Source organism: Callithrix jacchus, chromosome 19 (genome assembly GCF_049354715.1).
Source record: "Callithrix jacchus isolate 240 chromosome 19, calJac240_pri, whole genome shotgun sequence".
NCBI classification, from domain to species: Eukaryota; Metazoa; Chordata; class Mammalia; order Primates; family Cebidae; genus Callithrix; species Callithrix jacchus.
The window spans coordinates 31,897,404-32,040,677 of record NC_133520.1 but is presented as its reverse complement, the minus strand read 5'-3'; the positions used below and the strand labels follow the sequence as shown (position 1 = coordinate 32,040,677).

Here is a 143,274-nt window from a genome sequence, read left to right as displayed (position 1 = left end):
ATTGCCTCGGGCTAGACTTTGAAGTCCTGCCTCACCTGACCCCACCACAAAGCCAGCTCTCCAGTAGAGTCCAACCAGCTCCCTCTCATGCTGGCTCCTTCTCTCCACCGCGTATTTCCCACACTGTTGCCCCCTGCCCTGCGTCTTAGCCCGAGCCGGTCCCCTGTTCAGCTCATCCTTCCCTCTGTGTGGTCATCCAGCTCGCTCTTCAAGGTCCCATTTCAAATCAGGGCTTCACCATGCACATCCTTGGGCTTCTGCAACAGACAGAAGTATTTCGCAATTAGAAGCACACAATTGTGCATTTACTTTCACTCCATTTGTTTTGTGATCCAAAAGACCAAAATATATACCACTATATCAGCTAAAACAGGCCCAAAGTTTAAGGAAACAAAGTTACCTACAGGTGGTGGGTTCAAGGCCTGGCTGGCATGGCAAATTTCTAAATTCCTACAACTATAAGAAAAACCACACCATGGCCAAACTCCCTAACAACAGGAGCTAGCAGGCTGATTTACAACCCAGACCACTACAACTCTGGTTCGACAAAGGGCCGGCCTTACAAGCCTTCTTTTCCCATAAGCAATTACAGACCTTAAGCCAGCTTCAGCAGCTTATAAAGGCTGCACACGAACTGTCTCTGTGTCCTGTAGTTCACCTTTTGATGTAAAGAGCCAAATTCCACCTCGTTTTAAAGCTAAAACCCTGCCCCAAAGTGATCAGGGGATGTCTGCAACAGATCTGTTTACACATTGCGCATGTGTAGTCTCCCTTCATGAATATGTATAGCTTCCCCCCAAACCTGCTGAATATGTATGATACCAGCCCTGTTAGGCATAAAACCCAACTTGTCTTTCTCCTCTTTGAAGAGAGAGCACCTTCAATCCACACTGGAGACTTTCTCTTTCCAGCTTGCAAACCGATAACATCAATAAAGCTCTCCCTTCTACATCTAGCTATCCTGGTGGTCTTTGAGGTGACAGTTTTCTCTTTGTAAACTCTGTCTTCCCACAGAATTGTCGAGCGACACTAGGGCAGGATACTCTAATAGACACATTCCCTCGCAACACCCAGCACAGCACCTGCCATGAGTTCTTGGTGAATTACTGTAACCTTGTTCCCACCCCTCTTTGCAGCTCTATTTCTTTCTCTTCATCCAAATTACCTTTAACCCTCAGCCCTCAATTCCACTTTTCCCTACAGTTCTCAGGGATTAGACAACCCAAGGTACGTGATCAGGCTTTGTTTGGATTTTAGAAAATCATGCTGGCTGCAAGCCACTGAAGAGATTAAAGTGAATACAGGCCAACCGGCAGGGGCCATTGCAGCCACCCAGGTGAGACAGGGCAGGAGCTGGTGATAGAGGTGGAGAGAGGAGGATGGATTCATGAGATACTGAGAAGGTAAACAGATACTCCATTTGTCTAGCCCTATACAGTATCCAAAGTGCTTTTGCATCTATTACCGCCTTTGACTTTGAACCGCCCATGAGATACTGAGTAGGTACAATCAAAATCTCAGCTTTATAGGTGATGAAACAAAGCTAGGAGGAGGGGAGGCATTTGCCCAAATTTACGCAGCTGGTTAGGACAGGGTTGGGACTCACATCCAGATCCTCCGACATAGCATCCAGGGCTCCCTTGTAGTCTCCTGTCACGAGGACTCAGGCTGGAGCTGTCATGGGAGGGCAGGTGGTAAGCTGCAGAAACCTGACTCGGCTACCTGTCTAAGGCTATTTACACACTTCCAATTGATGTGTTGTAACCTGTAATTATTTTTGCTGAATTTTTTTTCACGCTCCATTTGTCTTTTTACTCTCCAGCAGACAGGCTACAGGAAATAGCACATTGAGAGAGGAGTAGGTCCAGGAGAAGCTGTCTTTTGTTCTAAGCTAGAAGGTAAGTGGATTCCAGATGCCAGTTACCTGGCTTGCTCCCCCTTCTCCATTTGGTTTCATCCTGGGGCTCTCTTCCTCCTCACAGAGGGGTGGTGGGAGCTCTGAGCCACATCTCTCCTCTCTGGGATCTCAGGCCTGTCTCTGAAACCTGCGGGTGGAGGAACCCCGGGAGCCCCTGCCTCCTTCCCACCATGTGACCATTGCCCATTGGCACAGCTATCAAGACACCTACTTTTTTTGGGTGAAAAAAAAAAAGGAAAGAAAGAGGGAATGCTGCAAAGATGGATTGTTAATTTTCCAAACGAGATATGACTCTGAGATCCCACCTACCCAGCTGGTAGGACGTTCCACCGTGCTCCCTAAGGCAGTTTGAGTGTTTGGAATGACGAAGACTGTCCTCGCCTCTCCTGGCACTGAAACCTTAGTCAGGCGCCGCTGAGTCTTCTGCTTGACGAGCCCTGACCTTGGGCTTCCCCATGTCCTTTCAGAATCCAGTTTGAGCAAGAATCCTGCTAAGTCGGGTTAGTGAAATTTCCCCATTCTTGGTGTCTGACTACCCTCAATATTTTATCAACCCAGGCTGCATTCAGCAATGATCCTGTCAAGTCAGTTTAGCCAGAAACCCCTTACCCTTGATGTTTCTTCTTAGTAATTTTCTGTCCTCTGTCCCCAACCCTGACCATTGGTTACAAATCTCCACTTGCCCTTGTTGGAGTTGAAACTGAGCCCGAGCTCTCTCCCCCACCGCAAGACACCTCTGCAGTGGTCCCTACACGACTGCCGTGGCCCCTTTGAATAAAGTCTGCCTTGCCATCTTTAACATGTGTTTGGATACTTTTTTTCTTTAACAGGGGTGGTCACTCAGTTTGCAGAGCTTGGAGAAAGGCTTCTGCTCATTGTTTGAACTTATAAGGTCCCTTCAAGGAGGTCAGGGCTGTTTACAGTCTATCCCCTCCATGTTAACTTGGCCATCGTCCCCCAGACCCCAGAGGAGGTTCTGTTGTGTCCTGGGTGGCTGTATAGGCATGGAGTGCAGGTGTTCACCCCCACACAGCGCCCCTCTTCACTCACTCCCCCGCATTCTGCCCCAGGATTCAACCCACTCCCCAGTTCCAGTCAAGCAGCAGCCTCCCTCCCCTCTCTTGTGGAGCCAGCTCCTCCTCAGCATGGTAAGGTGGGCTTTGTTTTGTTTTGTCTTTTTTAATTACTGTGGAAGCCCAGAGAAGCTGTTAACTCCACCCTTGTGAGAAGAGCCTAAATCCAGTATGCAGCTAGGATGGTCTTCCCTGAATGGAGCTGGAGTGAAGTTGGAAGTAGCTCTCATTCTTTTGTGACAAGCCTATCCTCAGGAAAATGGACACGGTTACTATCCCAATCTCATTATTCTACTGCACTGCTATTTACAGGTAGTTCAGAATTTGCAGTCCTCTATTACGGTCACGGATAGTTATCCACCACACTTTACATGTGAAGACTCTTGGAGAAATTAAAAACAAAACAAAACAAAACAAAAAAACTTGCCTAAGGGCACATGACGAGTGACAGCGTGGAGAGGGATTCAAACCCAGGCCTCACTAAAGGCTGTTGCCGATATTCCAGCCACCACTGGTGGACTTAATGAGTGATCTCTACCAAGGGTATTTGCATTGATAGTCAAAGCCTTGGAAAGGCTATAAGGCAAGAAATAGCCAGGTAAAATCTTTAGGGTTCAGTGGAGTAGGTGGAGAACTGTGTTCTGGAGGCAGCCTCTAGAGTCTTTCAAATTTCCACCAGGCCAAAAATAAACAATAAGAAGCATAAATAAATATTGAACTCTAATCAACAACATGATACTGAAGTATTTAGAGGTTAACTTTGAAATGTGTCAACAACATAAGAAGAGACTGGTGGCTGGAGAGAGGAACCGATTTGGTGTAAAGTAAATATAGCTGAATGTTACAGAGTCTAGATTGTGGGCATATGGGTGTTCACTGTGCAATTCTTTAAATTTTTCTGAATTTTTACACTTTTTGTAATAACCTATTGAGGGGAAATAAATCACACAGGTGGGTCACACCCACCTCTTGTACAATGCCAGGCTGGAGGGGAGCTTAATCATTAGTCATTGAGTTCTTTCCCAAGTGTCCTTCAGGGAGAGTGCCGGACTAGACATCTAAAGGCACAGAATAACAAGCAGGCAGTCCCTGCTTGGTGGAAATTTAGGATACCTGCGAGAAAATGGGACAGAATCATAAAATCAACAGTTGTAAAGACAGTGAACTCTTCAGTCTCTGCTTTAATGGAGGGGGAGCAAATTGCCTGACTATACGTGTTCAAACACCTTTTCTTTTTCACTTTGATTCATGGGAAGGCTCACCACAGTTAAAACAGACAGAAATGGGCAGCAAGAGAAAATGACCCGAAAACACTTGGCTGGTTACAGAAGGCCCCCAGTGGAGAATCCACCTGCTGGTCCCAGAAGGTGATCAAGGAGCAGGAGGAGCACCTCTTGTGGCATGTGGGTGTAGTGGAAAGTGTAGGGGACTGGGCACCACGCCAGGTCCAACTCTGTTAATCTGGATCAACTCAAGGAAGTCATTGCTTTCTTCGAAGCTGAATTTCCTGTTTTGTTGCCTATAAGCCAAATTCTGCCTAGTCGTCGTTTTTGCTTTTGTTTTTTCACTGTCGGAGGCAGGAAAACACGGTAGTCCTGATGACAGTCCTCAAGGGCTGATCTTGGCCTCCAGCCTTAGCTGAGAAGAAGGAACCCCTCGCAGCTCATGGGAGAAAAGTGCCTAGGGCTTGTTTTTATATGGCCTTGAGTTAATGGGTTTTTAAAAATATTTTTAAATAACTGGAAAAAATAAAAAGAATAACATTCTGTGAGATATGAAAATTATATATAATTCAAATTTCAGAGACCATAAATACATTTTACTGGAAAATGGCAAAACTCATTTGTTTGCATATTGTCTGTGGCAGCTCTCAATCAATAACAGCCAGGTACTTGCAACAGAGACTTTATGGCCTGCAAAGCCTAAAATGTTTAGTCTGTACCCATTTATTTGTTTGTGTATTTATTTTATTTTAACTTTTTTTTGAGACAAGGTCTCACTCTGCTACCCAGGCCGAGTGCAGTAATGTAATCTTGGCTCACTGCAGCCTTGACCAGCTGGGCTCAAGCCATCCTCCCACCTCAGCCTCCCAAATAACTAGGACTACAAGAGTGCACCACCATGCCTGGCTAATTTTTGTATTTTTTTGTAGAGTTGGGGTTTTGCCACATTGCCCAGGCTGGTCTCGAACTCTCATGCTCAAGCGATCCTTCTGCTTAAGCCTTCCAAAGTGCTGAGATTACAGGTGTGAGCTACTGCATCCAGCCTCTACCTCCTTACAGAAACAGTTTGCCAACCTGGTGTGAAATAGTTCATCTGAAACTTCACTGCTCCACATACCTCACTTCACAGAATTGCTGTGAGAAGTAATGAGATTTGGGTTTAGTAAACTGGAAGATTCCATGAGACGCAAGGTGTTACTACTGCCCTGATTTCATTTCTCTTAATACCATCCTTACAAAAGCAGGAGAATCTAGAAGGAAGGTCTTATATAACAGAAGGAGAAACTAAAGTTAGCAAAGGGAGACAAACGGCATGCAGAAGTAAATGCTTCTACTTTCCCTGAGAGGGGTCCACAGTAAGGGCCTCAGCCATGTACTCCCGCAAATTTGGGGATGTTCAGTCTCATCTGGAAAGATCCAAAAGGGAGGACCAGCATTTTTCAGGAATGTAATGATCCAGTTGTTAAACACACCATCTTTTAAATTTTTTGACTGAATTTTATTATCTGTGTTCTTGAGGTCATTTACGCCTGTTCTATGTGTATGGTGAAAATACTATACATTGGTAAGCTACTCTGACTCTTTTCCTGGCGCTGCTTTCAATGATGCCATATTTGGTTTCTTGAAATTAGTCATGGCAGGTGTATTTACAATTGGCAGTTGGTAAGCCCTACAAATCAGACATTCCCCCCAATCTCAAAGCTGTTTGTCAAACATTTACCACCATGCTGCTGGGACCTGGACTTCCATTTACAAGAGAGTCACAAGGGAGACAGAAGGCAAGTAGAGTAGAGAGTGAAGAATGACAGAGGGCAGGGGGTGGACATCACGGGGTGCAGAAGAAGAGGAGGGTCAGCTCTGCTTGTGTTCCAAGAAGGTTTTGAACCGGAAGAGATGTATTTGGGGACTAAGCCTTTGATGTAGCCATTTCTATGCTCTGCATTCTTTGGTTTCACCTCCAGATTGATGAGGTCTCAAAAAAACCTAGTTGCATAAAGATGGGAACACCAAGGTTTGGGAGGGGGTGGGGGTGAATGACTCGCCTGGAGTCATCCAGTGCCTCACAGCAGGCCTAGCATCATGACTCCTTCTCCCAGACTAGCTCTTTCCAGAACCGTGACGCTGTCTTACCAAGCACCTGCTGATGACAGGAAATGGATTCACGAGTCGGACCTGCATTGCTGCTGTCTTCCTATCAGTGAGAACCTGTCTCCCTCGCTTCTGTCAACAGGCATCTGGAGGCTTTGTTAATCTAGGAGAGTCCACCACGTCCTCAGCTCATCCTGTCCCTCCACAGCCCTCTTCTCAGAGCCCTTCAATCATCTCCCTGGACCAGGTTTTACTCCTAGCACAAGCTTATTAAGAGCATGGGAGTGTTCAGCACAGGAAGTGTTTGGCACGGCGTGAGGTGACTGACTACAGCTCTGGGAAGCTCCGCAGAACCAACACCAGAACAGAGCGTGTCTTCATTTTCCAAAGAGAGGACTTTGCATCCTGACTTGGTGTACTCTCTCAGGAGCAGACCACCAGAGACAGTGCACTCAAGGGGGCAGGAGGAGGCATTGTGGACGTGGTCCACTCTGTGAGCACACGAAATGATTTTAGATCTCCACTTCCATTTGGTAGTGTGTAAAACAGCAGACTCTTGAAAAGCCATGTTTGGAAGAAACCCAAGAGGTCATCATATCCAGAACTTCATTTTACAATTGTGTAAACTGAGGCCAGAAAGAGAAAATTTACATTGCTAATAGGTGATGGTGTTGGATACAAATCCTGGTGTTTTATCCTGCTGTAATAAGAAATATATATTTGGTCTCTGTCCCTGACTCCTGCGATACAGCTCCTAAAACCCTTGTAATCTCTGACTAAAGAGTTTCTTTGGATGCTAAAAAGGAAACTGGTGGCTGAGTGCACCTAGATGGCTTCAGAATGGGGTGGGGCTGGTCACCAGAAAGACCACGGTATGATTAGAACCTCTGGAGAGGAGAGAGGGGCTGAAAGTTGAGTTGATCCCTTATGGGAGATGATGTAATCAATCATGCCTATATCATAAAACTTCCATAAAAAAAAAAAAAAAGAAAAGTTGGTTCAGGAGCCTCCAGACAGCTGAACCTGTGGAGGTGCCTGGAGGGTGGCTATTCTGGGAAGCACATGGCAGCTCTGCACCCCTTCCCACATGCCTTGCCCTCTGCATCTCTTCCATCTGGCTGCTCATCTGTATCCTTTATCATACCCTTTACAAGAAACTGGTATATGTAAAGCAAGTGTTATCCCTGAGTTCTCTGAGCTGCTCTAGCAAATTCAACGAACCCAAGAGGGGGTCATGGGAACCCTGGTTTATAGCTGGTTGGTCAAAAGCGCAGGTCACAGCCTTGGTCTTGCAATTGGCACCTGAACTGGGGACAGTCTTGTGGGACTGAGCCCTCAACTGTGGGATCTGACTCTCACTGCAGGTAGATGGTGTCAGAATGGAACTGAATTATAGAACACCCAGTGGGTTTCTGCTGGAGAATTTCTTGGTGTGTAGGGGAAAACCCCCATGCATCTGGTCACAGAAGTATACTGCAGTGAAAAGCAGTTTATTTTCCCTTCAGAACACGTCTCTTTGCAGTTTGTTCTTTTCCAGAAAAAAGCTAGAACTTAGTCTCTTAGCTTCAGACACAATGTGAAATTCATGGAACCATTACTTTTTTTTTAAAGTAAACTATATATATATATATTCCTGTATTCCTGAAAGTGTGCTGAACACAATGAAATGAATTCAATAAACATAGTTCCTGCTATTTATAGTCTGGCTTACAGTTTCAAATTGAGATGGGCATAGATAGAAAAGGGGGTGTAAGCTTAAACAATAGATATAGAGATAGAATTTACATTCTATGGCTGGTGATGATAAAAGTAAGCCTGGTGGAATGAGGATGACTTGGGTTTGAGAACCAGAGACCTGAGTTCAAATCCTCTCTCTGCTATTAGCTGTGTGATTTTGGACAAGCTGCTCAGCCCCTCAAAACCTCAAGCTCCCAGACTATAAAATACAGACAGTCATATTTACTTAACAAGGACGTTGTGAGGATAGAATGAGATATTTGTAAAGGGCTTAGTATAGTACCTGGAGCAGAACAGGTGCAATAATGGTAACTGGTAATGGTAACTAGTATCATTACTTCAGTGACAGCTAGTTGAAAGTGCTGGGAGTAAGTAGGGACAGAAAGGTGGGAAGTGGGGAAGAAAATGATTTACCTACCTGGTGTTGATCACAATAACAGCAAAAATTCCTCATATGGTTTTTGCATTTCTCCTTCTGATTTATAGATAGCCTTGAGAGACAAAGCAGTGTTAGTCCTATTTCATAGGCTGACACGCACTTGCATTTATTCGGTTAAGGTGTATTGTTCTAGACTTGTTCTAGATATGAGGCTACAGTAATGCACAAGCAAAGGCTAATGGAAAATTCAACGGTCCAGACTCTGACGGTGGATTTTCTAAGCTAGTATCTCTTTCAAGCCTTACTCATTCTGTTTGGCAAAGGCCATGAACACCCAAATTTGAACACCACAATTTTGAGGAGAAGAAAGGCAGGGATGAAAAGAGGTTGCCATGTGCTGACTCATCCCATGGCCCTCCAGAGCACTGATGAGGAGTGAGGGTCACTACAGAGGAGGCCTCTTTCCTTGATGGTGCTTCCAGAGTTGGCATGCACCCATTCAGGGCTCTTGGAGGCTCATGCCCACAGGACAATTGCTTCTGGGCTGCTGTGCTGGGCTCTGTGCCAGGCAGACTGGCGTTCAATCCAGTCGAAGCCAGAGTGCAAAAAACTAAAGACAGGACAGGCGTTGCATGTCAATGACAGGAAGAAGGTGGAAAGCACTCTCTGCTCTGCTACTCTGTGCAGACACTGGCTCGGCCTATTGCAAGTGCATGCCATAGACAGAATGGACAGGCATCCAAATGACTACAACTGGTCAAGAGCTTTCACACATGGTGAAAATAGAAGAGGCATGATTGTTTGGGCAAACGTGACCTCAGAGTGTGTCTGTGTGAATATGTTGATGGCTTGGTTGTTTTGAGTACGTGCTGTGTGTTGTGAGAATGGTGGGTGGGTGTGAATGTGTGTGTGAGCAGTGTACATCCAAGACATAAATAGAAAGCAAAGGGGGTGATGTCATAAGCCACAGACAAAAACTCTGTAGCCAAATTCCTTCAGCGTGGACCTGTGTGTTTTGCCTGTATGTGTAACTGGCACAAGTCTGGTCTTTTGTTCTGTGTGTTTAAAATGATCTCTGAGGACCAGGCTCAGTGGCTTATGCCTGTAATCCCAGCACTTTGGGAGGCCAAGGTGGGAGGATTACTTGAAGCCAAGAGTTTGGGTCCACCCTAGGCAACATAGCAAGACCCCATCTCTAGTGAAAATTTTTTAAATTAGCTGTGTGGTTGCATATGCCTATAGTCCCAGCTACTTGGAAGGCTGAGGTGGGAGTGAGGGAATGTGCTCTCTTTCTGGGTCCACAAGGGGATGTAGTTTTAAGGGCAAGAACTTCCCAGTGCCATGCCCCCCTCCCATCTCTCTCCATCCGGGAGATTAAACAGTTTACATCTGAATTTTGTGGGCGTGGAAAGAAACTAAGAGTCAGTCACGCCAGCGGAAGTTTTAAGGAACTCCTTTCATTGATCTGGGGTCTTAGAGAAGGTGGGGCTTCCTCCCAGGTTAAGTCCCCTTCTTCCACATCCGTTTGGACTCCATGTTTGGGTCTCCTTCCATGAACACTCTCGTGGAAGCTGTTTTTCTCTATCCTGATTTCCCTCTGGAGTCCCCTTCCACACTCTCTCGTGGAAGCCTGTCTTCCCCTCCTAAACTCCATCTCTCTCTCTATTCCCTTATACTCAGTGTGGAAGCTGCTTTCCTCTCTTGGATTCCACCTTTCTGGATTCTCACCCAGTGTGAGAGGAACTTTCCTTCTCTGGTTTTGCCCCTCTGGAAACCCTCCTCACTCAGTGTGAGAGCGGCTTTTCTTTCTCTCACTCAGTGAGAGAGTTAGCTGTTTCTCTCTCCTTCTCCATTTTCTCTCTTTATATAAATCACTTTCTACAAACACTTTTGGGTCCGGCATTTACTGCACACTGCACTGTGGTCACCTCTCTCATTCTTGAGAGGGCAGGAGACCAAGAACCTGGAGAAACATTCTCTCAGGGGAGCTGAGGGCACCCTGAACTCCAATATTACAGGAGGATTGATCGAGCCCAAGGTTCGAACTGGAGTGAGCCGTGATCATGCCACTGCACTCCAGCCTGAGTTGAAAGAGTGATACCTTATCTCAAGAAAAAAAAAAAAAAAGGGGTGAGTAGATGCGTTACTGTTGTGTGTATTTGTACATGAGCTTATATACGTAAATGTTGGGTTTTGCTGTGGTCTGAATGTTGGTGTCCTCTCAAAATTCATGTTGGAACATACTACCCAATGTCCTGTATTAAGGGATGGGGCCTTTGGGGAAGTAATTAAGTCATGAGGGCTGTGCCCTCCTGGATGAGATTGACACCCTTATAAAAAGGGTGATTGAGAGGAGCAACCTTGCCCCTTACAACAAGAAGCTACCGTCTTGGAAGCAGCATCCTCACCTGACATCAAATCTGCCTGTGCCTTAGTCTTGGCCTTCCCAGCCTCTGGAACCATGAGAAAGACATTTCTGTTGTTTATAAGTTACCCAGTCTAAGGTATTTTTGCTATAGCAGCCTGAACACACTAAGGTAAGTATGTTATGTGTTTATCTATGTATATCTGTGTGTGCTTCTGGCCAAGGCTGGGGACAGGATATAGTGTGCGACAGTGATGGATTCTGGCTTCCCTACAAGCCTAGGATTCTCTGTCCCTATAAACTGGATACAATTCATCCATCCTGAGTGAAATCCTAAAGGTCTAGATCAATCAAATACGGCTTTGACCCCTGACACCATCCCCTTGCCACTCAAACCCAAGCCACCCAGAAACACCTCACCTGCTAGGCCCCACCACCAGAAGAAGCCTCTAACACAAAGGCTGACAACACAAAAGATTTCTGTCTTAGCCTCCCCTCCTTCAGTCCCTCAAAGAAAAGGGACTGCAGTTGAAACTGAACCGTTCATGCTGGCTGTGCTCTAAAGCACTGTGACACAGATGTCCCAGTTTCCCACCCAGAGCCTAGAGGGGCCGGTTGGAGAGCCCAGATAATTTCCTCATTACCTTGTCATCTCCTGAAAGCTGCTTACTCTAGCAGGCCCCCTCTATTCTGAGGCTGACATTCCTTCTTTGCTCATTTCTCTCTGCTTTTGTCTAATGAGGTGCAGGAGTCTGCTGAAACTGACAATAGAATTACCCGGGACTCTAGATTCTGTCAATCTCCATTAGGAGCCCAGGGAGAGAACAGTCAAAGCACTGGGACACCTCGGTGCTGTTATTGTAATGGGGTTCATTGCGAGAGCAAACAAAACAGCATTCGCCCCAGATGCTCACCCTGGGCGGATGAGTCACTCTGGCTTCCAGCCCACGCTGCAGCATCCACCTCACCCCACCACTCCAAGGAGCCAGAGCCCAGGGAAGTCATGAACCTCGCTGCTGCCTGTACAGGGACATCAGGGAACCTCACTCTTCCCCTGAAGATCTGCCTAAGGTTGGCTCAACACCCTCTCTTCATTTCATGACTTGTGGACCATCCAAAGCCACTCCTCGATTTCTGTAATGTTCTAGGTGATGTCCTCTTGACCACCTCTCATTTCAAGCAACATGTGAATTATTCGGTATATGGACCATCTCTCTGATCCTTCCACCTCCCATGTGCTTTTTTTAGGTTTCTACCATTTCAACTCCTTATGGAATTCAGTCTGTTTTTTTTAATTGATGGGAAAAGACCACTTAAAAGTAAGTCTTTTCAACAATGGTGCTGGGGAAAAAAAAGATGTCAACCTAAACCTCTCAAAGTTATTATAAAATTAACCCAAAATTAATTTTAAATGCATTAGTTTACAAGTGTGATGGCTCATGCCTGTAATCCCAGCACTTCGAGGGGCTGAGGCAGGCGGATCATTTGAGCCCAGGAGTTTGAGACCAGCCTGTCCCACATTGTGAAACCCCATCTCTACTAAAAATACAAAAAAACTAACCAGGGGTGATGGTGTGCACCTGTAATCCCAGCTACTTGGGAGGTTGAGGCAGGAGAATCACTTGAACCCAGGAGGCAGAGGTTGCAGTGAGCCGAGCTCATGCTACTGCACTCCAGCCTGGGCAGCAGAGAAAAACTAACTAAATAAATAAATGTATCCATGTATATATGTTATCATATGTAAAATGTAAGACTAAAAACTTTTAGAAGAAAGCTTGAGAGAAAATCTGTGAGACCTTGGTTAGTCAGAGTTTTTGAACAAAATACCCAAAGCATGATTCACAAAAGAAAAAAGATAAATTAGATATTATCAAAATTTAAAATTTGTTCTGCAAATGACACTGTTAATAGAATAAAAATATATGCCACGGATGGGGAGAAAATATTTAGAAATTACATCTTTTATGCAGAATATCTGAAGAAACTTTGGCCAGGTGTGGTGGCTCACACCTGTAATCCCAGTACTTTGGGAGGCTAAGGGAGGAGAGTCCCTCGACTCTGGGAGTTTGAGACCAGCCTGGGCAACATACTGAGACCCTCCATCTCTACAAAAAATAAAAATTAGCCAGGCATGGTGGCATGCACATGTAGTTTCAGTTACTTGGGAGGCTAAGGCGGGAGGATCCCTTGAGCCCAGGAATTCAAGGCTGCAGTAAGACATGATTACCACTGCCCTACAGCCTGGATAACAGAGTGAGGCTCTTTCTGAAGAAAGAAAAGAAAAAAGAAAGAAGGAAGGGAGAAAGAGAGAGAAAGAGAGGGAGGGAGAAGGAAACAGGGAGGGAAGAAGAGGAAGGGAGGGAGGGAGAAAAGAAAAAGAGAAAGTGAGAGAGAAGGAGGGAGGGAGGAAGGAAGGCAGGCTCAAAACTCAACAATAAGAAAACAAACACCACTAGAAAAAAAAAGACTAAAGATTAGAATAAGGACTTCTCCAAAGATATATAGGAATGAAAAATAAGCATATGAAAATGTGTTTAACATCGTAGTCATTAGAGAAATGTTAAATTAAAACTACATTGACATACCACAACAAACCTATTAGAATAGCAAATAAATAAATACAGCTGACAATAGCAAGTGCTGGTGAGGTTGTGGAGCAACTGAAGCTCTCATTCATCACTGGTGGGAATGAAATAGCACAGCCCCTTTGGAAAACAAGTTGGCAATGTCTTATGAATACCTACCATATGACTACAATCCCACCTGCTCATAAATAGGGAAACTCACATTCACATAAAAACCACTACATAAATGTTAACAGTAGCTTTATTCATAATTACCAAAAGCTGTTATAATCCAAATGTTCTTTAACTGGCAAATAGATAAAATGTGGTACCTCCAACAGTGCTAGAGTGGAATACTACTCAGCCATAAAAAGGAACAACTACTTGATACAACAACATGGAGGAACCTTAAATGCATTTTGCTAAGTAACAGAAGTCAGACCCAAAAGGTTGAATATTACATGATTTCTTCTGTATGACATTCTGGTAAAGGCATAACTATAGGGACCAAAAATAGATCAGTGGTTGCCAAGGGTTAGTGGTGGGTAGAGGGGTTGTCTCTGAAGAAGCAGGACAAGGGCATTTTTGGAGTCATTAAATTGTTCTCTATCATGATTGTGGTAGTATATTCATAACTCTATACTTGTCAAGACCTACTGTACCATGTGCCATAAAAAGTGAGTTTTAGCCTCCAACGAGGATCGTGCGAAGCTTTCTATTATGGCTTCCAGAGGGGTCCTGGTGGGCGCTGCCGGCTCGGCTAATGAAACCCCGGAAATACCAGACAATGTGGGAGATTGGCTTCGGGGCGTCTACTGTTTTGCCACCAGTAGGAATGACTTCTGGAGGAACTTGATCCTCAATTTGGGACTCTTCTCTGAGGGAGTTTGGCTGGCCAGGAACTTGAGTGACGTTGACCTCATGGCACCTCAGCCAGGGGTGTAGCCAAGTAGCCAAAAGGAATCCTGGGCTGAAACTGAACCTTCTAAAACACAGCCTACAATCTGTGACCATCACAAGATGTGCCCTGATGGCAACTGAAGTGTGGTTCATGGGCACTTTCCTTTTCCTTATCCCTGCCTAGTTTCCTTTTGTTCCTGAGTCCACACAGAATTCCATTCTCTGGTCAGCAGACAAGTTTAAGCTAAAGTATTGCCTCTGTTCTGTAAAGTTCTGTACAAAGTTCCTAAGCTTCTCCAGGGAGTGATCTTTGCTCTTGTCCTGAGAAATAGCAATGCTGCTTTAACAAACATTTGAAATAAATACTGCACACAAGGAAAAAAAAGGTGAATTTTACCGTCTGCAAACTTTTAAAAATTGACCAGAATATTGTTGGGAACGCAAAATGGAATACAAACTAAGAAATCAAACTGTGACGCAAAGAAATCCTGTTGTTACATTGAAAGAGATAGAAAAGAAAGTAACTAACAGAAGTAACTGTGGAAGACAGTTTAGAATGGATGCTATAAGACTGAAGACCAGAACTGTGTTGAATGTGGCTTTCGTTAGGCAACAGCAGAAAGAACTATACACAGTGCTGAACTATAGTAAGTAAATTTGCTCTTCACAGAGATATGGGTTAGCAATTACGAACTACTTTATGTGTGTGTGTGCAAGTTAATACAGTCAATTCTCATAGACAGCTGCATTCTATAGACCACTGTAAATACTGAATTAGCAAATACTGAAGTATGGTTCCCAGGGGAAATAAAGAGTTAGGCTCCTGTGAGCCTCTGGTCATAACATTTTCATCAACCAATCAATACATTGCCTTGTTTTGTGTGTTTCTGTTTAAAGACATTTTATTTACTATATGGTAGTGTTCATTCACTGCCATGGAACTCATGGCCAACCAACCGTGCTGTAACTCATGCCTGGATGAAGCCTGTCTAACGCAGGTATTTTCTTTGTAAGGCTCATAACAGCCTTTTTGTGCTCAGGAACATTAGACAGCACGTCAGCACTACACTTGGGGGGCATTTTAAACAGCAAAATCACCAACAAAGAGCATAACAATGGGAAAACATGACACTAAATCGTGACAAGGACTCTTGTTTACCACGTGACAGCCAGAGCAAGAAGGCAGAACAGAGCCTTGTTTTTACCTCAGCTAAGAACAAGCACATGGGGCAAAAGTTTTTGAAGCTCTGGGCATGTCAACGAATGACTGGCCAAAGGCCACAAGAACTGGCTTTGGAGTTATAAATTATAGGTAGCAGGAGAAATTGTAAATACAGAATCCGTGAATAGCGAGGATCAACTTTATATGGTAGATAGCAAGAGACAGATGAGGGGAATGGGGCATCAACCCAACCATCTCTCGAGGCCAGTCACAATTGCTAAGTGTACCAGACATTTTGGAGTTCAAACTCATTGCATGCAAGCAAGCTGGAAGGGCCCTTAGACACCAAATATTCACCACTCCTTTTGCAAAGACCACTGAGGCCAAGGAAGGGATACACGGCTTGTCCAGGTAATGCTCGGAATAGTCCTCTGTGTTTCTTTCCCATCATGTCCCTGGGCTGCCTCGGTTCACCTCTCAAGGATCTGAAGTCCTGAGGGCTGGGAATTTCGTAGGGAGGAGTTAGCATGTTTAAAACCCAGGCCTCAGTTCAACCAGAAGAATCTCTCTCCTGCCACAGATCTGCCGGAAAGAACTTCGAAATAGCCAGTGGAGTGCCAGGGCTCAGACTCAGACCGCCTCTGTTTCTATCAGGGCTCACTCCTCGGGTGATCTCATCCATTCTCATTACTTTAAGTACCATCTTTATGCAACTTTACATCTCCAACCCAGACCTCTTCTTCTGGACCCCATACTCGATTTCCAACTGTCTTCTTGGCGATGCCATGTGGCCTCTAAAAACCTAACATCTCTCAAGCAGAGCTTTGATGCGCTCCCCCAACCTGCTGCTCCTGTCCCCATTCTTTCCCACCTTAGTAAATAGCCGCTGGAATTGCTAAGGCTAAATCTGAAGCATCATACTTGAGTGCTTTCTTTCTCTCATATCATATGTACAATTCAGCAGCCAATCCTGTTGGCTTGGGGGACTTCTTACCACCTCCATTGCTACCACCTAGGCCCTCTGACTACTGTGTTTACAAATCTCCTGAGTTTTGTTTCCTATTTCCAGCCTTGCCCCACACAGTCTGCCAAATCCTGATTAGAATTGTCCTTATAAAATGTCAGGTCACATCACTCCTCTGTTCAAAACCCCCCAGTGGCCTCAAAGCAAAATCCAAGGCCTGCAGATGACTCCCAAAAGCTGCGTGAGCTCTGATCTCTCCTCCCACCCTACCCCGCTTCACCCCAGCCATACGACTCCTGGCTGTTCCTGAACACCTGGGCAGTTTCAGCTGGGCCTGTGTTCTTGGGGTCCCCCTGTCTGGGAAGTTCTTTTCCCAGAGAGCAGGTTTGTGGCTCTTCAGTACTTTCCCCCTGGTCCCAGGCAAGCAGGAGGACATCTGGGTTGGAAACCTTAGCTTGCCAGGTGGAGTCTGGCCTAGACCTCATGTTTTACTGAGCTCTGCTCCAGTGTCCCTTTATCAGAGAGCTTTGCCAAACTGCACCATCCCCATCACTTGGTATCCCCTTCATCCTGGTTTGTCTTTTTTGTTTTGACAGAGTCTTGCTCTATCGCCCAGGCTGGAGTGCAGAGGTGTGATCTTGGCTCACTGCAACCTTTCTCTGCCTCCCGGGTTCAAGCGACTCTTGTGCCTCAGCCTCCCGAGTAGCTGGGACTATAGGCACGCACCACCATGCTGGGATAATTTTTGTATTTTTAGTAGAGAAGGGGTTACACCATGTTGGCCATCCTGGTCTTGAACTCCTGACCTCAGGTGATCCCCTGCCTCGACCTCCCAAAGTGCTGGGATTACAGGTGTGAGCCACCGTGCCTGGCCCTGGTTTGTCTTCTGAACACTCTTTGTCACCTGCTCCACTGTATCTATTTATTTGTGAATTGTCTGTCTTCCTCCACTAGATCGGAAACTCGGGTCTAATTCCCTGTACCTAGAATATTGCCTGTAGTATAGTAGGTACTCAAGGTTTTGTTGAGTGAGAGAATGAATAAAGTAGGAGGCACTGGAGGCTCTGGGTTGAAAGGCAAACTTGCCTCCTGCTCTAAGGATCAGGAGGAGACAGCAGCTAAGGAAGCCAGTTCTGAATTTTCCCTAGGGATAGGGAGTAAGTGGGGGGCTCTCTGAGGAGCCCTGGAAGCGCCCACTCTGCCACCAAGGCTTCGAGGAAAACAGGCCAGGGTATCCTAACAGCCTCCACTCAGAAACACCTGGAAACTTTTAATGAGACAAAATAACAAATGTCATAGTTTGGAGCTCGATGCGGCCTCCCGCTCCTCCCACCCCTGTCCCACACACCCGGGCCCACACTGAATGCCCTCAGCCCCTCCAGCTGCTCAGGGGCTGGTTTTCCTGCCCTCTGCTCCTGTTCACAGAGCCAGCTTCCTCCCGCCCCACACAGAAGTTCCCAGAGCTCATCGGGAACCTTCTGATTTGCATCTCCAAAGAAATAAAATTCCACTAAAGGCTGTTTGTTTTTCCTTCTGTTTGCCCTGAGGCGGGCCTGTTGTGGCTCCTGGGATCCAAAGTGGGTAATCCAGCCGATGTGTGGTTCAGGGAGCCGGGACCTTACAGGCCTTTACAATAGAAAGGGGAGACTGCAACTCCCGTTTGAAAGGAGATGGCGGGAGAGGCAGGAGGAGGAAAGATAAATCGACACCAAAACCTGCCTGACACAATTATAGCCACATTTGCATAACAGAGACCGAGAACTCGCTTAGAAGGAGTGGTAATTAGATTCTCTGGTGATTAGGGACACTTTCCGAACGTGGGGAGAGGAGAGGGAAATCCAACCCTGAAGTGGAAAAAGAATGTACAGAATTGAGGCTCGCTGTTGGGAGGCGGGAAAGGGGACTCAGACTGAGAGCTAATTGGCTCTAGGCCAACACCTCCTGGCAAGCCAATGTTTCCAGCCCAGATCTACGTGTCTGGACTAGCGGGGGAAAGCGTTGAAGACCCACAGACCTACATGGGGGGCATCCAAGCTCCTCCCCAGACCAGCTGTATGACCTTGTGCACCTGTAACCTCCCTGAGGCCAGGTAACTCACATGCCAAATAGGGTTTAGAGGGCTGCTGGATGCTTAAATGAGATACCGTTGGAAGAGGGTGTGGAGGATAGCACACAACCAGTGGGCTCGTTTGAAAGACACCTTCCCAACTCTCTTCCCCATGGGTGTCTCACAACAACTGCGTTGCTTCCGGTAGTGCTCCATAGTGCCAGGTTGACGCCCTTCACAAGGAGGTAGCCTGTGAGGTAGGAAGGCAGTGACTCCAGGGTGGGAAAGAAGCTAGCAGCCTTGTGGCTGGGGCGTCTGTGAATACAGAGGCCTAGGCATGTTAGGAAACATGGTCTCAGATCAGCTCTCTCTCGAGCCTCAATTCTCACTTTCTCTGCTCTAGAAAGCATGACATCATAGGGGTCACCTTGAATGCAATATTCATGTATGTATAAAAACCATTTGCAAATGTGGATTCCTTATTATTAGTAACAGATAATTTGTATCATACCTCCTACTGCCTGGGTTATGAGCTTCTGGATGACAAGGACAGGATCTTTTACTTTTATTATCATTTTAAATTTCTGGCACTTGGCACATAGTGGGTGATCAGGAAATGTTTAATGAATGTCCAACCACTTTTGACACTTCCTTTTCCTCCAGTGTAGTGGGATTGGTCGATGGCAGGGGATTCTTTCAAACCAGACACCTTAACTTAGGTCTATATGGCCTTCATGACAGCAAAGAATTAAGGGGTTTGGGGGGACTTGTAATCCTCCCTACATGACTTCCATGCAAGGTCAGGATTTTGGAACCAATGCCCTGGGTTTCCAAGAAAAGACTGAATTGCAAGGAGCTTCTTTGAAACAGATCAGATTCACGTCATCCTCACCTCTCATCTGGACTCCAACGTTAGAACATAATTGCTGTGATTAGAGATGAATGAGTCAACATTTATCCTTCTTTTAAAGGTGTGTGTATGTGTGTGCATGCCTGTGTGTGTTTCATTTAAGTTGTGGCTATGGACGTATTCTTGCAAGTCAAGTATTAGCTGAAGCTGAGAGTTTGTGTTCAGCTGGTTTCCATGGCAACCTGTTAGCTTCCATTGCCTTCCTCTCTCCCCTCCTCTGTTTTGGGGATACTCCTTTCCTAAGGGCCAAGATTAGTAAAAGAGAGAAATGCACATCATTCACACCCAGCTCAACTGCTCCCAGACAGCACAGCTGAGGTATGGCTACAAACCCAGTGTGTCTGTTAGCGTGTGGCAGGGCTCAGAGCTGGTGGACAACGTGTTCCCTGCTTCAAGGTCACTCCCACCCAGATTCCTGTTCAGCCCCCATGCCACCCTGATGGCCAGGCTGGTGCTATAGGCACAGCTATGCCCAGGGACTTAATTACATGCTTGGGATTCTGTTCTCTCCAAGGCCAGGTATTAGTTTTTAAAATAGAAGGACAGCAAAGGGTTAGCAAGAAGACAGGAAAGGCAGAGGGAGAACAACAGAGACAGACAGAGTCAGAAAAAGAGAACAGCCACCTTTTGACCTTTTGCTGTTTTGACCAAACAACAGTCCCCAGAGATTACAGGTAGAAGCAGAAGTCAGAAGACCAGGACTCAGACTCAGAATAAATGTAGGCATAGCCTAAGCATTTCCCAATTTGCAGCTCACCCATTTGAAGACATAAGGCATATAAGCCCATAAAACCTCCACCTTTCCATGGCAATATCCATATGAAGGTCCCCACCCATCATTTTTAATAGTTCTGATACAGTCAGTTACCTTCTTAGAGCAAGAGGACATGTGCAAAGAATCAAAGACTTGGGCTCTGTTTAACCTAGGCAATGACATGCCAGACACTGCTTGAAGTGTATTCATTTACCAATTCCATCCCTACAAAATTCACTGATTCCATCCCCATAAAACCTTTCAATGTGGGTACTATGAAGAACCACCACTGTACAGAGATGGAAATGGAAGCAGAGAGAAGTTAAGTAAGTTGTTCAAAGTCACACAGCAAGCTAGTGGCAGAGCCAAGATTCAGAGACTCCCGGGTTTGTGTTTGTAACCTCTACATCAACGTGGCTGAAGGAGAACTCAGCAAGCATCTCATCCAACCATCTCACTTTCCTCAGAGGAACCCAAATCCCAGTTTGTGACTTACCCAAGGTCATATAGCTTGTGAGCTGCAGATGCCCTGGGCAAGTGCCCAGGTAATTAAGCCATAGCTGCTTCCACCCCTTCGGGAAAAAGTCAACTGGGCAAAGTCCTTGCCTCTAACCCCGGGGTTCAGAGCCCTGGCTCCCTGCCCTTCAAGGCGACCCTTCCCAGATGGCCTCCGTCAGCCTGTCTAAGTCTCACCTCCCTGGGTGAAGGGGAGGGGGCTCTGCCCAGCAGTCCTGCTAAGAGTGACAGTGCCGCCCACAACCCTGTCATCTCTGCCTCACTCGTCCCTGTCAGCCGCCTCCCAGCTCCCAGCTGTCTGTCAGCAGCTGCTCAGGGATATAAATAACCAGCCGTTGGCAGAGGCGCCCTGGCAGAGAGGGGCGGGGGCAGGGAAGAGGCAGTGAAGAAATTTGAGGGTCCTCCTTCCGGCGCAGACGTTCCAGGCTGATCCTCAGAGGACCAGGTTGAGGCCTAGAAGGGGAGACAAAGTGAGATGTAGCAGGAAGCCGCTGAGTAGAGGGATGGAGGCCGGTGGGCCAACCCAGCACCATGTCCGGGCCCTTCCACTATCGGGTGCCAAAGACTTAGACTTAGGCGCTGTTTAACCTAGACAGCTCCATGCCAGGCACTGCTTGAATCTCACCACATGTATTGATTAACTCATTTCATCCCGACAAAAACTCTGATGTGGGTGCTATGAAGAGCCATCGTTTTACAGAGATGGAAATGGAAGCACAGAGAGGTTAAGCAAATTGTCCAAGGTCACACAGCAAGCTAGTGGCATAGGCAGGACTCCAGTCCTCCCCTCCATCCCAAGATTCTTTAGGAATTATATGGGGGATTATTCTCCTCATAATACTTGTTGGGTATAAGGATGCTAGTTCTATAAGGAGCAGACAATCCTGGAGAGGAGAGGGTTCCCGAGGCCTGCTGTAAAAGCAGAGTGGGGGTGGATAGAAGGAAAAGTCGAGTTTGGGCAGAACTGGAAGGACAAGAGAATAATTTAAAATTCAGCTAACATTTATCAAGCCTGTAGCAGATGTTGAGTGCTTCCGCATACATCACCTCATTTCATCATCTCTATAATCCCAGGGTGGGCAGTGTCGCTGTCTTACAGATAAGGACGTTCAGAAGTGATAAGGAGAATCAAGAAACAGCAGCACTGAAAGAAACTTTGGAGATTGGTAGGTCCTGTCCCCACATTCTGCTGAGAAGACACGAAGTTAGCGACATGCCCAAAGGCACACAGCCTGCAGTGCAGGGCTGGACAACAGTGACCGTACTCTGCAGCCACTTCCTCCTGCCCCGCCTCTTGGTGTGTGGCTGGCAGCTGCTGAATTGATCCAGCCAGTCACCTTAGGAAAGTCACCAAGCACCCCTGGAGCTTAGGTAAAGTTAGGAGAGGGCTAACAGGACCTATATTATGGCTCAGCAAAGGCTGCCCTTCCGGTGGCTCTTGAATAGAGCGAAGCATCTCATCCTGTGGTTTCCATCAGTAACCCCTGGAAGGCTGTGAAAACAGAGTGCTGAGTTGCACCCCAGAGTTTCTGAATCAGTGAGTGTAAGTTTCTATATGTATTATGATGTTTTGACATGTAAACATCTTTCTGGTGGGAGAGAGACTGCTCCTCCCTGGGCTCGCCAGGTTCTTAGAGAGCATCGGGCTCAGTGGAAGCAGGCCTTTGATGTGCGAGCTAGCCCCCCCAGAGACAGACCTCTATATGCCATTCTACCCTGGGAAGCAATCTTCTTCTGCCCTAAGCATCCCAGGGCCAGGTCCCAGGCAATGGAGACCACCCCTGTAGTTTAAAGCCTGTTGACATTACCCAAACTAGCCAATCCTAAAATGTTCACCCGCCCTGCTTTGCCTTTCTTTTTTTTTTCTTTTTTTTTTTTTTTTTTTTGAGACAGAGTTTCGCTCTTGTTACCCAGGCTGGAGTGCAATGGCGAGATCTCGGCTCACCGCAACCTCCGCCCCCTGGGTTCAGGCAATTCTCCTGCCTCAGCCTCCCGAGTAGCCGGGATTACAGGCACGCACCACTGTGCCCAGCTAATTTTTTGTATTTTTAGTAGAGACGGGGTTTCACCATGTTGACCAGGATGGTCTTGGTCTCTTGACATCGTGATCCACCCGCCTCGGCCTCCCAAAGTGCTGGGATTACAGGCTTGAGCCACTGCGCCTAGCCTCCTGCTTTGACTTGCTAGTGAAAAACCCAGTGAAGAGGAGCTCTCTCCTCACTCCTGCCCACAGGAGGTCTGTGCTGAAGCCTGAGAATTGGGATTTCCATTAAATTACAAGTTATCGGGTGATGCTGTTGCTGCTGGTCTGTGGACCCCACTGTGAAAACTATTGGAATAGAGGAGTAGAGGGTAGCTGGGAAGCTGTAGACACATTTGCATATTGCGCCCAGGGAGCCCCTTGAAAGGAAAAGGATGAGGACACTGATCTCTTATTTACTCTAATTCAGTAGGTCCTGATGGACTGAGATGGTAATGACCTTACACATTACTGGTGAGAATAGACAGCAGGGGTCCCACGGGAGAATTCATCCTGAGGGCAACTTCAGACAGGCCTAAGCAAAGGGTGGCCTGTGGACCAGCAGCATCAGCATCTTGTGGGAGTTGTTAGAAATGCAGATTACTAGGCCCCATCCAAGACCTACTGAATCAGAGTGTCTGAGTGTGTGGCCCCCAGACCTGTGTTTGAAGAAGCTCTCCAGGTGATTCTAACACAAAGTGAAATTTGGGAAGCACTGGTATAGGCCCATCATCTGCCTTTATACTGGACCCTGCATTACTTTGATGGCAAGGTGGCCGGTTCTGGCACAGAGTGTGGCTAGTGTGGCAGTGGCTAGACTCCCAGACCCAGCTACTTAGCTGGTGACCAGTGGGGACAGTAGCAAAGCAGGTGAGTAAAAGCTCACTTGCACTGTATAAGAAACCCAGAAGTGGCACAGCCCTGAACGGATCTGAGCAGGCGTCTGATTGGCAAAGGCATAAAGGCTGCCATGGGAAAACCCCACTGGACTCTGTGAGACCAATGCAGAGCCATCATTCAGGAGGTAGTGAGAGAAGCAGGGACTGGGCAGGCTCTCTAGTCATGTGTTTACTGACCCATCACACTACACAAGCCCTAGGGCTTTTCCTTCCATTGTCAGGGGCAAGCACTGGGGAGAAAGAGAAGGTACTAAGAGAGGCTGCCTGCTCAATGGGGAAAGTGGCTGCTTAAAGGATTGATTTAGGTATTCAAAGATCTGTGACCTTCCTTTTTTCTGAGACAGAGTTTCACTCGTTGCCCAAGCAGGAGTGCAATGGCACAATCTCGGCTCACTGCCTCCCGAGTTCAAGTGATTCTCCTGTCTCAGCCTCCTGAGTATCTGGGACTACAGGCACCCACCACTATGCCTGGCTAATTTTTGATATTTTTAGTAGAGACGGGGTTTCACCACGTTGGTCTCAAACTCCTGACCTCAGGTAATCTGCCTGCCTCAGCCTCCCAAAGTGCTGGAATTACAGGCGTTAGCCGACATGCCCAGCTGACCTTTGTACCCTAAACTGATGAAATACGTCACTCCATTTATATTTCTGTAAATTTCATATTTTATTTGTGCTTCTAACAGAGAGAGTTGGTTAGTGGGACTTGCAGCGGAGGATTCTGACTCATGGTATCCTGAAGATGAAGACTAAGGAAGGAGGTCGTTTGAAGGATATTGCTGGTGCCCTGAAGGACCATAGATTCCAAACAGCAGAAGATGGTTCCATTGAAGACTGCGGCAAGGGAAGAGCTGGGAGCGGAGTGATGGGAAGACGCCCTTGAACACCTGGGGGTGATTCAGCTTCACCGTCCCCCAACATCTGGCACCCACCTCCCCTTCTCAAGCACCTCACACCTGTGCTGAGGCTGTTCCCTTGGTCTGGAATGCGTTCTCCACCTGTGCCTCTTTCAGCACTTGGCTTGGGATCTTTTCTCTGAAGATTTTTCAGACCCATCCTGAGACAGTGTTTCCGTTTCTCCCCATGCTCCCCACTGGACTCTCTATGTATGTCCATCATAGCATATACACCTTCTGCTCTGGGACTGTACATTCCCCAAGGCAGAGTTTGCCTTGTCTTTCTCTTAGACTCAGTACCTCAAATGGCAAATGAGATAGTTACTACCCAGGTAGAGCTTATCATCAGGTGGAATTTTCATAAAGATATCTGAATAAGGGGTTAAGCCTCAGTGAGGAGCTTTAAATGCATATTTTACTGGTTATACTACCAGGAATTTAGTACTTAATCTGCTTTAGTCACTCCTGTCTAGGAGAGATCCCAATTTAGTAGGGGAAACCCGTTCCTGCCCGTAGGGAGTTCCACTCTGATAAGGGTGACATAGCCTTTGCCCTCAACGAATTCCCAGAATGATGGGTAAACATACCATATTAGCCATGACACTGTTTCCTGACATTTGCTGGTTTCTTTTCATGCAATAAAAAATGTGGCCCCTGAGAGCCCAAGCCTAAATCGTCCTGCAGTTCACAGTCCAGAGACAGAGCTCATATCCTAACGTCAAATCTCAGAGAAGGCACTGTTTGGACTTGCATGGCCCCGGTGCCAGTCCCTGTGGGCAGGTGGGGCTGAGTGGAAGAAACGAAGGCAGGCTGGTCCTGCCAGTCTACACAGAATGGGTTTGCCATGGGACAGAGGTCTGGTATTGGGGAGGGGATTTGGAGGCGGGCACAGCAAGCTGTCCTTGACTGACAAAACTACTCCCGGGGCTGCAGAGGGATCTGGACACAAATCCAGCACAGAATGTAGGCAGGGGCATGTACCACAGAAGCAAGCACACATCAATACTCCAGAGTAGACTCAAAAGTGGAGAGGAGTCCTGGTGCTTGAGGCCGTGGAGTTAAATGAGGAAAGCTCACAGGGGAAGATGAATCTTGACCAGGAATTGGAAGAAAGAGTGCAACAGGTTTTAAGAGGCTTGTCCTTGCAGATGCCTGGGGACCAGGATGGGGTGTGCTGAAGGCATACCTGAGGAAGAAGAGGACAGTTCCTCAGAGGATGCCGGAAACGCCAGGTCCCACCAGTCTCACACACTGAGCCCAAGGCCCTTCACCCCTCTGCCCCCCGTTACAGCATAGGATGCCCTCCCACCCACAACAGTGGGGACCAGCTCCTGGGAGCCTGCGGTCTTAGGAGATAAACATGCATAGCTTTTACTCCTTCCAGAGTGAGAAACAGGGATGGGGGTGGGGGTTTCGGGGGTGGGGGGTGGCGGAGGTTAAGTTCTATGGAAATTAGGAATAGTGCTGGGTAGGGGCAGCAAGGAAATGGGAATTGAAGGGGGAGAGGGAGAGAGAGAGGGACACTACAGCCATACCCCCCTGAACACACCTGACCTCCTCTGATCTGGGAAGCTAAGCAGGCCTGGGCCTGGTTAATGCTTAGATGGGGGAGAGCGACAGAGGTTTTAGCCTATGAAAGGAGCAGAGTATAGGGCAGAGGAGAAAATTGGGGCAGCCCTCACTGTGGTCATGGCAACACAGATACATAGAACTGTGCCCGTAAACTCCACTGTTTGTGAGTCTGTTCCTAAGCCAAAGCCCCAGGACAGAAAGGAACAAACAGATCCCCAGGTATGGGAATCACCCCCAGAGAGCCTACACCTCTCCTGGCTGGGCACTGCCAGGGGTGGGAGTGGGGGTTCCTTTCAGAGGTCACCTCTCTCGGACCAAACAGAGGGATGCTTTCCATGCCGAGTGCCTTCTTCTACAGAAAGGAATATAATGGTAGGCACCTGGTTTGTGCTTGAGGCATGGTCAGAGGCTCTGGGGTCAGGGGAGAGGTCTCCCGTCAGGTGAGCACAAAGGGTGGCACAGCCCTAATCACACATCCCCATGAAGCCCAGGAGCTCACCACCAGGACCATGCCACCAGGCAAGGCACATCCCTGCTTTCCTCTCCCCAGGTTGGGGTGCGCTGGGCTCCAGATGGATTTTAGGAAGGCAGATTCCTCAGTTGGCTGGAGGAGGAGTCTCTGCCAAGCGCCCGCAAAGCTGAGCTTCCCCCACCCTCCTCTTATTATCTCTCTCCCTTTTCATTTTCTTGCCCCCACTTCCTCTGCTTATCTTCTTTCAGCTCCTGTTTTCTTTTCTGCTCGCCTGGCCTCTCTCCCCACCCACCAAGTCCCTCCTTCCTCTTCCTCTTCCCCTCTCCGCTGTCATCTGTCTCCAGTTCCTTTGGTCTCTCTCCTCTCTCCCCACCTGCTTTCTCTCTATTTAAATCGATCCTGAAGCCAGAGGAGTAGGTGGAAAAATACTGCACTGGGGACAGCAGAGAGGAACGTTTTGGCGTTAGACCTTTTTCTTCCTGCCACAGTAGAACCAGAGCAGAGATCCCGAGAGCCATTACCACTCACCCACGCATCCCCCACACTCACAGCCCGCACCCCCAGCCAACACCACCACTGACTGGTAGCAGGAGGCAAAAGTCAGGGGAGGAGACAGCGGTCACACCCCAGCCCCTTCTTGTGTACCCTGCAGCCAATTGTGATTTCCAACCCATGAGGAAAGTGGAACTTTCCTAAGTTTGGTTCACCTTGGGGTCAAGCCTCATGGAAACCCTAGGTATTCTGCCATTTGTAATTTGTTCAAAGCCAAAGTTAAGTCATCAGCCCTCACCTACTTCACAATTGAATTGTGTACTGATCACCGTGGTGGGAGGAGGGCTGGGTCCCTGGTCCTGAGGAGTCCCAGAATGGCTGAAACACCTGCCCCAGGCCTGTGTGCTTGATGGTCCCAGAGCTGGGGCTGGGAGAACAGAGGTGGGCCTGAACATCTGGAGCTGGACAGGTTGGTTTAGAAGACTTTTCAGAACTGAAACCAATGTTCAGAAATGAGGGCAGTCTTTTAACTCCCATTTTGCTAATATGGAACTCCTTGATATGTTGTAAGCCCACCCACTGAGATGGAGGCTTTTCCTAAAGGTCCCTAAACACATTTCCTGAAGCTCAGGGCCCTCCCTTCGGGGAGGAGTTACCCATCAAGGAGCCCCTCTACTGTGGAAGGCTATACTAGGAATAGGCTAGCCACAGGTTGCCCCAGGATGTCAGCCTGCTGCCCCAAAGGGAACTCTTGATCCAGGAAACTCCTTCAAATGCATGCAGATTGATATTCAGTCACCTGAACAGCTCCTGGGTCTGGGTACAGGCTGAGGGTGGTAATAAATGGGGCTGTCAGCCCAAGAGCCTTCACTCATGTTCTCTGAGCCCACACTGTAGAAAAATATGGGTCCCTGGGTGCCACAGGCAGCAGGGGGCGGGAAAGAGGTCAGCCATCAATCATCCGCTACTGGGGCTGCATGTATGTACTTCCTGTACATCCTTGCCCTCACTGGCTTGCACGTGATTGGGGGATTCTTTGTTTATCTGTGTGTGCATGTTCGTGAGTGTTTTTATCAGTGTGGAAAGGTGTAGCTGTGCATATATCTTACATATCTGTGTTTCGGGAATGAAACACACACACACTACACAGAGAAAGAGCACTAGAGAAGAATGAGTGGACTAGCACAAGCAGTGAAAGAAAGCACAGCCTGTGTAAGGCCTGATGGAGTTCTTAGCTTCCTGCTGGTGTTCACCATGATCCAGCTCTGCTAATCTCAATGGTTGTTACAGAATCTTAGTCATTCTAGGGCACTTTGACTTTTCAGGGCACGTTGACTTTACCTCATTCGATCCTCATAACAATTTCACAGGGATCCCTTTCCTAACTTCCAAGATAAAAGCTCTGAACTCAGAGAGGTTAAGCGACTTGCCTAAAGTCACACAGCTCCTTAGATTTGACAAAGTACTTCCTAGATAGTTCCAGTAGGTGAGAAATGTCATCTATATCAAAGGGAAATGGTGCATTGCCTTGCAGCTCATACATCTAATATATAGCAGGTCTAACAATGGTCTAATACAGCCTGGAACTTGCCCCTCTAAGACCTCCTAAGTCTGGACTAGGGTCAGACGTGAGTGCAGCTTCCCTGCAGGATAAGGGAATAAGTAAAAACCTAAAATGCCTGGATAAAGCCAGCCCCCACTAGACTTGTGTCCTATCCCTCAATGTCAATTTATTTGTGTGCATGCACACACACACACGTGGCCTGGGTACCATTTCCCTGTGCACCCCAGGTTTCCTCTCCCTGCCTATGGGCATCCTTGTGACCAGGCCTGCTCCCAGAGCAGAATCCCAGATCTAGAAGAGGGAGCAGTTCCATTTCCTGCTCTCCAAGCTGTCCTCATGTGGGCAGGATGCACATGCAAAATGACTTCATACCGTCAAAGAAAACACACAAACAAATGCAGAGTAATAACCCAGCTGTAGGAGCTTTATACAGCCGTGCCAGGGGGTGGATGGATGGGCGGAGACACAGAACCGGGGGTGCTGAGTCAAAGCAGCTGTGTTCTGTGTTCAGGAACTGAACTCTAAGGGCAAGCTCTAGCTGGTACCTATACCTTGAGGCCTCTCACATAGAGTCTGGCATGGAGCACTATTGAATGGGGGCCTTAGACCCCATGGGCTCTGACCCGGAGTCTGAGGCACCCATGGGGCCTGGAGCAAAAAGGTGAAATGGCAGGAGACCAGACAGACTGTACGTGCCAAGGGGTAGAATAAAGTGCCTCCATACAGGCCTCAGGCCAGCAACCTCCTGTAGTCACCAATGCAGTCGATGGCTGTCAAAAGATCTGGCCTGCCCTGGCAGTACCTCAAAGCTGCACCAGGACTCCATCCTCAGTTCTGCAGAGCTCCTCCATTAGATCAACTGGCCTCCTGAGCAAGCTGGGAGAGAAGAGACCACTGTACACCAGGGGAAGCTGAGCCCAGAGCAAAAAGGAACTGAGCACTGGGTCACGCTGGACTCTGGAGAGCCAGGCCTACCGATCTTCTTCCAGCACTTCCTCCTCCCCACTGGCCTCATTTAAGGTCTCCTGGAGGTTGATTTAAACCAGGCTTTTACAAAAAATCCCTACCTTGTATCCCTTGGTTTATTTTCCCTAGGCTCCAGTTCCCTGCTTGTAATTTGGATCACCCTGAAAAGATATAAACATCTCTCTGTTTAAAGAGCCCCTGAGGAGCCAACAGCGGCTCTCCGGCCCTTCTGTGATTAGAGAAGGCACTTGAGGGTGGGGAGACATGGGCCCTCCTTCCCCTGCCCCTGTCTGTGTCTGAGCCTCAGGACAGAGGCCTGAAGATGCCGGAGAGGATGAGGCCTGATGGGTCTGAGGAACGTGCAGGGAGCTGGAGGGCGGGGAGCACTTCTGCTCCCTGCACAGGGGCTGGTGCTGCAGTTTATAGCCAGGCACCTAATTTATAAGCTGTTTTTACTGCTGTTGTCAAACAGCCACAAACCAAAGAAATAAAGTAGCCGGAGGAACAATGTCTCGCCTCCACCTTGGCCCTCCCAGCCTGTCTGCTGTGTCAGGGCCTCTGTCTCCAGGGTCGGAGAGCTGAGGTCCTCTGGTGACGGATCTTCCAAAGTGATTCCTTGGGGCCCTGAGAGGGTAGGAGACACATTCAAGGAAGCTAGTGGGGAAACCAAAGCCAACTGCAGGGGACAGCCAGGTGGGAAGCTCCCAGGGTCCCTCCAGAGAACGGGGCACAGGTTCAAACCTTGCTGCCTCCTGGTCAGGCATATTTGGAAACTGTTCTTGAGCCCGTGTGGCTACCTCACCAGCTTCTCCTGGTGCCAAGGGGAGAAAGGCCAGTGACGAAGTCCTGCAGAAGGAAGGCGGTGATGTTCACCCTGGGGCTCCATCCCACCCAGGGGCAGCCCAGCCACTACCCTGCTCACCCACAGCCCCCATGGTCCACACCACACTGTAAGCGCCTGATGGCTGGATGAGCACTTGATGGCATGGTGCTGTTCCCTTGTGAATGGTGTATGATACCTTCTACACCATGATACCTCAGCGTGCTTTGGTGTCCCCTTTCTCGTCACTGTGGGCCAGGTCCACAATAAGCAGGTGATCAACAAATACACAGGGAGCAAACTGAGCGATTCTGGAAAGAAAACGGGGGCCAGAGCACTGCCCCTGAAGAAGGCAGCAGGCAGGCATAAGGGTGCTGAGTGTGGAGTGTGAGGTGACCACCCGGGGAGGAGCTAGGAACCACCCCACAGACACGGCATCCACACTCTTGGAGAGGAATTGGTCATTTTCAACAGTCACTCTTCTATATCCCACTTCCATGGTGGGCCTTGAATTCATGATGTGTTTGGTCAGGTGCCGAGAGCTCCAAAAGGTCTCTGCAGTGAGAAATGACAAGCACAGCCTCCCATTAATCATGCTGGAGAAGCACAGAGGAGAGTGGCGGCCTCTCCCAGGGCCTCCAGGAATGCGTGATGGAGGAGGCAACACTTTGAGCTGAGTATAGAAGGCTGAGTTCCCTGGCTACAGAGTAGGAGACAGCTATTCCAAACCATGAAAAGCAGGGTGGGTCATAGCCACTCAGTTGCTGAATCCTGCTTGCCCACTACAGTTAACCAGCTCCAGCCACAGCTCAAGGTCAAGACCATTCTCTCCATAGCCACCCAAACTGCAAGCTCACCTAGACCCATTCAGAAATCCCTCTCCTTAGCGCTGCCAGCCTAAGCAACTCTCCTCTCTGCCTTCTTTATCCCAGACACAGATGGATGACAGAACCCCTCTTCTCTTTCCTCTTGTCCCAGCTGGGCATCCCTCTGCTGATGGCAACTGCACTTGGTGTCACCCATCTCCCTTCATTACAACCCTTCACGCTTAACCACAGAAACAGTCAAGAGTGCAGCTCACTTATCGAATATACACCAGGTCTAACATTGGTCTAGGACAGCCAGGAGCTTGCCCCTCTAAGACCTCCTGAGCTTGGACTACGGTGAGATGTGAGTGCAGCTGCCCTGCAGGAAAAGGGAATAAGGAAAAAAACCAAAGTGCCTGGAAAAAAACAGCCCCTGCTAGCCTTGTGTCCTATACCTCAATGTCAACTTATGTGTATGCACTAAGTCTCCCACCCCTCTCCTATCCATCCACCACAGCCTCAGTTAGTCTAATATCCATTCAACAGACACATACAGGTCCACTCCATGTAAGGAGAATGAGAGATGCTAGGGAAGTAACCTTGACTGATATTTAGTCTCTGCCCTTGAGGAGCTCACAGCTGAGTAGAAAATCATGACATAATGGCCAAGAGTGACATCAAAAACCACCTATCAGAACCATCTCATTACAAGAAAACTGGGAAAGATCAAGTGACTTGCAACATTGGAGAAGAACACTGCAGAGAAGAAGCTGGACCCAGGCACACTTCCCAGAATCATATTATAACATGTATGGATTTGTTATCAGATGGACCTGGCCTTGACCCCTGGCACTGCCATCTTCTAGCTGTGTGACCTTCAAAATGTTACCCAGCCTGTCTGAGTCTCGGTTTCTTCCTATGTGAAACAAGGAGAGCAAGGCCTTGCTTACAGGATTAGAATAAGGATCCGGGTGGATGGGTGGGGTGGCTCATGCCTGTAATCCCAGCATTTTGGGAAGGCGATGCAGGGGGATCACTTGAGGTCAGGAGTTTGAGACTAGCCAACATGGTGAAACCTAGTCTCTACTAAAAACACAAAAATTAGCCTGGAATAGTGGCACACTCCTGTAGTCCCAGCTACTTAGGAGGCTGATGCAGGAGAATTGCTTGAACCCAGGAGGCGGAGGTTGCAGTGAGCTCAGATTGCACCAGTGCACTCCAGCCTGGGCAACAGAGTGAAACTCCATCTTGAGAACAAAAAAAAGAAGAAGAAAGATCAGGTTAAGATGCTGGAAAGTGCCAGGCAACATAATGAATTCAGTAGGAGGTAGCCTACCGGAGTGGCTGTGGCAGAAGGAAGAGTAACGGTAATAGCTAACGTGTTGTGTGTCGGGGGCCCCACATGTATCTTCTCACATCACCCCTCTAAAGTACGCACTTTTCATTATTAGGACAGTTGAAGAAAATGAGTCAGAGAATGCAAGGAACTTGTCCAAGGTTACCAAGGTAAGAGGTACCACCGTGGGTCCCACCCTGCAGTCCTGGTCTGCTCTGACTCTCAACCTATAAACATGTATGGAGTCCCTGAGGTTTATAAGCACTCTGGGGATATGGAGCAGAACACTGTAAAATCCTGGCCCTCGAGGCTCACAGGGAGTTGAAGTAATCAGGGAAGACCAGAGAGGAGGCAGGGACTCCACTTGGGCTTTGAAGAATGGAAATATCACAGAAAAACGGGGAGATACAGATAGACATTCCCACAGATAGAAATGGCATGAGCCAAGGCCCAGAGGCAGGATTAGTACCAGTATAAAAAGGTTTGTTTTCTCTTTTTTGTTGTTGTTGTTTTGCAGAAATGGAGTCTTACTGTGTTGCCCAGTCTGGTCTCAACTCCCGGCCTCAAGTGATCCTCCTGCCTCAGCCTCCCAAGGAGAGGGCTTTTATTTTTTTGAGGCAGAGTTTCACTCTGTTGCCCAGGCTGGAGTGCAGTGGCATGATCTTGGCTCACTACAGCCTTCGCCTCCCGGGCTCAAGCAATCCTCAACTTCACCCTCCCAAGTAACTGGGACCACAAGTGTGCACCACCACGCCGGTTGATTTTTGTATTTTTCGTAGATATGGGGCTTCACCACATTGCCCAGGCTAGTCTCCATCTGCCTCAACCTCTGAAAGTGCTGGGATTACAGGCGTGAGCAACTGTGCCCAGCCAGGAGAGGGGTTATTGAGTTCCACATTTACATATCACCTTGTCAGTCACTCATTCATCTCTTTACTCATTCATTCGTTCAACGCATATCTCTTGAGCACCTACTATTTATCAGGCATTGTTTTAAACCTTGGCAATAGATAGGATGCAGACCTCAACTCAGTCTAGCTGGCGAAAGAATGCAAGGTGAAATGTTAAGGTAGACAATATAGGGTGGTAGGGGACCCAAAGGAAGGGCTCTTAATCTATCCCTGTGGAGTCTGGCAGGGTTTCCTAGAGGAAGTGATGTCTAAGCTGAAACATGAGGGATGCACATATGGAATGATTTCAAAATATTCATACTCACTGTCATCATGATCAGCAGTGTCAAAATCACTTACATTTACTGAAGCCTCGCTAAGTGCCAGGGACCAGATTAGGTACTTTATGTATATTCTCTTCTAATACTCAGACAACTCTATCAGGTGATGCATGCTTTTCATTACCCCTATTTAAAGATAAAGAAATGGAAGTAAAGAGTGTTTACAAGACTTGCCCAAAGTCGCATGGCCAGGAAGTGGCAGGGTCCAGGATCAGATGAGGTCAGATGGGCCTTACCCTTTGTGTCCTTAGACACTTGTCAGGCTAGATAGCAGAGAGAAGCATGCTCAGGCCCATAACATCTGGGGGTGGGGGGTGGGGAGAGAGAGAGAGAAAGAGTGTGTGTGTGTGTGTGTGTGTGTGTGTGTGTGTGTGTGTGTGTGCTGGGAAGGTGTTTAACCCATCAAGTGATGTTTCCAGTATGCCCACAATATTCCTCAGTGTTACACCAAGTGTCCACACCCTCAGCAGCTCAGCCTTTCTGCTCCTGGCAGGATAATCCTTCGGAGTATAAACCCAGTGCCCCAAAACGCTGGAGCATCAAAAGACAAAGCAGCTCCCAGAAGACCAAGGACATCTCCTTTTTCTTGATCTTCTCCTACTACCCTCAGCCCCTCCTGAGGAATTGGCCCATGGGAAGTAGAGAGTGGCATGGACTCTCTAAGTTTTTGCCAGGGAAGCTCAGATAGAGTCCTACGTCCTGTTGTCATCAAACTCTCCCGGTTAACAAACCAGAACTGCCCACCAGAAGTAAACTTCTGGAATGTGTACTCCAAGAGAGATAGCATGAAGTAGCATGCTCGGTTGCAGACCAGTTCTGCCCTGAATCACTGCGGGGTCTCCGTGTCCTCCCCACAGAATGAGGTGTTCTGTCCGGGTAAGTGCAGTCTGTCTGAAAGGAGACAGGAAAAACAGTGAGACGCTGTCCTGGCTGACTGTCTACCTTCCTGGAGCCCCACAAGATCAGGATTCGAAAGATGGGGGTGGGTCTAGATGATGATGCTTGGGGCCACAGTGTGATGGAACAGGAAAAAGTCTATGTCTTTCCCTTCCAGACATTTGGGCAGAAGAGTGAGAGTTCTGAGCTCCTAGGTTGTTCCCGGGATGTAGGGAGGGGATGAGGGTGATTAAATGAATCAAGCCTTGGAATGGCTTTTCCAGCGCCCAGGGCAGGGAGCATTATGTACTCCCTGCCAACTACAGGGCCAAGCCTGGTATCACCATGAGCATGTCATGGGTTCAAGGAATGCAGACTTGGCCCCGAAACAAAGCAGAGGGAAAATCCTGTAGTGACTGAATTCAGGATCCTCCTTAAACTCGAAGGTGAAGCTGATTAGGCTTAGGATAAACAAATAAGCAAAATAAGTCTGTAGTTATACTTCACAGGGTAGATAATCCACTTAGAATACAATATCTCAAGAGGAGGCAGGGGCTGGAAATATACAGGGCTCCCAAATGAGATTACGATGACGGGGAAAATGGTTTCATTGTAGGTTAGAAGGAGAAGTGAAGCATTTTCGCGATATTCTTAATATTTGAGAATGCCAGAAGAATCTGGCTTTTCTGGAACCACCCCGAACGTCATGCCAAGATCAAAGGCAGACTGGGGGCTGACAAACAATGGCAATATCAGAGCTGAAGTTTTGTTTTTAAAAAACATTTTGTTTTGAAATGATTATAGATTCATAGGAAGTTGGAAAATAGTAGAGGGCACTCCCATTTACCCTGCCCCAATTTCCCCCACCAGTAACATCTTACATAACTGTAGTACAATATATCAAATTATATTGAGAAATATTATTTACTTATTTATTGGTGAAAATATGAAAACCAGCAAAGGGACATTTGAACTGAATCTATCCTCACAGGTTAACAAGAATTCTGGGCAGAAACAGAGTTACAATGAAGCATTAATCAGGGTGCACGCTGATCCACCTCATTGTGAGCAAAAGGCATGCAACACGGGGTACTGACCACTTGCATCCCCACTGTTCATAGAGATGGGATTTCTGATGTTAGAATCTCTCAGCTTTGGTTTAAGAGTTGCTCAAGATGTTCTTCAGATCCCAGATTCCAGTGAAACAGCTGATGTCAGTCAATTTGAAGACCCCCACAGAGGAACAGACTCATCCCAAGAATACAATTTCTTTATCTCCCTGTCTCATGACTTCACTCTGTATTCTTTGACCAGTCAACAATCTCCCCACTTTGGCTCACTCCAAAACCCTTAAAAACCCTAGCCCCAGACTCCCTGAGGAGATGGATTTGAGGTTTCCCCCCATCTCCTCCTTCTGTGGCCCCAAGATTAAACCTATTTCCTCAGCTGTAGCTTGGTGTCTCAGCATATCGACTTGCCGCACACATCGGGCCATGGACCTGTTACAGTTACAATACCATCCACAGATCTCATTCTGATTTTGCCAGTTTTAAAGAACTCATTTGTGTGTGTGTGTGTGTGTGCGCGAGTGCGCACGTGTGTTTAGTTTTATGCAATTTTGCCACATGTGAACATTCATGTAATCATGCCATAATCAAGAGACACGGAACTGTTCCATTCACAAAGATCCCTCATGCTATCCTTTTATAGTCATACCATATCCCCGATCCCAAGCCCTGGCGACCACTAATCTGTTCTCCATCTGTGCAATTTTGTCATTTTGAGAATGTCATATGAATAGGGTCACGCAGTACCTGTGAAGTTGCCTTTTCTTCACTCAACACAATGCCCTTGAGATCTTTCCAAGTTGTTGCATGTATCAATAGTTCATCCTCTTTGTTGTTGACGTACAACAAAAGATTAGGCAAAATGTACCACAGTTTGTCTAATCATTCAACCATTGAATGACATTGGGCTGTCTCCCATTTGGGGCTACTACAAATAAAACTGCTGTGGACCATCATGTACAGGTTTTGGTGCGGACATGGTTTCATTTCTTTGGACAAATGTTGACTGAGATGATTGTTGGATCATATGGTTAAGTATATGTTTAGTTTTTAAGAAACTGCAGTTGAAGGTAAATGAACAGACAAGAACATCTGGGAACCATTGCAGGGGGTCTCCATTGCAGGGTCAGAGGTGTCCACGAAGCCTTGGCTGGGGCCCAGTGGGGAAGGAATAATGATTGCCCTAGAAAGATTGAGACTGCAGCTGACACAGCTGGGACATGACCAAAGGCAATTGGAAGGAAGAGCTATCTGAACTCCAAGCTATTCAAAGCCACCTACGGAGAACTCAGAAACAAATTTTAATCAGCAGAGTGATGCTGGTCTCCCATAAACCTCTAACCACGCTAGAAAGATAGGCTGCCGAGAATGATTCTCAAGCCATAATAGTGTACTGGTAAATCAGAGCCCTGTGCACAAAGAGCACAATCAAAGAAGCTTAACTGTTCGCTAAGGAGTTCTGTGGTCCAGCCCCAGCCTCCCCCAGGTTCTGCCTCATGTGACTGGAGTGGCTACCAAGTGGAGGACATCAGCTCATTTCCTCAATAAACATTTGCTGAAACTCTCCCATGTGCACAGGCCTCAGACCAAAACAAAAGAAGCCAATATCTGGACAGGTGGTCACATTTAGAGGTGAATGGTAAGTTGTGCCAACCAAGAGGATGCTGAAGGCTTTGGTCTTAAGAAGTCCTAGAATTCCTTAGGAAAATTAGCATCTCATCAGCTAGAGCTTTTTTTTTTTTTTTTTTTGAGATGGAGTTTCACTCTTATTACCCAGGCTGGAGTGTAATGGAACGATCTTGGCTCACTGCAACTTCCACCCCCAAGTTCAAGCAATTCTCCTGCCTCAGCACCACCACGCCCAGCTAATTTTTGTATTTTTAGTAGAGATGGGGTTTCACCAAGTTGACCAGGATGGTCTCCAACTCTTGACCTCATGATCCACCCACCTTGGCCTCCTAAAGTGCTGGGATTACAGGTGTGAGCCACCACACCCAGCCTAGAGCTTCTTAACACAGGACAGGTTATAGGGCATGTGGATAAGGCAGGGTGTCAGGGCCTTAGGAACAATGACTAATACTGAGCACCTTGTCAAGTGCCAGGCGCCTGGCCTTTGCCAGGCATAGCATTGTAATTTAAAAGGGTAAGATTTATGCAACACTCGTTTATTGAATTTCCTACTATATATGGGGATGCCACACTATCTCTGATATCTCAGAGTAACCAAAGAAGATGCTGATTTCACAGAATGGGGAAAGCTACTCGGACAAAAGACAAAATGGTGCGTTAACAGTCCCAGCCTAACATGGTCAATGCTTTCTTGATTTCCTGTGCTAGAGATTAAGGCAGCCATTCAGCAGTTCTCCAATGGGGAGAGGTGAGGGAGCTAAATCTCCAAATTGGGATTTAAGTAGAGTTCAAAAAAGCATATTCGACATGATATTATAATTCTATATTTGAAATTAATATTAAAATAAAATTAAAAGTATGTTAATTTAATTTTTATAATAGAAACTAGGGTAAGTCAGGCTTGATAAAATGGTCTTAGCTCGCGCAGAGACATAGAAAAGAACTAACTCTCAATTGAAGACAAATTCCGGAGCAAAGTGCAGTAGAGTCCCCAAAAGTATGTGTAGTATTTTTGTTTATTACAAAGAAAGTTTGTGTGAAAAGAAAAAAATTTAAAAATATTGTGTTGGGGGATTATTGTAATACCCTGTTCCTACCCACTTTCTCAAGTGACAGACCCTCTCCCATCTGAAGTCCGAAAGTGTAACCTTTGGAACACCAGTCAGGGGGCCTTAGATGTCTCTCTTCTCATCTCTCTTTGAAATACTGTCTCCTTCCTCCAAGAAGTCTTTTGTGAGTGTCAGGTTGTTCTGCTGTTCTCTGAAGGTCATGCTAGGAAGGAAGCTCCCCTTGTTTTGGAAACTGCCTGGGGCCAGACCTGGCCGAAAACTCCCCTGTGTTGGTGGATTTGTCAGGGGGTCGGCCTGGACAGTAGGGGTCCTGCAGCATGAAGCATTCCCTTTGTCAAACGTGGTAGTAGGAGAGCAGGAAATAAGTGTCAGGAGACCACAAGGTCTTCATCCTGAAGCACCCGCTAAACAGCATCTGGCAGCCCCTAAAACGTTCTAAACCTCAATCAGTGGAAAAGGAGCAAGATCAGCTTCTTCTCTTTGTCCTTAAGAAAAAAAAAGATACATTCCAGATAATTTCACCGTGATGAAAGAGGAAGAAGCGCTGAAGTAGCAAAGGAAATAAATTAACGCCATCTCAGCTAAAATCACACACAATTAAAACCTGGATCTGAATGTACTTTCCTGTTCAGAGAGAGCAGCTTGAAAATGACATGCATTAGTCATTCACTCTAGCCATCTGACTCAATATATGGGGATGCCACACTAACTCTGATGGCAGGGCTGCAGGAAGGAGAGGGGATGGGTTCCGGACCCTGGTCTTCAGCTTTCTATTTTCTCGTCTGAAGTCTGAAAATCCCACTCCTCTGTGACAGAGGCATGCAAGTGAGCCAGGTAAGCCAGGTGGGAAGAGACCTTTCTCCAGTGGCCTTTTCACCATATTCCCTTCGTGGTGGGCCCTGCCAAGGCAGAGGTACGGGTCTGGGACCTGGGAAGGGATTTGGTCCACGAGCCGTTTATGTGGACACTTCCAGCAATGGCCAGAGCTCCTGTATACTCTGTCCAGGGTCCTGGCCTGCATGGAGGCTGCCCAGCATTTGGGGGTCACCCCCTCATCTCCTGCCTTCAGACAGTCAATCTTTCTCAGCTCAGGGAGACGGGTGTTTCTTTTTCTCTTTTCCTACTGTTTTCTTCCTATTCTGTTTTAATTTTTCTTTTTTTAGAAAAAAAAAAAAGAACAATGTTCAGCAAAGGAGATCCGTTAATGTGACTGAAAAAAAGAAGACAGAAAAGACTTCACGAACCAAAAGGTCCCCAGGTGCCCACACACCGAGGCCAGTGACCAGTGACAGGCTGTTCTTCACGTTCCCTGAGGGTAAAATAGAAAGGAATGTGGTTTGTGGCAGGAGAAGCAATAAGAATAAAATATAAGGATGAGCTTTCTGACAGTCAAGATTTTAATCCCTTTGACAAGTGGCTCTTGAGGATGTGGGATCTCTTTTCCATGAAAAGCAGGAGAGTTGTGGAAGGAAAATGAAGGGAAAAAACAGAAACCAGTGGACTTAGCGTCAGAGGACATGGGGCTGAGGCTCACTCTGGCCTCGTCCTGGCCAAGGGACTAGACACTGTGAGCCTCATCAGGACTGAATGAGGCAACACCGACTGCTCCCAGCACAGACTCAGGGATGCAGCCCAGTTTTACCCAAGCTGCTTATCATACAGGCCAGCTCCTATGGACAGGAGAATAGGACAAGCTTACCTCTGCCTGAAGAGCCGCTTCATCTAGGAACAAGACTGTCTCCAGGCCACACCTCCCTCAGCCCTCTCTCTCAGTTCATTGTCAAGATCCAGGTCCTAGGATGCTTGCCTTAGGCTGCCCACTGGGCCTGGGACTAGGGTGAGGCAGGGGAGGTGCCTAGGCCAAAAGTTAAGGAGGCACTCACCCTCAGGTTCTGCAAGTACAGGGTCAGCAGCTCAAAGTGAGTGCCTCCTTAAATTTTATGCCTGGGCGTCTAGCTTGCCTCACTGAGTTTGAGCCCTACAGTTCAGCCCTCTGCCTTTGCTCCCATTGTATGTTTCTGGACACAAGAAAGAATATAAAAGCCTTTGATGAAGCTACAGTCCCCAGGGATCTGATCATCTGGACTCACAGACCTTGATGAAGCCACAATCTCCAGGGGGTCATCTGTACTCAATAGTTTTTACCGATTCCTAAGGAGGCGAGAGGAGGGGACAAAGTCGGAGCCAAAAGCACCCAATCAACATTGCTGTTTGATCCAGGGAATAACACAGACTCCCCATTCCCTGAGCACTCCTGGATAGGGATCCCCACTCAGCAGGTAGGGGCCAGTAGGGGCAGGGGTATAAATGGGAGGCTTTTGTCCCATGCAGAGAGAGTTTATGGCAAGTCTGCCATGAGCAAGGCCCTCCAGTGGGCACTCTAAGGAAATAGCAATGAATGATACAGTTCTTTGGGGGGAGTCTATCATTTAATAGGGAGACAGGATACCCAGAGAAAGTAACTTTTCAGGCAAAATGCAAATGATTGCAAATAAACATGAAGTGGCATAAACCAAGACTATTCCTGCAGAAGGGAAGTGGAATGGTGTGACCAGAATCAGGAGTGAAAGGGGGAAAGCTTTCTGGAAGGAGCTGAATTTTCTCCATGGTTTACAGTGTTCCTCCAAGTGGGGGCCTTGGACCATCTGCATCAGAATCATTTGGGGAGACAGTCAAAGTGCAGTTCGTGAGCCCCACCTGAGACCTACTGGATGAAACCCAGGAATCTGCATTTTAATCAATTCCCCAAGTGGTTCTTCTGCACACACAGTTTCAGAAACGCTAGTTTACACAGAAAAAAATAGACCCAGTTAGTAGCTGCTGGGATGGACCTTAGGAAGGATCTCTGGACATTCCCGTGAGCTCTAAGATGTATGTTGGAATTCATTCCAATATTGGAAGTAAGACCACAAAGACTTCCTTCTCTGACAGAAAATAAGAAGGAAAATATAGAGGTCAGAGACAGTATAAAGAGAAAAGAACAGGATTAGCATACATGTGAAGTCCCAGTTTCTCTGTCCTGTGAACCATTTCTGAAGTGAAATGTTCAAAAATGAATAGAATCTGATTAGAAAAGAAGATAGTCAACAGAAATAAAAAGCCTGGATTTGGGTAAATATTTTATTCTTAACATGTGGGATACCCCGTGTGTATTTTATTTGCAGGCTTTGGAAATAAATAACCAAGGCTTGATAGTGACTTCTGGAAAGATATACATTGAACACCATGACTTAGCACACACACATATGATTATGTGAAAAAAAAGTATTAATGAAATATATCCTGGTTCATTTTCATTTCATAAAAAAAATTATTTTTTCATTTTTTAACAAAGTGCTTGCTGTAACCCACTGACGGGTCTCTACCTGCTGCTTGAAAACCAGTAAAGTAGATGAGAGGTGTGGGTGATGAGCACTTGGGGACAAAGTCTTATTCCTTTTTTTTTTTTTTCTGAGACAGAATTCACTTTTGTTGTCCAGGCTGGCGTGCAATGGTGCGATCTCGGCTCACCACAAACTCTGCCTCCCAGGTTCAAGCAATTCTTCTGCCTCAGCCTCCTGAGTAGCTGGGATTACAGGCATGAGCCACCACGCCTGGCTAACTTTTTTTTTTTTTTTTTTTTTGTATTTTTAATAGAGACGGGGTTTCTTCCTGTTGGTTAGGCTGGTCTTGAACTCCCAACCTCAGGTGATCCGCCCACCTTGGCCTCCCAAATTGCTGGGATTACAGGCATGAGCCACCATGCATGGCCAAGGACAAAGTCTTCTTGACAGCCTATGATGGGTCTCAGTGAGATAAGTCAAAGTCAACTCAAAAGATGCTTGAGGGTCCCTGGGGACTGAACTCTCAGGAAGTCCTATTTTGTCCTGCCTTCAAGCATCTTCTCAAGAGTTTCCTCCTCCAGAAAGCCTATCTAGATCAGCCCTCCAAATGGCACTCCAACTTCACTCTTAGAGCCCTCTCAAGTGTCCCCCAGTCTTGGTCTATGTGTGGCAGCCCTTTACTTAAAAGTCATGCACTTTGGAGTAGGCCAGATAGATCCACAAATGGTGATGGCTGGCTGGTCTGTTTTCAGATGTGCCATGGGGCACAAAACCCTTGTTCCCCAGCTTCAGACCTCTGAGGCTCCCTTTTCACCCATACAGGTTCTGAACAGGGGAAGGGGGTCACTCTAGTCCTTCCCATGGTCCCTACTCCCTAAGTCAGCATTTCCTTCAGGAATCTTCTGAATACGTAAACAGAATAGGAGTTGGTCACCATATTGCCCAGTTTAACAGTTTTAGATAATCAAATTCAATTTAAGAAATACAGAGTACACTTTGGGAGGCTGAGGTGGGTGGATCATGAGGTTGAGACCAGCCTGGTCAACATGGTAAAAGCCGGTCTCTAGTAAAAATGCAAAAATTAGCCCGGTGCTGTGGCATGTGCCTAAAATCCCAGCTACTAGGGAGGCTGAGGCAGGAGAATTGTTTGAGCCCAGGAGGTGGAGGTTGCAGTGAGCTGAGATTGCCCCACTGCACTCCAGCCTGGGTGCCAGAGCAAGACTCTGTCTCGAAAAAAGAAAAAGAAATACAGGGCTGGGCATGGTGGCTCACGCCTGTAATCCCAGCACTTTGGGAGGCCAAGGTGGGTGGATCACTTGAGGTCAGGAGTTCGAGACCAGTCTGGCCACCATGGTGAAATCCTGTCTCTACTAAAAATATAAAAAATTGGCCAGATGTGATGGCATGAGCCTCTAGTCCCAGCTACTCAGGAGGCGGAGACAGGAGAATCACTTGAAACTGGAAGATGGAGGTTGCAGTGAGCCGAGATTGTGTCACTGCGTTCCAGCGTGGGCGACAGAGTGAGACTCCATCTCAAAAAAAAAAAGAGAGAGAGAGAGATACAGAGTACGTGTGTATTATTTACTGTTGATTAAATATGCTGTCTGTGGTGCTTGTGCTTATAAAAAGTTGGGCACCAGGACACTGGTGAGAAATGTAATTTTTATGAGCACGTTGTTTCTGGGCGAAAACAGGTTCAACCTACATCGTTTTTACCTGCAGTGCCTTTTCCAGGAATATAACCCAAGATAAATTTGAGGACTCCCTGCAGTTCCACACAGCTCTGCCATCTGCAGTGTGTGTCTTTCTGCCTTTCTGGTTCTCTGTGTTCCAAGGGTGTCTTTGGATCCTGGGAGCTTCCTGAGGGCAGGGGTTGGAGAAGATCCCAGGTTTGTGGGTCTGTCTTAAGAAAAAACCCGCAGAATTCCAAATACAAAATTAGGTATAGTAGTGATACTTACTTCCAGCCTGCAAGAAGATAATTTGCATGAGCCTCAGACATTCAGGTTCCCTTCTCCTGACATCTCTTCATTCCACTGACCAGAAATGCTTACATAAAAATGCTTCCTGTTCGTAAACCGGCTCCCTCTCTTCACCTAGAACATTCTACAAGTCCCAGCTCTCACAGCCCCCCGCTCCCCGCCATCCTGCAAGTTGAGAAGCCCTAAAGCTTGAGCTTCATTCCCTTCACCTCTGCCTCTGCCTCTGCCTTCACTTGTGCTCTAATTGCCCAGAGAACAAGGCTCTGCACATGGTTAGCCCGGGCAGGGAGCGGGCAGGGAGCCATGGGCACCCCTACGCTGCTCTGTTTCACAGTGCTGTCCATCCAACCACCTGAATCAGAATCCCCTGGATGGTTTATCCAAAATGCAGACTCTGAGAACTACAGAATCTGACTCTGGGGTGGGACTTCAGCAACTGCATTGGCCCACACTCTCCAGGTGATTCCGAGGGCCACTGCTCTAGCACCATACTCTCTGCCTAGTTGGGTCCCTCGTGGGACAACAGTCCTCAGTGACTCTCCAGGTCCCACCCCACATCTCCTAAGGAGACTGAGGCTGCACATGGCGCATAGCAGTGGAGGATCCACTGAGGAATCCCAGGCCTCCCTTCTCTTATTCGGCTCATCTGCCAGGCTCCAGGAGGAGCTATCCCCTCCTCACAGCCCCCACCACACAAACAACATGCTCACCAGTTCCGTGTCCTGATCCCTGCATGAAAGAGCCACCTGGAATTGAGCTAAGGATCATTTCTAGGGGTGTGTAACCCCTGCATCCCTCTCCCAAGACACTCTGATGTCAGAGTCCCAGGCTTCCTGGCAGGAAATTATGCATGGCCACACCCAAGAATTAAATTTGGAGGTTGAAAGGTCAATAACAGGGCCTTTGGGTAATTACCTAAGAGCTTCCAAAGGACTGTGAATAGGGACAGCTTTTCCCAAGAAAGTATGTGACTCAGAATTGCAGCAAGGGGAGCAGGGTTGGGAGAAAGATGTCGACCATGTACCATGCACCAGCCACTGTGCTCCTGCCAGTCATGTAGTCCCTGTTACATCTCACAGCAACCTATGAGTATGAATCCATTCCATTACGGCTATCTTCATCCTAAAGAAGGGCTAGGGAGACTTGGCTTGGTGTTTGGACTCTACCTTCTAAGGACCCTGGGTTCCCATCTTATTTCTATTATGTACTGGTCAGGTAAATACTGCACCTTGTTTTTCTCCTATCGCTGGAGTCCTAGTATTGGTCGAGGTTTTGATGAGATGATGTATGAATGTGCTGGCACCTTGCCTTGCATGTAGTAGGTGCTCAGTAAGTGTTAACTGCTATTGCTTGAATTAATATCTTTACCTAGAAAAGAATCAGAGCTAGGGAAGTTCGATACTCTTCCTGCAGCAACACAGAGTAACCGAACAAGTAGAGTTCCAAACCCAAATCATTCTGGCTCTAAAAGCTTTGCTCTTTCTCCTATCACATTGGGTTATAAGAAGTTTGCAGTCAGCTCAAGAGAAGGCTTCCCCTATTTTCTTCCCACAGATGAAATTCCCTTATGCCTCACCTAGTACATCTTACAGGCTTTGCCACTCAGGATCAGCCACTTGGCAAATGTTACTTGCATTTATCCCATTTATTATTTCAATAATCAGTTATTGGTCATCTACTATAAGGGACTGGTCTTGTCTCATTAAGATGTGAGACAGTAATAGGCTCCAGAAGCTTACCCTCTGGTTAGGAGATAAAACACATGAGCATGCACAGTTATTGGGGGGCTGGGGTGCTGGCATGAGTGCTCTCTCAGATCGTGCAACTGGTAACGGATTGCTAAAATGTCCTCCTTTTCACCATCAGTCTGTCTACATTGACATTGGCTCTTAGACTGGAAAGGTTGCTCCAGTGACTTGACAAGGCTAAAAGCTTGGAGTCAAATTTTGACCCCTTTCAATCAGTCAGTCTCAAAAGTTCTGCCAAGACTTCTTTACAAAGGCCCATGCACTGACGCTATTCTCACTGCTCCCCTCCTCCTAGATTCCTGCAACAGCTACCTCAATTGTCTATCATCTCCCTGCCTCTTTCCTTCCAGATCACCTGAGCACTTGGTCACAGCTAAACTGCTGACCCTGGCAATTCAGACCCTTCATCCGCTGTTCCCACCCTGTATACTCAATGTGGCATTGTCGCACTGTGAAAGTGAGGTCTCACATTCTGCCTACAGATTTTGGGCAACTGCCTTAAACTCTCTGAGCCTCCATTCCCCTGTCTGTTAAATGGGGATGTTAGTCAATTCAGAGGGTAAGATCAGAAGATGAAAAAAGGCTGGCATCTAATAGTAGCTCTATAATTTTCCTCCCTTGCCCCCCACCCTCCAGACAACCCATTTTACTCTGCTTGTCCCCACTTTCCTGCCTTTGCTAGTCCCCATATTCTCTTCCAGTTCAAATCCTATCCCTCCAACTAGGCTCAGCTAGAAACTCACTCCTCCACTAAACCTTTTGTGAATAATGCTAGCCCATTATGGTGGTTTCATTTTGTATTTCTATGGCACTTTCATTGTCTTGAAATGTTAAAATTGGTTTCATATAGTTCCAACCTGTCACTCTGAGCTCCTTGAGGCCATTATGCTCCGTAGCAGGGGTGGAGAGTGGGAACATGGGGGTAGTTCAGTGGGAACTTAATATGTGCTCATTCAATATAGGAAGGTGAGAATCCCCTCTGTGCATACAGAACTCACAGACCTTCAAGACAACTTCACAAAAGCCACCAGGCATGGCAGTCACCAATGGCTGTACCCTTGGAAAAGAAAGGGCCAGAAGCTCAAGTACTGGATGATGGCAGGCAGCCCGGGGAAGCCACTCCTCGCAGACTGTACACCCTGGGCTCCACCTCATCCGTTCCCCTGTTGTTGGTCCTGCAGGCTCTGGTCCAGGCTCATCAATAGGGTGTGGCCTGCCATGGAGCTGAGTTTGTGATGTCTGTTCTGAGTGGTCCAGGCTGAAAGCCCCATCAAGGCATGGGTGTTGGGCCTTGGGCCTTTGCCCCAGCAGGAGATCCACTCTCCTAAGCCCCCACTAGTGGCAGTCACCCAGCTTTTCTAAGCCACCAGGCAGCAGCCTAGCACCCACCTTCGGCACCTTCTTACTTTCCTTCCCCCGTCTTCATTTTGTCCAGCTGGCAGAGTGGGGAACCCTGAAGCCAAACCCCTGACTGGGCCTGCCAGTTCCTGACTGAAATTGACCTCCTTCATTGAGAGCAAGGATGGAATCTTCCAGAATGCTAGAGCTGCGTGGCTCAGAATGCACTGCTGGAAAAGCATGACAACTTAAGCGGTTTTCCACTCCATTCTTTAGGGTGAGAGGTGCCTGGGCCCAATAACAAATTCTCACCCACCCCACTACATTCCTTAGTCTACTGTTAACTTCAGGAGGGTAGCACCATGCAAAGCAAAAATGTGATCTTAGGTGCACGCTGTGACTGTGAGCTGCATCTGTCCTCTCAAAGCTGCTGAATTTCCCATCTGTCGTCCTGGCCTTTGCAAGAGGGTCCGACGTAGTATCAGAGAAGCCAACCCCTCTCTTCCCGGACCCAGGCGCTGTGCCCCTTCTCTCAGCCAAGCCTTGTGCCTCCAGGCACAAGGACAGCTCAAACGTTAGCGTCTGGCCCCACCCAACTCCTTCCTCCCGGTGTGTGTGCGTTAGGTAGAGGGGGCCTCTGGCCACTCAGGAGTTAAAATGGCAGCGGGACTGGAGGGGGTTGGCGTGGCATGCAGACTGGGAGGAGGCGACCGGAGTGGGCTGGGGAGGTTGGGAGAGCAGCGGAGAAGCGAGTGAGGAGGGCGAGCGCGAAGCCGGGAGGAGGGGCGCGCGCGGAGGGGGTGCCAGGCGCCGCGAAGGCCTGCTCCGGGCGCCTGCAAACGCGCGGCGCGGAGGGAGCGCCCGGCTCTCGCCCGCCGGCCTCTGGCTACGACGCGCCCAGGGCGCAGAGAAGGGTTGGGAACGGATTGGGATTCTGCCATCGCCCTCACCGGCTGGGCCCCGGAGCCGTTCCCAGGATAACTCCACGTTGGGGAGGGCGCCCGCTGAGCCTCCCTGGCCTGTGCAGACGGCGCGAGGCAGGAGGGCGCGAATCAGCGTCCCCAGCCCGGCCCCGGGCGGCAAGCTAGCGGAGCCCGGCGTTGCGGCCGGCGGCCGGCGGACAGCGCCCGCGGGGTGAGTGTGCGGCTCCGGGGCTGACCTGGGCAGCGCCGCCGCGGCCGGGGAGTCGTGGACATCGAGGTCGCTGGCGTGGCCGAGGTGGGGCGCGGAGGGAGCGGCCGGAGCAGCTGCTTCGGGGCTCCCGGCTCCTATCCGGGCGGCACCGCAGCTCCGCCTGACCCGGGTGGGGGCCCGGGGGGTGCCGGCCGCTGCCTTCCGCCGAGACGCCTGCAGGGGAGCAAGCGACTTGGGAGAGGGAGGCGGCCGACGGGGAGAGGGACGGAGGACTGGAGAATGCCCAGAAGCGGCCGGGGAGGGGGCGCCTGGGCCTTCGCCCGGAGAGGCCAGAACCTCCCCCAAACTGTTGCTGGGTAGAGCGGAGCCCTGGAGATGTCGAGGAGCCGGGAAGTGGCGGCGAGGTTAGGGAGGGCGTGACACGGTCGGACTGGCAGGCTGGAAGCGCTCCAGAGCCTGGGGACTTTCTCCTCCTTGGAGCGCGGATGTCTGGGCGGAGGGACAAGGTGGCCTTGGGTCTGTCTGAAGTATCTGGAACCAGGAGCCAGGCTCCTCCCGGGCCGGCCGGCTGAGGTCCGACAGCAGCCTGGGATGGGACATTGTGGGTGGGGGATGGGCCGGCCTGGGGCTCAGCCTGGGGGCTCTGGCAGGGAGAATCGGAAACGGAAGGGTGGCTCTAAGCCCACCGCAGCACCCAGGAGACAGGATGGGCTGACCAGCCACAGGTGGGCCGTCTGTCCTGCTGGCAAAGGGCGGCGTAGGCTCTGGCTGCCCAACCGGCGAGGAGCCGCGGGGTGAGGGGGGAACTGAGCTCCATCCGGGGCTGAGAAGAGAAGCTGAAGAGGTGCAGGAGACCCAGACCCTGGGGAGGGGCCCTGGGGGTGGTACTGGGCTCCCTACCCTTCCTCCCCCACCAAACGAACAGGAAGGAAAATGTCAGCTGGGCTTTGTGCTCTGTTCCTCAGGCTGCCGCAGCTCCCATCTGTTGGAGCCAACGCAGCTTCTAATTGGGCGACTGGCAGGGTTGGAGGGGGTGGGCTGGGCACAGCGATCAGTTGCCAGAGATGGACTGACAGTCCCTCTGCTTGAGAATCCCAGGAGGTGGTGGGGAGAACAGCCTCCCTAGGTCAGGGCAGTAGATAGAGGTGGCTCGCTGCCAGCTTAGTCACTGTCATCCGGGAAGATGCACCCAGGCTGATGGCAGGCTCCGTGCCCCCCTTTCCCTCCAGCCTGGGATGGGCTCTGGCCCAGCGTACTGTCCCTGAATAAGAAGGCCAGGATATCCTCCCATTGCCCACTGCTTTTGAAAAGTCCCTCCAAAAAAGAGCACTGAGCTTGGTGGGGGGGTGGGCTTTGTGATGGGCACGGGAGCCCCCTTGCCTGCGAGTCCTGTTGCTACTAGAAAAAGTCACATGTGGGTGGCCTGACCCACTTTCCTGGCCAGTTGCCTATTGTGGTGAAACGATGGCAAGAGAAGGGCAGAGCTAGGGGTCTGAGTCTCCTAGGCTTCCGTCCTTCCCCTGGGCTGGCTCAGACTTCTCTTTCTTGAGGAGCGCTCTCCCTGGACCTGGGATGGGACCTCATTATTTACAGAGGATGAAACTAAAGGCCTCAGTGCCTGCTAAATTGAGATCTGCCTGGGGTCTGGCACCTAGGAACACCCCCAAAACCACTCCCTCTACCTAATGCAGTCACCTCCCAGGGAGACACCGAGTGGCAGTAAGAACTCAGAGATCTGCTCATTTCACCCAAGCTAGTACAGCAGGTTCCCTCTAATTTAACACAGGTCTTCCCCACTCCCCATTCTCTTTTCCCGGTGCCTCCCTCTCCCTCTTCCCCCTCCTCCTCTCCTTCCTTCATTCTTCACTTTCCTCCTCTAACACTCTTCACTTCCCTTTTCCCCTCACACTGCTCTTTCCCTTCTCTCACCCTCCTCATTCTTCCCCAGCCATCTCCCTTCCTTCCTAGTCTATCTCCACCTTTGCCCCGCTTTGCAGTTTCAGCCTGTAAACTGCCGCTGAAATGGTAAGCCAGGCGTGCACACACTCCCGCTTATCCTGACAGTGCGAGCACATGCACTGTTGGCTTTGCTGCATCCCCTTTGCAGAGGAGCCTGGGCTGGTGGGCCTGGCAGCTGCATTTGCCTGGCCCTGGTGTCCCTTGCACCCCGCCATTTACTCACCTGCCCCTCCTACTCCCCACACCCTTATGTCATTTATTTGAAAGGAAAAGGAAATGCCATTGTTTTTTAAAAAATGTATTCATTCAACAACTCTTTCTTGAGCACCTACTGTGTGCCTAGCATGATTTTAGAAGCTGAAAATACAGCGGTAAACAAACCTCCATGTCTCAGGCTGACCACACTTGTATCTGGACTTGCCAGCTGATTAGTTCTGTGCCCACCAGACTCATTCAGAGACCCATAGCTTGAGGAGACGGAAGTGAGGAACATAAACAATGCTAGTGAATTACCACACGAGTGACTTTAACATGCCAGGTACCATCCTGTCCTTTGGATACTTTTCTGAACTGAAAGGATGGACCAGGTCACATCTCACCATTTATCTGGCTGGCCAGGGCTGAGTAGAAGGCTGGTGCTTCAGGCAGAGAAGGGGGAAGGAAACAAATTTGTGATTGAATACCTACTATGCACCAGTCCATGTGAGGAACATCATAAAGGTCATTTTGTTCAGTCCTGCTGACAACCTTCTAATGTGTACATTAACATCCGCTGTTTTCTAGCCAAGGAAATTGAGGCCTGGAAAGGATAAACCACTTGCTCCAGGTCATATAGATCTCCATTTTGAAATCCCTGATTGTCTGCAGTTCATTCGGCCCTATGGTATCTGTGACATCTAGTAACTTGTACACTTACACTAAGGCTTACATTCTAAGCTAACTTTACATGGGGCCTTAATTCCCCGTTCAACTATTATATATAAGGATTTGCTGAATGGTTGCATGAATAAGCTTTCTTAAGTGATCAAAGAAGGCTTCCTGGAGGAATTGGGACCCTCAGGAAGGAGGGAGGAGGCAGGGAGGGCAATGAGTCTTCTGTGTGATCCCACATAGGTATGTGACACATTGTGGGCTGGCAGTCCCTCACTCCACACCACACCTGCATTCAGGTAGAATTTATTCGGGGTCAGGATATAGAAGCTTGGTCTATGGCCTGTCTATGAGTTAGTGTCACCTGTGTTCTTGATCTATAAGCTTGGACTCTTTATAAAAGCTCCAAGACAAAGGATGAGGGCCAAAAGCTTTCAAGCCCACAAAGACTCCAGGGAAGGACAAGGACAATGGTTAAAGGCTGGAATGGGTCAAGAATGGGGATAGTGACCAAGGAACAGAAGAGAAGGATGACAAAGACGCAAGATAAACTGAGAAACAAAAAACACATCTGACAAAATGAAGTAGCTAAAAAACACAACAAAACAAAACAGAAGACAAGAGATATACAAAAAAGGCAGACAGCAGCATGTGATTAGGTTGCTGAGAGAGGATGAGTCAGAAAGATTCATTTATCTGTTACTTTCCCAGGGTAACAGCCTGGGTCTCCCTGGCCTGCAGCTCAGAGGCTGAAATTTCTCCAAGTTAGCCTCAAACAGGCATTTGCTTATTCAGTCAACCCATCTTTTCTAAGCACCTACTGTGTGCTTGGCTCTGTGCTAGCTGCAGGGGACAAAGAGACAGATCAGATATCCCTGCCTTCAAGGAGTTCACTGTAAGAGTGAACTAGAGCCACACAGCTGGAGTTCAAATCCAGGCTTCGCCACTTCTAGCTGGCTGACATTGAGCAAATCATGTAGACTGTATCTACTTCATAAAGTTGTCATGAGGATTACATGAGGTGATACATGTAACAAGCTCAGAACAGTATCTGGTATGTATAGTAAGTGCTAAGTAATATTATTATTGCTATTATTATTAGTTGGGGGAGTTAGTCCCATAGATAGTAATGAAACAAGTGTTGAAATATAGGGATAAGCAGATAAAAAGGTGACTCTCAGCCAGGCGTGATAAGTGGTTCACGCTTATAATCCTAGCACTTTGGGAGGCTGAGGCGGGTGGATCACTTGAGGTCAGGAGTTCAAGACCAGCCTGGCCAATATGGTGAAACCCCATCTCTACTAAAAATATAAAGATTAGCTGGGCGTGGCGACACGTGCTTGTAATCCCAGCTATTCGGGAGGCTGAGGCAGGAGAATTGCTTGGACCCAGGAATCGGAGGTTGCAGTGAGCCAAGATTGCACCACTGCATTCCAGCCTGGGCAACAGAGTGAGACTCTGTCTCAAAAAAAAAAAAAGGCTCTGTCTGCAGGTTAGGAAAGAGTTGCCAAAGGAGGTGATATTTGGGCCAAGGCTTGAAAAGGAGTCAGCCAAGCAGAGGTAGTGGGTCTGGGGACACTGGTGCTGAGGGTATTTGGGGCTCAGGCATTGTGTATGAAGATACTAGGGTGTGTATGTGTTGGTTGCCCTTTGTGGATGTCACCATCACCACTGACAGGTCCCCCTCAGCTCCTTTGTCTCTAGTTCTGGGAGCTGGGCTTCCTGTGGGGCTGGCCCGTCACCCAGAACATCCCCACATGTTTTGGTGCAGGGGACCTGGCACATCCCTGCTGGGGTTTAGTCTCATGACCTTGGCCTCCTGAATGTTCTAAGCTTTCGTCAGGCAGGCTCTGCTCCAAACCCAGAGCTGCTGGGCCTTGCACTCTGGCTTCTAGCACCGCCTAGGGACCTGGCAGACACCTTGGTCTGAGGGGACTGCCTTTTAGGAGATGAGTTTAGCCAGGTTTGGTTTGGAATTCAGTTTTTTTCTGTATGTTTCTTCCACCCATACCTTCCCTGCTGCTCAGCATTTGATGGACTTGAAGTGAGTTCCCAGATAAAGCACAGGCAGAGGGTTCCTGGGGCAATAACTGTTTCTCAGCTTCTACCTCTCACATGGTGATGACACTAATTATGATACCTAGCACTTATTGAGCATTTACTATGTGCCAGGCACTGTGCCAACTGCTGTACCTGCATAATCACATTAAGCTTTCGGAAATACCCCTGTTAGATAGGTAGTTAACTCTCATTATCCCTAACTTAAAAGCCGAGAAACAGACTCAGACTTGCCCAAGGACCTATAGCTGGGAAAGATTCAAGGGAGGGAGTTAGCCCTTCTCTCTGACTTTAAGACTCTTCCTACTTCTTCACCACCCCCCGAATCAGGTGTTCCTTGGGCCCGGAGGGTGCTCTGGGTCATCCAGCCCGTTCTCTTCCTTCCCTCCCTCCAGGAAGAAGTTCCCCAAGCCAGCCGTATCCAAGCCAGTGGCTGCCTTTCTCCTTATTGGGATCTTCAGAGACAGTCTCTATGACCTTTTTTATCCTCTGGCTCCTGCGGGGTGTGATATTTAAGATCCAAGATTGTTTCCCTCTGTTTCAGCCAAGTGCCTCAGGGCCACATGGAGCCACTAGCCTCAGAGAAGCTGCACCTCAAGCGTCAGTGCCCATGGACGTACATGGGAACCAGGGCAAGGATGGCTCACCGGGAGATGTGAGAATGGGGCCCAGACCCCAGATAAGTTGGAGAGAGATGGGGAAGGCTTTGAGATTTGCACTGTCAGTGGGATATCTCTAACAGGACAGACTCCTGTGTTTCAGGAAGAACAGGTAAATTATTCCTATTTACAGACATCTCGAAAAGCAGGTACTTCAGGGAAAACATAAGGAAGAAGGGGGCAGGGCAGTGATTATCAGGTAACCAGCCCGGATTTCCCAAGAAGAGTGGGTCTGTCCTATCTGATCCTTTCAGAGGGAAGGAAAAAAGAAAAGAGAAAAGACAGGCAGCAAAGGTTACTTTGCTCTCTAAAATGTCTCAAAATAAGCATTCAAATGTGGTCAATGAAAGCATCTGTCTTTGGCCTGGGAGGGCAGAGGTGCTGATGCCCAGAAGGGGAATGACCACAGAGGGGCAGCTGGTGGGAAGTGAGACATGTAAAAGCTGTGTAGGAGGAAGGAGGAAGGAGAGAATTTGACACTTTACCCTGCCTGGCTGTCACCGCTCCTCTTCCCCTGCCTTCTGCTGAGGCTCAGACAGTTTCAGGCCACAAGCTTGAGAAAGTGCCTACCTAGAATAGGGTCCAGGGGTTGAATGGCAGAGTCTACACATTGCTAGGGGACCTGCAGAATTATCCTGTCCACTGGCCATCTCTGAGCGCCACCCTGCCTCAGCCGTCTCAGACCCGGGGTGGGGCTGGAGTGTCTTCGTTCAGCAAGTATTTGTGAAGCCTGTAGTGGGCACTGAGGGCAGACAGCAGTGGACAGCCAGACAGACCTTGGCCCTTCAGGGGCTTTCCATTTATTGTCTGGGGATGCAGTCGAATAAACTCATAAAGGAAATGGCATATTAGAGGCTGGTAAGTGCTAAAGAGAAAAAACAGGGAAGGGAAATGGAAGAGTCATTTGGGAGATGGGGGGTTTGTTACCCTGTGCAGGGTAGCTGCAGAGACCTGAGAAGGTGACGTCTGAGGAGAGATGAGGGGGCAGCACAGCAGTCAGGGCAAGCCGGCCAGAGGGGACAGCAAGTGCAAGAGCGGGGAGGCAGGGCCATGCCTGGAGAGTCTGAGGCAGCTTGGAGGCCGGCATGGCTGGAGTGTGGTGAGCAGAGAGCTGCAGGAGATAAAGTCAGAGGGTCAGGAGGAGGCTAGCTCTGGGAGAGTTCTGGAGCTGGTGAGGAGAGGGGTTTTTCCTCAGAGTAAGGTGGGCTCCTGCAGGGTTGATTTGAATTTTTTTTTTTTTTTTGAGACAGAGTTTAGCTCTTATTGCCAAGACTGGAGTGCAATGGCACGATCTTGGCTCACTGAAACCTCCGCCTCCTGGGTTCAAGCAATCCTCCTGCCTCAGCCTCCTGAGTAGCTGGGCTTACAGGCATGTACCACCATGCCTAGCTAATTTTGTATTTTTAGTAGAGACACGGTTTCTCCATGTTGGTCTGGGTGGTCTCGAACTCCCAACCTCAGATGATCTGCCCGCCTCAGCCTCCCAAAGTGCTGGGATTACAGGCGTGAACCCCCATACCCAGCCATGATTTGACTTTTTAAAACCCCTGGGCATCGGCCATCCATTCCAGTGTTTCCCCCAGTGGCTAGTCAGGAAGTGCTGCCTGGTTGCCCTCTGCAGCCATTGGAGCTGTTTCAGCCAATCAGTACATCCCAACCAAGGATGCTGTGAGCACTGTCCTAGGCAGTGTGGGGTGTGAGGCTGGGAGGACATAAAGAAGCACAGGACACCATCTTTACTGGTAAGGAAACCTACGGATCAGCTGTGGAGGCAGAACTTATACTCACAAGAAATAATGAGGGAATAATACCAGACAGTATTTAAAACGAGCGCTAAACTGTGTGATTTAGACTATAAATGTTATCAGAACTGTGAGCTCTGTGTGGGAGTTATATAGGGAACGCTTCCTTGGGGGGACGCGGCTGATTTAGGCCTGGAAAACGGAGCGGGTTCGACGCTGCAGAGGGAAGGAGCTGGCAGGGTGAACTTGGAGAACTTGGAGCTGGCAGGGTGAGAGGAGAGAAGGGTGGCGCTGCTGGAGGGGAGGGCACCAAGTGGGAGTAAGGCAGCCCAGTGGCAGCTCACAAGCGCAGGGTCTTCTGTCTCTGAGCAGTCCCTGCCTCCTACCTGGGTTTCTGATGCCTCCTGTACTCTCTCCAGAGACACAAAGAGCTGCCCTTTCCAGAAGGAAATCAGTTATCCAGTGTACTTGCCCTCTTCTGCCCAAGACCAGATGATCTCTGCTCTTGGAAGTCCTCTGGCTTCAGCGAGTCCCATTTCCAACTCCGGCCATTGTCCCAGGTCTGCACCCTGGAAATCTTGGCCTCTTAGCTTGCTGGTGTCTGGAGCCATGTTTTCGGGAATTCCCTTAGGCTCCATGTATTTATCTAGGCTGTAGGAGCTTCTCTTCTCCCTTCCTCTCATGGCCTGGGTGGACTCCTGTTGGGTAGGTTACTCCTGTAACGTTCCCAGTCATTTCAGATATTGTGAACTGGAAATAAAATTGCACCAAAATGAGCAAACTTCTCCCCGATGAGGGGTGAGTGTATCCTCTCCCTGGGTCTTAGTGGTGTGACCTCACCTCTGAAGTATAGGGAGAGATCACCAGAATGGAGTGGACTAGGATCCATTGGTAGTGCTGTAACCCACCCCAGATGCTGGGGGTCACCCACCCATGACACTGGGGGATATCCTCTCCTCCCTGCCCCACCCGCCAGGCAAAGAGCAGGAGGCAAGAGGCCCATAGGCAAAGCGGTCCACTACTAGACAGACTTCTCCCCTCCTCTACGTCCTTGGAGCCTCAGAAAGGTGGGCACCCCCGCAGTACCCCAGCACAACCCCCTGGCAGACACAGAGGCTGAGCCTGAGGCTTTTGTCCTTATGGCTCACAATCAGGGGGAAGTGGGATCAGTTGGCATTGGGTCAGAGTCCATGGTCCCTAGCCACCTGCCTTTGGGCATCTTATTTCACCTCTCTGAGCCTCAGTTTCCTTACCTATAAATCTGGGTTAATAACATCTACTTCCTGGGGTTGTTAATAATAGTAAGAGCTAACGTTATTGAGTGCTTATGAGGTGCCGAAAGCTTGGCTACATTTATCTCATTTTGTCCACATAACGCTGTGAAGTAGATATTATTTTCCCCTGTTTTGCAGTTGAGGAAACTAAAGCCTGGAGGCCACACACAACCAGCAAGTGACAGAGCCGAAATTCAGCCCCCGAATCTTTCCGACTCCGAACCCTGGTTCTCAACCACATTAAATGAGCTAATCTGTGTAAAGCACCCGCTACAAAGTAGAAGCTCAATAAATGTTAGTTCCTTTTCTCATTTTCCCCAGGGCCACTCCCCTAGAGAACAGCATTCCCGACCACATCACATTTCTTCTCTGGGATCCCCTGGGGCATATGATAGAAGTGGGAATGGGAAGGAGCTGCCAGTTTATACCAAGGGGAAAAAAAAATAAGGCTGAGAGAGGTGAGCAATTTGCATAAAATAATAAAACACCAGGGCTGTGATTAATACACAGGGCACCTTGCTCATAAGAGTTATTGAGCCCCACTGGGTCCTGAGCAGTTGGCAGACGGTGTCTTGCAGAGATGAGAACAGAGGTTATGCTGTATGGAAGAATGAGAGGGCAGAAAGGTCTAAGCCCCTTGCTTTCTGAGCTTAGCTACTGTTTCTAGAGTTTGTTCTAAACAATCTGGGACTATTCATGAATCTTGGAAGAGAACAGTGTTGAAGGTCAAAATGTGGAAAGACGAGATGCTGTCTCACCTTTGTGACTGTTAGATTGGCATGCCTTTTGTGACAGTTAATGTGCATGGGTGGGTACACACACACACACACACGTGCACGCGCACATGCGCGTGCAGCTCCGTGTAACCTTGACTGGAAATAAAAATGAGCAGACAGCTGGGCACGGTGGCTCACACCTGTAATCCCAGCACTTTGGGAGACTAAGGCGGGCAGATCACCTGAGGTAAGGAGTTTGAGATCAGCCTGACCAACATGGAGAAACCCCATCTCTACTAAAAATACAAAATTACCCTTGCGTGGTGATAGGCACCTGTAATCCCAGCTACTCAGGAGGCTGAGGCAGGAGAATCTCTTGAACCCGGGAGGCAGAGGTTGCGGTGAGCCGAGATTGCACCATTGCACTCCACCCTGGGCAACAAGAGGGAAACTCTGTCTCAAAAAACAATGAGCAGACGACTGCGGGGTCATCAGAATTTAGGCGTCCATAGGGAATGGAGATGAAGGAGCTGAGACAGGGCCATTCCCCTAAAGTAGTCCTCATTCTTTCCTCCCTAGAGACCTCTTTTCTGGTGGGCATAGAGACCCATCCCTCTGCACAGCCCACAAAACAGCCTAAGCCTGCCAACATTCACCTCTGATGGGCAGACCCAGAGCTCCTCTGCGTATCCCCTGGGAGAAGAGAAGAGCCTCGGTCATAGTGCTTCGGAACTGATGGCAACAGAAGTCACTCTGGTCCTGTGGCTTTCAGACATTTATAGAAGTTAATCCATTTTTCAATGTATGGTAGGCAGAATGATGGGCCCCCTAAGATGTCTGTGTACTTACCCCTAGAACCTGGGAATATGTTATATTCCATGACAAGGGGGGAATGAGGATTGCTGATATCTGACTTTAGAATAAATTATCCTGGATTATCTGGGTGGGCCCAGTGTAATCACATGGGTCCTTTAAAGGTGGAAGAGGAAGGCAGAAGTCAGCGTCTGGGTAATGCTGTGTGTGAAAGGCTAGACCTGCCAGTGCTGGTGTTGAAGACAGAAGGGGTCATAGGCCAGGGCCTGTGGGCAGCCTCGAGATCCCTGGCTGGGAAGCTGGGAAAGGCCAGGACATCGTCTCCCTTCCAGCCTCCAGAAATAAATGTAACCTGACCAACACCCAGCTTGAAGCCAGGGAGACCCATTTTGGACCTCTGGCCTCCAGGACTGTAAGAGAATACATCTGTTGTTTTTAGCAACCAAGTTTGTGGTCCTTTGCTCACAGCAGCATTAGGAAACTAAATACAAGGCCAAAGCCAAGCGGTTCTGGGACCAGGACCCAGCTGACCACCTCCTGGCCGCCCTGGAGGGATTCCTTCACAACTCGGTGCCTCCGAGGAACCTGGTTTGAAATACACTGTGTCTGAAATACAACCTGCTTATTTTCTAGACAATGAAGTCGAGGCCCAGGAAGGAGTGGTTTTGTCTGAGGTCACGCTGAGTTAGTGGATGAGCTGGGACTGCAACTCAGGGTCCATTCCTGTTTTGTTAGAAATCCCAGATGCTTACATGAATTCTCTCATGAGCTCATTCGTTACATTTGTATGTGTATATTTTTACAGTTTCAACAGATGTGTGCATGTAAAGGCCCAAGCACTGTGCTAAGAACTGGGCAGAGGCGATGCCAGCGCTGGCGCAGGAAGAGGAGCAGCGCTGACTTCCAGTCCTGACCTCAGCCCCTCCCTGGGCCTCAGCTTTCTCCCAACATCCGCAACCGGCCCGAGTTGCAAAGGCCTGTCTGTGTTTTTTGTCCTGGAATTGGTCCCCAGGTGGGCTTTCTCACAGCTACCTGCTGTGTGTGGACAGACAGCTCTGGGAAGGGAGAGGACCCAGCCCACTGGCCAAGGCTGCACTTGCCCTTGAGAAGCCTGTGCAGCGTTTATCACCCATAACAAACTGCAGGTGGGCAGGACCTAGGGCTGCGGGGAGGGGTGGAAGAATAAAAGCAGGCAGAGGCAGAGCCTTGCCCAAAATCAGCACCCCAGTAGTGCGTATACCTCTGCCAGGCATTTTGACCTTCCCAGCTCTCCCGGAAGCACACCTGAGCCACAGGCCGGCACCCAGGGCTGCCAGCTCCCCCGTATGGGTCTCCATGGCAACCCCACATTTGCCGGTCTGGTTTCTAATGACTTATTGGCATGTGTGGTAATTTGCAGAGCTTGGCAGGCAGAGCTAGGCGAGTAGTGAGGGAGGTAGTGAGGGGGACTTGGAAGTCGGGGGCGGGGCTTTGGGTTTTGGATGGAGACAGAGGCACACTTGTCCTGCCCCACCCTTCCTAGCTCCTGCTGAGTAACCTCCAAAGCAAGGGAGCTGCTTCAGGTCCAGGGCCTCCCCTCCCTGAGGGGTACTGGCTCTCTGCAGGCCCCTGAGAGGGAGACAGATGGACAGACAGATGTGGTGCACAGCTGCTCACCTGCCAGGCAGATTCCAGCAAGCATGGGGGGCTGACGGCTGTGTTCAATCGTGGCAGGTCAGACCACTCATGTTTTCCACCACTCTCCTCTCTGTTTCCTGGGCTCTGAGAACAAAGGGGTACCTCCCAGACCCAGGAGTCGCTTGGCCCTGTGGGGAGAGGGGTGGGAGTAGAGTATCCAAGGACAGATCCTGGCCACTTCCAGGCCTCTCACACACTCAGAACCAAGCAGCACAGCCCTAAATGAAATGCCAGATCACATGGGTAGTGGGGGAAAGTGGGGAGGGGGGAGCCAGCCTAGTAATCACAGGGCCCAAGGGGAGCACCGGCCACACCCCTGTCCACTCTTCTTCGACAAATCTTAGCCAACCTCAAAAAAGATTTCCCCAGGGCAATCTGGGGAAGCCTCAGATGTGCTGTGTGGCTGCAGTCTTCCTGCACACAACTTCACTGCCTGTCTGCTTCCATCACTCTTGATGCTGTGATCTGTTCGTGCATTTGTGGGAGGCAGCCTGGTGTACTGAAAAGAGCACCCTCTTGAAAGTTGGATCTGGGTTAGAATTCTGTGACTTCTGCTTCCCGGCTCTATGATCTTGGATGTGTCTCAATCTCTCGTTGAGCCTCAGTTTGCTAATCGATAAAATGGGTTTAACACAGGCCAGGCGTGGTGGCTTACGCCTGTAATCCCAGCACTTTGGGAGGCTGAGGCGGGCGGATCATGAGGTCAAGAGATCGAGACCATCCTGGCCAACACGGTGAAACCCCGTCACTACTAAAAGTACAAAAAAATTAATCGGGTGTTTGGCACACGCCTGTAGTCCCAGCTCCTCAGAAGGCTGAGGTGGAAGAAGCGTTTGAACACGGGAGGCGGAGGTTGCAGTGAGCTGAGACTGCGCCCCTGTGCTCCAGCCTGGTGACAGAGCAAGACTCCGTCTCAAAAACAAAAAGGGGTTAACACATCCAGTTCACAGGGCTGTGAAAATGAAACCAGCTCATGCTTGTAAAATGCTTGGCATACAGTAGGTACCAACAAATACTAAAGAATTTTAAAAGTCATCTTTTAATCACCTAAATAAACAGCAACAATGTGATGGATAATTTAAAGAATTCTGATGGACTTGATAGGGCATTCTTTTTTAAGTATTTGAGAATAGTCTTCATTTAGTTCAGTAAATATTTATTGAACATCTACTGTGTGCAAAGTACTGGGCCCAGTGTTGAGTCTTTCCTGGTGTTTTATGATTGGGGTGAATTTAAGTTGCCAGTGCATTTTCTAAGCATATGTCATATGACAGAGGGAGAGGGAGGGCCCCTAAGAGGGCTAGTAGCAGAGAGGGGGTGGTCCTCGGTCAACCATGTAGGTGGATCTTGTATGGATTTCTGAGAAGTGGCTGGCCCTAAGAGAAAGATCTGCATTGTGAAGGCTCTGTCTGGGTGGTGTGCAGTGAGACACGCTGCCCGGCTTCTCAGAAATGGTGAGTCTGTTTTTAGAGCTGGATGAAGTGGATGATGGATGGAACTAGTGGGTGGTCGCTCCTTCACTTTCACAAGCTGCTGCTGAAGCTTGAGGGGGCTGGTGACCACCCAAACTATCAGCTGGAAGAGGAGCAAGGTGCTCCTGCTCTCACCTGGGCATCTGAGCAGATCACAGCTCCCTCAGCTAGTGCTGGGAGAGGGGGGAGAGCGAGAGGGAGCTAGGAAACTTGGCTTCCATCTCTGCCAGCAGATGGACTTTTGCCTGCAGCAGGAGTCTGTCTGTTCTTCTATCAGCCTCCCTGCAGCCTCCTCCAAGACGGCGCGACAGAGACGAGCAAACAGAACGTCAGAGATAGCTGCAGCCCTGGAGAGTGTCTGTCCCATTGTTTCCTCACCGTCCTCATTCACATTATAGCACAAAAACACAGTGACAATGGCTCAGGGACCCCAGTTCACCCAAGAGCTAAGGGGTCACGATCTCAGCACACCTGTACCCGTTTGTTGCTCCCTAACACTACTTGGGAAGCTCTACCTTAGCCGGTTCTCCCAACCTATTTTTATCAATGAGCCTTGGGGAGGGGTCATCTTTTAATTTAAAAGTCATCTTTTAATCACCTAAATAAACAGCAACAATGTGATGGATAGGGGAAAGGACTTGAGATCACATAACATATTAGTGTCCTTGGGACTAGACAGAAAGATCCTAACTTCTGGCTTTGTGTTATATCTACTACCTCTTCTCAAGACTCCTTCTTCCACTGTTTTTCCTGATTTTTCACCCTGGAGGGCCTACTTCATCTGCAAGAGAATGTAACGTCTCTAAGACACCATTATTCTCCAAACCTTGCAAAATAAGGCAACATCCCCCACACCCATCTTTATCCTCAAGAGCCATCCTCTTCATTCAGGGAAGCCTTTGACATGTCTGCATAGAGCCTCTGCCTTTCCGAGGCTGTGTCTGTCCATCATCCTGGGTGAGATTAGTGACTACATGGACAGCTTCTTCTACCCCAGACCCATCAGTCACTTCATGGGCTCACCTAACTCAGCCACTCACTTGCAAGCTCTGTATCTTCCCATCCCCTGGAAATTACCTCGCAGAGTACCCAGCTTTCTGGTTGCCACCTTCTAGTCTCCCAGCTTGCTTGTCCAAGGACTCCCATACCACCACTTTTTTATTTAGCCAGTCAAATTCAGCAGCTGGGGGAGGTTGTGTGACATCCCCACTCCTTAACCTCTTTGGGACCTTTGCTCCATTGGCACCTCTGCTTTTTTTGCCATGCATTATCTTCCTCTGCCTTCTCTTCTCTGAGTCCAGATAGAGTCCATGGGCCATCATTTTAAGAATCCTGCCAATATCCTAAACTCTCTTGAGCCTCTGTCTTTTTATTGGCTCAGTTTGGCCAAGTCCCAGTTCTGTATTAATTGCTCTATCTGCGTCTTTCTACCTGCATTCAGGAATCTGGGCCCTGCTGAGACACACACACACACACACACACACACACACACACACACAACAGACTCACCACCACCAACCCAACTTGCTCTTCAAAAGTGCCTGGTGTTCCCACCACGTTCCTGTGGTTCTCTCTCCCTCACTCTCCACAACAACTATTTCACACCTTCCTCCCAAACCTCCACCTCCACCCTCATACTCAGCTGAGGACCTCACCTCCCACTTCACACAGAGAGAGAAGTCACCCAGAAGAACTCCCCAGCTTGTCCCCACCAAACCCCCAAACTACCTGCCTCCGGGCCAGTCCTCTCCTCCATCCCTCCTGTGTCTGCACAGGCTCATGTGGCCATCACAGACCAGGTCTTCTACCACCCATGTTCTAGATCCTCTCCTCTGCTTTCTCAGAAACAGCCTTCTCACCACACTCAAGTTTCTCATGTCTCCAGCAAACAAAACAACAAGAGAAACCTTCCTGAAGCCCCACTCCGCTTGCTGCCACCACACTGTCTCTCTTCTCCGTACAAGCCAAATGTCTGAAAGGGTTGGCTGCAGCAGCATTCTCCATCTCTGCGCCACCCACTCCTTCCCCAGCCCGGCTTCAGTCTGGCTTCCTCCCCCATCACTCTGCTGAAGCAGCTCTCCAGATTGCTAAAGCCAGGGAACATTTTTTAGTTCTCAGAAGCATTTTTCACTCCTTTTTTTTGACACTTTCTTTTCCCTTGGCTTCCCTGACCCCACGTGCTTGGCTTCTCTGGTGCTCCTGAGTCGTCTTTGCTGACTCATCCTTCCCTTCTTGATTTTTAAATGTTGGTGTTCCTTATGGTCTGGCTCCAGGTAGTCTCTTCTGATTGTGTACTCTGTCCCTGGGCCATCTCAGCCACACGAATGGCTTCTGTCGTCCACATTCAGACAACACCCAGCTCCCTAGTTGGTCTCTTTTCTTCTGAGCCTCATATTCTTCTATTCACCTGCCTAGATGACTGATGCCTCCAGAAACCTCAGACTTGGACATACTGAAAGCCAGAGTCGTGATTCTCCTGCTGTATCTCCCACGGCCTTCTCACCCGCTGCCTGATCCTCCCCCAGCATTGCCTATGTTGTGAATGGCGTCACCTCAAACCTCAGTTCCGCATGCCATCAACTGGGCGTCACTGTCAGCTCTTCCCTTTTCTCCTCCACCTTACATCCAGCCCCTCACCCAGGCCCTGTTCACCTCCTAAACAGCACCTGGGTCCATTCACTCCACTCCCCCCCCATCTCCACAGCCTCCACTCTAGTTCAGGCTGACTTTGCCTCTTACCCAGGCTGCTGGGATAACCTTCTCATTGGTATGGCTGTATCCACTCTTGCACCTCCAATTGTCAGAGAAGCCAAGGGAGAAGAAAGTGTCAAAAAAAAAAAAAAATAGAGTGGAAATGCTTCTGAGAACTAAAATATGTTCCCTGGCGTTAGCAATTGGGTCTCTGAATTGCTGCTGGAATGACCTTTGAAGGACACAAATCTGACCTAGTCACATTCTGTCATACTCTCAAAACTCTTAAGTGATTCCTGGGCTCTTTGGGATGCCCAGTGGGCTGGGCCCTGTGGCATCTGACCCGTGCCTGCACTGTGGCATCCCCATGCTCCTCCCTCACGCTCTGCACTCTGTACCCTGCACCTTGGCCTCTTTCAGTTCTTTGACTGCTGAGCCCCGTTTGCTCTCACGGCCTTCACATGTGCTATTTCCTGACCCTTAATCACTCTTCCCATCCCATACTTCTCCCTAAATACTAGTTATGCTTCAGATCTCAGCTCAAGTAGCCCTTCCTTAGAAGAGCATCCCAGTACCTTCAGACTTTTACCAGGCTGCTGTTAAACACTCTCAATGTCCTGTATGCTTTCTTCATAACACGCATGATGATGCCTAGTTATACAGTTAGGTGCTTATTAGAAAAATGTCCATCTCTGCCACCAGGCTGTGACCCAGTGAGGGTAGAGACCCTATCTGTTGTATTATTGTATCATTGGTGCCTGACACAGATTTGACATCCAGAAAAGCTTGGGAGAGTGAATTCGTCCATGAGACGCCCTTAAATACAAAAAGGATCCATGAAAAAGTCCAAAGGGAAAGCTATTCCTTGTGTGTGACCAGAAGGTCATGCTCCTGCTCCCCTCCCTTCCCTGTCTTTCCCCAACCAAAGATTCCAAAGTCATTCACTTTGAGTTTCCTGTGTAGGCTGCTCCCCACCAATAGATTTTTCAGAAACAATAGCATTAATCTTTCACATGTGAAAAGCTATTCACAGCCAGGCACAGTGTCCCATGCCTATAAACCAAAACTCTGAGGCAGTAGGATGACTTGAGGCTGGGAGTGCAGGACCAACCTGGACAACATAGTGAGACTCTGTCTCTACAAAAGATTTAAAAATTAGGCTGGATGAGGTGGCTTATGCCTGTAATCCCAGCACTTTGAGAGGCCAAGGCTGGTGGATCACGAGGTCAGGAGTTCAAGACCAGCCTGGCCAACATGGTGAAACCCCATCTCTATTAAAAATACAAAAAGTAGCTGGGCATGGTGGCATGTTCCTGTAATCCCAGCTACTCAAGAGGTTGAGGCAGGAAAATTGCCTGAACTCCAGCACTCCAGCCTGGGCAACAGAGTGAGAATCCGTCTCAAAAAAAAAAAAAAAAAATTAGCCAGGTATGGTGGCTGGTGCCTGTAGTTCCAGCTACTTGGGAGACTGAGACAGGAAGTTCGCTTGAGCCCTGGAGGTCAAGGCCGCAGAAAGCTAGGATAGCACCACTGCACTCCAGCCTGGGCAACAAAGTGAGACCCTGTCTCAAAAACAAGAAGAAAAACTATTTACAACCTACAAAACTCTTTCACATGCATTATGGCTTTTGATTTTTTTCTTTTTCCTTAGAGCCATACCCACGAGGAAGCTGGGATGTGTGTTACGATCACCTGTTTCACAGTGAAGCACACTGCAGCCCAGAGAGGTGTGGTGGCTTGCCCACAGTCACATGGCTGATCAGTGAAGAGCTAGATTTGAGCCTGGTACTCAGGCCCCACTTCCATGCTTTTTTTTTGAGACAGAGTCTCTGTCACCCAGACTGGAGTGCAATGGTGCAATCTTGGCTCACTGCAACCTCTGCCTCCCAGGTTCAAGCAATTCTCCTGTCTCAGCCTCCCAAGTAGCTGGGTCCACAGGCATGCACCACCATGCCCGGCTAAACTGTATTTTTAGTAGAGATGGGGTTTCACCATGTTGGCCAGGCTGGTCTTGAACTCCTGACCTCAAATTATCCTCCTGCCTCAGCCTCCCAAAGTGCTGGGATTACAGGCGTGAGCCACCGTGCTTACCCTTCCATGCTCTCTCTACTGCTGCATATCTATGCTTTATAGAAAAGATGCTGCTGCAAGTTCAAATTATCCACAGTGTTGGAAGGAGGAGTGGCACCACAAACAAACGCCACCACCCGCAGGGGCTGGGAAGAAGGTGGGTTTGGATTGTCATGCGCAGTTTGCTTTGGAGCAGACCAAGTTGGTTTGGTGGGGCCAGCACTGACCTCTTGCTTTTCTCAGATCTTCATAGGTCTATGAGGATTATTCCGTGCCAGGAATGGAGTACTCTGGAACAGGAGTGCCCAGAGAGTCCACAGAGTGAGGAACGAGGATGGTCAAAGCTGATGGAAGACAGTGGCTCCCCACTCCAGGCTCTGGGAGGATAACGTGCGAGCTCTTGAGACATGCATGCCCTCCCTGGCGTGGCTTCTGCCTACTTTGCCAGCCTCTTCCCCCACTCCTCATGCCTCCCAGATGCCCAAGTTAAACCAGTTGCCCCGAGTTGCTCAGCCATCCCATGCTGCTTCACACCTCTGAGCTTTGCCCAGACCGTTCCTTCTGCCTGGGTGCCCATCATAGTCTCCTCTCCTGGCCAACTCTTACCAGACTTCAATACTCAGCTCTAGTGGCATCTTTTCCAGGAAACCCTCCCTAAAGCCCTGAGAACTCCTCCCATGAACTGAGCATATTCAGCACATTCTATTAAAAGTCTCTCTTTGCTGGGTCTTTCTCTTCTGCTAGATTAGCAACTCCTCAAAAACAGAGACTATGAGCTATTTATATGGGCACTCCCAGTGTCCCGCATGCAGTAGTAATAAAATCACAACAACATATATTGAAGGTTTGCTGTGTACTAGATGCTATTTAAGTGCTTTATATTAACTCGTAGAATCCTCAAAATAACCATATTACTGCATATGTTCTGTACCCTATTTTTTAAATTTAACTGTTTTTTAAAAAGCATGGATTAACTGGAGATGCAAAGAAATGTACAGGGAAGTCCACAGTACCCGTCACCCAGCATCCCCCAGCACCAGCATCTTGCATAATTATAGTGTAGTGTCAAAACAAGGAAATTGACATTGGTATAACCCACAGAGTTTATCTGAATTTCACCAGTGACACATGCACTCCTTTGTGTGTGCATGGTTTTGTGTAAATTCACCACAATCAAGCTACTTAGCCACTCCATCACAGGACTCCCTTGTGCTGCCCCATCGCACCCTGTCAGCCACTCAGCTATTCCTCATCTCTATAATTATGTTGTTTCACAGTTGTTACATAAATGGGAACATTGAGTCTATAATTTTTTGCTGTTGGCTGTTTTTTTTTTTTTTTTTTTTTTTTCTTTTGCGATGGAGTTTCACTCTGGCGTCCAGGCTGGAGTGAAGTGGCACGATCTGGGCTTACTGCAACCTCCGCCTCCCAGGTTCAAGCAATTCGCCTGCCTCAGCCTCCCGAGTAGCTGGGATTACAGGTGCGCACCACCATGTCTGGCTAGCTTTTTTGTGTTTTTGAAGAGACAGTGTTTTATCATGTCGGCCAGGCTGGTCTCAAACTCCTGACCTGCAGTGATCCTCCCACATCAGTCTCCCAAAGTGCTGGGATTACAGGTGTGAGCCACCATGCCTGGAGGCTTTTCTTGTATTCAGCATAATTGCCATGAGGTTCTCGCATGAACTATCTACTGATGTAGTTGCCTATATCAGTAGTTATGTGCTCTTTTTTGTCACTCTGCAGTATTCCATGATAGGGATGTGCCACAATTATTTAACCATCCACCCACTGAAGGACACTGGCATTACCTCGTTTTGCAAATGAGAAAGCTAACTGGCCCAGGGTCACATGACTAGTAAGTGGCATTTAATAAGTGTTTAGCAATAAGCACCTAATAGACATTTATTGTAGGAGCTCAACTGAATGAGGGTACTTTACACAATTCACTTAGCACCTAGCATGGTGTTTTACACATAGTAGGTGCTAACAAATGTTTGTCAGTGAGGATATGGAGGAGACGGCATTTATATTTATATAGCTAGTATTATGACCAACTTATTCCTATGCCTAGACATTTACAGGAGAGGAATATGTCCCACTCCATAGCCTACACTTTCCATTTTACTTAGAATATCAGGAAAGGAAAATTGAGGCAGTAAATATGATCACTACAGGGCTGGCATTTTATTGCCTAAAATGCCCAGAGCTTTTGGTTCCAAATTAATATACACCATCTTTTCATAGTATTTTGCATCTAATTTGCAGGTTGCTCATTTTATCAAATGCAAAGCAACTCTTCCGACTCCTGCTTCTTCCCGTACCACCCAGCAGGTGCTGGGTCAGGCTGCGCCGACACAGTCTGCGGAAACAATTGGTTGGGTCCCCAAAGTGTCCATGCTAAGCTGAAAAGTCTACCGGGCTGTTTTTGCTTGTGGAAACGGCGAGTTATTTTCACTCAGCGGGGGCCTTAGGAGGTTTAATTGCTGAGGATGTGTGGAGCTGTTGGAAGTCCTCAACCTCAGGTGTGAAGAGCCAAATGTGATTAAGTGATTGGAAAGGACACAAGTTACACTAGGCTCTGTCCTGGGCACAGTGCCCAGGAGATGGGCTTGCCCGAGCAGCTCCCGCTCTCCCTCTATTTGGAGAGTGAGGTACGAGACAGCCAACCTCAGACTCCAGGGACATTGGAGATAAGTGGGGACTCCAGGGTGGGCCTTTCACAGAGAGTGTCCTGTGGCCTCAAGGGAAATCCATGGTTTTGACCAGTCAAAGCCTTACCATGGGCCACAGGTGGGACGGACAAATAAAAAGGGTAAAACTGTGGGCCTTGCCATCAAGGAACTGCTAATGATGTTGACTCACCCCCCAAAGCTTTTATATGCTGGCTGTGGGGGTGCTCACACCTGTAATCCAAGTACTTTGGAAGGCGGAGGTGGGAGGATCACTTAAAGCCCAGGAGTTCAAGACCAGCCTGGTTGACAGAAGGAGAACTTGTCTCCAAAAAAATGAAAATGAAATATGAGACTTTAAAGTAGTTTTTGCCTTTTGGTGGGGCCATGTGGGATTGTGCCCTCAGACCCCTGGGAATGCACGATCACTGTGCTGTTAAGGGCAATTATTTAAAACATTTTTTTCTTCCATATTCATCTCTGATCCAAGTTAGGGGCAATTCAAAGGAAGAGTTGAAGCATCTTCTTCCTAGAGAGAATGGAACCTCAACTGCAGAGACAGAATGGACTGTTGGGGAGGATGGACTGGAGAGGAAGTGAGGCCACTATCAGGGTAGAGGGGGTGACGTGTGTGATTTAGGACACCATTCTAAAGACTGATGGGGAACTCTGGTACTTTAGGGAACTGAACGGGATTTGATTAAAGAGCTGACCACCAGACTACTGCAGAGTGTAATGAGAGACCAGAAGAGGCCATGAAGAGGGACTGCAACTGGGAGTGGAGGATGGGCTGCTGGCGGGCAGAGGACTGACCCCAGAGGGAGAATGGGCACAAGGCAGGCACAGAAGACGGGGAGAGAGTTCCAAGAAGGAAGTTTCTGGTGTGGTAGATGATCCCATCAAGAGCTCCCCAAGCCTGAAACCTGCAAAAATGCTGTTGGATTGAGAAGAGCTGTGAAATTGAAATTAACTCACAGGAGCTTCACAAGAAGGGTCTGTGCTTAGAAGGAATCACAGGTGAAAAGGGGGATTTTTATTGTTATTTTTAAAGGTGGAGAGAGGGTAAGCAAATGAGTGAGTTTCCTGAGGAGGTGGGAAGGGACGAGGTTGGTTTTTAAATTCTTCTTCCCTTAAGTCAGAGTGAAGGGAGAGAGAATGAGCGAGCTGTGCTGGGGTGTGGGAGGCACAGTGATGGAGGGCAAAGGGGGGTCACATCACCATCTCCATCTCCATTGGTCTCAGGAGCTCAGGCAAGGCAATCTGTTCCGAGGACGGGGTGCAGATGGGGAGCACGGTGAGGGGCAGATTCAGAAAGGGACTGTGCAGAGGTGCCGGGGCAGCTGCAGGAGAGGAATAAAGGGATTGCTGCAGAGAGGATTGTTGAGGCTGGAATCATGAGTGCATAATAGGGCTGGTCTGGCAGCTTCCGGATTTTCTTCTGCAATGCTTTGGGCAGAGAGGAACGGAGCTGGGTGGGGAGGGTTTCTAATTTTTTAATAGAGGCAGGAGCAGCAACGACCTCAGTAACCTTTGCCTCATTTTGTGAGGCCTAGGCTGCCCAGCCTTCAGCAGAAAGACACCCTCCTACCCTCGCCAGCCTGGCCTCTTCCTGTGCACAGCCCAGTGGAGAAGCCCACTCACCTGGCTTTGCTGTCTCGGGGAGCTCTCCACTTCTCCGAGCTTGTGGTCATTTCTCCTTGGCCTGACATATCAATGGATCCGGTTCTAAAAGAGTCCCATTTGCCCTCCATTGCTCCCTACGCACTGTTTTCATTTTTCTCCCCTCCTCAATCTTGCGACAGCAGCGTAATAGCCCTGGAGAGGGTCAGGCTGGGAAGATGAATGCTGGCCTGTGGGGGACTGCATCCTGCCTCTCCATTAGCAAGGTGATGGAAGTCAGGGAGCGGAGAATGGATAATCCGAGGAAACACAAACAGACACAACAAGCAGCTCACAGGATAACCCACACTGCATTGCTCTTGTGCTTGGAGTGTGCTGTGATGACTTGAGTGCCACCGATTTGCTGGTCTAATTAGGTCTGACTTGGGCAACGTGGGTTGCATTTCCCAGGGTAGAGACAGCAGTGGGGAGAAACCAGGATGGGCTAAAAGTGTTTGCTGGGGGGAAGCCCCCAAGTGAAGGATCCCCATGTGCATGTACAAGCAGACAGGAGAGCCTGGGATGGCTGCCACTATTTGAAGACTTGGTGCATTAAGTGGACCCAGAGACCCACAGGTCACCCCAGAACGTAGCTTCCTACTCAGTGTACTCCTCATATGTTGTGTGTTGACTCCTTCCTGGCTAAGTCAACTGAGCGGAATGGCTGGGAGAGTTTCTCATGGAGAGTACCAGGCAGTGATCCTGTATGGCTTATGCCTGTTTCTACCTGGACCCTTGCTGATATGTTCCAGGTCCATGTGCTGATGCCTCCAGGTACTTTCTGCCAGAGGAGCCCTGAAAACTCCCAGGGGCCACTGCCCTGCCCTTCTGCCCAGCATCAGATGATGCTTCCTTTGTGCCATTGGCATCAGATCATGGTCCAAATGGGGGATGGAGAGCAGAGCCCCTGAGACAGAGGGCAAAAGATAGAAGTAGCCTAAAAGGCCTCTGGAAATGAACTATTTGAGGAAACTTGAGTTCTGGTCTCCATGTCTGGTGTAACCTTGAGCTGCTCACCAAAGCTTTCTGGGCCTCCATTTCCCTTCTGAGGCCTTTTTTTTTTTTCCATCTCTGAGTCATCCTGAGAACAGAAAGGAGTTTAGTTAAACCAGTTTCTAATGATTATGAAGCCAGACGGTAAGTAGGGAGGGACATCCTCAAATTCTCCCGTGTTTATGACAGAGCTACAGTATGTTTTCAAGTGGCCAGATAAGAGATTTTGGAAAATTTAGTCATCAAATGTGGATTTAGGCCCCAGTTCACAGATACTTAGCAGCTGTTTGGGCTTGGACAAGTTTGTGTGTGTGTGTGTGTGTTTTGTTGTTTTTTTTTTGTTTGTGTTTTTTTGAGACAGAGTTTTGCTCTTGTTGCCCAGGCAGTTCACTGTAACCTCCCCAGGTTCAAGCAATTCTACTGCCTCAGCCTCCTGAGTAACTGGGATTACAGGTGCCCGATACCACGCCCAACTAATTTTTTGTATTTTTAGTAGAGCTGGGGTTCCCCCATATTGGCCAGGCTGGTCTTGAACTCCAGACCTCAGGTGATCCATCCACCTCGTCCTCCCAAAGTGCTGGGATTACAGGCGTGAGCCACTGTGCCCAGCCAAGTTGTTCTTTACCTGAAGATCAGTTGTCCATCCATAGAACAGAACTTATACCTAACTCACACATGTTTGTGAAAATCAAATAAGATAATGTGCGAGAAAGCATTTTGCAAGTTCAGAAATGTCTGTGGGAGGCTGAGAGGAAGAGGTAGCAGGGAACATGGAAAGATCGTGGGATTCGAGTCATATGGAGCCAAGTTGAGATTCCACTGTGAGTTGTGGCCTTGGACAAGTTGGTGAACTTCTCTTAGTCTTAGTTTCATCATCCGTAAAGTTGACATAAGTAAATTATGTCAGAGAATTACTGGAGGATTACATGGGCTCGTGTTTGTAAAGGGTCTGGCATATGGTAGATGCTCCCCGCACTTTCCCCACACTCTGTATGTAGCTCCCTCCCACTATATGGTAGTCCTCCCAGGCCCCCAACTCAAAGACAGCTCAAGTCATCATTTGCCCACATTTTCAGATGCTTGGACTATCCTGGCATTTATCTATGGAAGTGCCACTTTGTCTATACCCTCCCAAGGTCTCGCCTTCAGCTGTGGGTCTTCAGTCTTGGGTTCCTTCTTCCTGTTGAACAGAAGGTGCCTGCTGAGGACACAGAACTGATCACATCTAGTCTCCAGACCCTGCAGAGGGATCAGGCCATTTCGGTGAAACTCCATCTCTGCTGGGGGCCAGCTTTCTGCAGTGGCTACCCTTCCTAAGCCAAGGCTGCTCCATGAGGTTTGCCCAGCCATCCTGGGGCAGGGTGCCCAGGGTGCAGGCATGCAGGAGAGCATTCTTTGCTCAGAGAGATTCTCCTCCCTGTTGAGAGGATCCACTCCCTGTCCTGATCCTTCTTCGCCCAGAGAGCAGCCCCTCATTTCCCGCTACCGCTTTTGCCATCCTGACCACAGTTTCTCTGTGCTGCAGTGTGGCCAACCTCTAACCTTCCCTGCCAAGGGCAACTGGGAGCCCTCAGCCACCCAGCTGCCCCTGATGGCTCCCAGCAGGATGGTGCTTAGGCCGTCTCACTGGGCAGATGTTCAAGCCCCTATGTGGTCTTTTCTGGTCTGTGGTGTGGAACACCTGCCTCAAGATCACCCTTGGGAATGTGGGGTCCTGAGATGCAGGTTCTCAGACAGCACTTCAGACCAACTAAATAGATTCCAGGCTGGCCAGAAATCTGCATTGTAGATAAGCTCCCATAGGATTCTTATGTACAGGAAAGTTTGAAAACCATTGGTGTGAATTTTCCTCCCGTTTTCATTGAGGCAGAACTCATAGAGGCAAGCAAACAAATCATGTGGGCAACTTGAGTTTGTATATTGGGGCATACAGTATCCCCATATTACCACTCCCGAATCAAGATATAAAGTATGTAGGCCAGGCGTGGTGGCTCACGCCTATAATCCCAGCACTTTGGGAGGCCAAGACAGGTGGATCACGAGGTCAAGAGATTGAGACCATCCTGGTCAACAAGGTGAAACCCCGTCTCTACTAAAAATTCAAAAATTAGCTGGGCATGGTGGTGCACGCCTGTAGTCCAGCTACTCGGGAGGCTGAGGCAGGAGAATTGCTTGAACCCGGGAGGCGGAGGTTGCGGTGAGCCGAGATCGCACCATTGCACTCCAGCCTGGGTAACAAGAGCGAAACTCCAACTCAAAAAAAAAAGATATAGAACAAGTAGAACATTTCCAGCTCCCTAAAAGGCTCTCTTACACACAGAGTTCTAGCAATGTAAACTAGCCTGTTTCTGAACGTCATGTGAGTGGAGAATTTTTCTTCTTTTGCTCCACATTATATCACTGCTGCCCACTCTTCAAAGTGCAAACAGCTCCTCTTCTGGCTGAGCATAGTGGCATGGCTGGGTGCGGTGGCTCACGCCTGTAATCCCAACACTTTGGGAGGCCAAGGTGGGCGGATCACGAGGTCAGGAGATCGAGACCATCCTGACCAACACGGTGAAACCCTGTCTCTACTAAAAATACAAAAATTAGCTGGGTGTGGTGGCACATGCCTGTAATCCCAGATATTTGGAAGGCTGAGCCAGGAGAATCACTTGAATCCAGGAGTTGGAGGTTGCAGTGAGCCTGGATCATGCCACTGCACTCCAGACTTACAAGAGAGCAAGACTCTGTCTCAAAAAAAAAAAAAAAAAAATGCCAACAACTCCTTTTTCATCTCATGTACCTTACCCACTTCTGATAGAGAGAGAGAAAAAAATCAATCAATCAACTAAATTTTCCAGGATCTAGCCCTATGTCCCTCTCATTGCAGTTTCCTCCATCCTCCCCTCCAGGCCTTGTGAAGATCACATTCAGCTGCCATCCTCCAAGTATTAGTGCCTCCACAGGCCCAGGAGCCATCACCAATGCTGCTGTAGGGGACCTGGGCTCACTCCCCTGCCAGTCCCTCTGTAGACAGCTACTGGGACACTCATTTGTAGTATATGGCTTGCCAGAGAGTCCAGGCACATTCCAGAAGAAATTGGCCAATTTAAGCTACAAATGAAAAGACAAATGAGATGGAAATTGCACAGAACAAGCCTGCTTCTCATCAGGAGGTATCAGTCCTGACATGCTGAGCTGTGCAACCTATTTAGGCCTCTCCCTGCCACTCATGTCAGAAGGGCTTTCCCGAGGCTGGGAAACTCCACCTCCTTCGCACGCACAGCCAGGCAGAGGAGCAGCCCCAGAGGCTCTAAGATGAAGTGAGAGAGACAGTGTGTAAGGCGGAGGAGAAGGGCAAGTTGGAGGACACAAGGCAGGTGCCTCAGAAGCAAGGCAACACAGAAAGGGGATTTGTCATTCCAAAAAGGAAAAAAATATTTTGGACCTCTGCTATTTACTAGCAGATGACAGGGCTAGTATATTACACAACACATAAAATCATTCACTGGACATAGCACATCCCAGTCAAAAATTTCCTCGTCAACATGGATATCCCCTACCAAATTTTGGTCTCTCTTTTTTTTTTTGAGACGGAGTTTCGCTCTTATCACCCAGGCTATAGTGCAATGGTGCCATCTTACCTCACTGCAACCTCCACCTCCTAGGTTCAAGCAATTGTCCTGCCTCAGCCTCGCGAGTGGCTGGAATTATAGGCATGTGCCACCATGCCCAATTTTGTATATTTATTATTTATGTATTTATTTTTTGGGGTGGGGGACAGAGTCCTGCGCTCTTGTCACCCAGGCCAGAGTGCAGTGGCAAGATCTCCGCTCACCTAAGCCTTCGCCTCTCAGGTACAAGCAATTCTCCTGCCTCAGCCTCCTGAGTAGCTGGGATTACAGGCACGTGCCACCATACCTGGCTAATTTTTTGTATTTTTAGTAGGCATGTTGGTCAGGCTGGTCTCAAACTCCCGACCTCAGTTAATCCTCCTGCCTCAGCCTCCCAAAGCACATGAACCGCCACACCTGGCCAAATTTTGGTCTCTTAATCTACCAAATTTTTTACTGGGATGTGCCATGTCCAGTGAATGATTTTATGTGCCATGTAATGTACCAGCAGCCCTGTCATCTGCTAGTAAATAGAAGAGGTCCAAAAACCTCCAAGAAATCATCATCCTGCTCTGTGTTTGGGGCCCATTCTAGGTGTTCAGCCTGTGAAGATGAACAAGATCTGCCCTTAAGGAACTCCCAGCCTGGAGGAGGAAAAGAAAGTGAGATGATGGGCATGATGACAGACAAGGCAAGGAGAGATGGAGGCACATCTACAAACAGGAGGAGGGGCAGCTGGGAGGAGAAGCAAGGGTGTACGAGAGACCTGGAGAGGAGCAGGAGCCCTGTGAGCAAGCCAAGGGTACGGGGCTCTGCCTGCCTGTCACCCCTTATACCAGGGAGAAACAGCCTTGACGGTCCTCTGGAAAGAGACAGCTCACAGATGCCTTTACAGGCATCAACTCACTGGTTCTTGGTGAAGTGTCAAGGAGTAGGACTGGCAGGGAGTGAGTTCACCAATCCAGTGAATGGGGCAAACCAATAAACAAAATATTTGGATGGCGGCTTATTCTCTATTATGTAACGAGGGGTCAGTGACCCAGGAGTTCTTAGTCCCTGGGTCTCTGTCTCATCTACTATTTTTTGTTGAGTTTAGTGAGTTGCAAAGAGTCCAGGAATGCAAATTTGTTTTCATTTGGATCCAAGCTAAATACAGTTTTAGTAATAATAATAGCAAATACTTATAAGGCACTTACTATGAGCCAGGCTGTTCTAAACACTTCACACATACTTAACTCATTTGCATAGTAAATACGCTGGGGAAAAAAATCCTACCATGCATTTCAAAGCCAAACACAAGTCACTTTTGAACTATCCATTACACACACACACACACACACACACACACACCCCACACACACACACCCCAACCAAAAGTGGATCACGAACTGTTGACCACCTTAACCCTCTCTCTCTTAGGTGGCCATAAGGCAGATGTCTTGGGAGGCTGGGTTCCGAAAGCCATTCCAGGAGCCCTTGAATGATTACAGATTTCAGTGGGCTACACAGGCTTACCCTCTCCTTCCTCCTTCTCTTAGCTGGGGCACTTCAGGCCAGGCTCCATGCAGGATGCTCAGGCTGGACGGAGACCCTGGAGATTGTCATTAGGGTAGGTGTGGCTCTCTCTCCAGGGACTGCTCCCTGTCCATTATCAGAGCCAGAATGCACGTGCATTGCACCATTGTGGATGTTGCTAAGCCTAATTGCTACCAGGGGACTAGTTTCCATAGTGACCGAGGTATAGTAGGCCCTTGACATTCTCAAGGGATACATCATAGCCCTTCATGAATCCATGGATTAGAGACTACCACATAATTTCCTCCATAAAACGAAGTAAAGTATGACTGAGAACTATAATGAGGATGGCTATTGAGGGCAAAGTCACTCAACGCTCAGCTTGCCAGGAGGTTTCCCTGCTTGGTCTCACAGCACTGGCAAGTCAGCATACATACTATTTCATGTCAGACTGAGGTTGGTCATAATGGCAAAATCCACCTTATGATAAAAGAGAATGCTAGTGACTGCCACTTTTGAATGACAATAGCAAGGAGGGACTTCTGGTTAAACATGATGGACTAACATCTGTGGTGCTCTGTGGCACCTCCCCAACCCACACTAAGAGTAAAGGAGTAAAAAAGATGCAGGCCCGCAGGGGCAGGGGAGAAGAGATCAAAGGGAATAAGCAATGTCAGTACAATTTTGGAACTTGAGAAGGTAACTGACCTGGCTTGACAGAGAAAGAAAAACGTAGAGACTCCCAGAGAGGGGAGTCAAAGAGAAATGGGCAGATTCCTGCTATAGAACCAGAGAGAGGTGGAGAAATGGTTGTCATCTGAAGACAGGACATGGAGTAGGGCCAGACACAGAAGACTGATACCTCAGATCTCTTCCTCACCCCATTTCACCCCGTGACTGTCCCTGCTTTACCCTAGAGCATCCTGAAGAAAACTTCGCTTTCCAAAGAGACTGAACCCAACAAGTGCTGACTTGGGGACATGGGTACAACTATGGATAGAGATGAGGCAGTATGTGGGAAAAATGAGCATTTGCTCAAAGTTTCCAAGCCAAATGGGGAGGCCTTTTGCTCATTTCCTCCAGATGGCTCTAAAAATACTGATAGTTGGCCAGGCGCAGTGGCTCACGTCTGTAATCCCAGCACTTTGGGAGGCCAAGACGGGTGGATCACGAGGTCAAGAGATCGAGACCATCTTGGCCAACATAGTAAAACCCCATCTCTACTAAAATATTTTTAAAAAATTAGCTGGGCGTGATGGCATCTGTCTGCAATCCCAGCTACTCAGGAGGCTGAGGCAGGAGAATTGCCTGAACCCGGGAGGCGGAGGTTGCAGTGAGCCAAGATCACGCCACTGTACTCCAGCCTGGTGCCTGGCGACAGAGAGAGACTCTGTCTCAAAAAAAACAAAAATACTGGTAGTTGGACAAATGATGACATTTGGGAGACTCTTTCCCTCTCAGTTAAGCCCTGCCCATTCCAATCAGCTTTAAATGCCTCATCTGTAAATGTGAACCATTGGCCAGGCACAGTGGCTCACACCTGTAATCCCAACACTTCAGGAGGCTGAGGCAGGCAGATCACTTAAGATCAGGAATTTGAGATCAGCTTGGCCAATATGGTGAAACCCCGTGTCCACTAAAAATATAAAAATTAGATAAGTGTGGTGGCCCATGCCTGTAATCCCAGCCACTCAGGAGAGTGAGGCAGGAAAATTGCTTGAACCCGGGAGGTGGAGGTTGCAGTGAGCCAAGATCACACCACTGCACTCCAGCCTGAGTGACAGAGTGAGACTCAGTCTCAAAAAAAAAAAAAAGAACCATTGGCTAAGGCTTACTAGAATTTTAAGGGAGGTGTGTCTAGTATTTTTAAAAGCAAAGACTTAAAGAAAGGAAATACTATGCAGGAAGCAAAAGAAGAAATAAATACCACCATCACCACCGCAATCGACATCCTCAGAGAGCTGAGAGAGGACACACCCACAAAACAAGACCACATGGCCTTATTAAAAATTGAGATGTAATTCACATACCATAAAATTCACCATTTGAAAGTGTACAATTTGGTGGTTTTTAAAATATTCACGAGGTTTTACATCCATTGCCTTTATCTAATTCTAAAACATTCTCATTATGGACCCCAAAAACCCCATACTCGTCAGCAGCCATTCCTCATTCTCCCCTTCTCCCAGACTCTGGCAATCACTAGTCTCTATAGATTTGCTTATTCTGGATGTGTCATATAAATGGAATCATACAATTCATCGCCTTTGTGTCTGGCATCTTCCACTTAGCATATTTTCAACGTTCGTCTAGGTTGTAGCATGTGTCATTGCTTTGTTCCTTTTTGTAGCTGAATATCATTGCATTTGTATGGATAGACTATATATATATATATATATATATTTTTTTTTTTTTTTGAGATGGAGTCTCGCTGTGTTGCTGTACTTGTTGAAGTACTATGTCTTTCTCTAATCACTGCAACCTCTGCCTCCCGAGTTCAAGCAATTCTTCTGCCTCAGCCTCCTGAGTAGCTGGGATTACAGGCCTGCATCACCATGCCTGGCTAATTTTTATATTTTTGGTAGAGACAGAGTTTCTCCATGTTGGCCATGGTCTCAAACTCCTGACCTTAGATGATGCACCCGCCTCAGCCTCCCAAAGTGCTGGGATTACAGATGTGAGGCACCAAGCCCAGCAGATATACCATTTTTTAAAAATTCATCTATCAGTTGATAGGCATTTGGGTGATTTTTATTTTTTAAGGAAGGTGCAGAGAACAAGCTCTTGGAAATTTAAAATACGTTGTTTCCGTCAATAAAGATGATTACTTTCCAGGTGGTTAGGGTCCGTTAGGTACCTAGCACAATTAATGCAAAAGAGACCCTCACAAAGACACAACATTTCAGAACGTCAGGTATGAAGTGAAGATTCCGCAAGCCAGGAAGAAAAAACAGGCTTTAGGATAGCAGCAAACTTCTCAACAGCAGCCCTGGAAGCAAATAGGTCATGTAACGGTGTCTTCCAACACGTGTGGGAATGTTGTTTACAATCTGAAATTATATTTTCAGTCAAACTGTCAGGCATGGCGGCCCCATAAAGACATGGAAACATTTGCAAAAATGTTCATGCGAAAATTTTCAAACACGCAGATTTTTAAGAAACTTACCTCTTTTTCAAAAGCATCTCAAAAAAAGATGTACTCTACCAAAACAAGGTGGAAAACAAGAAAGATGACATGAACCCCAGGGGAGCCAGATTGTAAGAGTATTTACTATGATAAGAAGAAGCCTGAACAGATACGCATCAAAACGTTAACACTGGTTAGCACTGTTAGAAGAGGGAATTGTTTAAATTTTCTCCATATTTTTCTATATCTTCTCATTTTTCAATAAGAACGTCATACTGTACCTACCAATTACTATATATTTGTCACACATGGATGCAGAGAGTAGGGGCAGAAGACAGAGAAAGAATAGAGGGAAGGAAAGACATTGAGCTGTGACGGCCACTGTGCTGCTCTGAACACCATTATCCTGCTTGTCGGCAGCCCTCGGGGCTAGTCATATTTGTGCCTGTCTGCCCTGCTAGGTACAGAGCTTCCTCTGGACAGAGGCTGGATCTTGTTTATCCTGTATCTATTCCCAGTCCCTGGCAGAGAAAATGCATGGAAGAGGTGCTTGAATGGATCTACAGAGAGGAAGAGAACAGAAGGAGGAGAAAAAAAAAAAGGAAAAAACCTCACCTGGCTGGGCATGGTGGCTAATGCCTATAATCCTAGCACTTTGGGAGACCAAGGATGGCAGATCACTTAAGCCCAGGAGTTCTAGATTTTCGAGATCAGCCTGGGAAATAAGTAAGACCCCTTCTTTAAGAAACAAAAACATCTTTTAAAAAATTAGCTGGGCTGATGTCACATGCCTGTTAGTCCCAGCTACTCGGGAGGCTGAGGTGGGAGGATCACTTGAGCCTGGGAGATGGGGGCTGCAGTGGCCCCAGATCTCGCCACTGTACTCCAGCCTGGGTGACAGAGCAAGATCCTGTCTCGAGTAAACAAAAACAAAAGGCCACCAAATGTAGAGTATAAGCTGGGTGAGACCTGAAGTAGGGATGCCATAAAGGTTTTAGCATCACTAGCTGGGTGCTCAGTTCCACTGTCAGAGAACTTGCCTCAGCTGGGTCCAGCCACCTGTGTCCCATTCTCACCTGGCTGCAGCTTCAGCCAAGGCCTGGGGGAGCTGGGAATGTCCACAGGGATTAGAGAATGGAGAATGTCTTTTGAACACATTAAACTTTCAGAATAAGACACTCAGACCACAGCACCCAGCTACCGGTAGCCCTGGAGCTCTTGTAAACCTCCTGGGGCCCACTTGAAAGGAACACTTGGGGTTAACGGCAGGAGTGTCGTGCTGGTGTGAGGAGGGAAGCCCTGATTTGTAGTGTTTGCCAATTTTCATAGTTTTCAGTATTTCCATCATAGCCAATTTCAACCTACTAAGTAGTGTTACTGAGGTTGGAGCTGGGAAGAGGGGAGCCCGGTCAGCTCTCATGGACTGGTGCATGCTGGTTCCAGCACGCACTGGTTAATGGCAATGATGGATGTGACTACTAAGTGCCACTTCTGCATGAGCACAAAGTCGGAAGACTTGAATGGTTGGATGGAATCAAAGAGCTTCTGGCCCAGGGAAGGATGCAAGTAGCCACATGTGCTATTAGTACCGCCAGGGAGAGTTTGGCGGAGAGTTTTTGGTTGGGGGATGCGAAAATAATGAAGACAGCTGGATGGGACCTGCTATACAAAGAATGAACTTTGTACAACTTCCTTCTCAACTAAGGAAGCAGGCTTTCATTCTAATTGTTCTGATTTGCAGATGAAAAACTAAGGCCTAACAAGCTAATAGTCACACAGCTAATAAATAGGCTGCAACTGGGACAAACCCAAGCCTTCCGATTTTTCATTTAGATTAAACTTGTCTACAGTATTCAGACCCATAAATCTTAAGTGAACAGCTTGAACATTCCCGTACCCAGAAGGCTCCTCTTACCCCTTCTCGGGCAATTGGGCCTTCGAATTCTCAATCCAGTCCTGCATACACCAGCCCTTAGTGACTGGGTTGGCAGTATATCATGTGCTTGTAAGTATGGCGTCAAGGACAGTGTTTCTCAGTGGTTAAGCACACAGACTTTGGGGCCTGACTGCCGAGATTCAAATCTGAGCTTCAGCTGTGTGACCCTGGGCAGATTACTTAATCTCTAGACCTTTTTTTTTGGCGGGGGCGGGGGGGGGTGTCAGGGTCTCGCACTGTCACCAATGAGGGAGTGCAATGGCACAGTTATGGCTCACTGAAGCCTTGAACTCCTAGACTGAAGCAGTCCTTCCACCTCAGCCTCCTGAGTAGCTGAGACTACAGGTGCATGCCACCATGCCCAACTAGTTTTTCTTTCCTTTTTCTTTTTTTTCTGAGATGGGGTCTCACTCTGTTGCCCATGCTGGAGTACAGTGGTACTACCCTGTGTCACCGTAGCCTTGACCTCCAGGGCTCAAGTGATCCTCCTGCCTCAGCCTCCCAAGTAGCTTGGACTACAGGCGCACACCACATCGGGCTAATTTTAAGAATCTTTTGTAGAGATAAGCTCCCACTATGTTGCCCAGGTTGGTCTTGAACTCCTGGCCTCAAGTGATCCTCCTGCTTCTGCCTCCCAGAGCACTGGGATTACAGGCATGAGCCACCACACCTAGGCCAATCTCTGTATTTTAGATTTCTGTTTATAAATGAGGATAAAGGCATCACAGGGTTGTTGTAGGTTTACATGGGTTAATACAAATAAAGTGCTTAGAACAGTTCCTAGTTCATACCAAGTGTTCAGTAAGGGTCAGCCTGTCGTTAATTGGCAAGGGAAGAGCAGCTGTCCTGGCCCAGAAATCAGAGAGGTGTGAAGAAAAAGTTAATTAGCCATCAAGAAGGCAATCAGCCTCAGCTTCCCTCACAGTTTCCCAACCTGGGGCCAGTGGAGCCAACTCCTAGAGGAACTTAGAACTTCGGAGTTGAGAGAGACTAGCCATCCTGTAGCCATGAACTTGTATCTTGCAGATGAGAATCAGAAGCCCAGAGTTCAGTGTGTGCCCTTATATTAATATTAGGCTGGTGCAAAAGTAATTGTGGTTTTTGCTGTTTGTTTCTTTTCTTTTTTTTTTTTTTTGCTGTTACTTTCGATGGCAAAAACTGCAATTACTTTTCCACCATTTAATACTGGTCACTTCCCTGCTCTGGGACTCCATTTCTTCCACTGAAAAACAAGGAAGCAAAATGAGGTGGATGCCGAAGTCCCTTCTGCAGAAGCTCTGACCAGAGGACCAACTCACTTTGCTTAGATGTGGAAGCTGCCCCCGGCACAGACCCCCACGTGAGGTAGTAGGTTGGTGGAAGAGGGGAGACCTCTCCTCCCTGCCAGCTCCCTCCATCTGTAGGGGAATGGCTTCTGGAAGACCCAGGTGCAGGACTGCCATGGACCAGCTCTTTTCCCGGGAGGCAGACCCAGCTGCCTGCATTGAAATCACCTGCTTGGAAGGTGTTCCATCTACAGGTGCCTGGGCTCCACCCTGAGGAGTGGGATGGGCATGTTAACAAGCTCTCTGGGTGATTCTTGGGCAGTCTGTGAGTTTGAGAAATATTGGTTTAGAGGGCTAGGACCCAGGATGGGAGGTGCAAGCTCTCGTAGTAGAAATAGCTGTGGGGCACCTTCTGACATCTCTAATCCTTACTACCACCACCCTGCAAAGTCGGCATTATTGCTCTGATTGTATGGAAGAGAAAACTGAGAACCAGCACAATTAATCTGCCAGGCATCACCCAGATAATGAGACAAGGAGCCAAAACTTCAACTCAGGTCCTTATTTGCTCTTCTGCCTCCTTGCTGAGCTTCTAAACAGCGCTGGGAGGTGACCAGCTGAACTGGGAGGCAGGTGGGTTAATGTAAAGGTGGCTGCAGCCGGGGTTCAGAGGCAAGGAGGAGGGCGGGGGGCAGGGGGGAGAGGAGAGGGACAAGGGGAGAAACGAGGGGGTGGGGTCCCATGGCCCATCTCTGTTTTTCCCTCTCAGGCATTCTTCAGGCTCACAGCCGCTGTTTTGATAGGGGCTGTTTTGATAGGGCGTGAAGCCATCTGCAACCTTTGTCTTTTCTACTTCTCAGCCTCCTATTGTCTCCCTAATTAGAGACGTCTTGAAAAATTCCCCCTGCTGTGTGCTGCTTGGCAGAACACCAGCATCCCACTCAGGAAAGCCACAGCAGATACCCGGGCACTGGGAGACACCTGGGCCCTGGCAGGGGCCAGCTAGGGAAGAAGGGAGTTGGACCAGGAGAGAAAGGAAGCAGCCTCGGGGCAGGGCAGGCAGAGGCTGGTCATTCTTAGGCCCTACAGTAGGAGGATGAGGTTCTGGAAGGAGGGTTGGGAGGTATCACCTATCCTCAGCTAGAGTTGCTCAGTCCCCATTCAAAAGAGTTTTCTGAGCGATTCTGCGGCAGCCCCCATCACCTGCTCCTGTGTCTGAGAGAACTTCCCTTGGGATGCTTTCTGTGGCAATTTACCTGAAAGCTCCCACCCACCAAGGCTTTGCCCAGGCTGCTCCCTCTGCCATATGGTGACCAGCCATCTGGTTTGCCTGGGGCTGAGGGGTTTTGGGGGAATGCAGGACTTAACTCCTAAAACTGGAAAATGGGAACAAGTTGGTCACCCCACTCTCTGTTTCCTTATCATCCACATCTCAGTCCTTTCCTCAAAGAGGCCACCAATGTAACAGCACCAAGTCACTCTCCTGTGACCCTGTTTCGTTCCTGAAATAGCTTTCTATTGCTTCCATAACAAATCACCACAAACGTAACAGCTTACAGAAACACACGTTTGCTATCTCACAGCTCTGTTGGCCAGAAGTCTGTCTGGGCTGGCTCGGCCTCTTTCTCTGCTGCAGGTTTCAAAACGGCCCAAATCAAGGTGGCAGCCAGCCGGACTCTATCTGAAGATGCGAGGAGGATCCACTCCTGAGCTCACTCCAGTGGCTGTAGGACTGAGGCCCTTGTTCCCATGCTGGCTGGCTGCTGAGGGTGGTCCTCAGCTCCTAGACAGCACCCTCCAGTCCTTGTGCACTGCTTCCTACATCTCAGAACCAGCAACAGCATACCAGATCATCGCACACTTGGAATCCCCTTCTGCCTGCCGCTGGAGAAAGCTGCTTTAACGACTCATGTGACTAGATTTGTCCCACCCAGATAATCCAAGACATTCTCTTAAAGTTCATAACCGTAATTACATCTGCAGTGTTCCTTCTGGCCTGGAAGGTGCCAGATTCCATAAGCTCTGGAATTAGGGTGCGGGTGTCTTTGGAGCCTCATCCTTCTTGCAGTCCGTTATTCTTTCCCAGCCCACCCCCACCACTCTGTTGTCTACTTACACGTGTATTGTCCATCTGCCGCACCAAGTAAAATTCATGTTTGGAGGGATTGTGTTTAAGTTGTTCAGTGCTGTGTCCCCAGCCCTCCTGAAGCAACACTTGGCACACAGTGGGTTGTATATGTTTATTGAATGAGTGAGTGAACTTTACAGGGACTTTTGGGTGCACAGTGGAAGTGGGAAATTATGGCAGGTCCAAGGAGTCTTCATGGACCCACCCCTCCACAGAGCTGATGGCAGGTGGCATCAGGCAGACAAACCCCTCCTCCTGGATGCCAGCTCCCAGCCTACCTCTGCCGATGTTCTCCCGTCTTCCCACCTGAGGGTAAGACTAGTAGAACCCCTACCCTTACTCCTGACCCTCAGTCTCTCCCTGCTTGACAATCCTTTGGGATTCTCAGTGGCTTCAGTAGTGGCAGAAGCCACTGCTGATGGGTCCCTGAGGGGTGGTGACGAGGTAGAGGCAGTGCCTGTCTAGCCTGTGCTGGGTTCAAAGCCAATCCACCTGGGACTTCAAACAATTAATTTCCCCAATCTGCAAAACGATCAGCTTCTGAGGGAAAACAATTAGTCCACTGCAAATTGTAATTGTCATCTCACTCCTGATTTTAATTTGGACTAATGAGGGCTAAGTGATTCCTGCTCCCTCCCCTTCCACTGCCCCTAAGCCCTGGGCCCTCACCTGCCAGCGGGCATTTAACCCTCAGCTTCCCACCTTGCAGCAGAGGCTGAGAAAGTTTGCGAGCTGGCACAGGGCCCAGGGCTGGGCTGGGCTGGGCAGGTGCTGGCAGGAAGGAGGGAGGAAAGAAGAGAGCACCTCCAGCCCACAGGGGAGCTGCCTGTTTACAAGGCTCATAGACAATCAAAGTTTTATTGAATGGAATTGACTGCTGGCTCACTCCTTGTCACAGCCATTTACCTCTGGCTGCGCAGTCTCTGGGGACCCTGCTTCCAGGAGTGTCTGTTTGCCTCCTTCGGGCCAGGGTGCCTCTACCTGGCCTTGCTCTCCCCATACCCACTACTGCCATGGTGGGGTGAGGCCGTGATTCTCTGCAACCGGGATAGGGTTCACGTCCATGTCTGCCAGTCACGGGGGTCAGTGTGGGAAGTGAACCTTGGACCGTTAAGTCTAACCCCAGTTCCTCTAAACAAATTAAGGCCTAGAGAGGAGAAGGATCTGGTCAAGGTCACACAGGGGTCAAGGCCCAGGAGGAACACACGGCCCTTCATGTTTCTTCTTATTGCTTGCCTAATTGTCTGTCATCTTTCCTGGACACTGCTTTCCTCTCTTGCCTGCACAATGCCCAGCATGTTCAGAGATGCAAGAAAGAAGAAAGCAAGCATCCCAAGGCATCCCATCCATGTTCTTCTACCACCCCCACTCAGCCTCATTTCCAGTTGGGTTGGTTTGGTTCATTCATGTGCACATCCATTTGCTCATACACTGCAGCTGTGTGCTAAGAACCAGGCTGCGAGCTGGAGATACAGACATAAATAAGACACATCCCTACCCTCCAGGACCTCACAGTCTAGTGGTTTCTGAATGTGGGGTCATTCAGCCCAGAGCCCCCGACCCTCAGCAGGTTGCTCTTCAGTAAGAACCAACCCTGCATCCTGAGCAGCAGCAGGTGAGGGAGTCAATTGTAGCTCCTGGCTTCTGCCCCTGGCTGCAGACTAGCCCTGTGCTCATCCACCTCCTTTAGTTGCCACTGATGGAGGAGTTAAGTTTGAAGTCAGAAATCCTAAGTTCTAAAAAAAAAGAAAGAAAGAAAAGAAATCCTGAGTTTTTGTTCTGGATTTGATGCTGATTTGCCCTGTGGCCTTCCACAAATCCCTTAACCCAGTGTCTTTTCTGAAGCCAGGGTCTCGGCTCTGGCATGTCCACCTAACTTTTGTTGACTCTAGCCTGACCTCATTCCAGCTCCACGCAGCTGCCTCCCGCTCCATGGGCCAGTGGAGGCAGCTCTGCTAATGGAAAGGCCTCTGCTCTGGTCAGGAGCTGTCTGTCTGGGCCTGCCACCACCACTGGGTAGCCTCAGTTAGCTATAAGGTGGGGAAGGTCACCACCTTGTGGGCCGGGGGCTGTGGACTGAACAGTTCCACATTTGGAAACGACCAGACTGTGTGGTCCTGGAGGGCAGGGATGGGTCTTATTTATGTCTGTATCCCCAGCTTATGGCCTCATTCTCAGCACACAGCTGCAGGGTGTAAATGGATGAATGAATCAAACCAACCTAACCAAAAGGTAGGCTGGGGGGAAGGCTAGAAGAGCAACTGTGTGGTAACAAGTCCTTTCGGGTGAAGCCTCCCTTGAATAAAACTCTCAGCGCCATACAAGAGGATGCAGCACTTGCATCTTGGATGCCATCCCTCTGTTCAGTGGACACACTAACCAGAGCTGCTGCTGGGGAGGCAGTGGAAGGCACATGGAGGGAATTTCCCTGCTTTGGGCCTATTTTCCTGGGGCCCCTGGATTGGATCCTCTTTCAGGCTTCTTCTAACTCTTGACATGCCGGGATTCAGCATTGAGATGTAGTCAGTAGTGACGGCAGCCTTGGGAGAGGCCACAGCTGCTTCTGCACCCTGCCTAGGCCCTCTCTCACTGTCTCCTGTGGGACAGTGCACACAGGAGAGGCTGCACCTCTATGACATTCTCCTCTTCACACTTTCCCAACTGTCTGTTTCCACACATGCTGCCAACCCCAGCCCAACCTGTTCCAGCCCTGTGTTCTTTCCCTATGGCTTGGCCCATCTTGTCTTTGGTAGCTGTAGCTAGGCTCACCTGCTAAGTGTCCCTGAGTAAGTGGTGGAGGTGGGATTTGAACCTGTCTTTCTAATCTACAGTCTGTTAGAATATAGAAATGTAGAGCCAGGCACAGTGGCTCACGCCTGTAATCCCAGCACTTTGGGAGGCTGAGGCGGGTGGATCACCTGAGGTTGAGAGTTTGAGACCAGCCTGGCCAACATAGTGAAAGCCCATCTCTACTAAAAATACAAAAAATTAGCTGTTCGTGGTGGTGGACACCCATATTCCCAGCTACTCAGGAGGCTGAGGCAAGAGAATCGCTTGAACCCAGGAGGCAGAGGTTGCAGTGAGCCGGGAGGCACGCCATTGCACTCCAGCCTGGGCAACAAGAGCGAAACTCCATCTCAAAAAAAAAAAGAAAGAAAGAAATGTATGTTCAATAGCAATATAATGCCCGCCACATTAAAAAGGCAAAAGAAACAGGTGAAGTTAATAACATATTAACCCCAATACAGCAAAAATTCATGAATGAGATATTTCACATTCTTTTTTCATATTAAATCTTTGAAACTGGTATACATTTACATGTCCAGCACATCTCCATTTGGACTGGCCACTTTGCAAATGCCCAGTAACGATTTGTGAGGCTACTACCTTGGACAGCTCTGGTCTTTGTTCTCGATACTGCTCCTTCCTGCTAAGTCATAGAGTGACTCAGCATAAAAATCAGAGCCATCCATCTGGGCTTTGCTTCTCTTTGACTTCCCACTGCTCGCAGGGACCAGCCCTTCTCCGCTGGGCTCTCTTGGAGTTGGTGCTCTCTCCCCTTCTCTCTCACCTGCCCATCCTCCACCTTCTTTCCTCTCATTCCCTCTCTCCCTCTCCCTGTTGTCAGACCAGAAACCTTTAAATAGGTGAGACAAAGGTGACAAATGTTCCTCATTTACATTCAAGTTCTATCTGGTTTTTCTGGCCCTGTTGAATGGCACCTCTATCAAAACATCTCATTTGGAAATGTCAGAGTGGCTTTTGATAAGTCATCAGTCACTCTGATGGCAGCTGACAGATGTGGGTAACAGCCTGGTGGTATCTAATATACTGTGGAATGCATCTTTTGCAATTGTGTGGTATTTTATTTATTCAACGTGGCATGAAATCTCTATTGAAGGAAAGAAACTATTAACCCTGCCAGACCAGTCTGATTAAGGCCTTCTTTTCCCCTTAACTTTCTAGCTTTTTTTTTCCTTCTTTTTTAACCTCCTTGCTTCCTTTCCTGGAATCAGAATCTTGCAATCCCAGTCACTGCAGGCCAAGTTCTCAGGCACCCCCTTGCCTATTCCAGCGAAAGTCAAGCCAGCCACACTCATGGATGCTCTGCCACCCCTACAGGAAGTGGGTAAAATCTTCTGGGTTGAGACAGAACCCGGGCTTGGAATCCAGTTGCTCTTTCCCTATGGCAGGGCTCATCTTGTCTTTGATGGCTATAGCTGGGTTCACTTGCCAAGTGTCCCTGAGTAAATAGTGGAGGTGGCATTTGAACCTAAGTCTTTCTTTCTTTCTTTCTTTCTTTTTTTTGAGACGGAGTTTCGCTCTTGTTACCCAGGCTGGAATGTGATGGCGTGATCTCGGCTCACCGCAACCTCCGCCTCCTGGGTTCAGGCAATTCTCCTGCCTCAGCCTCCTGAGTAGCTGGGATTACAGGCCCGTGCCACCATGCCCAGCTAATTTTTTGTATTTTTAGTAGAGACGGGGTTTCACCATGTTGACCAGGATGGTCTCGATCTCTTGACCTCATGATCCACCCTCCTCGGCCTCCCAAACCTAAATATTTCTAATCCATGATCAATGTTAGAATATAGTGATCTATGACCAATAGAAATCTAATGCAAGCCCCATTAAAAAGGCAAAAAGAAACAGGGATATTAACACATTAACCCAATATATCAAAAACATTATTTTAAAATGCAGTCAATAAAAAATTCATAAATGAGATATTTCACATTCTTTTTTCATATTGAATCTTCAAAAGCTGGTGTACATCGACATGTCCAGCACATCTCAGTTTGGACTGGCCCATGGATCCTGCCTGAGTCGTGGCTCCTAGGTTCTCATGAAGGGAGAAAATCCAGCCTTGGCAGCCCTTGTTCCCTGGATATAACTGCTCCCTCCTCCACCCCAGCTCCCCCAGCTCTCCCAGAGTCTGCTACTGTAGCTGCCATCCTTGAGGGGCTGCACTGCTCCTGGGTTGTACTAACCCAGGTGCCTACTATCCCTGTTTCCCCATAATCTCAACTCAAAACAAAAGTAGTTCTTTTTAAAAGAACGTTCACTAAAAACTAAAAGAAACACAATACATACACACACACACACACACACACACACACACCCTACCCCAAGAAAGCGTGGAAACGAATCTCAAGTTTTTTCAGGTCATATATTTCTGATCTAAATTACAAGCAGTCAGGTCCATAATGAGATGGGCTGGTTCAGTCCAGGCAACCTGGTTCCCGCCCTTCCCCCAATTCACCTGAGTCTGGAGTCCCTCCTCCCCACCTGTTCTCACCATGGAGGTCTTCCTCCCTTGCTACCACTCCTTCCTCCAGTCCTACTCCCACTCTTTTGGGGTTGAGACCTTAACCAGGTAATGCAAGTAGCCAAGCATGGTGGGATGGCAGGTGTCTAAAGGCCAGAAAGAAATTACTGTGCTAACACAGTGATGTGGTTCGCTCTCTCTCCCCACCCAAATCTCACCTCAAATTATAATCTCCATAATTCCCACATGTCACCAAAGGATGGACCAGGTGGAGGTAATTGAATAATGGGCGTGGTTTCCCCATCCTGTTCTCATGATAATAATAAGTCTCATGAGATCTGATAGTTTTATAAGCACCTAGCATTTCCCTGCTTGCACTCACTCCATCCGGCTGCCCCGTGAGGAGGGTTCCTGCTTTTCCTTTTCCTTCCAACATGATTGTAAGTTTCCTGAGGCCCCTCTAGCCATGCAGAACTATGAGTCAATTAAACCTCTTTTCTTTATAAATTACCCAGTCTTAGGTATTTCTTCATAGCAAGGTGAGAATGGACTAATAGCCATTCTGAATTTTCCTCATCAGTATATGGAGATGGTAATACCTGCCCCAGAGAGTTGCCATGATGATTCCATGTGCAATCACAATTGTGAAAAAGTGCCTTGTCAACCTAAACCCTACTGTGAAATCATTCTTTGACCCACGTCCAGACATGACAGAGGAAAGGCTGCCCAGTGCCACCTTAGCAACTGACCCAGCCCATTCTCCACCCTTTCTTTAAGGAGAGATGTCAACACACACACATGTTTTAGCATGAGCCTTTCCCTGTTCCTGTTTCCTTGAGGGTGCTTTCTGTAGAAGGCAGCATCTTATAAGGAAAAAAACTGTCACTCTAGGGCCAGACCAACCTGGCTCCAGTTTTAGCTCAGTGCAACTTCTTGTATGGCTCTGGGAAAATAAAACACCTCAGTTTCCCTCTGTATGATTTAGGTATTCCAGTCACACAAGATTTGGACCTATAATGCTGTCAATGCTCATGACTACGAGCTTCCTTCTCCATCCCCGCTCCATCCTCACCCTCTCCCTCTCTGCACAGGTGTAAGGTGGAGAAAGTACTTGGATGGTTGGCAAAAGCCCTGTACCCTGCCCTGTGGCTTGGAGTAGACAGGTGCAGAATCCAGATGGGATGAGCCTATCAGTCCTATAACCATCAACCTTCCACATACCTAGTCTGCACACAGTTAGGCCTTCTCCAGCAGGACCCAAGCTGGCCACGCTTGGGAAGGGACTGCCACCTTAACAGGAAGCTTCTTTTAAGAAGGTCCCACTGCCAGCCCTGGGAACCATGTTGTTTGTTTATTTACCCCAAGCCGCATTTATTGAGCAGTGATCATGTGCAGACCTTATGCCAGGTGAGGGGATGCTAGAGATGAGGGAGGCCCAGCCAGTCCCTGCTCTTGAGCTCACTCTGGGGAGGCAGATGGACTCACCATGGCTCATGCTAAACTAGGGTAGGTGTTACAAGAGCAAGAGGAGGGAAGCAAGGTGTCACAAAAGAGATGACAATTGAGCAGACACTTGGAGGATAATTATGAGCTCCCTAAGCAGAGAATGGAAGGACATTCCAGAATAACAGGTTCAAAGACCTGAAATCACAAAAGGGAACAGCCAGTGCCTGCCCAGGGCAGGGAAAAAAGAAGAGGAGGAGGAGATCTAAGAGGTGGACAGGGATGGGGTTGTGGGGGGAGCTGCCACGCCATCCAAGGGGTCTACCCTTTGAGAAAGGAGAGAAAGTGACCTCCCCTATCATCAGGAGAGGAGAGATGGAGGGAGGCTGCTGGGTACAGATGGAAAGCCCAAATGGCAACTGTGGAATGTCAGGGAAGAGCTCTGTAAGGACAGCTTCATGGAGGAGAAGGGGGCAGGTGTGAGGATTTGGTAGAATGCGGTCAAGTGTAGGGGGAATGTGGTTTCTGACCACCATTCCCATTTTACAAAGCAGCTGTTCCCCCTGGGAACCCTGATATTGCAGTGGTGCAGCAGATGGATAGAGGTGTGCATGTCCCCACCCATGCCTGCTGGGAAAGGGAACCCATGTATTGAGTGCCTGCTGTATGCTAGATTCTCCGCCAGCATTATCACATGTAATCCTTATGATAACTCTGTGATATGTTATATTCTTATTTTACAGTGTAGAAGCTGACACTCAGAGAGGTTGAGTAATTTATTCAAGGTGACACTGGTGGGAAGAGGCCAGGGCAGGATTTGAACTCAGATCTTTCACATTCTAAAGGCTTTGTTCTGTCCACTCTGTGGTGGAGCGCATTTGGTTCCCAGCCTCCTGAACCTGATCTTCCTCTAGCCGCTAGGTTTCTGGAGGAATTTATATGACATCGTCGCTGCCTTCATCATTAGAAGGCTGTCACCAGGGTGACAGGGAACAGTAGATATGGAGCTGTCACAATAAGAAAAATGAGGTGATGAGGAAGGCACTCCATCACCACCTCTGGATTAGAGGCAGCCACGGCTCTGCCTGGCACATTCTCCCTGTCATAATTCTACTTCAGCTGCACCCCAACCTCATCCTTGCCCCCTCTTCAAATGGGTGGAATCCAGGTCTCAAAATCCATCCCTGAATTCCAAAATATGGAGTCATCTTCATGGAAAGAGGCCAAGCCACCATCTTCAGAACCAAGCGAGGAACTAGAGCAGAACTTAACATTTCAGGAGGTCACAGACCCCGCTCAGAAGCTGAGAAAAGCTATGGACTTTCTCGCCGGAAATGCACCTATGCACACACAGTCACACACAAATCTGTTTGCATGCAATTTCAGGTAGTTCCTGGACTCTCTGCAGTCAAACTGAGGACTTTAAATTAGGAGGCTTTCTCTCTGGAAATGCTGGGGGGATACATTTATAAAATACATAGTTTCTGACGATGTCTCCTTTTCTGACCCCTTCCCTATTCTTAAGCTCCTGGAGAAAACAAAGGAAATGTAACTCAAATGCGGTAATTGTTTTAGGAGAGTGTGTTGGCAACACCCTGTGTGGGCAGGCTGAAGCGCTGGCCAGTGAGAGCTTTGGGTTAACTGTCTGTTTAAATTGCTCAGGGTTCTTCATGTCCATCATGGTGCAGGTGGGCTGCCCAGATAATCGGGAGTGGGCTCCGTGACTGAAAATCAGTCTGTCAAGCTCTAAGTCCCTCAGGGTGCTGGCTCCTGAAATGCTTAGGTGCTGCACCTTACAGGGGTTGGGCTGGAAAATGCTTTGTAGAAGAGACCGTTGCTGCAAGGCCCTGAGGTCCTCCTCCCTCTCACCCCCAGCTACCTCTGCAAGTTCCTGTTCCTCCCTCACAGGAAGCATGTGTGCTCTTAATAGAGCTGCCTAATCACTTGTTTAAACTAGACATTTTGTGGGTAATGACTCCTGGCTGGGTCCAGAGAAAGCCATCAGCTATCCCCTGTAGGGACAAGCCCTGCCGGACATGGTTCCTGCTGGCTGCAGAGGCCAGGGCAGTCCTTGCTGAGGCAGAGCCAGCTGTGTGGTGGGGCATAGAGGGCAGATGGGGACTGTTTGGAAGTTTGGCAAAGAGAGCTGGCACCTTCCTCCTCCCTTGCCTGCTGTGCTACTCCTGGGCACAGGAGGAACCCAAATGTGAGTGCAGAGCTGATGGGAGTGCCGAGCTGGGAGGCAGGGTGCCTGAGGTCGTTTCCCCCCTCTGCCAGTGGCACTCAAAGAACTGCTCCTGGCACAGGTCAGTCCCACGTACACCTGCACCTGTCTCCCAGCTGGAGAAGACAGAAAATCTGGCAGTACCTCCGGTTTTCCAGTCCCAGGGGTATGACTGCAGAGCCAGCAGATTCACTGTTTGCCCAAAGTTTTGAGGTCTGGGGAGGGAGGTGCTAGAGAAATATAAGTTACAGCCATGTTAATTATTATTATTTTTATCATTATTACAGGAGAGAATATTCCCCCTGTTAATTCCCTGGGAAAATGACTGTGAAAATGAGCTGGCACTATCCGGGCCTTGTGCCCAGGAGAGCAAGAGCACTGGCTAATACAGACTCCAAATATGCTCCCCTCCAAGCTGCTTTTCCGGGTCCGCCACTACACCCCTCTGCCTGCCACCTCCCCTAACACACATGTGCACCCACGTGCATAGATACACAACACCCACACTCTTACACACCTGCAGCCCCGGCTGCAGAGAGGAGCGTGCTTAGCTCCCACAGCATTAGAGAAGGGATTTGGCCCTTGTTCCTATTTCACTGGGAGAAAACCAACTGAGCTATTGGAACCATGTGAAGGGGTGGGGGAGGACCCCGGCTTTCATCCTGGAGTTTTCCACTTGCAAAGGCTTCCACACGCATCATCCCATAGGCTCTCTCACAGCCAGGTAGTGGGTGTGGGGTGAAAAGTGAGAGCTTGGGCATCACACAGCACTGAATCTACCCTGTGACTTCTGTTAATACATGCAGTAGCTATGTGACCATGAGTCAGTTGCTTAACTTCTTCAAGTCTCTGTTTCACTGTCAATAAATATAATAGTACTCTATGGGGTTGTTGTGTGGATTAAAATCTTTTTAAAGCCTTATGAGGGGACCAGCACATAGTTAGCATTCAATAAATGGTGCCTATTAAAATTCAAGGCAGATATTTTTATCCCCATTTTATAGATGAGAAGAAACTGGGGTCGGTGAGATCATCCTACAGCTGGTGTCAACCTAGGTAATAAACAGAGAGGCTCTCCAAAAGAAAAAGGTGTTTCCTTGGGAATAGGGCATTGCAATGGGAATTTGCATGCCATGGTAAACTATGTGCATGTGTTCAGGAAGGTAAAAGAAGACAAAGATTTTTAAAAGAAAAGATGAGGAGGAGTACATAATTGTTTTGAAATAACTATCCTTGGCTACAAAGATCAGTAACAAGGGTGACACCCGTCTGAGGTTGGATAACCAGCTGTGGACAGATGTCCTTGCAGAAACACTTTTTGTGTAAGGTTTTGATGGCCTTTGTGCAGGATTGTGGTTTGTGCAATCTTTTCGTTAGCTTTTATCAGGCGTCCAAGCATGAGAACCGTCTCTTCGTGGCCTTCCCTGGCTCTATTTGTCAGGGTGGTATTTTTAACCCTGGTAAGTGCTAGAGCTCTTATTAGAACTCCTGGATTTCGATCCAGATTAACTCTCTTAATGCCAAGGCCTCAAATGCCACTGTTTTCCTGGGGGACTTGGGTGGTAATGGTGTGGAACTGCGTGGTCGCTGTTAGCCTTTTGGCTTTCCCTGCAGCCAGCTCTGTCCCCCCTAGCCTGCCCCACACACATGACCATCCATCTGGGGGCTTCTGAAGGTGTCACCTGGTGGCTGCAGCTGTTGCTCAGTCTCTGCCAGGTGGGGCAAGGAAGTGGAGATGGGTAGAGGACCCCAGAACCCCATGGAAACGTCAGGGCATCATGGGGTGAGAAAAGGTAGTGATGGATGGATATCAAGGAAAGGGAAGGGGTAGAGAAGAGACAGGAGAGTCAAGAAAAGAGGTGGGGCAGGGAGAGAGGAGCCAGGCCTCACAGTCTCCTGGGAAGGAGCTGCACAGCCTGTTCCACAGGCTGCATTTGCTACAGCCAGGAATGCCCTTCCAGGAGGGGGCGAAATCCCACATTCAAAAACCTGTTTCTCTCTCTGATAGTAACACATCCTTATGTTTGGTGGCTGCTATAGCTGAATATTTGTGTCTCCCCAAAGCTTCTATGTTGAATCTTAACCCCCAGTGTGATGGTGTTACAAGGCAGGGCCCTTGGGAGGTGAGATCATAGGGGTAGAGCCCACCCGAGTGGGATTAGTGTCCTTGTAAGAGACCCCAGGGAGCTCCCTCTCCCGTTCTGCTGTGTGAGGGCACAGTGAGAAGTTGGCCCCCATCTATAAAACGGGAAGCGGGCCTTCACCAGACAGCACTCTGCAGCTCCTCGATCTTGGGTTTCCCAGCCTACAGAACTGTGAACAATACATTTCTGTTGTTTATAAACCACATAGTTTATAATATTTTGTTACAGCAGTCCAAATGGACTAAGATCATGGCAAATCCAGCTATTTAATTTACTTTTCAAACATGATCTGCTTGTGAATTGATGGTATACGGATTATATTTCAAAGCTATTGTGAACATACAGGATTATATAATATATACGTATGTGTATATATGTGTATAAAATCGTAGTATGATTTGTTAAGAGCATAGATTCTTGCTTCCTACTAGCTGTATGATCTTGGGCAGGAGGCTTACCTTTTTTTAACCTCATCTGCACAGTGGGGATAATAATAGAGTTTTATGAGGATTGAAAGAGATAGTGAATGGCGAGTGCCTGGAAGAGAGTCAGCCCTTAATGAAACTAGCTAATGTTATTGCATCTCTTTCAGCTACACAAGGCATACGTCATTACCTAAATTAATTTATTTCTTTACTCACTTCAGAGACAGTGCCTTCTGCCACCCAAACTTGGAGTGCAGTAGTGCAGTCATAGCTCCACAGCCTCACCTCCTGGGCTCAAGCAGTCCTCCTGCCTTAGCCTCGCAAGTAGCTAGGACTACAGGTATGCACCACCACCACAGGCTAACTTAAAACAAAATTGTTATAGAGATGGGGTCTCACTATGTTGCCCAGGCTGGTCTTAAACTCCGGGCCTTAAGTGATCCTCCCAACTTGGCCTCCCAAAGTGCTGGGATTACAGGCATGAGCCACCATGCCTGGCCATTACCCCTATTTTAGAATTGAGGAAACTGAGCTCAGGAGGATGTTTCTCTGTACAGGTCTGGAGGGCAGGGACCTTGTCATTCATCTCTGTGATCCTGTGCACAGGGTTGGGCTCAGTGAATCTTTGTAGAGTAAAAGGTGTTTCACCCCTTGCTCAGTGGGGACCTGGCACTGGAATGCCAAGTTCCGGCTCCTAAGCCCAGGTTCTCCCCATCAAGCCAGGCTGATCAGCTAGGGAGGTTGTGAAGGCCCTATGGCGCAGGAGCCTCCTGGAGGCCTGTGGGCCTCTCCAGAGCTACCTAGGAGACCATGCCACCACATGCTAACAGGGGAAGGACTTCCAAAGGCAGGAGCTGCGGCTGCTCTGCCAGGGGATAGCCATCTCAGGGCAGGGTCATTCAGCAGGCTCACAGAGCCCCCAAAAACCCTTCCCTAGCCTGGGAGCAGGAGCCTGGGGGGTGGCGTCCCACTAGACAGGCAGACAGACAGCTTCTTCAGTCTGGGATTCCACTGAAAGCCCCGAAGCCCTGAAGCCCTGCTTCATGTAGTGCAGATTAGCATCGTGGGGTCCTAAAAATCTTCGCATGGCGTCTTGGCAAGTCTGGGATTGCTTCCTCGCTTTGTACTACTTAGAAGACCTTGGGCAAGTTACTTCACCTCTGCAGGCCTCAGTTTCCTGAGATCACGGAGATCGCCACGACTGCGCTCTGGCTATGCCAACAGTAATGGGTGAGATCAGCGCTGGTGATTGTGTTTGGGCTTCTGCCTACAGGCCTCATGTCAAGGCCTGATGCTGGGGGCAGGTTACAGGGGTGAGCAGGCAATCACTGTTGGAGTCCCCCTATGCTCAGTGAATGCTTTCACGAAGCAGGAGGGAGACCAGAAGAAAAGCAAGGAAAGGAAAAGAAAACCCTAGCACATTCTGTCCTCCCCCAGCTCCACAGCTCCTGGGGGAACTGAGCTGCATAATACAATGGGATTTAATAAAATGCCTTTAACTCACAAAGTTTGTCTGCTGCCAGCTCCTTAATTAAATTGCCTAATGCTGCTTTGCAATGGCAGCACAAACTCCTGTGTTTAAAGAGCACGGTGTTGCCATGGCACTCCCCCACAGGGTGAGCAGGGTGTGGAGGAGCATACAGATGAGGCCCAGGGGTCGGGGCCTTCCAGCAGAGTCCTCTCTACCACCCTCTCACCGACTGTCCCCAGACACACACACACACACACACACACACACACACGTGCGCACGCACACACACACACACGTCACATGCTGCAATAGACAGACTCTGGTCTGGTCTGGTCTGGTCTGGGAAAGGATTTAATCCTTGCTAAGGATGCTGAGCTGCGGTTTAGAACTGGGAGACTCAGAGGCATCCACACAGAGCAGAGCTGGTCAGCTGATCTGGCTGTGGACAGTGGGCTCCAGCCACAGCCCTTGGCACTCAGGGCAGCCCTGTAGGGCCTGGGGCAACTAAGTGTCTCCCCAAGCCGCTCCTTCTGGCTGCCAACAGCCACCACCCTCTTCCGTGGTGTACTGTACAAATACACTTGTCTGTGTGTATCCTGACGAGAAGGCCTGGGAAGCACTGGGCTATATCTGATTGGTTTGATGAGAAGGTAGGGATGTTCTTTCACATGTGGACAGTAGAGGAAGGAGAAGCTCATTTGCTTTATGGATTTTTTTCTTCAGAAGTAATGGTTCTCAGTCCTAGCTTCACATTCAAACCAATTGGGGATTTTCCCCCCAATATTTTATTATGAAAAATTCCAACATACAGCAAAGTCGAGGGAATTTTATAGTTAGCAACCATCTATCTCCCTACCACCTAGACTCTGCCATTAACCTTTTACTAGACTTGCCTTACCCGGCTCTTTCCATCTATCCACTCCTCTGTCAATCCGTCTTACTTTTGGTGCATTCCAAAGTAAATTACAGCCATCCATACACTTTTCCCTAAATACTTCAGTATCAACAACTGTGGGGTTTAATTTTTGCTTATAATATTTTTCTTTTGATATAAAATGTACAAAGAAATTCTGGAAAGTTTTTTTTTTGATACCATGTGTGGATCCGACACCTCAGAGATCGGTTTAATTGGACTAGAGTGGGAGGTGGGCATCAATATATTTTATTTTATTTTATTTTTTCTGAAGGACAGAGTCTCCCTGTGTCTCCCAGGCTGAAGTGCAGTTGTGCAATCATGGCTTGCTTCAGCCTTGACCTAATGGGCTCCAGGGATCCTCCTGTCAGCCTCCTGAGTAGCTAGGACTACAGGCATGCACCTTGTAGCCCACTGCCCTTAGCAAGACCAGTTGGCCAGCTCTGCTCTGTGCGAATGCCCCTAAGTCCTCCAGATCACTAGGCTGATCTCAAACTCCTGGGCTCAAGCAGTCCTTTCACCGTGGCCTTCCAAAGTGCTGGGATTACAGGCATGAGCCACTGTGCCTGGCTGGCATTAGTATATTTTAAAAGATCACCATATAATTTTATGACGCAGCCAGAGTTGAAAAACAGAGATAACAGGAAGCAAATGATTGTCATCTTTATGTCCATGATAATCCTTCTTTTAGTGTGCTCCTCTGTGTGCATGTGAATCCACTTATTCTCATGTTAGCATTATTGGGGGTCTCATTTTCCAATGTGTATTTCCCAGTGACAGAAGCCGTGTTTGTTTCAGGTTCTGTACACAGCAATTAGGCCATATGCATGTTCTGATGGTGATCAGGGCAGCTATAATGACCAGGATTGTGACAGTGGATGGAGGAGATGATGATGCTCGTGGAAGGTGTTAAATGAGTGTGGTCATGGCGGCGAGCAGGGGATTCATAAGGCAAAGATGGGCTGGTGACATTAACAGAGAAGGCAGGTTGCAGGTGGACTGACCATTGTGATGGTGGAGGTAAATCTCATGATGGCATTGTGATAATGAGATGGTCATCTTGGTGATGCTGCTGCTGCCTGTCCCTGTGAGGGCGATGTGCCAACAGATGCTCATTCCCTGCAGTGATTCTTGTCCAGGAAGAATGTTGGTCGTTACATGGCAGGAAGTTTGGTCCTTCCATTTGATATTCTCACTGCTTCAAGGTGCAGCTCCTTCCAAAATTCTGAAGCCACCTGAGAACCTTCTATCCCTGCAGCCAAGGAAGAGGCTCAGCAGAGCAGCAGCAGCTCCTTGCTTAGCTGCCCCTTTCTACTACACTTTAAGACAGCTCCGGTGTTAAGTACGAGTGGGTCATTAGGAACATTTATTTAAGATGAACTGTTCTGGGAGGCAGCCGGGCTTGGAATGCCAGCCATCTCGTGATCGATAGTGATTTTATTTGCTGTCTGCACAGTTTCCTGTTCCCTTCTTGCCTGGTACACTCAAGGGAGGACTGGAAAACTGCTGTGGCTCCCCCGACCCTTAATCCATGCAGCAGGGGGCAGAGGTGAGCAAAGCCCCAGAGTAGTCCTGACCTCTCTCTAAGAGCTGGGATGATACCCTCTCTGAATTGTACTGGGCTTTGGAGAGAGAGTTAAGGGTGAGAACAAGGTTGGGGCTGCCAAGACACATTACATTTAAAATATTTATATATTAATATTTACTTATATGTAAATATATATAAGCCCAGGGAATAATGCTGGAAAACACCTTTAAAATAATATTGTCCAATGCTTTTATTTTCCAGTTGAGAAAACTAGGGTTAAGTGGTCAGCAAATAAGATCGTTGTTAAGAACAATAAAAACATATTTTATGCAAATATCTCTAAGGAAGCAGAGTGAACTCACACCTGTGATCTGATCAGATCTTTAGAATGGTCCTGTGAGTTGGCAGAAACTTCCAGCCCATCTGACCCATGGCTCCTGATTCCCTTCCCAGATTTTTTCCACTATGCAGTGAGCCTAGGTCACATCTGTATAGCACTTCTCAACTCACCATGCTTATTTCACATCATGTTTTCATTTGATCTGTACGTCTCTAAAAAAGAGATGGCACTAGTCTTATTCCCATTTTTCAGTGGAGAAAACTGAGGCTCATGGAGATGAAGCATCTTGCCCAAGCTTGCACAGTTAGTAAGTAGCAAAGTGGGAACTAGAACTCAGGATGCCAATGTTACTGGATGGCTGAAAACAACATAAATGTATTGGCTCACAGATTTGGAGGCTGGACGTTCAAAATCAAGTTGCCGGCAGGGCCACCCTGGCTCTGAAACTTGTAGAGAGGGATTCTTCCTTGCCTCTTCCTGCTTTCTGGTGGTGGCCATCAGTTGGTGGTAGTCCTTGGCTCACAGCTACAGCGCACATGGCACCTTCCTGTGTGTCTCTGTCTACACATGGCTTTTTTTTTCTTATAAGGCTACCAGTCATATTGAATTAGGGCCTTCTATAATAGCCTCATCGTCAGGTGATTACATCTGCAAAGCCCTTATTCCAAATAAGGTCATGTTTACAGGTACTGGGGCTTAGGACTTCAATATATCTTTTTGAGGAACACAATTCAACCCATAACAGTCCCTGACCTCCAAGCCAAGGGCCTTTTCCAACATGCTGTTTGCATACTGGGCACCATCCCATTCATTCTCTCCTCTGTGTCTTCTATTCCCAAGAACCAGGTGCTCCCCTCCCCTGCAATGCAGGATGTAGGGCTGGCTGAGAGCCCTTTTCATTTCTGCTCTTCCCAAATTATTACAAGCTAATAAAGTAAAATCATGAAATATAGGTGGGCTTTTTGTCTTTTTTATTACCAGACAGTAAAAATCATTAATGCTTGCTCTTAATTAGTTTAATTTCAAAGCTTCTAAATATTGATTTAACCTACACTCTTTTGTACTTGCTGCAGTCACTGAATTATGCCTGTTATTGATCGCAGATGGAAGCATTTCCTTCCACAGTCTTGGGGGCCCTGGTAGTCCCTCGACCTGCAGCGGGTGCACTGGTCTCGGAAGGCGTGGATGGGTGTGGAGGAGAGGAAGCCTCTGCCAGATTGGAAAGGGCCTTCCCTTGAAGAAGGGCTGCTGAGCTTAGGCCAGGGGCCAGTTTCTTTCTCTTGGGTTGGCCCACGCCCAGTGGAGCTTGAATAAGAAGTCAACTGGAAATCTCATTCTATTCCACCCTTGAGGAAGTAGGAGGAGAGCTGGGCAATGGGGGCTGGACGAGGGGGCTGGAGGAAGTTGATGTGGGGTCAGGGTTTAGAGCACAGGTGTTAGGGCCAGCCAGGAGCAAGTCTGAGTCCTGGCTTTACCAGCTGAATGTTCTGGGCAGGGTACCTTACCTCTTACATCTGGGAAGTGGGGCCAGTAATTTCCACATTATGGTGTTATTGTGAGAATTCAACACAATTACTCTGCGTCAGGCACCTAGCCCAAGGCCTTGCTCATAATCAGTGTCCAGTCAATGGCTGCCATTATTATCATTGCCCTCTCGCTGGAAAAACAAAGACTGGACTTGGAAGCATACTGTATCTTCTAGCCTCAGCCTCCTTACTTGTTCAGGTGTGATCCTGAACAAGTCACTTTTCTCCTTTCCACTAAAATGAGGATAATGGCCCCTATAGCTTCAGAGGGCTACTGCGAGAACCACACACATCATAGTCCGTTTGTGCTGCTGTAACAGAATACCCCAGAATGGGTAGTTTATAAAGAACAGAAATTTATTTCTTACGGTTCTGGAGGCTGGGAAGTCCAAGACAAGGTGCCAGCATCTGGTGAGGGCTGCTCTCTGCTTTCAAGATGGTGCCTCAAAATGTTGTGTCCTGATGTGGCAGAAGGTGGACAGGCAAAAAAAAAAAAAATCTCACCGACAAGCGCTTTTATAACAGTAATTTATTCCTGCATGACCTAAACACCTCCCAAAAGACCCCACCTCCCAACACGGTTGCACTGGGGAATAAGTTTCCAACACACGAATTTTTTGGGATATAGACCACAGCAACATAGGATTGTGGATATGGAAGATTTTTTTTTTTTTTTTTTGAGACAGAGTCTCACTCTGTCACCCAAGCTGGAGTGCAGTGCCACAATCTCAGCTAACTGCAACCTCCACCCCCCGGGTTCAAGCAGTTCTGCCTCAGCCTCCCAAGAAGCTGGCATTATAATTGCATGCCACCACACCCAGCTAATTTTTGTATTTTTAATAGAGTCAAGGTTTCACCTTGTTGCCAGGCTGGTCTTGAACTCCTGACCTCAAGTTATCCACCCACCTTGACCTCCCAAAGTGCAGGGATTACAGGTGTGAGCCACCACACCCGGTCAATATGGAAGAATTTTAATTGCAAGGTGTGTTTGGTCTGAACAGATTTTATTATTGATGGCTGTTGTAGTTATTCCCTTTTTTTGTTTGGGTTTGGGTTTATTTTTATCGTTAGAGACAGGGTTTTGCTCTGTTGTCCAGGCTGTAGTACTGTTGTGTAGTCATGGCTCACTGCAGCCTTGAATTCCTGGCCTCACGTGATCCTCCCACCTCAGCCTCTGAAGTAGCTACAACTATAGGTATGAACCACCACACCCAGATAGGTTTGGTTTTGGTTTTGGTTTTGCTAAAGATAGGGTTTCACTATGTGGGTCAGGCTGGTCTCAAACTCCTGGGCTTTAATGAGCCTCTCTTGGCCTCCCAAAGCACTGAGATTATAGGTGTGAGCCACTGTGCCCAGCTGGCTCCTGCCTTATACACTTCCTTCTGCCGGCCTCTGCCTGAGTATTGCGGCCAGACTGTCCCGCCTCTGGCTTGCTGCTCCTACGTCTTCATCACATCACTCACACTCTCAGGACCCAAGGGGAGCTGCTCACTGCTTGGAATTCACTTCATATGTTTTAATCTCGGGACCTTTCCTCCTAATGTCTCCTATCTGTGCATCTGCTGGCCTACGGATTCCGGCAACACTCCAATGTGAATTTTTCAATTTCACATTGGTATGAAGTATAATTTCATACCATCAAATTCAGCCATTTTCAGTGTACAGTGATTTTTAGTAAATTCTGCTGAATGTTTGTCTAACTTCCTATACGAGGTAGAATCAATGCTCTTTCCCCTAGCTGTGCCCTGCTGCCCTCACTCTGTGACAACTTTTATCATCCTCTAGTAGACTGGTTTAGTTTTCTTTTTAACCTGTGAATTCCCACCTGCCCTCCCCATAACTTTACATATATACAGTGCCTGGGATAAGGTCAGGGCTCTATTTCATGCTCACTGGATGCAGAGTTCCCTTGTGACCAGGACAGAGGAAGTGAGGGGGGTCTTGAATACCTAACCTAATCTGTCAGGGTATAAGCAGATCATCATATATACATACACACACACACACACACACATATGTATATTTTATGTGTGTGTGTGTGTATGTATATATGTATTTTATATATATATGTGTGTGTGTGTGTGTGTGTGTGTGTGTATACATATTAGATTGAGCATTCTAGGTGTCACTGTTCTTGGTGTGTAGAATTCTGATCTCAGCTGGAGAGGAGGTTAGAGATGAGCTAGCCAGCAAGCCTCAAACTTAAGCATGCATCAGAAGCACCTGCAGGGCTTTTGCAAACACAGGTGACTAGGGCCACCCTTAGGGTTTCTGATTCTGCAGGTCTGGGGTGGGCCACGGGACCCGCATTTCTAGCAAGTTTCCAGGTGATGCAGATACTACCATCCAGGGACTACGGTATGAGGACCACTGCTCGAGCCCAGCCGCCTCATTTGGCAGAGGAGAAACCCAAGGCCTAGGGCAGGAAGGAGACACCATCCAAAGTCTGTCCCAGGAGTACAGCCAGCCCTGTCCCATGCTGCGTCTCACAGCACTGCTTCCCCCACCTGGCTTTGGAGGTGGGTGCGGGATGGGAGGTGGGAAGCAGCCTCTGAGAAACAGTGTCCACCGGTCTGCCCTGGCAAGGGGGAATGTGGGGGGACTGCTCAGGGAGAGGCCTGCGGGGTGGGGAGGAGCCAGGGAGAGGGCCTTGGGGAGGGAATGGCCAGGACACTGGAGGAGGTAGCCAGGAGGGACAGGCCATTGTCTTGCAGGTATAGGGGAGGAAAGACAAACCCACTGCTGGGCCTCAGCTGCAGCCATTTATCTCCCGGCTGCCTGAGACAGCTGACAGAGGGAGCAGGCAGCGCCCGGGAGACTCCTTCCTCGGCGTGATTTATCTGGAGCTTCGTCTGGCAAACCTGCTGATGAAATGAGTCTCCTTTTCTCTCCGCCTCATCAATTTTCATTCTGATTTCCTTTTCCTTTTCTGTTAGAAGGGGCTTGGCCTTTCTCCGTGTTTAACTGGGCTGCTCCCCATTCTCTGCCTCCCTTTCTCCTTGGCCACCAGGGCCCAGCTCCTCTGACCAGGCCTCACCCACTCCCACCCAATCCTGCCCTGAGGTCTTTCCCTCAGTAGCACTGACACTGGGGGGCAGGAAAGCCAAACCTCCTTACCTCAGGCCTCATTCACCTTGAAAGCAGTGGTGCTGCCCGCTATTCATCCAGGTCTTAAAGCCACTGTCCCTGCCCTTGAGCAGCCCGCAGTCTGAGAGAGAGAAGGTGAGCATCATATTCGATGTGGATTTTTTTTTATTTCAACTTTTATATACAGGGGTCCATGTACAGATTTGTTACTCTGGAATACTGCATGATGCTGGGGCTTGTAGTGTGGCTCCTGTCGCCCTGGTAGTGAGCATATACCTGATATGTAGGTTTTTAACCCTCCACACACACCCTCTAATAGTCCACAGTTTCTGCTGTTTATTTGTGTCTATGCATGCTCAATACTTAACTCCCATTTATAAATGAGAACATGTGATATTTGGTTTTCTGTTCCTGTGTGAATTTGCTTAGGACGATGGCCTCCAGCTCCATCCACACTGCTGCAAAGGCCATGATTAAGTTCTTTTGATCTAGTTCTTTTGATGGCTGTGTAGTAGTCCATGGTGTATGTTTGAGTCTGTTTTCACACTGCTGATAAAGACATACCAGAAACTGGGAAGAAAAAGAGGTTTAATTGGACTTACAGTTCCACATGGCTAGGGAGGCCTCAGAATCATGGCGGGAGGTGAAAGGCACTTTTTACATGGTGGTGGCAAGAGAAAATGAGCAAGGTGCAAAAGTGGAAACCCCTGATAAACCATCAGATCTCATGAGAATTACTCACTACCATGAGAACAGTATGGGGGAAATCACCCCCAGGATTCAAATCATCTCCCATGGGTTCCTTCCACAACACGTGGAAATTGTGGGAGTACAATTCAAGGAGGGATTTGGGTGGAGACACGCCAAACCATATCAGTGTATACGCAGTGTGTATATATATATATATATATGCATTTTCTTTGTGGATGTGGATCCTTGAGGGTGGAGGAAGGAGCAAGGGATTGATTATTTTGAGTGGGTAGTGGAGCCTGGCCGTCAGGGAAGACCACATAGGGGTACGATATAAACTGTGATTTCAGAGATGGAAAGGAATTTCTTAGATACGCAGGTGAGGAGTCATGTGCGGGGTCATGGGACAGGAGAGACTATCGCTTGTATCACTCTTGAGTCTTCCCTCCCCTTCCCCCTGCCCTTGTGTCTGTCCCAGGGATCCACTGGGGCTAAAGGGATGTGCTGGGGCCCAGGCTGCTGGAGGAGCCTTTGAAGAATGCTGCGGGGTCTGTTCAGTGCCCCCACCTGACTCCTGACGCAGAGAGGCAGAGAAGCTTGTGGGTCAGCACTGGGCTTGGCTGCCCTTCTGAGGCTAGCAACGGTGGCCAGCGTGGAACACCTATGGGAGGCCAACAGCTGTGACATTTAGAACTCTTCTGGAAGGGGCGCTTTTGACCCTTCTGGAGAGCATGTGGGGAAGCAGAGGAGCTGCTCCCGTAAGCCAGGAGGAGTGGAGCTGAGTTGTTTATTGGGTGGGAGTTGTGTCTAACACCAGTGATCTTTAAATAAACTGAGTCCTAGGGCTGTCCTGAAGACTCCAGGGAGTCTTATAGCTGACATCAGACAGGGCAGCTCCGTTAGGAAGGAATGTTGCCTGCACTAGGAAGGTGCCAAGGAAGAGGCTGCTTGCCTTACAGACTGAGTTCCCTGATAGGCCAGACTGATGCTGGGCTGGTAGAAAGGGGGTCTTGAAGCCCAGCCAGGGAAATGTGCCTCCAACAAATGGAAGTGGATAAAAAGGGAAAGAGACTCTAATGAGCACCAGGCACTCTCTAGACATCTTTTCCAGATTCCCCCTTGCTATGAGGCAGGTCTCTCTCCATCTTGCAGATGAGAATCTCAGTGAAGAGGCTCAGGACCACACAGCCAGTGCAGGTCTCTGGTACTGAACCGTCTCCAAAGCCTGCAGTTCAGCCACTCACCTATGCTCTCAGAGAGGTCAGTGGAACCCGCGGGATTTCCGGAAGGGGAGCCTGAGAGAGCTTCAGAAGGGTGAAGGCTGTCATAGGAGCACGGCAAGAACCTGAGTCAGAGAAAAGTGCCCTCTTCACCTGAAGCCAGTGACCAAGGAAGGGCTAAAGAGGCCATGCCTGGAGTGGCCAGGGTATTGCCCAGGGAAAGCAGGCTCTGCAGTGATGCTTGTCTCCTTCCTGTCAGGAAGGAAGGAGGCAGGGGATCTGAGCCCAGACACTGCCCACCTGGTAGGCAATGGAACCACCTGAGCTCTGAGACAGCCAGCCCCCTCCCTCTCCACTTGCTTTGCCTGCCTTGCCTTTCTTTTCTTCCCTCCCTCCCTCTTTCTTTCCTTCTCCCAATATTCTCTGAGCTACCACTGTGTCCAGACTGTTGGAAGAACTGGCAACTCGGAGCACAGCTCCTGCCCTAGAGGCGCTCACAGTGTGGTCGGGGAGACAGCCAGCCAGCCAATTCAGGATAGAGGCACACCAGGGCACCATGGGAGCCCAGGAAATGGGTGCAGGGGATCAGAAAAGCTTTCCTGAGGATCAGCAGAAGCCTGGCAGCGAGCAACAGTAAGGCACAGCCTGGAGCTGCCTCAGTGCCCCCGGCCGGCTGGCTCTGCTCCCCGGCAGCCTTTTCGGTGCAGTGCAAGCAGACAGCAAGGACTCTGTGCGCTACCTACTGGCACCCTCTACTCCTAATTAAGAAATAACGAGGCAGGCTCCCTTCCAGGCAGCAGAACTCTGACACTCTCTGCTTGGGCCAGCCAGGAGACCTGGGAAGACAGAGATTCCTGCCTGCAGACAGTCCCTCCCCTCCCCTCCCAGGCCTAGCAAGGGGGGTTTCCTAGCAAGAAGACCCCTCTCATTCCAGAGAGGAGGGGAGGGCAAGTATGAACAAAGAAGCCTCAACTTTGCCCAACAGATGCCCTCCAGTCTCTTCCCGTCATGACAGCCTGGAGGTCAGGTGAATGCTGGCACCAGAATCATGGAACTGGCAAGGGCTGGCGATGGGGTTCAGATCCTGGCTCCTCCACATGCTCACTGTGGGACTTCAGTTCCGACTCTTAGCCTCGCGAAGCTTAGGTGTCTCATCTGAAAAGTGCCTCCCTCACAGAAGGATGGGAGGAGGAATACCAAGTGGCTAGCAAATAGAGGTGCTGGCACGTGGAAGACACTCAGGACGCCACATCTTTCCTCTGAGACTTTGCTTTCTGTTATCATCCCAGTGGCGTCAACCAGAGTTGAAGGGACTCATTTTCCCAAAAGAGAGATTCTCAGAGTAATGGTTTTCAAGCTTTTATAGCTAGAGCCAAAGGCAAAAAAAAAAAAAGTGCCTTGTATCACATCCCAGTGCCCAAATGGGTATATATAAAATGGGTAGGGGGTGAAATCATCTCAAAACAATGCTTAGTCTGGCTGCACACAAGGCAGTCTGATATTTTCTTTTTTTTGAGATTGAGTCTTGTTCTTATTGCCCAGGCTGAAGTGCAATGGTGCGATCTCGGTTCACCGCCTCTGCCTTCTGGGTTCAAGCAATTCTCTTGCCTCAGCTTCCTGAGGCATGTACCACCACACCAGGCTAATTTTGTATTTCTAGTAGAGACAGAGTTTTTCCACGTTGGTCTGGTTGGTCTCGAACTCCCGACCTCAGGTGACCTGCCTATCTCAGCCTCCCAAAGTGCTGGGATTACAGATGTGAGCCACCATGCCTTGCCTCTATTCATATTTTTTTTTGGAGATTGAGTGTCGCTCTGTCTCCAGGCTGGAGTGCAATGGTGCGAGCTTGGCTCGCTGCAAGCTCTTCCTCCAGAGTTCAAGCGATTCTCTTGCCTCAGCCTCCCAAGTAGCTGGGACTACAGACAGACATCACCACGCCCAGCTAAATTTTGTATTTTTTTTTTTTTTTTTTTTTGGTAGAGACAAGTTTTCACCATGTTGGCCAGGATGGTCTCAATCTCCTGACCTCGTTGATCCTCCCAGAGTGCTGGGATTACAGGCGTGAGCCACCGTGCCGGCCTCTATTCATTTTTTTAATGTAGATCATGGCCCACATTAGTTTTCATGACCTACTAATGGGTTGTGATTGACAGTTCGCAGCAGAGCACCCCTCAGGCCTGCAAGGGAAAGTGCACGGTACTAGGCTCTAGGGACACAAAACTCCATAACCATCCCTTCCTCAAGGAGCTCTCTGCCTGGTTGGGAAGACAGACTCACAGCCTAACAGTGAAGAAGTTGCCACTGTGGTTTCTTCAGAGTCTCGGGGTGCAGCTGTGGGAGGAACCATCCTTCTCTAAGGGAAAGCGTCACAGAGGAGAGGGCATTTGGGATTGTTTTTCACTGCTGAAGAGGAGTTGCATGGTTGAAGTTGGGGAAGGGCATGGCAGGCAGAGTGAGAGGCCCAAGGTATGGAAGGAAAAATAGCCAGAGGGCGGCATGTCTGGGAATGAGAGGCACTGAAGGGAAGTGAGGCTCTCTCAGGTGAGCAGTAGAGCCCAAAAGAAGCCATTGTACACGACAAGGCCAGAAGCGAAAAGTGAAAGCGGTGTGAGCATTATTCACGGGGGTGTGAGGTGGGAGAGGGCAGATGAAGAGGACGGGCATTTCCAGCCTCTAGTGGACAATGGTGCTGACAGCAGTGGGACCAGCGCAGCACAGCCAGGTGGTGGGGGGAGATGTGCCGTGTAGGACAAGCAGAATGGGAGGAGCCTCTGAGACTGCCCAGTACAATGGTCCAGGGATGGACGATTAGGAGTGCAGGTCGGGCTCCTCCCTGACCATCCCAAATCCATCCTCTTGCCTATGCCCCAGAACTCTGTGATGAGAAGGCCTAGGGGGCAGGAGGGCCAGGAGGTCACCCTCATCATCCTCCCTCAAGGCATCCTGGCACTCCCAGGCCCAGGCCACGAGGGTGCTGGCCAGAGGTGGGCCCCAAGGCTTAGAGCAACTTTTAGATATGGGAACTCTGAAACGAGAGAGAAGAATCAGCCTTTCTTCCTGGAGACCACTGGTTAAACATGAGACTCTGAGAAGCTATAGCCCCCTTTGAAGTAGGAGGAAGGATGAAGTGGATTTAAAGTTCCCTAACACCAGAGCAACCTAATTCCAAAGACCCCGGGCTCAACCTGTCATGGAAAAGGAAGGGGAATTCTGGGTTTTCGGAAGGAAACTGCTTGGAAGCAATAGAAGTTGGGACAGTGGCTAGCTCCAGGTGGGGGCTGGATATTGAGTGGGAGGGGGCACACAGGAACCTTCTGGAGTGCTGGGAATGTGTATGTCTTGATTTGGGTGGTGGTTGTACTTTTATCTATGCATGTCGGGATCGGGGACCTTTATGTACTCTCCTGTACATACAATATACCTCAACAATTTTTTTAAAGTTTATTAGAAAAGTTGAGAGATGAGAAGTATTAGGTTGGCACCAAAGTAATTGAGGTTTTGGCCACTACTTTTAATGGTCAAAACCACAATTACTCTTGCGCCAACCCAATACATTATAAGATGGAAGGAGAGGCCACAGTGCTGGGAGGAATGGAGGGAAGTAATAGGCACTTCCTGTGCCTTACATCACTTACTCCTCACTGCCATTCCCGAAGGAGTGCGGGCATTATCCCCATTTCCCAGCTCGGGCATTTGAGGCTCAAAAGGTTAAGTACTTTGCCCAAGGTCACAGAGTGAGCAGCAGAGCCAGGCTCATGCTCCACCACTCCTCCTTCACATAAGTTATTCATGGAATTCAGACTCTGAAAGAGCAGATAAATGCTGAGGCTGAGGTCTCCTTCAGCTCTGAGGTTCTGGTTGTGTGTGATTAAATGGGAGGTGGGAGTGAGGGGCCAGGCTCACCTCCCAGGAGGAGCTGGAGGCCAGGTATGCAGATGGAGGACTGGCCTTCCTTGCCCTCAGCATCCCTCCCACCCAGCGCTTATCTGCTGGTGAGGAGGCTGGAGTTTATCAATGCTACACTCAATTACACCGCCCATCTGTCTCCGCAGATTTGCAGGGAGAGGGGGGTCCTGGCACTGAAGCAGCCAAGGCCAGGCAATCGATCACCGCCTGCCACCCTCCCTCCGGACCCCCGGCTCCCAGGGTGGGGCTGGGCAGGGAACCGCCAGGGAGAGGAGGGAGGAGGAGAGGAGAAGAGAGAGAGAGACTCTGTGTCCACCAATACAAGGCAGGAGCACTGGCGCTGTGCTGGGGCCGGGGCCAGAGAAGGAGGGAAGGGAGAAAACAGCGACAACATCTCCAAACTCTTCCTTCAGAGCTTTGCCAAAGGTCTTAGTTCAACGAGGGGCGTAGCGGATTAATTCCACAGTTTCTGCTAAATCCAGAGAAACAGGCTGGAGGACATAGGCCTGACAGCGTTTGCAGCACCAGCCCTTCCAAGAGGAAAACTTGCCCTTGGAATGGGCAACCAACCCAGCTTCTTGGAATATAGCTCTGGGGCGTTTTGCTTCCTGTCCCTGAACCCCACCGCTGGCCAGCAGTCACTGCACAAAAAGTAGCCCCCAAACCCCATTCAGAAGGGAGGCTGAGGTCTGTGTGCAGCGGCAGGCTCTGTTTGTCCCTGTGGTTCCAGACCCAGCCACACTCACACAGAAACAGTGTCCTTCCCCACACTGTCCCCCAAGGGGGCTGTTCTAGGCAGGAGTCAAGGAAAAGGAGCTGAGGGGCCCAGCAGGCGGCAGGCGGGGCGGAGGCGCTGAGGACTTGGGCTGTCTCTGAAGGGATTTGTAACTGAGGCAGCCTTGACCTCTGCTCCTGTACAACAGGCGCTGATCCACGTTGGCTGGGCTGGTGACTCTTCAAAGACCCTGGGTTTGAATCCTGACCCCACTCCATAGAAGCTGTGCAACCTCTGATGAATCACTTAACGTTTCTGACTCTCAGTTGCCTCCCTGGCAAAATGGGGCTAAATAATACCTTCTTTGCCTACACACAGGGTTGTTGGGGGTATTAAATGCAATGCATGTTCTCTACACATTGCACTATAGCCACTCACAGGCACCCGTTACAGCCTCAGTCCTAAACTTGGTGCTCTGGGAACACAAAAGGCATGTAAGACATGGCCCCTGTCTCAAGCAGCTTGAAATCCAGTTGGGGAAAGTATACATGTGACAGTCTGAACTCCTGATCACCCCTGGAGATTACGGATGAAAGACAATTAGCTTTCTCTGCAGCTCCCCAGTAAACTGCTAATCAGTCTGCATGAGCAGGCCATGTGCAAGGCAGCCTTACATGGTGATGGCAGGGGAGTGGGCAGCTCTGAGCTCCATCCTGGAAAGGGCTGCATGCTCAGCAGTGAGGGGGTGGACTTGTCTAGGCCTTTGCCAAGCCTTGGGGTCCGAGGTGCAGTGTGAACATGAGTCATCAAGTCACTGCCTCTCTGGATCCTAAGACCCAGCTCCAGCTCTTGGCCCAGGAGCCACGAGCTCTGCCTCATCCACCCAGACCAATCAGGGGAGTGCAGGAGGGGGCAGCAAGCTGGGGTGGAGGGGAAAAGCAAGTCCCTGGAGGGTTTCAATTAAGTTTTAAATGGTTCTTTGATCCCCTCAGCACAGTTGAGCACTGACACAGCGCTTAGGTATTGATGGAGAAGGGAACCTGGACTCAGATAGTATCTAAAGGTCAGGGAGATGCTGGGGCCCAGCTGAAGACCCCTCTCCACCTCCTCCAGCCCTCACCTTCTCTCCACTTGTGAAATGTCTTGGGCTCTCCTAGTAGTTTTTTGTTTTTCAACCTGCCTCCCCAGCTAGCATGTCATTTGCTAACTTATCGAGTCCTAGAAACCAACTTCTGCTGTCTCCGAGGAAGTCCTAGAGCTGGAGCACCTCCTAACCCTGAGAGATGACTCGAACTGGAAGGGAGTTAACATTCTGTTCTTTCTGTGTGCAACACACTCGTTTAATTCTAATGACAATATCAAGTAATACAGAAGGAAATGGCTGCTCAGAGAAGTCAAGCAGCTTTGCCTAGGATGCCCGGGTAGTGAGTGGTAGGGCCGAGATTTGGGTCCTGATCTATTTGCTGGTGGGTCTGCTCTCTCACAGCAGGTCTAGGTGGGAGTCGGGGTCTCTGGTCTGCAAGTGTGGCAGGACTACTGGCCAGAGATCCAGTTCCACAGGGACCTCTCGGGAACTCAACTTGTTCCCTACTTCCTTTCCACCCACATAGAACACCACAAAATTCCCTCTCCGCTTCCTGACCCCCAAACACTGGCGTGGGTGGCTGAGTTACCCTTGCACATGTATGCAGATGTGCGTGCATGTGTACACGTGTGTTTGTTTACCCTGAGTTTTACGTGTCAGTGCACACACACCCCTACACAAAACCTCTGTGTCTTTTAAGTCATGGTTGTTTTTCCCACCTTCAGAAATAGCTGCAGAGAAAAGTGGGAAGTAGTCAAATGTAAATAGGCTTTCTGTGTTCCTGCTCAGGGAAGGGTACCCTGCCTCCAACTGCTCCCCTCCCAAGCCCTAGCATCCTGGAAGCAGGATGAGGTAGGCGAAGAGTCCCTCTGGCCCACTCAGAGGCAGCTGCCAGGATGGCTGCAGGAGACATGGCTCCAAGCTTTCTGCGGCTGCCTGGTAAGGAGTCATCACCCCAGGGGACAAGAACGGGCATGCGGCCTGCTGCTGTGGCAGTCACTATATCCCAGACCCTCCAGGGGCACAGGGTAGGCTTGGGCCAGACAGACCTGGGAGTGGAGATGTGAAGTGTGGATGGCACACAGCCCCTGGACATGGGTTTATTCCTGTGTCTTGCTGCTCACCAGCTATGTGACTTGAGCCAAGTTCTTTAACCTCTTCAGGACCTCAGTCTCTTAATCTGCAAACTGGTGGTATTAGTGCTTATCTCACATACCTGTTATGAGGGTTATGGGAAATAAGACATTCAGAATCTTTGAAGAGTCCTGAGCAATCGTAGGTGCTCAGTGTTTGTGCATTTCTTTGACACCTGTAGCTAAAAACCTACCTGGAATCAGACTTCCACTCAGGAGTCAGACCAGGCTCAAGAAGGGGACACGGTCTGGCCCTTTTTCATTTCCATCTTTGGTTCTGGGCCAAGACTGGACTTGCCCCCAGGGCCCTGGGATCTGAGAGAGAAACTGGGTAGGTTCCTCACATCGGATGGAGGAAACAGCCGTGGCTTGGATTCTCAATTGCAGGGGTGATGTCCAGGCTCCTGGGGAAACAGAGTCACAGAGACTGACTCATACAATCAACACTCACTGGGCACCCATCCTGTACTACAGGCATGAGGCAAGACAGGTCTCTAGTTGGAGACTTTTTCCCACGGTGTGGTCAAAACTGTGACAGTAGGAAGTGCGAGGACTGTAAAAGCTTAAGGCCAGCCCCTTAGTCAGCCAGACGGGGAGGTTTTAGAGAAGCTTTCCTTTGCAGCAGGTGACTGATCTTAAAGCTGAGCATTGAAGAACAAGTAGGAGTTTTCTGGAAGACAATGAGGAGGAGATATTAGAAGGGGTGGCACGTCACAGTAACTTCAACCCAAAAGGTTTGTGTGGAACGGGTAAATGGGGTGGTGACAAGAGAAGCCAGGTGAAGGGGCCGAGCCAGGTCATAGAAGGTCTTACCTGCACAGCTGAGGAGCTCAGACCCAGGCTTCTTAACTCTACTACCTCATCCTGGGCAACTCTGCCAGGCTGTTGGGAAAGGAGAACTCCTGCCTCCATGATGGGGAAGTTGGCAAACACCAAAGCAATACCCCCACCCAGAAGAGCCTAGGCAGCAGAACACCTGCTTCCCCAGCCTGCCTGTATGTGGACCAGACCTGCTGCCTTTCACCTCTAGAGTCCTGGGGAGCCCATCCCAGATTTTAGAAGCTGTACTTATTCCACCAACCCTCACCCACCTCCCACGTACACTGCCAGAGGAAGTTCTGGAAACTCATTTTATCTTTCATTTACCCAGTGAGCCAAGCAGGTTGGGAGGAAAGAGGTAAGAAAAGTTAGAGAACCTACCTCACATCTCTCTAGGCTCTGAAGGACTCCAAAGATGACAATAATTTCAACCCATCCACTCTCCTTCCCTCCCAAAACACACACACACACCCATACACACACACCTTCCTCTTCTTCACTGAAGACTCACAGACACTCACTCTGTGAGCAGATCTTAGAAACCGACACTAAAGCCTTAAGGACAGGCCTGGCCATGACCTGTGAAGCTCCTTTGGCTTGTTGAGTCAAAAACATGGGAGGGGCTGGGCACGGTGGCTCATGCCTGTAATCTCAGTGCTTTGAGAGACCAAGGTGGGCAGATCCCTTGAGGTCAGGACTTCAAGAACAGCCTGGCCAACATGGAGAAATCCCATCTCTACTAAAAATACAAAAATTAGCTGGGGGTGGTGGCACATACCTGTAATCACAGCTACTCAGGAGGCTGAAGCAGGAGAATTGCTTGAACCCGGGAGGTGGAGGATGCAGTGAGCTGAGATTGCACCATTGTATTCCAGCCTGAGCGACAGAGTGAGACTGTGTCTCAAACAAGCAAGCAAGCAAACAAACACAGGAGTGGGGTAGATACTATTTCTCTGCAACCTCCTTAACTCTGCATCCTCTTCTTCCAGGGCTGCCCCCGATGGGGCCTGGCAATGAGTGAGCAGGCCCTGCCCCAGTGGACGAGGAGGAGGAGCTGTATCCAGGAGGGCGAGAAGTGATGCCCTGTGTAGAATGACTGCCCTAGGAGGGTGGTTTCTTGGGCCCTGGCAGGGTTGCTGACCCTCACCCTGCAAAACACGAAGAGCAGGACTCCAGACTCTTCTTGTGAATGGTCCCCTGCCCTGCAGCTCTACCATGAGGCTCCTCGTGGCCCCCCTCTTGCTAGCTTGGGTGGCTGGTGCCACTGCCGCTGTGCCCGTGGTACCCTGGCATGTGCCCTGCCCACCTCAGTGTGCCTGCCAGATCCGGCCCTGGTATACGCCCCGCTCATCCTATCGCGAGGCCACCACTGTGGACTGCAATGACCTATTCCTGACAGCAGTGCCCCCTGCGCTCCCCGTGGGCACGCAGACCCTGCTCCTGCAGAGCAACAGCATTGCCCGTGTGGACCAGAGTGAGCTGGGCTACCTGGCCAATCTCACGGAGCTGGACCTGTCCCAGAACAGCTTTTCAGATGCCCGAGACTGTGATTTCCATGCCCTGCCCCAGCTGCTGAGCCTGCACCTGGAGGAGAACCAGCTGACCCGGCTGGAGGACCACAGCTTTGCAGGGCTGGCCAGCCTACAGGAACTGTATCTCAACCACAACCAGCTCTACCGAATTGCCCCCAGGGCCTTTGCGGGCCTCAGCAACTTGCTACGGCTACACCTCAATTCCAACCTGCTGAGGGCCATTGACAGCCGCTGGTTCGAAATGCTGCCCAATTTGGAGATACTCATGATTGGCGGCAACAAGGTAGATGCCATCCTGGATATGAACTTCCGGCCCCTGGCCAACCTGCGCAGCCTGGTGCTAGCAGGCATGAACCTGCGGGAGATCTCCGACTATGCCCTGGAGGGGCTGCAGAGCCTGGAGAGCCTCTCCTTCTACGACAACCAGCTGGCTCGAGTGCCCAGGCAGGCACTGGAACAAGTGCCCGGGCTCAAGTTCCTAGACCTGAACAAGAACCCGCTCCAGCGGGTCGGGCCGGGGGACTTTGCCAACATGCTGCACCTCAAGGAGCTGGGGCTGAACAACATGGAGGAGCTGGTCTCCATTGACAAGTTCGCCCTGGTGAACCTCCCCGAGCTGACCAAGCTGGACATCACCAACAACCCACGGCTGTCCTTCATCCACCCCCGCGCCTTCCATCACCTGCCCCAGATGGAGACCCTCATGCTCAACAACAATGCTCTCAGTGCCTTGCACCAGCAGACGGTGGAGTCCCTGCCCAACCTGCAGGAGGTAGGTCTCCACGGCAACCCCATCCGCTGTGACTGTGTCATCCGCTGGGCCAATGCCACAGGCACCCGTGTCCGCTTCATTGAGCCGCAGTCCACCCTGTGCGCGGAGCCTCCGGACCTCCAGCGCCGCCCAGTCCGCGAGGTGCCCTTCCGGGAGATGACGGACCACTGTTTGCCCCTCATCTCCCCCCGCAGCTTTCCCCCCAGCCTCCAGGTGGCCAGTGGAGAGAGCATGGTGCTGCATTGCCGGGCACTGGCCGAACCCGAACCCGAGATCTACTGGGTCACTCCAGCGGGGCTTCGACTGACACCTGCCCATGCAGGCAGGAGGTACCGGGTATACCCCGAGGGGACCCTGGAGCTGCGGAGGGTGACAGTGGAAGAGGCAGGGCTGTACACCTGTGTGGCCCAGAACCTGGTGGGGGCTGACACTAAGACGGTTAGTGTGGTTGTGGGCCGTGCTCTCCTACAGCCAGGCAGGGACGAAGGACGGGGGCTGGAGCTCCGGGTGCAGGAGACCCACCCCTATCACATCCTGCTATCTTGGGTCCCCCCACCCAACACAGTGTCCACCAACCTCACCTGGTCTAGTGCCTCCTCCCTCCGGGGTCAGGGGGCCACGGCTCTGGCCCGCCTGCCTCGGGGCACCCACAGCTACAACATTACCCGCCTCCTTCAGGCCACGGAGTATTGGGCCTGCCTGCAAGTGGCCTTTGCTGATGCCCACACCCAGTTGGCTTGTGTATGGGCCAGGACCAAAGAGGCCACTTCTTGCCATAGAGCCTTAGGGGACCGACCTGGGCTCATCGCCATCCTGGCTCTTGCTGTCCTCCTCCTGGCAGCTGGGCTAGCGGCCCACCTTGGCACAGGCCAACCCAGGCAGGGGGTGGGTGGGCGGCGGCCTCTCCCTCCAGCCTGGGCTTTCTGGGGCTGGAGTGCCCCTTCTGTCCGGGTTGTGTCTGCTCCCCTCGTCCTGCCCTGGAATCCAGGGAGGAAGCTGTCCAGATCCTCAGTAGGGGAGACACTATCGCCACCACTGTCTCAAAATTCTTGAAGCTGGGCCTGTTCTCAGCAGTAAGGAAATCACTAGGACTACTTTTTACCAAAAGGGAAGCAGGCTGGGCCAGATGCCCTGCCAGGAAGGGGACATGGACCCACGTGCTTGAGGCCTGGCAGCTGGGCCAAGACAGATGGGGCTTTGTGGCCCTGGGGGTGCTTCTGTGGCCTCCAAAAAGTTGCCCTTACCTTCCAGGGCCACCTCTGCTGCCATTCTGAGGAACATCTCCAAGGAACAGGAGGGACTCTGGCTAGAGCCTCCCACCTCCCCATTTCCTCCTGACCCAGAGGCTCCTGGGCCTGGCTTGGCTGTCCCCTGCCTGTTTCCCCGGGCTGCACCCCTTCCTCTTCTCTTTCTCTGTACAGTCTCAGTCGCTTGCTCTTGTGCTCCCTGGGCAAGGGCTGAAGGAGGCCTCTCCATCTCACCTCGGGGGGCAGCCCTCAACATGGGAGTGACCCCAGCCAGATCCGAAGGACGTCTGGGAGAGTGACACCCAGAAACGCCTCATCTCAGCAGCCTGGGCTTGGCATTCCACAGCTGACTTTCTATAGGCAATTTTGTACCTTTGTGGAGAAATGTGTCACCTCCCCCAACCCGATTCACTCTTTTCTCCTGTTTTGTAAAAAATAAAAATAAATAATAACAACAATATGGGGGAAAGGAATGAAAGGAAAATAATCCTCTGAGTATTGAGTGTAGTTAAGGAGCTCTGCTCTGGAATCTCCTCGGAGCCTGGAGGGTGATGGGCGTGGGGTCCACCTGGGATATGAGAAGAGGGATAAGAAAAGGGACAGGGTGAAAGAGAGGACAGTTTTCCCTTTTCAGTTTGAATTCTGGCTCCGGGGCCTACTCCTGGCCCCCAAGAGTCTCTGTGGCTATGATAATGAACAGAGTGAGGAAGGGAAGGAGGCAAGGAGAGGGTGGGAGAGAACCATCGAGACATACCCCAAGATGGAGAGAGCGGAAATTTCCATCACCAAATGCTGTCACCCCTTCTCCTCCTCTGATAAGCAATTAACATGCCAGAGCATAGGAAGCACTTCCCAGCCTATTTCTAATTAAACAAACCCAAGAGGCAGAGTCATGCAGAGAATTGCAAATCATCAAGACAGCAAGAACTTTGGCTCACTGGGGCAGGAGCGGAGCGTGGGGTGATAGAGGATTTAGGGAGGGGAGGGCTATGGGATAAGGAAGTGACTGCATTTTATCTTTCTGTTCCATTTCAGTATAATTTGCAATGAGCATGGTTTGCTTTTGTAGTTTTTTTTTTTCTTTTGAAACTGATTGAGTTCTTAGGACTCCATGTGAAGAGGAACATCTGTTGGGAAGCCATTAGAGCCAAGGGCAGAGGGGCACTGTGGGCCTACCAAGGGGGCCATGCCAGAGCCAGTTGCTACTGGCCCACTGCTCTCCACTTCTGAGCTAGGCTGGGAAAGGAATGAGTTTCCTGAGACTGACAGCAATGCACAAGCCCCAAGGGCTCCCCCTGTGCTACACAGCACATTTCACAGACTTGGTGGAAGCAGATCCTGAGCTACCATCCAGACTGCAAATGTATATACAGGCGGAAGCCGGACCAGTGACAGAGCACCAGGCCCCATGGACCTGGAGCACTCACCTAAACCAGAGGGTAGCGTCCCTCCCTCGGGAAGCTCAAAGAGAGCAGGCTCTGAAGACCATCAGCAAATAGCCACGGTCGGAGCCTTCTTCCTTTTGGCCCAGGTCCTCACTCAAGACTACATCAGAGTCACCTGTGGGGCTTGCTAAACACAGATGGCTGGTCCCACCCACAGAGTTTCCCATCTACTAGAGCTGGGTGGTGACTGAGAACCCGGATGTCTAACAAGTTTTCAGGTGACACTGATGCTGCTAGACTGGGGACAACACTTTGGGAACCACTGGGCGCAGGCTCGCAGTGGCTGGGATTTTTCACTCCTTCTGCTCCAAGCCTCAGCTTTTTAATAGACAGTGTTGTGGCTTATGGCTCCAGAAGAGAGTTGGGAAGGGGCTGGAGGATGGTCCCTCCTCCCCACTCTTCTGACAGGTTGCTCAGCCCCCATTTCAATGACACACTGCCCTGAGGTCAGCTGCTCCTTTCATGAATGTTTTTTACATGGGCATGTTCTGTATTATTTAGGGGAGGGGAAGGCAGAGATGCTTTCTACAACTACACACATGCTCCCCTCTCCTTTCCTTTCCTTTCCTGGCAGACACTCCTAGCACCCCACACGGTTCTCTTCTGATGAGTTTTGGGATCATCACAGCCATGTTCTAGGCAGCCCTTCCAATGGACTGGAGCTGGCCTGTGCAGTTTAGCCTATTCTCTATTCTCAGGATCCAGAAGCTCTGTAGGGAGGAGGTGGGACAGAGCCTGTGCTGATCACAGAAAACTGGAGTCAGAAATCAACTCCTCAGGCCGGGCGCGGTGGCTCACGCCTATAATCCCAGCACTTTGGGAGGCCGAGGTGGGCGAATAACCTGAGATCAGAAGGTCAAGTTCATCCTGGGAAACATGGTGAAACCCCGCCTACTAAAAACACAAAAATTAGCTGGGCATGTTGATGAGCCCTGTAATCCCAGCTGCTTGGGAGGCTGAGGGGAGAATCGCTTGAACCTGGGAGGTGGAGGTTGCAGTGAGCCAAGATCGCACCATTGCACTCCAGCCTGGGAGACAAGCAAAACTCTGTCTCCATAAACAAAAAAGAAAGAAACACATCTCTTTTCCTCCCAGAAGATCCACAGTGCTGCCAGAGACATGGAGAATCAAGGTGTTCCCTTAAATAAGCTCCTGACCCCTGTAAGAGCCTGTGGAGCCCTGTAACACCCTGTCACCACCTCTACTGCCACCTCAGAACTTACTGAGCTATCAAAACAGGGGCATCTGCAGATACAGAGGTCCCAAAGCTTTAGATCCCTCAGGCTCAACAGGCATGCATATGTGCCTGCAGTTGGAGGGTAAAAAGAGGGAGTGTTCCCAGCCCCAGAGGAACACTTGCCTGCTCTGATCTCTTTGCTACCCCCATTTCCACCAGACTCCTCAGTTACAGAATGATTGGAAGCTGTGAGCCCCTGGGGAAAGGCAGAAATCATTCAACCCAGAGGATGCAGCTCTGGCTCCCAGGCTCCATGTGCCTGTACTTGATGCGCTGTGGCGTCTCAGCTGCTGTGGGACTCACAGCTGCTCAAGTCCTTGAACGTGAATGCTTTCTTCTCAGAAGAAAGTGTCAGTTATGAGCGCTTAATCTGTGTCTCGCCTGAACCCCCAGGTCCTGAACTGTTTGGCTACACCAGAGAAGTTAGGTCAGGTGGGGAAAGGAAAGCAGCTCATGACATCTCTTCTGTAAAGAGAGATGACACTGCAGGGACACTCTGCAGTTGGAGAGAGGGAGGACAAGGTGCTCTGTGGGTTGCTGTGTCCTGGAATAGCCAGAAATGGAGCAGCTGAACATAAGCAGCCTCTCCCCTGTACACAGCTGTGGCCCTGGTGTGTTTCGAGCAGGAGGAAGGACAGTGGGACCATCCCCTGCCCTCTCTGGCTCTATGCGTCCATTAACACAGCCTAATGGGTGACATCTGAAGCGTTAGCTTCAATACTAGACCAAACATGTGGGCAAATAAATGTACTGGGTTTAAAACAAAACAGCTATTAAGCCTGGTGTCTTCTGTACATTTCAGATTGCTTTTCTTTTAATCCTAAATAGAAATAATACTTACCACCAGGTGCAGTGGATCATGCCTGTAATTCCAGCACTTTGGGAGGCCAAGGCAGGTGGATCACCTGAGTCCAGGAGTTCAAGACCAGCCTGGCCAAGATAGTGAAACCCCATCTCTACTAAAAATACAAAAAAAACAATTAGCCAGGCATGGTGGTGAGCCTGGGTAGGGAAGAGGGGAGGGAGGGAGAGAGGGAGGGAGGGAGGGAGGGAGGGAGGGAGGGAGGGAGGGAGGGAGGAAGGAAGGAAGGAAGGAGAGAGAAAGAAAGAAAGAAAGAGGGAGAGAGGGAGGGAGGGAGGGAAGGAAGGAAGGAAGGAAGGAACGAAACTTGCTTCTGTTTAAAATGTTAAGCTTAGGGCCTATCATTTCTTTCTATTGAAATGATTTCAAAACCAAACCCAATTTGTTGAGCGTATTAGTTTTCCCTTCCTAGTGCACTGGCAAATTCAGTCCTGCCTTCTGTGTCCTCATACACGGCTCAGATAGGTCACAGAGCAGAAGTGGGCCAGGAGACAGTTCTGCGGCTCACCACTGCGGCCTTCCCACCAGCCTTACATGGGTCCATTAATCAACATGTCTGGTGTGGCCGCTCAGCTAGCTACAAATCACCCAAATACACTATCTCACAGCCTGCATTTCTGCATCTCATCTGTAGGGTTGTCAAGACAAACTTTGTGAGAGGCTGAGCTGAAATGAGGATGTAATGAGTGTGTGGCATTCCTGGGAACCATCAGTCTAATCACCGTATCACAGAAGTAGAGAAGAACAGCTGGTCTGGTGTCAGGGACCAGTTGAGACTCTCCTGATCTTAGCACTGAAAGTCCCATGTTTCACGAAACTCTCTCAGTCCTGGGGAAACTGGGATGGTTGGTCACCTTGTCTAGTGAATTCTAAGTCTACCCAAGCCATCTTCCTCCCTCCCTTCCAATCAACAAATATTTCGTGAAGATGACCATGTGATAGGTGCCATTCTATGGACTAAGGATACAAACAAAAGTCACGGAGGCTGTAGACCGCGCATTTTAGTAAGGGGAGAAAGCTATTGGACAGGAAAAGTAAGTTAAAATATCTAATATGTTGAATGGGGATGAGTACTAGGGAGAAAAAAATGTCAGGAAAGATGAGTGGGGCCTCAACAGGGTGGTCATAAAAGGCCTCACTGAGAAGGTAGCATTTCAGCAGAGATGGGAAAGTGAACCAAGCAGTTGTCTGGGGGAAGAGTGATCCAGGCATGGAGAATGGCAAGGGTGACGGCCAATAGCAAGGAGGCTGGCATGGCCCGAGCAAGAGCAGGTGGAGGAAAAGTACCCATGAGACCTGCTGTCAGAGAAGCAGCAGCTGGTGGTGTGGGCCCTGCAGACCATGAGAAGGACTGTGGCTTTTCCTTTCAGTAAGAGGGGGAGCCCCTGGAGAGCTCTGAGCAGATATGATTTGACTTACATGGATCCCTCTGGTTGCTAGACAGAGAACAGAGCATGTGGGTCTGGGGTGCACAAGGGCAGAGGTGAAGAGGCCAGATGAGAGGCTACCAGGACTGTCACCTCGGTTGAATAATTTCCTCTAGAACTTTGCCAGGATGGATGTGAAATGCTCCTTTGTACTTTCTAAATCTAACCTTTCCCTTATTTTAGAAAATTGAAGCCACATTTGCTCTTATGCAGGCTTCGGACTTCTTTCCATTTCCCCATGATTCTTCCAAGTACTTATGCAAAGTAGTTCATGTAGATGAAGCCTCCACCATCACATCTGTAAGCTCTATCAGTGCCCTGCAGTGAGAATGACACTCACTTAAGGTGGTGAGGAATGATCTTGATTGGCCTTCAACTCCATCTTCATTGTGTTTGTTGTTAAAGCACATCATTCCAAGGGAGACAACAGTGACATGCGCAAGTCACCATCCTGCTGTTCCATCAGCCATCAACAACACCTTGACAGGTCCAGGCATGGCGGCTGCCTTCCTTCTTTGTGATATTATCCAAAGAACCTTGTGTGTTCCTCACAGGTATCACAGGTGTCACAGCAACCTGTCCTTTAACCCAGCCAGTACGATTCTTACCCACTTACATTCTTTTTTTGCAGTTACCCTTTAAGAACATCTCCTATATTTCGTAGAATGGCAATAATGGCTAATACTGATGAAGCATTTACTACATGCAAGTCACTGTAGTAGGAATTTCACAGGTGCCATTTCATTGTATTCACAGCTACCTTATTCAAGTGGGTACAATTATCCCCATTTTACATATTTAGATATTAGAGCTCAGAAAAGTTAAAGGATTCATTCATCCAAGGTCGTACAACTAGTAGGTGGCAGAACCAGAATTCAAATGCTGTCTGATTCCAAAGGCCGGGTCTTCACCACTCTACCCTACTGTATTCAGATTTACATACTTTCGGCCAGGTGTGGTGGCTTATGCCTGGCAGGTGGATCACCTGAGGTCAGGAGTTCAAGACCAGCCTGGCCAACATGACAAAACTCCATCTTTACTAAAATACAAAAATTAGCTGGTCGTCGTGGAGGGTGCCTGTAATCCCAGATATGTGGGAGACTGAGGCAGTAGAATCGCTTGAATGCAGGAGCTGAAGGTTGCAGTGAGCTGAGATTGAGCTAGTGCACTCCAGCCTCAGCAACAGAGAAGACTCTCTCAAAAACACGAAATATATATACTTTCAAAGTATGTCAAAAGTTTTGGGAGAGCAGAAGGACTTCTAAGACCTGTGTGCATTAGAGAGCTCCCTGCGCAGCCACTTTTATTTTTAGAGGCTGCCCTTTTTTTTTTTTTTTAACTCAGGATAATTTGCGACTTTATTGTCAGGACTTCAGTTTTAAAACCCCTTGAACTATTTTCTCTTGAGAACCACAGCTGATGATTCCTTTCTCTGAAGCTTTGAAGCATGCTTTGTAGAAGTCTGACTCTATATTCTCACCTTTTCATTCCCTGGATCCTATCAACTCTAAAATTCCGTAGTGGCTTCCTCTGGAGGCTCCGATCCCTTTGTAGAAGTCTGACTCTATATCCTCACCTTTTCATTCCCTGGATCCTATCAACTCTAAAATTCTGTAGTGGCTTCCTCTGGAGGCTCCGATCCCTTTGTAGAAGTCTGACTCTATATTCTCACCTTTTCATTCCCTGGATCCTATCAACTCTAAAATTCTATAGTGGCTTCCTCTGGAGGCTCTGATCCCTTTGTAGAAGTCTGACTCTATATTCTCACCTTTTCATTCCCTGGATCCTATCAACTCTAAAATTCTATAGTGGCTTCCTCTGGAGGCTCTGATCCCTTTGTAGAAGTCTGACTCTATATCCTCACCTTTTCATTCCCTGGATCCTGTCAACTCTAAAATTCCGTAGTGGCTTCCTCTGGAGGCTCCGATCCCTTTGTAGAAGCCTGACTCTATATTCTCACCTTTTCATTCCCTGGATCCTATCAACTCTAAAATTCTATAGTGGCTTCCTCTGGAGGCTCTGATCCCTTTGTAGAAGTCTGACTCTATATTCTCACCTTTTCATTCCCTGGATCCTATCAACTCTAAAATTCTATAGTGGCTTCCTCTGGAGGCTCTGATCCCTTTGTAGAAGTCTGACTCTATATCCTCACCTTTTCATTCCCTGGATCCTGTCAACTCTAAAATTCCGTAGTGGCTTCCTCTGGAGGCTCCGATCCCTTTGTAGAAGCCTGACTCTATATCCTCACCTTTTCATTCCCTGGATCCTATCAACTCTAAAATTCTATAGTGGCTTCCTCTGGAGGCTCCGATCCCTTTGTAGAAGTCTGACTCTATATTCTCACCTTTTCATTCCCTGGATCCTATCAACTCTAAAATTCTGTAGTGGCTTCCTCTGGAGGCTCTGATCCCTTTGTAGAAGCCTGACTCTATATCCTCACCTTTTCATTCCCTGGATCCTATCAACTCTAAAATTCTATAGTGGCTTCCTCTGGAGGCTCCGATCCCTTTGTAGAAGTCTGACTCTATATTCTCACCTTTTCATTCCCTGGATCCTATCAACTCTAAAATTCTGTAGTGGCTTCCTCTGGAGGCTCCGATCCCTTTGTAGAAGTCTGACTCTATATTCTCACCTTTTCATTCCCTGGATCCTATCAACTCTAAAATTCTGTAGTGGCTTCCTCTGGAGGCTCCGATCCCTTTGTAGAAGTCTGACTCTATATTCTCACCTTTTCATTCCCTGGATCCTATCAACTCTAAAATTCTGTAGTGGCTTCCTCTGGAGGCTCCGATCCCTTTGTAGAAGTCTGACTCTATATTCTCACCTTTTCATTCCCTGGATCCTATCAACTCTAAAATTCTGTAGTGGCTTCCTCTGGAGGCTCTGATCCCTTTGTAGAAGCCTGACTCTATATCCTCACCTTTTCATTCCCTGGATCCTATCAACTCTAAAATTCTGTAGTGGCTTCCTCTGGAGGCTCCAATCACTCCCCTCAGTAATCAGTTCTTTTTTGTTGGTCAGAATTAAGTCCAGAACAGCTTTGCCCATGGGCTTCCTTTGTTTTTGAGCGTAGATGTCAGCTAGGCAAGTCAGGAACTCATCAGAGCCTTAACGCTAAGCTCAGCCCTGCACCAAGTGAGCGTCTAGATGACAGGAGTTGCCCCACACTGCCTCCTATAGCATTGATGAGAAAACATGGTCCCCAAGGTCTCCTTCTAGCCAAGTGGCCTGTGTAATTCTCACAGACCATGTCCTCCCAAGCCATTCTCCTTTATCCTCATCCAAAGGCTGGTTCTGCCTCTTATGGACCTTCCGTGGCCCTGTTACAGACATGAATCAGTACCCCCGCCCTCCACATCCACCACATATTCCAAATCTTTCTGTTTCTCTGGGTTGCTTTATCTACAGCCCCCAGCCAAAGAAATTCTGCTTGGTTGTAGTAATTTCCAGTCACCCTGGTTTCCTACCCCCACCTTCAGCACCATTGCACACTTAAAGAGACCTTGTTTGTGTTGCTTCTGGATGTCTTAGAGCTCTGAAAGAGCCATCGTTTGAAAATGGCAACTTCCAGGCTGGGTGCAGCGGCTCACACCTATAATCCTAACATTTTGGGAGGCCGCGACAGGTGGATCACTTAAGGTCAGGAGTTCAAGACCAGTCTGGCCAACATGGTGAAACCTCATCTCTACTAAAAATACAGAAATTAGCTGGGTATTGTGGTACATGCCTGTAATTCCAGCTACTTGGGAGACTGAGGCAGGAGAATCACTTGAACCTGGAAAATGAAGGTTGCAGTGAACTGAGGTTGCACCACTACACTCTAGCCTGGACAACAGAGAGAGACTCCGTCTCAAAAAAAAAAAGAAAAAGAAAATTAATTTCCTTTCCACAGAACAGTAGGAGGTTGGGCGAACACTAAGGAACTATTCCTTAACTTTTAGTTGCCACCCTTACAAATCAAAAGGACCAGGCTGCCAGCCTATAAGGGAGGAAGAAAGGCCCAGACTCAACCTATGTGAAAAAGATCATGTGTGGTCTATTTTGGAGGACTACTAAACTCATTGATCTCGACCTTCTCACTTGCTCTTAGTAATAGCTCAATAAATAAGGCCCAACAGATATTATCGTCCCCATTTTATAGATAAAGAGGCTGACGCTTGGAATATTTAAATAACTTACCCAAGGTCACACAACTAATAAGGTTACAGCTGGAGTTTGAACCCAGGTCCTCTAATTTTGAATTCCCTTGCCTTGTTCAGTTACCACGCCACCTTCTACATAAAGAACAAGGATGTGGATGACGTGTGCTCCTCTTAGGGGCATGTAACACTAGACAGAAACAATCAGGGCTAACCACAGAGGATAAAGAAGAGATGGTGTCACTTACGCCAATGGGGATTATAGAGCTGTGTGTGCGGCAAGCAGGAGCAAGAGCATACAGGGTAGTCCCAGGATGCATGGGGGTGGCACTGAGCTAGGCAGAGAAGCCACACCTCAGTGTGTGCCTCACCATCCCAGAGCTCTAAGACCATTGATCAGTAAAATCCCAACTCTCACAGCTGAAGCCAGCCTCAAGGAGTCATCTGGTTTAGGCACCTCCTTCTAATGGCTCAAATACCATTATCTCTACTCATTTTACAATGAGTGATGAAGGAGGAACTAGAACCCAGGTCTCCTGACTCAAGGAAGGGCTCCATTAAGGATCATTGGAAGATGGGAGGTCATTTTTCTCAGGGTCCTCCATTAGAGTCAGTGAGTCAAAGATGGACTTCCATGGATTGCTGAAAAATTTTTCTGTGTACATGTAGATGTAAAATGTCTGGAGAAAGGGCATTTTAGATTTAACAAGATTCTGAAACAGGTCCAAAATCCAGAAAGGTCAAGAACTACTGCATTAGAGGGTACAAGAATCATACTCACAACTGCAGGATTCGAGACTACCGCTGGGAGTTGCCAAGGGAAACAGAGCCACCCACAACAATCTGCGAGTCTGCCAGTGAGTTTTAGATTGATGAACATTCGCCATCTCTACACCTAAATGGGTGTAGATTTACGTAGAAAGACATTTCCTTTAAAATAAGGAAAATGCAGGGAAATCCCAGTGTTTTCATTTGCAAAGCAAAGGCTCTTATGTCAGCTCTTAACCTTCAAGCTTTCAGCCCATCAAAACCTCCAAGCTTTCGGGAATTTTACTGCAATCCCCCACATTATCCATGGGTCTCTGACTCCTGAGAGCCACATTAGAGCTCACTCAGCCAGTGAACAATACCTGTCCCACCAGCAGGTGCCAAGCAAGAGCAGTGGGTTCAGCCAAGTGCCATGAGAAACCTAGACTAAAGCTCTTCTCTTCTTTAATCTTGGGTAGATTAGAATCACCCATCCTGTTCCATTTCTCCTTTTTGCCCCTGCCCCAATTCCTCAACCTCTCTGACCCCACCCTGCACACATGCAAATACATGGGCTGTGTTTGCACATGCTGCACAAACACACACAACTTTGTAAATGTCATGTACAGCTCTGCTCCAGTCCCCCATTCTACACACCATCTGCCAGAAGCTATTTTAAGCACCTAATAAAACTGTTTTAGAGTGAATCCTGGGGTGTTCTGCCCTTTGCTTCTCCAGGGCAAAAGCAACTGAGCTCCAGATGGAGCTAAATTTTGCTACCAAGTGAAGAGGAGAAAGAATCAACCAAGGGCTATGGAGAGACCCCAGTGGCCTCCCACAAGCAGTACGGTGTGTCTCCGCTTTGTACCGACTGTCCCTTGCTGTAACGCCCCTGGCTAGTAACCAAACCTCCCCACCTCATCCACAGGCGGCTACCACATTACTCAGTGGTTCTGAAGCCTGAGCATGCATCACATGCATCAGAAGCACCTGGAGGGTGGAGAAAACCCAGGTTGCTGGGCCTCATCTCAGAGTTTCCAATTCCCTAAGTCCGGAGTGGGACTTGGAAATTTGCATTTCTAACACAAGTTCCCAAACGATTGCCAGTGCAGGGACTATACCAAGAGCTAGTGACCTAACTCATGAGCTTGCTGTGAAGATTAAATGAGAAAACATGTAAAGCACCTGGCACATAGTAAGGCAGTGGCTCTCAACCTTGGCTGTGCATTAGAATCACCTAGAGGGCTTTAAAACATCCGGATGCTCAGCACTGCACACCAATTAAATCCAGGTCTCTAGGGGTGAGATAAGTAAATTACCACTTTTTTAAAACTCCCAGGTGACTTCAATATGCAGCCAAGGTTGAGAGTTGCTGAATTAAGTGCTCGATAAATTTACAACGCCCTTTATAAGCTACCCAGCCACCCCCATCCTAAGAGCCTCCCTCTCCTCCTCCTTCCCCTCTGGCTCCCATGGGAAGACCTGAGTGAAGCTTAACCTTGGCTTTGGCTTCTAGAGTGGATGCCGAGGACCGCGTGGAAGATGAGTGCTGGTTCATCCACTCAGTGGCTCATCCACTCAGTCATCATCAGCCCAGCTGCCATTACGCACCCACGAGGTGCTTGGGGGATGCAGCAATCAGTCAAATCCAGTGTTGTCCTCAGGAGTTGCTAACATAGAACAAAAGATGTTGAATAGACTCTCAGATCCTGAAGGGTCCTCCAGCCCCACCTCCCACTCACCACAGAAGTTGTCTTTACACCCTACCCATTATCTCTTCCCAGCATCAATACTTTAAGTGACAGAAAGCTCATCATTTCACAAGGCAGCCCATCCAGCTTAACAATGCTTCTTGTTAGAAAGTTCTTCCTTAGAAAACTGAAACTCACTGCCCTGTAACTCCCATTCGTTAGCTCTAAACTCTGGAAGCTCCTCATCCCAGGCTTGCCCTCCCATATGACTAGACTGCAGCTATGCAGATTCCTTCCATGGTAAGGAGAAAATACAGCCTAAAAGTCAAGGGTGCATTAATCCCATCAAAGTAGAGTTCCTCTCTATGAAAATTTACTGCCAGCCACGTGGCTCACGTCTGTAATCCTAGCACTTTGGGAGACCAAGGTGGGCAGATCACCTGAGGTCAGAAGTTCAATACCAGCCTGGTCAATATAGTGAAACCCTGTCTCTACCAAAAATACAAAAATTAGCAGGGCATGAGTGGTGGGCACCTGTAATCCCAGCTACTTGGGAGGCTGAGGCAGGAGAATCACTTGAACCCTGGAGGCGGAGGTTGCAGTGAGCCAAGACTGTGCCATTGCACTCCAGCCTGGGCGACAAGAGTGAAACTGTCTCCAAAAAAAGAAAGAAAGAAAAGAAAAAGAATATTTACTTTTTGGTTCTCACAGAAAGGGAAGCCAAAGTCAACACAATACAAAAATATTCACTAATGAACCAACCACATTTTACCCTTAACCCCTCACTATTTCGGTTTAACTCCATCCCCAGCCTGACCCAACCTATTGTGTCAAAGGTCTTTGTTGGTCTCTGCTGGTCACAGGTGGCTACCAGTGCACAAACAAATATACAAACCAATTGCAAAGTGAAATTGCACATCCTGCCTCCCAAAATGCAGATTTTAATTAGGTTGATGAAATCAATGTTAGAGAATTTTTTGCGTCAGCCACAAAGCCATTGAAAAAATAAGGAGCTGGGGGAAACCAACTAAACTGATGAAGAGAAAACCAGCGAGGATCATGACAACACAGTTACCTCCAAATCAATGACGTGGGTATCAGAAACTGAGAGGCCTTTGGAAAATGAATGAAGCATCGTGATATTTTTGCAAAACAAAGACCCTCTTTAAGATCCTGCTGCAAAAAATCAAACAGGCAATGAAGAGTGGTTCCCTCCAGGAGTCTACCACTTGGTTAAGGAGTCTAGTATTATCAGGGAAAGAGTTTCTATACTATGTCAAGTACAAGTCGGTGATGATCAAGAGTTAGATTAAGGGGGACGTAGATTAATGGTTCAGAAGGGGAGGTCCAACAAGGCTTGAATGGTTGGTGAAGGCTCTGCCGAGAAGGAGGAAGTGGGTTTGTTTTTGAAGGAGGATGTACATCCACTATCACCACCACCTGTCGGCCTTCTATGTGGATACCCACCACACTCCAGTCAAGAGAGGCCCAAAAATCTACATCTAACATGCCAGGCACATTGAGGAATTAAATTGCGATGTGTATGGTCAAGATCTCAGGAACACAGACATGCAATGGACCAGGACATGTGGCAGGGGAGGCCAAGGGCTAGAGGCACTCCTGGAGGTAGAGGAGGAGGGCACATCTGAGAAACCACTCGAGCCCCTGGCTGCCCTGTGTCCAACCCATCTGGGTGTGTTGCCAGCAGGCCAGTGCTGAGGGTCCCCCATAGGTCTGGCCACTTCAGCCAGGAGGAGGACGGAGAAGAGCAAAGTCACGTTTTGCTCAGTGAAAAGGAAATTGGCAGCAACTAGCAGCCTTTCCCTCCATGCTGACATTCCCCTGTATGGTCTGGGATGCTTCCCAGCTTTCATCCCATACATCCCACAGGAATAGGAAGGCAGAGATTCCCTTCATGGGTGTGGGACCCAAAGCAACATCCTGTTTCCTACCTCTCAGCCTCCCCACTATTTTTATAGAGAAGAAATAGGCTAAGGTGAATGCCAAGGGGAAAGTGAGTTATAAATACATGCAGCGAGAAGCAGTGGGGTGTGTGTGCAGGAGGTGCAGTCAGGGAAAATGGCAGTTGTGATTCCTGGCCATTTTGGTTCCAGGTAAGCACCCAGGACCTTCTCCTCCAGCTGCCTCTCGGGGTCCCCATCCATCCTCAGGCAGGGGAAAGAGTGCCTGGGAATCCAATGTTACTCAAATAAGGGGAGTCTGAGTCAGGACTGAGCTCTCACTTCCTACTGCCCCCAGGAAAGGAGAGCTGTTCATATCTCATCCCCACCCTTACCTTCACTTTGCTTTTTTTTTTTTTTAAAGAAAGGGCAGCTTCTATGTTGGGTTTTTGTGTACGTGTGTGGTTTGTGTGTTTTAGTTTGTTTTTTGTTTTGTTGTTGTTTGAGACGGAGTCTCACTCTCTTGCCCAGGCTCACTGCAGGAGATTCAAGCGATTCTCCTGCCTCAGTCTCTCGAGTAGCTGGGACAACAGCCACATGCCACCATGCCTGGCTAATTTTTGTATTTTTAGCAGAGATAGGGTTTTGCTATGTTGGCCAGGCTGGCCTTGAAATCCTGACCTCAAGTAATCTGGCCACCTCAGCCTCCCGAAGTGCTGGGATTTTAGGTGTGAACCACCACACCTAGCTTGTTTTGCATTTGGAGACAGGGGCTCACACTGTCACCCAGGCTGGCGTGCAGTGGCCCGACCATAGCTTACTACAGCCTCAACCTCCTGAGCTCAAGCAATCCTCCCACCCCAGGCTCCTGAGTAGCTGGGACTACAGGTGAGCACCACCATGCTTGGCTAATTTTTGTATTTTTTGTAGAGATTGGTTTTTACCATGTGGCCTGGGCTGCTCTCAAACTCCTAGGCTCAAATGATCCTCCCTCCTTGGTCTCCCAAAGTGCTGGGACTACAGACATGAGCCACCATACCCAGCCCTGCTTTGCTTTTTAAAAAAATTAAATCATCTGATTTCTTTTCTTTTTATTTTAAATGGTGGTAAAAAGCACATAACAAAATGTATCATCCTAACCATTTATAAGTTTTCAGTAGTATTATGTTCATGTTGTTGTAAACCAATAGCCTGAACTCTTCATTTTGCAAAACTGAACTCTGTACCCATTAAACAACCGCTCTCCATGCCCCCAAGCCCCAACCTCTGACAACCACCATTCTACTTTCTGTCTCTATGAATCTGGCTGCTTTAGACACTTCATGTAAGTGGAATCATACAGTATTTGGCTTTTATTTCACTTAGCATCATGTCCTCAAGTTTCCCCCATGTTGCAGAACATGTCAGACTTTCCTTCCTTTTTAAGGTGGAGTAATATTTCCTGGTGTCTGTGCACCACATCTTGTTTATCCATTCCTCTGTTGATGGGCATTTGGGTTGCTTCTACCTCTTGGCTGCTGTGTATAATGTTGCTATCAACATGGATATGCAAACATCTCTCTTCAAGACTCTGTTTTCCATTTGTTTGGATGTATATCCAGAAGTGGGATTGTTGGATCATATGGTCATTCTATTTTACGAATGGCCATATTGTTTTCCACAGTGGCTGCATCATTTTACACTCCCACCAGCAGTGCACGACAGTTCCATTTCTCCACCTTGCTTTGCTTTTGAGTATTTGAGAACTAGGGGCTGCCCCAGCACCTCCGGACTTGAAATGAGAACCCAGAACCTCAGCTGGGTTTGGCCCACAATCTTAGTCCTTGTCTGCCTTCTCTTCAGAACCCCCTCTTTTCATTTCTGGAGAAATGTCATTATCCAGCCCCTGAGGGGTCATGCTCTCCAGCAGGCCTGAGAGGAGCAGAGAAAACCAAAGGCTTCTAAGGCAATGAGTAAAACAAATACCCAAGAGCAGTGGCCTCAGCTGGCAGCTCCTACAACAATGAGACAGACTTGGGTTTAGACACAGTGGGTCACCACCTCCTCCAGAGCTGGCTGTGTGGTCCACAGCAAGGGCAAGGAGATGAAAGGAGAGGCTGGACTTGGGGGAACAGGTGTGGAAGTGTGATGCCACTGTCACCTCTCCCCCATCCACCATGGCATCCTCCAACACAGCCTCTCTGCTGTGTGGTGGAGTCAGCAGCCAATGGTCTCATTCTAAAATCCAAATCTGATGCTAGCGTGTCCTGGCTTCGAATGTTTCTGAGGCTTCTTATTGCCCTCAGACTAAAGTCCAAATGCCTTGCACAATTATGGTCCTGCATGACCTGGCCTTGGATTTCATGCCGGCTCTCTCCCGTCACTCTGAGGTCCACCACATCAAATGTGTTTCAGTTGCTAGAACCAACCACACTCGTTGTCTCCTTTGGGCCTTCATACGCAGTGTCCTCTTAGCTTGGGACATTCTCCTCCACACCACCCTCTTTCTCTCCTTTTCATCTTGTTAGTTCTACTCATTCTTTAGGTTTCAGCCCAGATGGCACTTCCTCCAGGAAGCTTTCCATGACGTCCTCCAATTCTGAGTCAGGGCCTCTTCTCAGTACAGCCACAGAACTTATTATACTGACGGTGCAGTCTGTTGACTTGGCTGTGTTCTTAAAATACTCGGTTCCATGAGGAGAGCAGAGTCTTGTTTACTTTTTTCCCTAGCACTCAGAACATGGCCTGGTTCAGTGTAGGTGTTTATTGAAAGCTTTTTGAAGAGTCAGTGAATGAATGAATACATGAAGGACTGAACCATAAGGATGAGGAGACCTAGCAGTGGTGGGTGGGCATCAGACCTCCACCTCCCCTCCCACCCACATGACCACAGAGGGCTCTAACCTGCCACCATGTCAAGTGAAAAATTAACCAGACCTTTTGATTTCTTTCTTGGCTTTTGGTGTATCCCCAAAATTATGAAAAATAAGAGTAGGCAAAAAAGGGGTGCGGACCACACAAATGAAACATGAACCCTTGAGTTCCTTTGGAGAGCTACTCCAAAGCTCTGGGTCTAAGCAGATTTAAATTTATCTGGCTTTCCCCTGCCACAAGGCACTTAGTAATGAAGAATGCACAGTTTCTTCAAGCCCCTCCCTGACTTTCCAGCTTCTGACCAAAGATCATGTTCTGCCTGCTCCAGCCCTCACCACCTCCCACCACACCACCCACCACCTCCTCTTCCTCTTGCCAGGAGGTAGCTGTGATCTATGGATGTCTCCCTGGGAGCTGGCCCAGCCCCAAGGCCCAAGGAGTCAGGTGTGACAGTGATGTATGGGACCAGGCTGGACTCTAATTGGCCATTCCCTGTGGAGCATGGAGACTTAGCAAGACAAAAATCTCCCCTATAGCATCCTGAATCTTTTCCTGTGGCTGATAAACAGCAAGTCCCTGAACTGGGAACATTCAGAAAAGAAGAGCAATGATTCAGGGGAGAGGAGGGAAGGAAAGCCTCCATCCAGAAGTGCTCATGCTCACCCCAGGGCACTAGAGCTTCATGTTCTAGGGACACAAAGCATTAGAACATTTTATGTAAGTACTATTGTCATGTCGTTTGAACTAAAAACAGCATGCAGAACCCCAAAGAACTTCCACATCTATTAGCCCTTTCACTCCCGTGCCGTCCTGGAGTGGGCAGGGGTCGCTGTAAAACCAGAGCTGCTATTATGGCTCATTATTATTATTATTGCCCCTGTTATTACATTACTTATTACACTTCATCTTCAATCCTCCCAACAATCCCAGCAGGCAGGGGGTTGTTTGTGTCATCTAAAGCTGTATGCAAACTTAACTTTTTAATAAGAAGAGTAAGTATAATTCTGAATTTGTGATTCACGAATAATTCATGCTCTTGTTTTATTTTGCTTTGTGTTTGTTTGTTTTCTAATGGACTTTATTTTTTAGAGCAGTTTTAGGCTCAGGGCGAAATTGAACAGATGGTACAGAGAGCTCCCACACAGCCCTGCCCTTGTGCGCACAGCCCACCACCCCCCCGTGCCCCACCAGAGTGATCCATTTGTTACAGTCAATGACCTACATGGGCACATTGCTGTTACTCAAAGTCTACAGTTCACATTAGGGCTGCTCTTGATGTTGTACATTCTGTGAGTTTGGATAAATGTATAATGACATGTATCCACCATTACAGTGTCCTACAGAGTACTTTCACTGCCCAAAACATCCTCTGTGCTGAGGTCAAGAGTTTTAACCTCATATCTAGACAAAGAAACAGAGGTCCAGGAAGTTTATGTGACTTACCCAATGCCAGGTCCAGGATTCAAAGCAGAGTCTATTGTATTCCCAACCCCAAGCCCTTTCTCCCCTCTAGCACCAACTTCTCCCATGGCAGGTGGGTGAAATGTGGACCCTCCTGACCCAGCTAGCCAGGGGCAATGTTGGAATGGAAGCCCAAGGTGCTTGCCCTCGTCCCAGATGTCTGCGGGGTCCCTCCCTGCCGTGGTGGTCAACCTCAGGCATATCCATGACCAGGCGATAGACTGGGATTGGTGGATCAGATCCCAGAACATAAAGCGGACCTTTCAGTTCAGAGAGAAAACCTTGCCATCCAGTGTCCTCCTGGGCTGAAGCCAGGCTTGGAAATTCAAGTCCATCCTTCTCTTGACTCCCAGGCCCTGCGGTCCCACCATAGCAGGGCAGAGCAAGTCCTCTCTGGGCCATTGAGAAGAAGGGAGTGAGATGGTTACACATTTAATAGTAATCATGTATGTCAATGTTCTCTGATGCCAAAGGGCCCAGACTAGAGGTAGCCAGATGGCCTGGCCAGGGATGGAGTCTGGCCAGATTTGTCTAGCATCAAAGGTACCCCCAGCCCACCCGCCTCAAAAACATGCAGGGATCCACATATACATGCTCTTAATTACTCCTGACCTGGTACCAGCCTCATTGTTGTGTCCTTTTCTAAGGGACTCTGCCTCCCACAATAGCCATTAAAACTGACAATTCTGAATGCAAGCTGTGGCAAAAAAAAAAAAAGGTCAGCTCCCAGCCCACCATTTGCTGGCAAACTGACATGTCAGTGCTAACACCCTCATCACCACCGCTACAGTCATCCTCGTCCCTACAGCCCCCACATTTGGAAGGCCAGTCACAAAGCCTTTTTCCATCCACACCACAATCCCATGAGGTGAGCAGAGCAGTACTTGTCTCCCCAGTTGGCAGATGCAAAACACGAGGCTCAGAGAGGTTAGGTGATTTACCCAGGGTCATGCAGCTGAGAATGGAATCTCAGCCTATTTCTACTACCACACACAAAATTGCTTCACTGTTGACAAAGCAGCAAGCATTTCTCCAGCAGCAGGCAAAACACCAGGCTGCCAAGCTATGCTTCGGGAGCACGAAAGCGTGTGATGAGAGAGAACACAGAACTTCCCTTCCCTCCTCTAGGTGGGGAGCCCCAGCAGGAGCCTCCAAAGGTCTCTGAGGAATACAGCTCTTCAGACTCCCTCACAGAGCAAGGTGGCATGTGAGGGAGAGCAGAGCCTCACCCATCCTTCCTCTGTACCCCTTGTACCCTCATCCCTTGAATATACTTCAGCTCCCCTCTCCCTCCCTATTTTGGGACTTAGGAAGGTCAGATGAAGTATCCAAGACCTCTTGCCCTCATTTCTTCCTGTCCTTCAGGAGCCATGTTAAATATTAATTAGAGGAAATCCAAGGCCATTCCCATGGAGCTCCATTCGAGAAGAGCAGTAACCCCCAGTGCACACACACAGGGTGGGTGGGGCAAGCACAGGCAGCACACAGGTCTGGGGCTCAGATGAGTCCCCACGGGCATGCTGCAAGCTCCAGAGCCAGCCTTGTGGACCTGCTGGGTGTCCACGTAGGTGCAGCCTCTTTATCTATCTCTTTGCACTGGGGGTCAGAAGAATGGGGGAAGATCTGGGAGCCATCTGATACGCTGAGTTAGGTTCAGTCTGCAAGATGGTTTTCCCAGTGAAATGAAATTCAGTCACACCCAACGTGAGAATGGAAAGCCCCAGATAGATGAGGCTAAGACAGGTGCCCACAGCTGTTCTAGAAACTGACTCTGCTCCATCACACACACACATGCACACAGACATGCCAGTACATGAACACACACACGTGTAGTGAACATGCCCCCACAGACTGCAGCTCCACTCTAGAAGAAACGATTATCAAGCATCACACCACAAACCAGGAGCAGCTCCCAGCTTGTGCATTACCTCCACACCTCCCTCACTGCCCTGGCACTTAGACTCGGAGACTATAGTCACACATGACTCTGGCCAGACCAGGGGAGCCTGCTGTTCTTGTCCTCTCATATTATTTCCTGCTCTGAGCTAAGTTCCACAGTCATTCAGCAAAGCAGTGAAATAACTCCTCTTGCCAAAAAAGCTAATGCAAGGTGAAATGGTATTAATAACAGCACAGTGTCTCGACAGGAGGTAATGGTCCTGAAATGCTCTGTACTGGTCCGCCTTCACCTTGCACAGCCTGAGAGCCACATACATTGATAAACTCGAGCGCCTTCAGCAAGGCTTCCCAGCATACAGGTCTAGATGGGATTCTCCCAACCTTGATGGCCTGTGAGAGCCATCCTTAGACAGTGTAGGATGATCGCATGGAATGGGGAGGAGAATCATTCTCAGAATTTTTAAAGGAGACATTTAGAACAGTATATGTGAGTTACAGGGAGCTTGGTTTTAACTCAATGGACGACAATTTTCTAACAGCCAAAGCTGGATAACGATAACACAGGGTGTCTTCTGAGGTGGTAAGAGCTCTGTCACAGTATATATTAAGACAGCATAGTGTTTAGGAGTTTAAGCTATAGAGTCAGATACACCTGGCTTCAGTTCCTGGCTCTGTCATTTCCTGATTGTGTGACTTTGAGGAAGTTACTGGAAACTCGGTTTCTTCATCGGCACATAAGTGTAATAATACCTCCTCAGGTTTAGAGGCTTATTTGAGATTAAAGCACATAAACTGGAGTGCCTCACATGAACTATTATTATAAATAAAAGCAGAAGCTAGGTGGCTACCAGTTGGGGATGCCAACGAAGAGACTCCCATAGTGGTTGGGGAGGAATTAGATAATCTCTGAGATCCCATCTGACTCAAAGGATATACATATTCATTCTCTCTTTTCTTCTTCTCCTCATTCAACAAAGGAAACTACACTGTGACAGAAAATATGCTAGACCCGGAATAGACAAGGGGTCAGAGACTGCCTCACTGCCTCACTCATTCCTTGCCTTAAAGCTGTCCCCAGGCCAGGCACGGTGGCTCACTCTATAATCCCAGAACTTTGGGAGGCTGACGCAGGTGGATCACCTGAGGTCAGGAGTTTGAGACCAGCCTGGCCAGCATAGTGAAACCCCATCTCTACTAAAAATACAAAATTTAGGCAGGCGTGGTGGCACATGCCTGTAATCCCAGCTACCCAGGAGGCTGAGGCAGGAGAATCACTTGAACCCGGGAGGCAGGGGTTGCAGTAGGCCAAGGTCATGCCATTGTACCACGCTAGCCTAGGCAACAAGACCAAAACTCCATCACAAAAAAAAAAAAAAATTCCCCATCTGATCAGAAAGATGAGATGTTGGCGTGCGCACACACACTGCCATGCTGCCATGGCCTCATCCGCATGACAGACACTGAGCCCTGCACAAAGCATGAGTGTGTCAAGACTTGGCTATTCATTTCTTCCTGTAACTGACTCCGGATCACGTACCACTTCACAGGCTGTCTCCAGACCCTTTTGATGCTGCGTCCATTGCAGCAAGATCTATCTGCCACAGCCTGGTGCACCAGGTAGCTATTCCCTAAGCCAAAAAAAGAGCAACAAAAAGTTGTCTGCAGGCTGGCCTCATCATTACAGAAGTGACTGGTTGGCAGAGATCTTCATTCCACAGGGAGTGTATGTTCCAGAAGGACAAAGCGTAACTCTTCCATGGGTGTGATCTGAAATAACTAGCCTAGCCTGAAACAGCAGGCTGGTCCCCCCACAGTATGGCACCAAGTCGGGAGCTCAGGGTTGGTTTCTGCTGTAGAATGTTGGACATTCAACAATGGCCGTAACCAGGTTAGGCTTGGTGAGTCCGTGTGGCTAAGCCTATGCCAAGCCCTCTACTGAGCCATCGGGCCACTCTGTCCATAAGCCCACTGAGCAAACCCTGGGTCACTGAAGGAACAGACTAATCAGCATCCTCAAAATTGACCACCTTGTCTGCCTGTCCACCTGACTACCAACAGGAGTTTGATTGATGTCCACATGAAACGGAAATATTCTCATATTCTTTGCCCATCTAGGAAGCCAATCCACATCTCTTTGTTTCTAAACTTTCTTGTCACCAATCCCTGAATCTTACCCCTTCCACATTTTTGACCATCTGGGCAAACCACTAGCAAAGCACACACATTAATAAGGGCGTTAACCTCAGGCCATCTCTCCTTCCAAGTAAAATGGTCAATAAGTTGTACTGCTCAAAGCACGGCCCACTAGAAGGATGTCTGTTCTCTACTTCAGAGACTCTTCTGAATGGAGAAATAAGGCAAGAGTAGTTTACTTTGAGTGAGGGCCAACATGTCATAAAGAGTTTTGCAAAGCAGTCTTGGGTGTCTGCCTCCTCAGTCAACTCTGCATGCCGCCCTAGGGGCAGATTGAGGGAGAGGCAGCAGTGCAGCAGAAGTGGACACACTGGAACTTACATGAGTGGCTCATACCATTTTCACCAGCCATTGGCACCTACTCGGACCAGTCCCACTCATATCACTTGCACTCGATTATGGAGTGTGGCTGGACATGCCTGAATTCATGGCATGGTTCATCATGATGGGTAGCTTGGGTTGCATGCTCATGTGGTGTCCAATGAACAGGGGTTTAATTTATTAGGGCCAATAAAAAGCCTAAACTGGTCGGGCATGATGGCTCACTCCTGTATCACAGCACTTTGACAGGTCGAGGTGAATGGATCACAAGGTCAAGAGATCGAGACCATACTGGCCAACATGGTGAAACCCTGTCTCTACAAAAAAATGCAAAAATTAGCCAGGCAAGGTGGCACGTGCCTGTAGTCCCAGCTACTTGGTAGGCTAAGGCAGGAAAATCATTTGAACCCAGGATGGGGAGGTTGCAGTGAGCCGAGATCATGCCACTGCATTCTGGCCTGGCAACAGAGCAAGACTAGAATGATGACCTGAGAAAGGGAGTATGTCCTTCCTTCCAAAGCCTCTGGGTCTCCACATGAGCAGAATAGGCAATAAAAAAAATTAATTAATTAAAAAACAACAAACATCAAAGCCTCAGGATCTCCACTGGAGATCCTGGATCCCAGGTTCCACATAGCATCTGAAATTGGTCTACGAAATCCAAAGAGACTGGCCTTCCACCAAAATGGATTAACAGAGACAGAATTTAGCCTCCCACCGAAAACAACCAAAAACCGACAAAATCTATGAAACAACTATTTATAAGACACAGTGTACCAGATAATGAAAGGCAACAATCCCTGAGAGACGGGAAAGGAACGAGGTCACTCCTGTGACTGCCCCAGCTTACTGACTTAAGGAAGTTTCCAGGCTTCCTTCCAGGAGGGAGGAGGAACCAAGTGGAGCCTGATGGATTCCCTGAGTAGAGGAGACAATGCTGAGATTCTAGCTACAAGGCAGATAGAATTCACAGGAAAGAAAACTGCAGGGGAAAGCACTACACAGAGAGAGAACCCTGAGATCTAAAGAGACCCCCGCCCCAGCCTTATGTATTCAGATGAGTGCCAATCAGCACATGTAGGTCAGGAATCCATGTGAGGCTGGGGAATCATCTGTAAGGATCAAAGTTTGCTGGATGTAATTCCAGCACTTTGGGAGGCCGAGGCAGGCAGATCATTTGAGGTCAGGAGTTTGAGACCAGCCTGACCAACATGGTGAAACCCTGTCTCTACTAAAATTACAAAAATAAGGTGAACTACGCCTGTGGTCACAGCTACTTGGGAGGCTGAAGTAGGAGAATCACTTGAACTTGGGAGGCAGAGGTTGCAGTGAGCCGAGATCTCACCAGTGCACTCCAGCCTGGGCAACAGAGTGAGACTCCATCTCGAAAAAAAGAAAAGAAAAAAAGAAGAGTGAAAGTTTAGCTGGTTGCAACGGCGCATGCTTATAGTCCCAGCCATTTGGGAGGCTAAGACGGGAGGAACGGATTGAGCCCCGGAGGTCGAGGCTGTAGTGATGATTGTCCACTGCACTCTTACCTGGGTGACTGAGCCAGGCCCTGTCTCAAAAAAACAAAGAAGAATGAAAGGCAACAGTGTTCAACACACAAACTGGGAATGGTGCCTGTTCCTACAGGCCAGACTGAAAAACCCCATGATTCATGGGGCATCAGATAAGTACATACAAGAGTCTTGCTTCCGGAGTGTGTAATAATTAGCCCTAAACCCTAATTTCTCAACTTTCTCAATTAATACTTAGGCTGAATGGTTCTTGATTATATACCTATTCTAAGCATTTATATACCTTTTAACAGAGATCCAAAATACGTGAAGGAAAAACTGACAGAATTGCAAGGAGAAATGGACAAATCCAGCTCATAATTATAGTCAGGGATTTTAATACCTTCTCTCAATAGTTGATAGAACAAGTAGTCAGAAAATTAGCAGGGATATAGAAGATTTGAACACCATCAACCAACTCACCTCATGAACATTCCTAGGACACTCCATCCAACAGCAGAGGACACATTCATTCTTTTTTTTTTTTTGAGACAGAGTTTCACTGTTGTTACCCAGACTGGAGTGCAATGGCACGATCTCAGCTCACCGCAACCTCTGCCTTCTGGGTTCAAGCAATTCTCCTGCCTCAGTCTCCCGAGTAGCTGGGATTACAGGCGCGCACCATCATGCCCAGCTAATTTTTGTATTTTTAGTAGAGACGGGGTTTCACCCTGTTGACCAGGATGGTCTCGATCTCTTGACCTCGTGATCCACCTGCCTCGGCCTCCAAAGTGCTGGGATTATAGGTGTGAGCCACCGCGCCCGACCCACATTCATTCTTTTTAAATCTACATGAAACTTCTATCAAGGAAGAACGTTTTCTGGGCCATAAAATAAAACTCAATAAATTTAAAAGGATTTATGTCACACTAAATATATTCCCTGACCATAGAGAAATAAATTAGAAATCAATAACAGAAAGGTAACTAGAAAATCCCTAAATATTTGAGAACTAAATAACAAATTCTAAACAATCCAAGGGCCAAGGATAAAGGAAATTAGGAAATATTTTCAACTGAGTGAAAAAAAAAAACCACAACATATCCAAATCTGTAGGATCAGCCTGGGTGCAGTGGCTCACACCTGTAATCCCAGCGCTTTGGAGGCCAAAGTGGGAGGATCACTTGAGGCCAGGAGTTTAAAACCAGTGCCTGAGCAAGAAAGCAAGACCCCATCTCTACAAAAAATAAAAATAAAAAACGTTAGCCAGGCACATGGCACATACCTGTAGTCCTAGCTACTTGGGAGACTGAGGCAGCAGGATGGCTTGAGCCAAGGAGTTTGAGCCATGATTGTGCCACCGCACTCCAGCCTGAGCGAGAGTCGA

General features: G+C 48.8%; 1 protein-coding gene, 1 long non-coding RNA gene, 1 other non-coding gene and 1 pseudogene across 6 annotated transcripts; 3 read left to right on the top strand and 1 right to left on the bottom strand.

The window, feature by feature from the left end:
- Window positions 1-4,556: 4,556 nt before the first annotated feature.
- LOC118149611 (small Cajal body-specific RNA 20) lies at window positions 4,557-4,672 on the bottom strand. Its single transcript, XR_004737182.2, has one exon.
- Window positions 4,673-14,067: 9,395 nt separating this feature from the next.
- LOC118149435 (mitochondrial import receptor subunit TOM6 homolog pseudogene) lies at window positions 14,068-14,292 on the top strand (annotated as a pseudogene).
- A 13,011-nt stretch (window positions 14,293-27,303) lies between these two features.
- LOC118149552 (uncharacterized) lies at window positions 27,304-33,460 on the top strand. The gene is made up of 3 exons (XR_004737104.3): window positions 27,304-27,417; window positions 32,556-32,610; window positions 32,958-33,460. It is a non-coding gene; the product is annotated as an uncharacterized LOC118149552 (long non-coding RNA).
- A 13,966-nt stretch (window positions 33,461-47,426) lies between these two features.
- LRRN2 (leucine rich repeat neuronal 2) lies at window positions 47,427-118,696 on the top strand. Of its 4 annotated transcripts, XM_078356974.1 has the most exons (4): window positions 47,427-47,838; window positions 65,903-65,996; window positions 66,083-114,576; window positions 115,651-118,696. In XM_078356974.1, the coding sequence occupies exon 4, from the start codon at window positions 115,877-115,879 to the stop codon at window positions 118,016-118,018; it is 2,142 nt and encodes a 713-aa protein (XP_078213100.1). In that variant the 5' UTR covers window positions 47,427-47,838; window positions 65,903-65,996; window positions 66,083-114,576; window positions 115,651-115,876; the 3' UTR covers window positions 118,019-118,696. The 4 variants fall into 4 exon arrangements, with proteins under 4 accessions (XP_078213100.1, XP_078213101.1, XP_035137291.2 ...); XM_078356975.1 differs by lacking the exon at window positions 65,903-65,996; XM_035281400.3 differs by lacking the exons at window positions 65,903-65,996; window positions 66,083-114,576 and adding an exon at window positions 53,270-53,496.
- The last annotated feature ends 24,578 nt before the right edge of the window (window positions 118,697-143,274 follow it).

Excerpts from the sequence above, each read along its gene's own strand:
- LRRN2 (XM_035281399.3), top strand. The coding sequence starts at position 115,877 with ATGAGGCTCCTCGTGGCCCCCCTCTTGCTAGCTTGGGTGGCTGGTGCC.